At 35.3% G+C, this 144179-nt stretch overlaps 1 pseudogene across 1 annotated transcript; it reads left to right on the top strand.

Annotated features, from left to right (window-relative positions):
• The first annotated feature begins 130386 nt into the window (after positions 1–130386).
• On the top strand, positions 130387–131668 carry LOC308429516 (alpha-enolase-like; annotated as a pseudogene). Its single transcript has one exon. The product of its transcript is annotated as an alpha-enolase-like (transcript).
• Positions 131669–144179: the final 12511 nt, after the last annotated feature.

Genomic DNA, 144179 nt, shown 5'->3' with positions numbered 1-144179 from the left:
ATGAATTATATACATATTTATGATATTTCAGAAATAATAGTTAAATAAAACTACACTTGCTTTTATTTGAGACAGCTCAGGAAAGGGTACAGGTACTGATAGTCTCACACAACTTTGTATTTTATAAGGCATAAAAAGTGCAAAGAAAAATATGAGGTTGTTTATTCTTTAGGTAAAAAAATAAAAAATAAAAAAGATTATACATTATGATTTACATTTTCTTTATACTAGATCACCAGCACACTTACTGGAGTAAACTATACTATGCAATGCTTATCTCAAAGGACTTTAAGCATCACTTTATTTTGAATATGTTCATAGTTCTCTAGTTAAAGAGATATCATTTCTAAGATAATTAAATTTAATTGTCTATTTTAATTTTTATTAAAATGTGTTCCTGATTTTCATATTTGTTTGATTCATTTTATAAAATGGGATAATTGGGAATGTTAGAAATAATAATAAATCCTCTCCCCTATCTTAGTCGCCGACTTGTCTAAAGCCCTATCTAGTATTCTGTTTACAAGCTGAATGGTTTTGCAAATTCATAAGAAGAACAAAATTATCAGCCAGCAAGATGCTCAAGAACTTCCAGGAACTAAACCACCAACCAAAGACTACATGTGGAAGGACCATATGTAGCAGATGCTCCAGCTACATATATAGTAGATGATAGCTTTGTCTGTCATTAACAGAAAAGAAGGCTCTTCATCCTATAAAGGTTTTATGTCCCAGTGTAGGGGAATGCTAGGGTGGGGAGGCAGAAGAGTGTGGGTTAGTGGGTTAGGGAGCACCTTCATAGAAGCAAGGGGAGGGAGGATAAGATGAGGTTTATTGGAAAGGAAACCAGCAAGGGAGATAATATTTGAAATGTAAGTAAATAAGATAACCAATAAAATACTAAAAATAATTCCCTTCATATTCCAATTTTAGATACTGTATATTTTTTCTAATATTTCTCAATGATGAGACTCGCTTGACTTAAAGGTTTAAGAGAGAAATCGAAGAATATTTCAGAAAATGAAGAAATCTCCCATACTCATGAATTGGGAGAATTAACACACTAAAAATAGCCATACAACCAAGAACAGTATACAGATTCAGTGGAATCCCCTTCAAAATTCCAAACACAATTCTTCAAAAACATGGGAAGGGCAATTCTCAATTTCTTCTGGAAAAGTAAAATAGCCCAGAATAGCAAAAGCAATTCTTAGCAATAAAAGAACTGGAGGAAATCACCATCCCTGACCTCAAACTCTACTACAGAGCAATTTTGAGAAAAACTACAGAGCCTGACAAGTTAATCAAGTAAAAGAAGATACACGGAATCTAACAGAAGAGAAAGTGGGAAAGAATCTAGAACTCATTGCCACAGAAGTAAAATTTCCTGAACAGATCTCTAATAGCTTAAATTCTAAGACCGAGAATTGATAGATGGTAATTCATGATACCGGAAAGCTTATGTTAGGCCAAGGACATAACAAATAAGCCTAATTGGCTATTTACAGATTGGAAAAAAGTCTTCACTAACTCCACATCCAATAAAGGCGTAATATCTAAAATGTGTAAAGAACTCAAATAGCTAAGCACCATAAAACCAAAAAACTCAATAAAAAAAAAAGGAGATATAGAAATAAACAGAGTACATGTAAATCAAAGCATAGCATGGAAATAGTCAAAGTTTTCTTGGTGTGTAAAGATTAAACATAATGATTTTTAAAGACCAAGAATTGCCACAAGGCTACATTCTAAGCACTTGAAATATAATCACCCCGAGAGGGTGCTATACACTTACTTTTTTCTAAGTTTACTGAGGCTTCCATTTTTTAAGCTTTTTTTTTTATGTTCAATACATATTATCAAACCTTTAAAAAAATCAAGTACTGAGAAAAATATGTTCGTATACTTTAATGCAAAAATGCTTTTAAAATCTTTACATGTATCTCTGTTCTCCATAATAAAGTTGCATAAATTTAAAAAGTATAACAGAGAATTCAAAACAGAAGAATCTTGACTTGCAGAGAAGCACTTGAAGAAGTGTTCAAAGTCCTTAGTCATGAGGGAAAATAAAATCAAAGTGACCCTGAGATTGTACTTTACACCAATCAGAATGGCTTAGATCAAAAACCCAGGTAACAGCACATGTTGTCAAGGATGTAGAAAAAGAGGAACAGTCCTCCATTGCTGGTAGGATAGTCAACTGGTAAAAACACTCTGAAAAATTAATCTTGAGTATTCTCAGAAAATTGGAAATAGATCTTCCTGAAGACACAGCTATGCTAATCTTGGGCATATTCCCAAAAGATGCCGCAAAGGGGCATGTGTTTCACCATGTTCATAGCGACTGGTTTGTAATAGTCAGAAGCTGGAAACAACCCAGACATCCTACCACAGATGAATGGATATAGAAAATGTGGTTCATTTACACCACAGAATACTATTCGGCTATGAGGGCATCCTGAGTTTTTCAATCAAATGGATGAAACAGCTAAATATTCTGAATAAGGTAAAAGCACATGCATGAAATGTACTCACTAATAAGTAGATATGAGCCCCCAAAAGTACAGAATTGTCAGGATACAATCTACAAAACTTAAGGATAACAACTGAAGGGCCCAAGTGAGGGTGCCTCAATCCCACTCAGAAGGGAGAAGAAAGTAATCACGGGAGGGTTGATAAAATGAGGGTCATGGATAAGAAAAGTGACAGAGAGGGAAAAGGGGGAACATGGTCAGGTATTAGGTGGGGGAAAAAAACTGAAATGCTGAGGGCCAGAAGAAAGAATTGAAACAGGCAACCTAGAGAAGTAGGAGGTGGGGGAACTATGTAGAAAGTACCAGAGATATTGGAGATGAGACACTCTGAGGACTCAAAGGGAGGGAGGGTCCTTAAATAAAATGCCCTACAGTGCAGAGAGAGAACTTGTAAAGTCCACCTCCAGTAAAAGACAGCGCATCAATTGGAGGGTGCTGTTGCCATCCAATAGTCAAAAACTTACTCAGAATCGTGCCTGTCTAAAAGAACTGTAGGGAAAAAATGAATAGGAAGAGCCTGAGGAAAAGGAGATCCAGAGACAGGTCCAAACTGAGATCCAGATCAGGGAGAGGTCGCAAGGCCTGGCACCATTACTAATGCTATGTTGTGCTTACAAACAGGGACCTATCATGACTGCCCAACAGGGCGCTCAAAGTGTCAGACACAGATCTTTACACCCAACCAGTAAATGGACAGAAGCTGCTGACCCCTGTGGTTGAATTACAGAAAAGGTGGAAGTAGCTGAGAAAGGCTGTAATCCCCTAGGAAGACCAGCAGTTTCAACTAACCTGGAACCACCCAACCCCCACTCCTGTTTCTCTCAGACACTGAGACACCAACCAGGCAGCATAGAACAGCTCATATGAGACCCCAACTCATATACAATAAAGGACTTCTGGGTCTAGACTCAGTCAGAAAAGATGTACCTAACTCTTGAGAGACTTGGGGTCCCAGAAAGTGGGACATCTGTCAGTGTGTGGGTGGTGTGGTGAGGACATCTTCTTGAGACAGAGGTGAGGGGAGAAGGTGTGAGATGTGGAACAGTCAGAGGGTACATGAGGAGGGGGATAATGCCTGGCCTGTAAAAAATGTTAAAGAATCAAAGCAAAGTAAATTAAAATAAAGTAAAAAAGAATGTGCAAAGCACTTTACATACACAGAATTGACTAATATTTCTAATGACTCTTTTGGATTAATATATGTTTTATTTAAATTTAATGGACCAGAAAGTTGTAGCCCTGAGAAATTGGCTTTGTCAAACTATGTAGTGATCTTGCTGACCCCAAAGTCTCTTTCACCTCAGACTCTGACATTTAAGAAACCTGTGTAGTTGTTGTGTCTACAATACAAGTTTATTGAGGAGAGCTCCATCCTCAGCATAAAATATTGGGCTCAGTTCTTCCTTCTGCTTCTCCTTGCTGTTTTCTCAGAGTCCTTTCAGCACAATCAGCTGTTTCAAATCATGTGTTGTTTATATTTTCTTTCCTCCTGAAATCCCTTTCTGATTTGATCCTGAACACTCTTGACTTCCCTTATCCTGTTTCTTAAACTTCTCTGACCTTGTTGTCCATGTGTCTCGCCTGCCTACCACATCCAGGTGAACTCCGTTTAGACCCCACTTACATTGCTTCTCACCCCATAACCATCGCACAACTTTCCTGCTTTCTCCTAATACTCTATGCATAATTTTAGCCTTCTGGTGTTTTTAAATAGAAGTAAAGTGCATGCACTGGTTAAGTATATGGCCTTTTGATTCTGCTTTGTACCATTTACCAGAAAATGGTTTACTTGACCCCTCTTAACCTTCCTCCATCTCTATTCTCACAAGGACAGAACGGAAAATACCTAGTACATAGGCAGCAAACAAGCTGGGGCAAAAAGGAAATCAGTTGGAGTAAAGTTGGCTTAAAAGTGATATGCAATGTTGTAATGTTGTTGCTACATTAATGTTTACAAACATTCTTTACAAAGAGTAAAATATTCCTTCGAAGATGAATTGTGTTTTTAATATGATTTAAAACAAAACAAAGCAAGGGTTTGTATACATGTGGTAACCACTGTATATGACAGTGTTCTATATGGCAAATTTTGTGTGGACTCACTCCCTAAAAACATAAAGAGTAAGCAGGTATGTAAAATGATAATCACCATGGAGTCTATTTAGATACCAAAGCCTATTTGCAAAGAAAGAGTGAGTTGAAAGGTGAAAATAGGGTTCTACCCATGTGAGGAAAGAACTCTTTCACAAGTCTGTTCTCCCTTGGACTTGAGGTATAATTTTTAGGACTGACTATTATAAACCTCTTGAAGTCTTCAAAGCAGAAAATTAATGCATGTTAGCCTGAGAAGGAAGCTCTAAACAAGGTCCAAAATCCTTTGGGAGCCAGAACCTACCTGTCAACCTTTACTATGTCATTCCATGTGGAAATTTTTCAGAGACCTTCAGACCCCTCTACTGACACCGTTTTACCAGGGGAGCCAGGTACTATGTTGAACATCCTTTGCTCTAGGCCAGTAAACTTTTGTCACACAACTAGATTATCTGCCACCTTCCCTTACACAAGCCCTGGTTCGATATTTCAGTAGTCTCGCTAAGCATTTCCTTGGCATTGAGATGGTAACATTTATGATGATTAATTTTGGATCCAACCATTCTCAGTGCTTCATCAGAGAAAATAAAATTGGGATATCTGTCCTGCTGAGTCTTTGTCTTGTGCCATTCTCAGAGAATAATAAAATCATTCCTTTTTAAAAAATTTTGAGTAATGATTTTAATTAATCCCTCAGCATTTACCTGAACATTTTAGTTCAGATCAAATTCTGGAAATGAAAAGATGTATGGCATGTAGAAAAAGACTGCAAATTGAAAAAAATATACTGAAAAGGGTATTTTTCTGATGTCTGTTTCAATATAGTTTTATCTTTGAATTATTCTATGATTTAGACTTAGAATATAAAATGGTTTCCTAGAAAGAAATCAATTGAATGTACTTACATCAAAATGAATATGCTATGAATGTAGAAACTGTATATATGAGGGAACAGATTGTTACAGTACAAGCAGTATAACTTTTCTTTGAAAAATATCTAATAGAAGATGGTGGTCTAAGCATTAATCCCAATACTTGGGAAAGTAAGGCAAATAGATGTCTATTAAGGCTCAGCCTGCTTGGTCCTAGTGAGCTCCAGAATAGCAGAAAAGTCACAATAACCCACATGTGCTTGTAGAAATTTCAAATTCCTACCAATTTCAACACTTTTCTGAGTGAACTTATATTGGACTCAAGACCAAGGATTTAAGCATGCATATCTTCACTTGCCATACATTGAAGGAGTAGATGAATTGGAGAATATAACAGCATTTCGTCTTAGAGAAAGTAGAAGTACAGATTTCCAGAAATAAGAGACAACATAAAGAAAAATGAGACGTTTGATAAACAATATTAAGAAAAGATGTTAATATTTTTTTTTCAAATTTGAGCCAGTTAACCTATTTCATATGTTTTGTTTTAAGTTTTAAATTGTCTATAAAACAAATTCTTTATTCAGCTATTCTGTGAGTACAGATTTTTGTACTTGAGAGACAATTCATAATAGAAAGGTAAAGTTTAAAGGACTGATAAAAACAACACAATGTTACTTACCGACAAATAATAAAGTAGAATTAACACCCAGGTCCAGAATATATGTAACATATTACTATATGCATAATGGTTAAAAACTGAAACTCTGAACCAAAGTAACACTGTACATCATATAAAGTACCTCCAACTTTACAGCTGTAAATTAACAGAACTTCAAATGCTTTATTCTAAGCAAAGTTCAAAAGCAAATACTTCATTTCTACAAAGATAGGTTTATGTTAATTAATTTTAATTTTTTGTGTAATAATTTTTTTATAATATTGTATTCACATGCTTTTTCATGCTTCTCTTTCATTCCTCCAAAGGATGTTTATTTCCACTCTGTGAATTTTATAGGTATAATAGGAACAGAAACAAAATGCATATTATATTTATGTATATCTTGGTTTGACATTCAAATCCGCAGCCATCAGCTAAGCTGAAGCCATGTCAGTCATTTTTCAGATGATCATCAATTGGGTATCAGCCAAACTATATATATCTGTATATATATATATATATATACAGATAGATAGATAGATAGATAGATAGATAGATAGATATAGATAGATAGATATAGAGATATACACATAAAACTTGAATAATCCATTGTTATCTGGAATTACCATTATTAAATCCTGTCCCTCTGTGTTGCATCTTAAGGTCAGATTTTCATTTGAAATTCATAGGATCAAAAACATAATGACACAAGATATATCAGACCACAGTCCAACATTAAGAAGCTCTTGAACTCAATATTTTTTACCAAGCATAAGAGCCTTAACCCCAAATTATACTGTGGAATGTTAAGTAGAAAGTCCATTTATTTTTATTTATAGTTCACATCAAGCCCTTAGGCCAGTTTGCCAGCTTTTTATTTTTCTCTGTAGTCATAGAAAGGTTTTCTGTTCTTAATTCTCAGAGGTTTAGCGGGAAGAGTACTTGCTAAACTAATTAGGCAGAGTGACCCTTATGTTAATTGAACTTGGCTCTCCCATCAAGGCCTTTCTTTAGATAAAAAGTATCACCAATTTTAAACAACTGACCTTGTACAAGCCTTTCTTTCTAGCAACTGTGTAATAAACTGAGTATTGAAATTCTTAGATAAAGCCTGTCCTTTCAGATGATTTCATAAGGATTTTAATTTCTGAAGCAAAACAGTCTTATACCTAAATATTTTTTGCCAATGATCATTTGGAAAGAAAACATTTGACATTTTGTTCTTTATTTTGTTTACATTATTTTTTCTAAAATTTATTGATTTTATTGTCTAAATATTTTCCATACATATAATCATGTTTTCTTATCACCTTTCCTTTAAAAAGTTTACAGTATTCTGCAACTAAGAAATAAATTTTATTAATCATTTTAAAGAATTTTTAATGTAATATTTCCAATTAATATAAAATTGTCTTAGCTTTTTAGAACATACTTACAGTTATCCACATCTGAGAGATGTTTCAATGTTTTGTCCAGAATAAAAAGTCACAGTAGGGAAATATCCACAGGTTATTTTTATCTCTTTCCTTTAGTTCTTATGATAACTCTGCTCCCCTCTGAAAAGAAAAACAAAAAACAAAAAAACTGTTTTACTGTCAAATAAAGTGATTTCTGTATAAATTAAACTGTCATGAAATACTACATTATTTTTTTCTGAACACAATGGCTCTAAATACTGAGTGAATGTATAATGAACAATTTTTTAAACTGAATTTACATATGAAGTAAAAATCATCATATCTACTGAACTCATCCTACTATGTCTATTAATCAAACTAAAAATCACCTTTCACCTCCAAAATACGGTTTAAAATTATTCTGGAGATATTATTTTAGGCATAAATATCTTAATTAGCAAATCTGTGATATCAAGAAATAGGTGAAGTTTTCTTTTTTTTATCCAAATGTGTCTCATAAAACCAGCGCAATTATATTGGTAAAGTTATAAATTAATTTCTATTGGCTCAGTAATAACACAACTTGTTTTTATATTACTTTATATTATGCTATGTATACACATACCTGGTTTAATAAAATCCCTACATATTCAAATATTGTATGATTTATTAAAGCAAACCATGGAAGAAGAATACTACATATTTTCAATAAGAGGACTGTAGATAGACAAATATCTGAATATTTTTTCTAGGCTCTGTTATCTCACATGCAATGGGAAAAGAGAGGAACTTCCTTGTGCTTCAGTTAAATATCAATTAAAATCAAATAACCAGCATTAAAGGTAAAAGATACACACTTGAGAAGATTATTTGTTAATAGATTATTATCACATGCATTAAAATCCAGAGGAATCTTATTTTTGTGGCAAGTAAGAAAGTTAACTACTCAAGCCACACCCAGTTAAATTTTTCTTGATGATTCTCTCTTTTACACCATGCTAATTTTAAAAATATGTTGCAATTAAGAGTTATATTTTAGTTTCTTTTTGATTTATTTAAAATAGCTGTTGATGAGATAGCTCAGTGCCTAAGAACATTTGCTAATCTTGTAGGTGTAAGAGTTTAACATCATGTAGCCACAATGAATGGTTACAACTGCCTGGCTGCTCAGTTCCAGGGCATCTAATACTCTTTTAGGGCTGTATAGAGACTTGTCCTCACATGCACTTATTCTCACATATACACTTTTTAATTTAGTAGCAGTCATCTTTCTAATGCATGGTGTTTTTTTTTTTAATTTGTGATCACATAGTTTTCAACCTCTGTACAAGTTTCCATGTAAGAGCATGATCACAAATTCCAGGTTTTCTGAGTGTTTTCTCATATTAAAACTTCAATTGTTAATTTCATAAGTTCGATCATGTTTTTCCTAAATACTATTAATATGAGCCACCTATGTTTTAGCTGTGTTAAATATTACCATTTTTAATCTCATATATTTAGGCATTAAAATTAATTATTTGTTTCTCTTTACCTTTTTGTTAAATGTTTTATGATATTTTTTATCCTAGTCTTTCCTCAACCCCTAATCTGTCACAATCCTCTGAATCTGCCTATCCACCTAACTTCATATTCTCTCTTACTATCTCAAAAAAAGAGAAATATTCAAAGTATTATAAATATATATCTTGTCCTAAAAGTTACTTACTGGCATACCAAACGCTCAGGCTCTTTGACACCTAGAGCAGCATAGATCTAGGGACACAGGCCTGGTGAGACTGTGCTCTGAATAACCAAAGGGGCAGAAGGAGCATGCAGAAAATGCAGACCTCTGGTTCAGTGGAGCCCGAACTCTGGAATAGGGACTAGGGTTCTGCCTGGAAAGCCTGTGGGTGCGGACCAAATGCTCAGGCCCATTGGCACCTGGAACAGCAGAGAACCAGAAACACAGGCCTGGTGATACTGTGCTGTGAGTAACCAAAGCACCGAGAGGGCTTGGTGGAACACACAGGGAGCCCTGTGGTTCAGTGAAGACAAACCTCTGCCATAGGAAATTGGGGTCTGCCAAAAAGCCCTGGCTCAAAGTCTAGACACAGAGGCCCACAGTAAGGCAAAGGCCCTTGTCAGTGGGAACCGGAGTTTGCCCAGGAAAGGCGGTGCTTGAAGTGCAACTCTAGAGACTCTCTTATATCAGGACCAGAGGGGAATTTGACACAAAGGTCCAGGGAGAGCACATAGGTTGTCCTCAGAGATCAGAAAGCACTGTGTAATCTGAAAAAGGGTCTGAAACCTAGAGAAAGAGTTATGTCCCTGCCAGTAGTAATCAGGATCTGTGGGCACAGGGCTGAGCTACCAGAACAGCCTCACAAGTGCTCCCACATCTGAGCCCACAAAGTCAGAACTGATTGACTGCTACCAGAACTCACTGCTTGCCCACTAAAAGCTGAACACTCAGTAGCTGTTTTCTTCCTGAACACAGGGGCCCTCAGGTACAGGGGAGAGATGGGTACCAATCACTGACAAGGAGACCAGTATAATCACAGACAACAAGATGGCATGAGGAAAATGAAAGAACTAAGCAATGGAAACCAAGACAACAGGTGAACATCAGAACCCAGCACCCCCACCACAGCAAGCAGTGGATTGCCAAACACTCCAGAAAAAGAAGACTCAAACCTGAAATCAAACTTCAAGATGATGATGGAGATCTTTGAGAAGAACATGAATAACTCCAATAGACAAGTGCAGGAGTTCAACCATAAACAAATAGAAGCTTTTAAAGAGGAAACACACAAAACATTCAAAGAACTCAGAGATCTACAGGAAAACACAACCAAAGAGATGAGGGAATTGAAAATGGAAATAGAAACAATAAAGAAAACACAAAAAGAGACAACCCAAAAGATGGAAAACCTAAAAAAGAAATCAGGAGTCACAGATGCAAGCATCTCCAACAGACTACAAGCGATGGAATAGAGAATCTCAGTGTCCGAAGGAAACATTGAAAACATAGAGAAAACAGTCAGAGAAGATGCAAAAACCAAAACGCTCCTAACCCAAAATGTCAAGGAGATCCAGGACACAATGAGAAGACCAAACCTAAGGATAATAGGAATAGAAGAGGGTGAAGAATATCAACTAAGTAAATATCTTCAACAAAATCGTAGAAGAAAACTTCCCTACACTAAACAATGAGATGATCATGAGCATAAAAGAAGACTACAGAACTCCAAATATAGTGGACCAGAAAAGAAATTCTTCCCAAAACATAATAGTCAAAACATCAAGTGTTCGAAACAAAGAAAGAATACAAAAAGCAGTAAGGGAAAAGGGTCATGTAACATATAAAGGCAAACCAATCAGAATTACGCCGGAATTTTCAACAGAGGCTATGAAATCGAAAAGATCCTGGACAGGCATCATACAGACCCTAAGAGAACACAGATGTTAGCCCAGGCTGCTATACCCAATAAAACTCTCAATCACCATAGATGGAGAGAGCAACATAACCAGGAAAAAACTAAATTTACACAATATCTGAACACAAATGCAGCCCTACAAAGAATAATAGATGGAAAACCCAACACAAGGAGTGAAACTCCATCCTAGAAAAAACAAAAAAATAACTAAGCAAGAAAACCAAAAGAAGAAAGACACGCAGACATAATTCTACCTCTAAAAGCAAAAATAGCAGGAAACAGCAACCATTATTCCTTGATATCTGTTAACATAAATGGACTCAGTTCCCCTATAAAGAGACAATAGGCTATTAGACTAAATACATATACAGAATCCAGCATTTTCCTGCAAACATGAAACTCATCTAAGAGACAAAGACAGACATTATCTCAGAGTAAAAGTCTGTGAAAAAAACTTTCCAAACAAACAACCCCAAGAAACAAGCTGGAGTAGACATTCAAATGTTGAATAAAGTAGATTTTCAAACAAATTTTATCAAAAAAGATAAGGAAGGACACTTTTTACTCATTACAGGGAAAATTTATCAGGAGGAACTCTCAGTCCTTAACATATATCAACCAAATACAAGAGCACCCATATTCATAAAAGAATTCCTACTAAAGCTCAAAAAATATAGTGTACCACACACAATAATTGTGGGAGACTTCAGCATCCCACTCTCATCAATGAACAGACCATGGAAGCAGAAACTGAGCAAGGATGCAATGAACCTAGCCAAGGTTATGAACCAATTTAAATTAATAGACATCTACAAAACATTTCATCCGAAAACAAAAGAATACACCTTCTTTTCAGCACTTCAAGGCACCTTCTTTAAAACTGATCATATATTCAGTTACAAAACAAGTCTCAATAGATATAAGAAGACTGAAATACTCCCATACATCCTATCAGATGATCATGGACTAAGGCTGGTACTTAATAACAAAAAAGACAACAACAACAAAAAAAAAAAACCTATTAACACATGGAAGCTGAACAATGCTCTACTAAATGATAGCATAATCTAATAAGAAATAAAGAAAGAAATTAAGGATTTTCTAGAAGTTAATGAAAATGAAAGCACAACATACCCAAACCTATGGTATGTAATGAAAGCAGTACTAAGAGGAAAACTCATAACTCTGAGTGCCTCAAAAAGGAAACTCGACATCCTTAGCCATCAGGGAAATGCAAATCAAAACAACCCTGAGATTCCACCTCACACCAGTCAGATTGGCCAAGATCCAAAACTCAGATGACAGCAGATGCTGGCGAGGCTGCAGAGAAAGAGGAACACTTCTCCACTGTTGGTGGGGTTGCAAGCTAATACAACCACTCTGGAAATCTGTCTGGCGATACCTCAGAAAATTGGATATAGTACTACCTGAAGACCCAGCTATTCCACTTCTGGGCATATACCCCAGAGACACTTTAATACACAACAAAGATATTGCACCACAATGTTCATTGCGGCTCTATTTATAATAGCCAGAAGCTGGAAGGAACCCAGATGTCCTTCAGAAGATGAATGGATACAAAAATTGTGGTACATATACACAATGGAATACTACTCAGCCACCAAAAACAATGACTTAACCAAATTCTTAAGAAAATGGCTGCATCTAGAGAATATCATCCTGAGTGAGATAACCCAGTCACAAAAGAACAGACATAATATGCAGTCACTGATAGTGGGATGCTACCCCAGAGGCTTGCACTCCCCCAGAAACAACTCACAGACTGTATGAAGTCCAAGAAATAAAGAAAACAAAAAAAATATACATATATTTACAAAACAAGAAGACTTTGACTATTTCCATGTTGCGTTTTGTTTTGCATGTACTTTACGCTTATTGTAACTATTAGGTTTTCAATGCATACTGTCAAGCCCTTGAAAAAAATCAAGTACTGACTAAAAAATATATTCACATGGTTTTATGTAAAAATTATTTTAATGTCTGAAAAAACAGTACTGACAAAAATGTATAATTTTAAGCAAAAAATGTTTAAAATCTGTACATTTATCTTTGTTTTGTAAAATAAAGTCGTTTAAAAAAAAAGAAAGAAACTGGAGAGACCATACACTAGCAACTTGATAGCACAGTTGAAAGCTTTAGAACAAAAAGAAGCAGATATACCCAAGAGGAGTAGACAGCAAGAAGTAATCAATCTCACAGCAGAAATTGACCAAATAGAAATGAAAAAAACAATTCAATGAATCAACAAAACCAAGAGCTGGTTCTTTGAGAAAATTAACAAGATTGATAAACCCTTAGCCAGATTAACTAGAGGGCAAAGAGAGAGTATGCAAATTAACAAAATCAGAAGTGACAATAGAGACATAAAAACTGAAACTGAGGAAATTCAAGAAATCATCAGATCCTACTACAAAAACCTATACTAAACAAAACTGGAAAATCAGGAGGAAATGGATGAATTCCTAGACAGATCCCAGATACTAAAGTTAAACCTGGACCAGGTAAACCATTTAATAAGCCCATAATACCTAAAGAAATATAACCAGTTATCAAAAGCCTCCAAACCAAAAAAGCCCAGGACCAGATGGGTTCAATGCAGAATACTATCAGACAATTATTGAGGACATAATAGGAATACTAACCAAAGCATTCCACAAAATAGAGTCAGATGGAACAAAACCCTGGAAACCTAATCCAAGAACACATCAAAATGATTACTCAACATGATCAAGTAGGCTTCATCCCTGAGACACATTGATGATTTACTATACGGAAATCCATTAATGTAGTCCACCATATAAACAAACTCAAAGATAAAGAAAAAAAAAAAAAAAAAAAACATGATCATCTCAATAGATGCTGAGAAAATATTTCACAAAATTCAACACCCCTTCATGTTAAAGGTCCTGGAAAGAACAGGAATCGAAGGTCCATACTTAAACATAATAAAAGCAATATACAGCAAACCAATAGCCAACATCAAATTAATGGTGAGAAACTTGAAGCAATCTCACTAAAATCTGGGACTCGACAAGGCTGCCCACTCTCCCCCTACTTCTTCAATATAGTACTGGAAGTTCTGGCTGGAGAAATTAGACAGCAAAAGGAAATGAAAAAGATACAAATCAGAAAGGAAGATGTAAAAATATCACTATTTGTAGATCACATGATAGTATACATAAGTGTCCCCAAAAAATTACACCAGATAACTTCTACAGCTGATAAACAAGTTCAGCAAAGTGGCTGGATACAAAATTAACTCAAATAAATCAGCAGCCTTCCTATACTCAAAGGACAAACATGTGGAGAAAGAAATTAGGGAAAACGTACCCTTCACAATAGTTTCAAACAATATGAAATACCTTGGTGTGACTCTAACTAAGCAAGTGAAGGACCTGTATAACAAGAACTTCAAATCTCTGAAGAAGGAAATTGATGAACTTCTCAGAAAATGGAAAGATCTCCCATGCTCATGGATTGGAAGCATCAACACTGCAAAATGGCCAACTTTCTAAAAGCAATCTACAGATTCAATGCAATCCCCATCAAAATTCTACCTCAATTCTTCCTAGAGCTGGAAAGAGTAATTAGCAAATTGATCTGGAATAATAAAAAAACCTAGAAAATCGTAATCCATCCTCAACAACAAGAAAACATCTGAGGGAATCACCATTCCTGACCTCAAGATATATTACAAGGCAATTGTGGTTAAAAAAAAAACAAAAAAACAAAAAAACAAACAAAAAAAAAACAAAACAAACAAACAAAAAAAAAAAAACCTCATAGTACTGGTACATAAATAAGCAGGTTGAAATGTGGAACAGAATAAAAGATCTAGAAATGAACCCTCACACATATGATCACTTTGTTTTTGACAAAGGAACTGTAAGCATTCATTGGAATAAGGACAGCCTCTTAAACAAATGGTGTTGGCTCAACTGGCACTCTCATGCAGAAGAATGAAAATAGACCCTTTCTTATCTCTTCGTTCAAAGCTCAAGTGCAAATGAATCAAAGATCTTCACATTAAGCCATGTACACTGAAACTATTAGAAGAGGTAATAGAGAAAACCTTACATAGGCACAGGAGAAAATTTCCTGGACAGAATAACAATGGCTTGTGCTCTGAGGTCAAAGACTGAGAAATGAACTTAAAGAGATGGTAAAGTTCCTGTAAGACTAAGGACACTGTCAAGAACACAAAATGGCAGCCAACAAATTGGGAAAAAAAATCTTTACAATCCCCTCATCTGATAGAGGTCTAATATCCAATGTATACAAAGAACTTAAAAAATTACAGTCCAGAGAATCAAACAATCCTAATAAAAATGGGGTACAGAGTAAAACAAAGAGTACTAGATTGAGGAATATTGAATGACTTAGAAGCATCTAAGGAAGTGCATCAGGGAAATGCAAATCAAACCAACCCTGAGATTCCACCTCACACCAGTCATAATGGCTAAGATCAAAAACTCAGATGACAGCAGATGCTGGCGAGGTTGCAGAGAAAGAGGAATGCTATTCCACTGTTGGTGGGGTTGTAAACTGGTACAACCATTCTGGAAATCAGTCTGGCAATTCCTCAGAAAGTTCGACATAATACTACCTGAAGACCCAGTTAGTCCAATTCTGGGTTTATACCCCAGCGATGTTCCAACATGCAATAATGGCACATGAATCACAGTTTTCATAGGAGCCCTATTTATAATAGCCAGAGTTGTAAAGAACCCAGATGTTTATTAGTAGATGAATGAATACAAAAACTGTGGTATATTTACACAATGGAGTACTACTCAGCTATCAGAAACAATGACTTTATGTAATTCCTAAGAAAATGGATGCATCTAGAGAATATCACCCTGAGTGAGATAACCCAGTCACAAAAGAACAGACATAATAGGCAGTCACTGATAATTTGATAGATACTAACCCCAGAAAGCTCTGAATATTCTAGAAACAACTCACAGGCCATATGAAGCCCAGGAAAACAAAGGCCAAAAATAAAAGCTTCAGTCCTTCCTAGGAAAAAAAAAATAAATATATAGCACCCTTTCAGAGTGTGGTATGCCTGGACCCTAAATCATTAATAATCCAAGAGCTAAAAATATAGCCTTGTGGCAATTTTTGGTATTCAAAGATTATTATGCTTAATCTATCCTGTACAAGAAATCTGTTTCCATGTTATATTCTGTCCTACATGTACTTTAAGCTTATGGTAACTCTTGGGATTTCAATGCATGCTATCAAACTTCTAAAAGAATTAAGTAATTACTCAAAATATTCATATGTTATACCTAAATGTCTTTAAATATATATATATATATATATATATATATATATATATATATATATATATATATATGTATATATCTCCCTCTTTATTTTAAAATAAAGTTGTGAGAGACAAAAAAAGGTTACTTACTGCAGATTTTACAATCTATTTTTTAAAGACTACCCCAACATTCATAATATAATTCCAATGGGGCATATATTTCTCCAAGAGTGGGATTTTCGTGTTCTTTTTCTTCTGCTACTTTATAATCATTTTGAAATTGTCAGTGTACCATTCGGCTCTCATCTCACTGTTTTAACACTTATGAGATTCTGTTGTTTGGCTTGTTGCTTGTATTTCCTTTGCTCAGGTAAGACAGATGTTCTCAATCTCCTTACACAAGTCTTAAATACAATTATTTTTATGAAATGTTGTCACACATACATTCACTTGGGGCTACTTTTTCAAATGTTAGATTTAGACATTTGTTCTATGAAAAGTTTTGTTTGTATGTAAGTATAGGATTTCAATGTAATACACTTTCTCTAACATTAAATATCCTTTACGGATGAAGCCTATCTACTTCCTCAAAACTTCTGTTTTAAGCTTTTCATCTATTTAATAGACACACACCCATTTGAAATCATTCAAAAATATTTGTCGAATGCATTAGTAAATAAATAAAAATATAAATTTGTTTTTTAGTATCCAATCTATTAGCGGCAATGAATGGTGCCTACTTTAACCAATTCATTGAAATTCATGCAGTTTAACTACTATGATAATAGGTACTAAAACTATTCTACTTGAGAGCTGACAAAGTATACAAAGATTTTCGGAATCTTGTTTTAATTTCCAGTATGTGTTGCCTGCCATGTTAATAGACACACCTACAACTTCTACACATTTGAATTAACTGATCTTTTATAATTGCCCATTCAAGGATTAATTGCTATATTATCTGAAAACAAGTTATGGAGGCATTAGAGTGGCATTCTATGGAAATGATAAACATCACAAACAAAATAAAGTTCAGGAGGAAAAGGTTTGTGTGGTTTACACTATTTGACTCTATCTGCCATGGTTGTAATTCGTGAATTGGGGAGATCAAGCAGGGACTGAGTCAGGAGGAATGAATACTGGAATAATGTTATTTACTAACCTGTTCCCTATAACTTCCCCCTCCTGTGTTTTATATACTGAAGACCATTTTCCATAGTGAGCCAGGCTTTCTCAAATAACTTGTCACAAAGTGTCCTACAAATATGCCCCCCACAATTTCAAGAAAATGAAAGAAAGTCTTCCATTGAGATTCTTTCTTGCCAGTGACACTGGTTTCTTTCAAGTTGACAGAAATTAACCAATACAAGTTGTCAGAAATCCAATAAACCCTGGAAAAATTAGAAAAAATATCAATCATAATCAAACATTGTATGTCTAGCAAGTTTTGTTTTTATAAAATATCTGTACTGTACGATTAACTTGGAAGATGGAGCAAGATTATTTTACCTCCTTGGCCTACAAGAAGAACACCATATAAAGCTACTATACTAAATATGCTTTTTAGTATTGAGATTTTTTTATGATAAAAAACAATTACAGTCTACCTAGATATCTCCTATATAATTATAAAAAGTATAGAAGATGTATGAAAGAAAAAAGTCAGTACTGATGCACATCAATATGCCTTTTGTGTTTTTCTGGTCTTTTAACAAATGTGATTGTGTGCTGATCTCTCCCTATATTATTATGCACTAAAAATTTCATAACTTTATGCAAATATGGTTGTGTCCATCTCTCATTTCTCCACTGTAGCCTTCCCTGTATCTTCTCCTGCAAGGAACTCCTGACTATTATATATATATATCTGTTACACCCATTTACAGCTGTCTTTTTGTGTGTATTCTTTGAGCTTGTGTGTATGTATGTGTGAACCAAGGTCAGGTCAATTTTGTTCTTCGTAAGGAATCCTATGCTTTTAGTCGTTTATCTTCTTACTCCACAGAAATAAGTGGGTAGAACTTTATTAGCTTCTGAGTTCCTAAGTTGTCTAAAACCAAAACAACTGTGACATTTCTACATTCACAAAAAGACTCAGAATATTGGTAGAATGTCTATTTCAAATGTTTACATGGCCATTTAGAAGATTTGAATGCAGGATACTGTGGAAGAGTGGAGAATAGAAATGAGTGAATTGGAGGGGTTAAGAACTCCACAAAAAGATCTACAGAGTTATATCACTCAGGATGATAACTTCAAGTTTCATCCCTTTACCTAGGAATTTCATGAACTAGTTTTCAACAGCTGAGTAGTACTCCACTGTGTAAATATACCACCATTTCTGTATCCATTCCTCTGTCGAAGGACATTTGGGTTTTTTCAGCTTCTGGCTATTATAAATAAGGCTGCAATGAACATAGTTGATCATGTGTTTTTGTTAGAACTTGAAGCTACATTTGGGTATATGCCCGGGAGTGGTATAGCTGGGTCCTAAGGTAGCACTATTTCCAATTTTCTGAGGAACCATCAGAATGACTTCTAGAGTGGTGGTACTAGTTTAGCATCCCACCAACAGTGGAGGAGTGTACCTCTTTCTCCACATTCTTGCCAGATTCTGCAGTCACCTGAGATTTTGATCTTAGTCATTCTGACTGGTGTAAGGCAGAATCTTAGTTTTGATTTGATTTGCATTTTCCTGAAGAATAGGGATGTTGAGAATTTCTTTATGTGCTTCTCAGACATAAATAATTTTACTTGTTAATCTATTCAAATGGATCGATTAGAGCAAGAAGTGGGTGAAGTTTGCAGACCTTGGCTCAGTTTACAGTTGTTTTGTTTTTGTTTTGTTTTTAACTTGTAAACATTTACTTCTCTCTGCTTTCAACCAAATGTTGTCCTTAGATTTTTTCTTTTTTTCCTTTTACATTTGAAATGTTTTCGCCATCCACCACTCTGCTCTCATCCCCCCTCCCACTCCACTTGTCTTCACAAAGGTACACTAGCTCCCAATTATCCTCTCCACCCCATTGCCTTGACATTCCCCTACATTGGAAAAACGTGTCCTCCCTGGGCCAAAGGCCTTTTCTCACATTGATGCCAGACACTGCTGTTTTCTGCTACATATGAAACTGGAGCTATAGGCCTCTCAATGCTTGCTCAATGGTTTTTGTTTCAGTTCATGGGAGCTATGCAGTATTTGGTTGATTGATAATGTTGTTCTTCCCTTGAGGTTGCAACCCCTTTAGCTATTTCAGTCCTTTCTTTAGCACCTTCTTTGGGGTCCCCATGTTCAATCAGATGGTTAGCTGCAAGCATGCTCAGCTGCATCTGTATGACACTGGCAGAGCTCCTTAAGAGGCATTCTTATCAGTTTTCAATTTTAAGCAGTATATACCACTGGTGTGTTTTCTCTCTCTCTCTCTCTCTCTCTCTCTCTCTCTCTCTCTCTCTCTCTCTCTCTCTCTCTCTCCCTCCCTCTCTCTCTCTCTCTCTCTCTATCTATCTCTCTCTCTCTCTCTGTGTGTGTGTGTGTCTGTGTGTGTGTGTGTGTCTGTGTGTGTTTGTATAGCATGTTTGGGGGTAATATCTGAGATAAAAGATCAATGAATTCAAGTTGCTGACTAACAGAAACTGTTATAAAGAAAGTGTATATGTATTTGTTCTAGTTTGCTGATTTTAGTTCATAATCTGAAGAAAATATTATGCTATCCCAACTTTACCCACCATTTCAAGCATTTGTCAGAAAAAATTTATGCTCCATTTCCTTCAGTATATTTTAATTCTAAGTTTGTTGTATATTACAGATCCATCTCAAAATATCCTTTATACTATTTAAAAAGACAAAAATACATCATACTGGGAGCAAATAATGTTACTAAACAGTTAATATGCAGATTTTGTATTTAATAGTGGATTGCCCACTTTAATATAAAGTAAGAAAATGCAAATATTTATGTAAAATATTTATAATTGTACAATGTAGTTCTTCTGTGGCTCTTGTCTCTTCATTTCTGTCATTCCTCCAGCCTCTCTTTCGGTTGTGACTATCATTACATTCAGGCTACAACTTGGATGTACAGTAGCCCAGTCTTCTATTTATTTTCCCCGTTGAACGTCACTATTGAGAAAACACTGTCTGCAATTATGAGAGATGATATGTGTTAATATTTAAGTGTGTTATTGTAATAATAATATATGCTCTGAACACATACTCTTGTAAATTTGTCTTTTTTTCAGCCACTAGATATAAAGAACCTACAATCAATAGAAACTCTTTATTCTAAGAATTGTCAACTAAGATTGTCTAGTGCCTTGAAATGGAAAACATGCTTTGGAAGGAACTGAGGGAAAAATGTTACATGCAGGAACGAAAATTATGAGATAAATATTGTAATAGGTTAAATTAATTTTAAATTAAATATAGGTTAAATGTGATGATATGGCTACCTGAGTATATTCTTTCTCCCTCATATATTAAAAAGGATTTGTACATTGTATAAATAATTTTCCTATTACCTGGTCATAATTTACACTTTCATAAATTGATAGATATGTTTCCTTAAACATATCAAATTAAAATTTATAGAAATTTTATGTTAAAGTACATAATAGGAATACAATTAAATATAATAAAATGTTATGTGTATAATTACATAATCAAATAAAGATCCCTCTGATTATATTTGTATGAATTTTCTACTTTTATTAGATATTCTCTGCATTTATATCTCAAATGTTATGTTCTTTATCCCACTACCATACCCCATCCACATCCCCTTGCTTCCGTGAAGGTGCTCCCTCTCTCAACTACCCTCTCCCACCTCACTCCCATGGTATTCCCCTGCACTGGGAAAATACACCTACACTGGACCAAAGGCCTCTATTCCCATTGATGCCAGACACTGCTATCCTCTGCTACATGTGCAACTGGAGCCATGGGTTTCTTCAGGTGTGCTCATGGGTTGGTGTTTTAGTCCCTGGGAGCTCTAAGAGTTTGGTTGGTTGGTATTGTTCTTCCCAGGGGGCTGCAAAACCTTTCAGCTCCTTCAGCTTCTCTTGCTCCTTCAATGGAGTCCCCATGTTAGTTCAATGGTTAGCTGCAAGAATTCTCAGCTGTATCAGTTTGACTCTGACAGAGCCTCTGAGGAGGCATCAATATCTGGTTCTTGCCACTAAGCACTTCTTGGCATCAGCTTGGGTTTGGTGGCTGCATGGACTGGAATATTTGTGTGCATTTTCATTACAGAGATATATAAATCTTGTAGGTGATATGGAAGTATGAAAATAACGATATAATGAACATATTTCTAAAACCCTAGAATATTTATACAATATATTTGTCAAAGCAGTACAAGAAATGGTAACAAACACATCTCCAAGTTTAGTTCAATCATAGCTAATATATAGCAATGCTCTTCAAATTGAGTGCTTTAAAATTTTGGCACTCTCAGTCTTTTTAAATTTCTTAGCCATGACCATATTAGATTTCCAAGGAACTTCTGCAGTTTCTCCAAGAAAATTGAAAGAATCTTTTGATTCTGGCCCTAAAGGCCTGCAGGAACAGGATGTCAGCTGCTGTCCTTTAACAGCTGATGTGTGCCACTGTGCTTAAACCTTTCTGCCATCATTACATATTTTATTTTGTTGAACTGTCAAACTTTTGTAAGTGTAAACATTCAATAATGATGATTTTTTTTTTGGAAATTCTCCAATTGTAAACTGTCTTTACTGAGTTTGTCAGAACAATGACTCACCAAAGAGAAACTCATTCTCTTCCAATATACATCATTTAATTCTTTTTTTAACTATAAAGGCCATGTTGTGTATATATTATATTACAAGGACTTTATCTATTCATCTATAGATAATGATATACAATAATTTAATAATTTAATATAAATACTGTCAACATGTATGCTCAGATATATCTATAGTAAGCTGACTTTGAATACTTCAGTTGCATATTCAGAAGAGATGTAGCTGGTTAATATTGAAATTCTGTTGTCTGTGTATTTATTTTGTTCTGCCTTTTCACAAAGATTTTTCCTATCTTCCACAGAGATTGAAGTTGTTTACATTCTACAAATGAATAAGTTTTTTCACATCTTTGCCAAGCTTTATTTCTTAATCATAGGTGTTTTCATGGAATAAGGTGAAATCTTATATTAAAGTAGTCTAAATTCTCCATCAGATGGCTCATACATCTGGTGAACACTTTCATCTAAATATCAAGATAGATACCAGGAGTAGATAGAAGGAGGGGCCTAGATTTGAGAACATCTGATGATGGGAAGGGGATGGGGATCTGGTGTGTAGATAGGGATCCAAGAGAGCGTCTGGAAAGAGCAATAATTCATGGGTAGGCATCTCTGGAACTGCGGAAGTTCCTGGGGTCCATGGAACGACCCTAGCTTAGACTACCACCAATAGAGGATATGGAGACTGAAGAGGCCACCTCCTATATCCAGGTAGGACTCCCAGTGTAGGAATAAGGACACCATCCTACCCACAAAACCTTCAACTGGAAATATGTCTTGCTTACAGGAAGTACATAGTCAGAGATGAAGCAGAAAGCAAGGGAATAGCCAACCAACGACTGGCCCAACATGAGACCTTCCCATGAGCAAGAATGAACACATGGCACTATTAATGATACTCAGTTACACTTATAGACAGGAACCTAGCATAACTATACTCTGATAGGTTCCATAATGCAGCTGGCTAAAACAGATGCAGATACCCACAGTCAAACATTAAGTGGAGATCTGGGAATCTTTTGCAAGATTGGTGATTAGGACTGAGGGTGGTAGTGAGGTCAAGAAAACCGCAAGAAATCAGCCAAAAGAGTCAACTATCTTGGGCACATGAAGATTCACAGAGGCTTAATCAGTACTAAAGAGCATACAGGGCCTGAACTAAGGCTCAGTACAGATTTGCAGCAGATATTCAACTTGGTCTTCATATGAGTCTCCGAACAATTGGAGCAGGAGTTGTCTCTAACTCTGATGCTTGCCTTTGGATCCACCTATATCTGGACTACCTTGTCAGGCCTCACTAGGAGAAGCTGTGGCTAGCTCTGAAGTGACTTGATGTTTCCAAGTCTGTTGGTTCTCATGAGAGATTTCCATTTTTTTTTTGACCTAAAACAGAGGGTTAATGTGGAGAGAGATCTGTGAAGATAGAACTGTGAGGAGAGAAGGAGGAAGGTTGCAATTGGGATGTGAAGTAAAGAAAGAACAAAGAAAAAAAGAAGTATCAAAATATAGAATATATAAGCAAACATATTGGCTTTTCTACTCAGGGCAACAAATAAAAGAGAAAAAAAGAGGGAGAGGGGGTACAAAGAGAAAGACAAGATGGAAGAAAATGCAGAGAAGGCAGAATATGAAGAAGAGAAAGAGGAAGAAGAGGAGAAGAGGAGAATGAAGTGACCCATAGGAAGAACAACAACATTAACCACCCAGACCACCGCAGAGCTCCCAGGGACTAAACCACCATGTAATCAGTACACCTGAGCCAATCCATGGCTCCAGCCATATATGTAAGAGAGGATGGTATTGTCTGGCATCTACAAGAAAAGTCCTGTGAACACTTCTTTCCCCAGTCTTGGGGAATGCCAGGGTGATGAAGTGGGAGTATATGGGAGACGGAACACCCTCATAGAAGCAGGGGGAGGTAGCATGGGAGAGAGAGCTATGGGGAATAAAGATAACATTTAAAATCTAAAAACATAAACTATCCAATGAAAATGAATTTAAAAAAACACGTAGAATGTAAATCCCTTTGTGCTTCATTCTCAGCCACCTGCCAGAAATCTTTGGTTTAGTGAATGTAAGACGCTCGCGCGCACACACACACACACACACACACACACAAACACACACACACACACACACACACACACACACACACACCAGCTAGTTTTAATATGCCTTGATCAACTCAAAGGTTGGGCTTTTTTTTCCTTCTAGACACTAGCACACACTTCCCTCCTGTAATCCTGTTTTAAGACCCTTTAATTCTGTATTTTATCATTGTTTCACTGACTCCTTCTGTTGTCCTCCCTAGGTTTTGCTGCCCAAGATACTTCTGGGCAGCCCTTCATGGGGGCCTCCTTCCTTCTTATCTACATTTCAGATTATTCTCTTTCTGCAGCTCTAAATCTGATTAGATTCCCTGTGAATCATTGTGATTCTTTTGCTTTCTTCCTCACAGTCCCTATCCTATGCAAATCTAAAGCTCCCATCTCTACCTGCCTAGCTATTGGTCTTTCCCTGTTTATTGATCAATCAAAAACCAATTGGGGACAAGGATCTTCAGATCAGAGAGACTTATTCGCAAATTTGGGAGCCAGATAAATTCAAAGCATTAGAACTAAGCAGTCTCCAACATCTTTCAATAACTTATGACTTTTCAAAGTGTAACAACCTTCACTAAAGTCACGCTGATTTTATTTTATGCATACAAACAAGCCACTTTATTTGAGCTGTGCTCATTACATTTTAATGTTTAGAAACACACACACACACACACACACACACACACACACAGAAACACACTAGCCATAGAGAAATAGAGTCCAATAGTTTAAAGGAAGCAAAAAGCAGGATTGATGGGCAGAAATGGAATTAGAAAAAAATGAAGGAAAAGGAAAATGTTATACTTCAATTTTTATTAATCATCTTATTTAATTACATTTCAAATGTTATCCTCCTTCACAGTCTTTGCTTCAGAACCCCCACCCTTGTCCCCTATGCCTCTAAGAGGATGCTCCCCCATTTATCTACCCACTCCTGCCTCATCATTCTAGCATCCTTCATTTCATAAAGCCTCCAGAAGGCCAAGTGCCTTTCCTACCACAGATTTGAGATAAGGCAGTCCTAAACTCCATTTGTATGGGAGTCATGGACTGGCCCATGTATACTCTAGTTGCTGTTTATTCCCTATGAGTTTTGAGAGACCCAGTTAGTCAACAGAGGACAGCCATACCACACTCCTCTCTGCGAGCTGCTGTTGGCAGCAGCAATAGTGTTGAGGTTTGGTGTCTGTGAATAGAATGGATCACAGGTTGGGCAAAATCTGGAATGTCTTTCCATCATCCTCTGCTCCATTTTTGTCCCTGCATTTCCTTTAAACAGAAACAATTCTGGGTGAAAAGGTTTTACTCCCAAAGGCACTTTCATGGCACATACTCCATGATAAGTGGATATTAGTCCCAAAGCTCAGAATACCCACAATACAACCCATAGACCATATGAAACTTAGCAAGTCAGAAGGCCAAAGTGTGGCTTTTTCAAATCAACTAACAAAGGGGAAGAAATGGGTAGAAAATAAAGGGGGCAGGAGGAAGTATAGGAGGAGCCAGAAGTCCAGAGAGCTGGGAGAACAAATAGAAACATGTAGCAGTAGGAGGTGGGGTCCTGGAAAAACAATAGAAATTCCTGGAACCCATGGATGATAGAGGCTCCCAGGGCCCAGTGAGGATGACATTAGCAAACGATATTCAACAGCAGAGAGAAATAACCCAAAGAAGCCACCTCTAGTAAATAGACATGGCCCCAGATGGAGGAATGGGGCCACCCACTTATCTAAAAATATTAGCCCAAATGTAATTCAAATTTAATTTTAAAGAAATCACAATTTTCTCACTGAGTTAGTCATTTATTTAGATTGCCTTTGGGATTGGCAATATGAATGAGCCAGACTTTTGAAACTAGATATCAGATAAATGTCACTAACTACAACAACACCCTAAAATACTTACAGCATCTTTCGTTCATAGTTGGACTCTTTCTCCTTTTCAGTTTAATGTTTGGCCATTGCAATCCACTTCAGCACAGATTTATGACAGCAACAACAGCATTGTTTAATATCTATTCCTTTCTTAAACTCTCTAATTTACGACCTGAATCATGAATTTATTTGTTACTTCCCTATATCTGGCAAACTAAACTATAATGTGCTGACTCGTGATAGGTATGGTGAGTATACAATAAACTGACCTGCAAGTATTGCATACTGTGAAGTTATTACCTGCCTTTCATTGAAGTGGAAGCCACATTGGGCAGTATCTTACACATGAAGGATAGCTTCATCACTGACCTACAATAACATCCAATCTCTACCCATTAACGCTAGCTCAAATCCAATATAACTTGGACTTTGTTGGATGGGAAGCATAATGAAATGGAGATGAAATATGATCACCCCTGAGACATGGAGTAATGAAGCCCGTCACGTGACACAAGCTAATGATCTTGGAAAGTAATATAGCCACACACTGGGAACCTGTACCCATCTCTAAGCAATTTTGTACAGAAGTAGGTATTTGATGAGTTCTGTGTTTATAAGTAAGGTGACTCACCAAGGGACAGTCCCTTGACAGAACCCCTTTTAAAGCACCACTGTAACTACTGAACTTCACCAACATGGGGGATGAGTGTGTGCTAGCAATGGACCTTTACCTGGGTCACGGTGAATGGAAAAGGCTACTGAGAAAAACCAGTGCAGCCAAGGACTTGCGGAGTGAGTAGGGAAGGATATAAAAGCATCTGGACTATGCTGGCCCTCTTGATCAGTTCTTCCTTTTTCTGAATCAGTAGTCACTCTACAGATGTATACAAATCAGAGGACATCAGGGAGTCCTTGTTCAGGAAGCATGTTGAGAACTCCTGGGGTGACACGTTGTGGAGCAGTTCCTCCAGCTCACACTGCTTATTGTGATAGAGAGATTTATTTCCTGACAGCTGACCGAGTGCCCTGCAAGAGCTGACAATCCCTAGTGTAGCCTCATCCGTAGCTCCAGGAAGACATTCTCTGAACTCGAAAGCTCTGAGCCTTGCCTTTATGTTAAAATGACTATTTTAGTACTTTGAAAGATCTAAGTGGTTTATTCTCTCATCTTTTAAAAATTCAAACCACTCCTCTTCACCTCCTTTAAGCACAAATCTTCCTTCATCGCTGTATTTTTCATGCTTTTTTAGCCTGCTGTTTTCTTTTATGCAGGGATCTCTCCCTCTGGAATTGAGCTAAAGTCAAAGGAAGCAGGCCTATTCACTGCTGCAATTCTCAGGTGATCTCCAAGTACCATTACAAAGAACTTATCAAAATCTGGACTCCACTACTTGACCAATAAAGTCATATTCAGCAGCTAACTCAAAATTCTGAAGTGAAAGTGATTCACTAGAACTATGAAGTATCATCTCTTAACCATTAAGTATCACAAATTTGGTAAAAGATTAATAGATCTTAGTGTTTATAAATTAAAAGCATTCACTATATTGTACCTAGTTTTGGCTTTAAATATGCATATTTCTAAGTGTGCAGATTAACACATTTCAATATTTTTAACAACTTTATTTTACAAAACAAAGATAAATGTACAGATTTTAAGCATTTTTTGCATAAAATTATACAATACACTTTTGTCAGTACTTTTTTGTCAGATTTTAAAATAATTTTTACATAAAACTGTATGAATATATTTGTTAGCCAGTACTTGATTTTTTAAAGGTTTGATAGTATGCATTGAAAACTTAATAGTTACAATGAGCATAAAGTACATGTAAAACAAACTGTAACATGGAAATAGTCACATTTCAATATTATACATAGTGGCTCTAGTACATATTAAATTACTATTACCCATTATTCCTTATTAAGGAATAATTGCAGATTGTATTGTTATTTTTACTTACCAAGAAATAAAAGGATAAGATTATAGTAAATGTAGTACTTTTTTCAGATCAATTTTAAATGTAATAGATTTAGTATTATAAATATTGCATTAATACACATTTTATAACACTAAAATTACATTTTAAAAAGATTTATTCTTTTATAAAAATTAATATGGGAATTCTACACATATCTGTATTATACATTTGCGGATTGATTTTTTAAATTATATGTTACTGACTAAATACAGAAGACCTACAAATCAATATGTATAAAACAATAGGACTTACAGGACAATTAAAATATACTAATATTAAAGGGGATGTAGACAGCAATATATAAGGCTTATATAATAATATCTAATAGGATAATTTTATAGGTATGTGGTTTTATAAATCATACCTAAAAATAATAAGATACAAAAGTGTTTGTGACTAAAAAGTTCATAAAAATATTTTGTTAAAAATGATACTTTAGGTGATTATATCAGAACTAGGGAGTTTGAGGCTTTTCATCTTGATCAGATTTGAACTGTTCATAATAGATCCCCTCACTAAAGAATGGCCTAACTGGTCAAGGTACTGAGAAAATAACCGGGACTCAGTGCTCAGTCCTAAGTGAAACATTCTGCATAATGCTTTTGTCATCCCACAACTTGGTTATTATGACAGTCATGAACACATAACAATAGGAGGTAGCTGCACTACCTCAGCAAAGAATTCAAACCAGCCAAAGTTCGCTCAAGACCAATAAATCAGGTCTAAGCTGATTCACTAACAGAAGGCCTATTGATGGTTGGTGTTTTTCTTGGGCCTCATGTGTTTTGAGTATATGACCATTGGTAAGTTTCCTGTGATCTGGTGGATGGCAGCCCAAACTTGTCTTAGAAAGTTATAGAAAGTAAAATTGACAGCAAGTTGTAGGGGAAACTTAATGAAGGAATATGGAGGGCGTTGAATGGGAGATTTGGGGAATAACTAATTTTACATATGCATTGCATTATCATAAATAACATAAAATGCTACTTTAAAATGTTTTTTTTTCTTTTTCTTTTTTTTTTTTTTTTTTTTTTTTTTTTTTTTTTTTGTCCTTAAGGTCCAGAGTAAGAATTTTGAAGGCTAAAAAACAGTAATGACTTTTGGCATCCAAACAAAAACTTTAACCTGGACTTGCTGACCCATGCATTGTGTGTGTGTGTGTGTGTGTGTGTGTGTGTGTGTGTGTGTTCGTTATTTCATCTACCAAAAAGCTATATATTTACTAATATTAGGACTACACTGGAACATTTTAAAACATTTTATTACTGCCAGGTAAGTGGATTTTAGTATCGTGGATCACTTAGGAATCCCATTTAAAATGATTTTCCCTCAGGGGAGAGCAGATGGTGGTGAAAATGTGGAGAAAGGAAAACAATCCTCCATTGTTGGTGGGATTGCAAGCTGGTACCACTACTCTAAAATTCAGTCTGGAGGTCCCTCAGAAAATTAGACATAGTACTACTTAAGGACCCAGCTATACTACTCCTGGGCATATACCCAAAAAATTCTCAAGCATATAACAAGGACACATGCTCTACTATGTTTATACCAGCTTTATTTATAAGAGCCAGAATCTGGAAAGAACCCCAATATCCTTCAATAGAGGAATGAACACATAAATTGTGGTAAACTTACACAATGGAGTACTACTCAGTTATTAAAAATTACTCCATGAAATCCTTACACAAATGGATGGGTCTAGAAAGTATCATCCTCAGTGAGGTAACCCAAATCACAAAATATATACACATGCTATGCACTCACTGATAAGTGGATATTAGCCAAAAACCTCAGAATACTCAAGGTACAATTCACAGACCACATAAATCTCAGGAAGGATGACCAAAGTGGGAATGCTTCAGTCCTTAGAAAGAGGAGCAAAAATATTCTCTTGAGGTAATACAGAGATAAAATTTGGAGCAGAGACTGAAGGAAAGGTCATCCAGAGACTACCCTACTGGAGGATCCAGTCCATATACAGCTATGAAACCCAGACAATATTGCTGATGCCAAGCAGTATATGCTGACAGGAGCCTGATATAGTTGTCTTCTGAGAGACTCTGCCAGAACAAGACAAAAATAAAGGCAGATGCTCACAGTCAACCATAGAACTGAGAACTGGGTCCTTAATAAAGGAGTTAGAGAAAGAAGTGAAGAAGTTGAAGGGTTTGACACTCCATAAGAGCAACAATGCCAACCAACCAGAGCTTACAGGAACAAAATCACTATCCAAAAAGCATACATGGACAGATTCAGAGCTTCAGCTGTACATGTAGTAGAAGATGATTTTGTTGGGCATTAATGGGAGCAGAAGGACTTGGTCATGCCAAGGATTAATACCATAGTCGAGGGAAGGCCAGGGTAGGAGGCAGGAGGGGTGTGTGGGTAAACATCCTCATAGAACAAGGAGTATGGGGATAGTATAAGGGATACAGAGGGAACCCTGGAAAAAGGATAACATTTGAAATGTAAACAAAATATATTCAATAAAAATATTTCTCCTCCATATCTAATTCCTCAGTCTGACAGAAGTCAGAGAACCCAGAACTCAGGTCCTACTTGATGTTTCCTGTGCTAATTCACCAATCCAGATTATTGATGGCAGCTACTCTTGTAATTGTCTGTCACTTGGGTTTCGACCGGTACTTCATAGGCACCATTTCGAATTTTGCTCTTCTGAAAGAAAAGTGAATTTCAACTTCTGATATAATGTTTATTTTTATGAAACACTAGGTCTTATTGTTACAATAAATTACTTAATGACTTATGAAAGAGAGAACATTTTTGTTTGTTTCTGTTTGTTTCTTGTAAAGGAAATAATAAAAGGAGAGCATATTGAATTTACTCAGTATGTTCAGACTGTTCTTACTGCATATCTATGAAAACCTAAGTTTGAATTTCTAGCTAAATTCCCACAGACCCAAACGCTTCACAATTTATGTTTGTACTGATGGACAGATGCTAATGATAGACTTAAAAAACCAAGCTTCTTTCTGAAATAATGTTTCAAATGTAATGACTATTGGTATCTCTCTCTGTCTGTCTCTCTCTGTCTCTCTCTGTCTCTCTCTGTCTCTGTCTGTCTGTCTGTCTGTCTGTCTCTCTGTGTGTATGTGTTTGTATGTGTGTGTATATTGTGTGAAAATGAATCTAGACATAGGTATTTTATTTTAATAAAGCCAATATTTTATCCTGCCTTCTTTGTTGCACTGGGAATTGTACCTTGTGTGACACACATGGTTAGCAACAGTTCCTGGAAGGAACTCTCTTCAAAGACTTTGACTTTTTTTTTTTTTTTTGTGGGAAAAGGTCTTCTTAAGTAGTTTAAGAAGGCTTTAATTTACTGTTCTCAGGTCTGGTGTCATTACCTAGAATCATAGTCTAAGACCACCAAGCTGTGCTCATTATAGACTTTTGAAGTAATATATATGTGTTTTGTCCTGCAATTAGTTATTAGATTCTGCCCTTAAGGATCTAAAAATTTCAGGAAAACAAACAATGCATATGTTTTATTACCATATATAAACTTTGTAAATATGATATTTTTTGCATTTTTTTCTTAAAAGAAAATTTATATCTTCTTTAGGCTTAATAAGGAACATTCAATCACAAAAACTGGTAAGGATCTGCTTTTTGATGTAAAAGGAATAGACCTATTTACTGATATTTACAACACAGAAAATTTGAGGCCACTCTAACCTCTTAGCAATCTTGTCTCAAAACATATGCATAAATGCATAAATTAACATATAGATAATGCTATTACTAGCTACTTAATTTAATTATAGGAGAAAAATTGTATTGATTCTGTTTATCCTTGAAATTCACCAAACATTAGGAAAAGCACTGTTACGGCCGGTGATAACATACTAAGGAGAAGCATGGATCTGTTGAAGTTTTTCTCCTCTTTACATTAGGAGACTTGGTTAATTCTCAAGCATTTAAGACACTAAAGCATCCCAAACTTGTGTTTTTCTTAAAAAAAAAATAAAGAGGGCTTGCAGAAATGGCTCAGAAGTAAAGAAGATGTATCACAACTTCATAAGACTAAAACTTGATTCTCACTAACCTTATTGGGAAGATTAAAAACTAGATGTAAGTCTAGATGCAGGGCATCTACTTATTCTTATATTCTTACTTCCACATGAGTCTGTATACACATGTATATAATACACAGTGACAAAGATGCATATTTTAATCAATCTTTCTAAAACTAAGCTATTGTAATATGCATAATATTTATATTATATATGCATATATATACACATATATATATATGTGTGTATGTATATATAAATATATATAAGATATAATATTGATTATATGCCCTTGTTTTTGAAATTTTTTTGTATGTATATGATATGTTTCTAGATCTTAGAGTAAGTTATTTTCATTTATTTACCTTGATGTTTAGTTTAATTTGATCTGTATGGGCAATTTGTTAACATAGATGTCTGTGGACCATGTAGCCTAAGAATCCCAGAAGAGAGTATATGATTCTCTAGCTGTGAAGTGACACACAATTGTTAGAAAAAATGTGGGGGGAATGAATGAAATCTGGTCCTCTGGTACAAGTGTAAGTTCTCTTAAATAATGAGCCATCACATTAAAAAAGAATGAAATATAAATTTTTTAAATTGTGAATCTGATAAATGTGAAGATGAAGGTTGAACATAAAAATGCACTGTGGAGACAAAACAGAATCTCTACTCAGAAAACCTAAGTGTAAATCTTAAAGCAGCTTCATGTTCTATGTCTGGCTTCTATTTTACTCCAGTACTCTTTATCAGCAGCAGCAGGCCATGTGCCAGACTGTAAGAACTGAAATGTAAATACAGAGAATATCCAATAAAAGGTTTTATCTTTGTTGCAGAACTTCAAAGCAATTTATTAAACCACTGAGGATCAAAAAAAAAAAAAGAGTTTTGTTAAATAGACTATTTGAAGGAGAGGCTTTTGTTATTATTATTTTATACAACAGTTGTTGAAAATTACCTTTCATGTTATAAATTTATTTATTTTATGAAATAATATTATAGGTCAGACAATTTGTTACATAATGACATATGATGAATACACAATTTATTGTCTTTATTTTTCTAAAAGGGACTGAGGCTTTCATAATTTAGCCTTCCTTCTTTTCGAACTTCATAATTTCTGAGAGTTTTTTCTTAGGTATTCAGAGCTTTCTGTGGCTAGTATCCAAATATCACTAAATGCATATTATGTGTGTTCTTTTGTGATTTGGTTACCTCACTCATGATGTTATTCTCTAGTTCCATCCATTTACCTAGGAATTTTGCAAAGTCGTTGTTTTAAATCTCTGAAAAGGGAAATTGAAGAAGATATCAGAAAATAGAAAGATCGCCCATGCATATGGATTGGAAGAATCAACATTGTAAAACTGGCCATCTTTCCATAAAATCAATCTACAGATTTAATGCAATCACCATCAACATTCAAACTCAACTCTTTATAAAGCTGGAAAGAGCAATTAGCAAATTCATCTGGAATAACAAAAAACCTAGGAGAGTGAAATCTATTATTAACAACAAGAAAACTCCTGCAGGAATCACCATCTCTGTCCTCAAGCTATATTACAAGGAAATTGTGATTAAAAAATCACATGGTATTGGTACATAAATAGGCAGGTGGATAAATGGAACAGAATTGGAGACCCAGAAATGAACCCTCACACCTAGAGTCACTTGATCTTTGACAAAGAAATAAAAAGCATTCAATGGAAAAAGGACAGTCTCTTCAACAAATGGTGCTGGTTCAACTGGCACTCAGCATGCAGAAGAATACAAATTGATCCTTTCTTATCTGCTTGTAAAAAGCTCAAGTACAAGTGAATCAAAGATATCCACATAAAACCAGGTACACTGAAACTATTAGAAGAGAATATGTGGGAAAAGCTTAGAACACATAGGCACAGGAGAAATTTTCCTGAACAGAACACCAATGGCTTATACTCTAAGATAAAGAATCGATAAAAGGGATCTCATAAAATCACAAAGTTTCTGTTAGGCTAAGGACACTATAAAGGAAAGAAAACAGTTGTAGCAGGCAGCCCACAGACTGAGAAACATCTTTACCAATCTCACATCTGAGAGAGGGCTAATATCCAATATATACAAAGAACTCAAAAGTTAGACTCAAGAGATGCAAGCAATCCTATTAAAAATGGGATACAAGAGCTTAACAAAGAATTCTCAACTGAGGAATACAGAATGACTGAGAAGCACCTAAGAAAATGCTCAACATCCCAATAAAATAACTTTTTAAAAAAGAACATTTTGAAGGTTTGAAACACTCATTTATCTAACATCTTTCTGTTTCTCTTTCTTCTTATTTTCTCACTTCCTCACTTCCTGATTTCCCTTTCCTGAAAACTTCATGTACAGTCATAATTTCAAGAAATAAGCTCGCATTGTCTCAGTTTCCACACACTGGGTTTATTTCTGAGCTTCATGTATGCCATTGTTTGTTAATTTTTTTTGGTTCTGTTCAACATTTTTACTGCACTGCCGTGATCCTACACCTTTAATGATATTTTTGTTCATTATGCTTGTTTTACTTGACATGGTATTTATTTTTAAAATCCAGACTCTATGACTTCTTTTCTAACTGTATTCAAGTAGATATATGAATATATATATATATATATATATATATATATATATATATGTATATACATATATATATATACATACATGTATGTTTATTGTAGTATATTCATTAATAGAAACAGATTTCATAATCACATCATACAACACATTTGTCTTGGGCTCTCACTATACTTGTCTTTCACCCTGCCTTTCCCCTCCTCTCTTTGTCTCTTCCTTGTTGTTCTGAGCTTTACTTATTTAATTTAATATTGTGATCTTCACTTGTTCCTGCTTTGCCACTAGAGGAATAACTTGGTCTGATTTTATGGCTAAATAAATCTCCATTGTGAATATTTACCACAGTTTCTCTACACATTCTATTTGATGACAGACACCAAGGCTGATTCTAAAACAGTGAACAGTGCTAGAATAAACATAAGCAAGCAAATTAAGATCATTTCATTTTGCCACAGATCCATTTAAATCTTCTACAGTGGGATAACTGAATCAAAGACTTCTATGGATACTTACATTCTGACCAGTAAGTATAAATGATTCCTCTATGTTCTCCCAGGACTTTGTTGCTACTTCTTTTTACTCATTATTCTATTTTAATTTATTCATTAAGATTCCCTTGCACTTAAAGTTATCATATGCTGGAATGTCCTTCCTAGTTAGGTTGGGTTTTATACATACATTTCCTTCCTCTTGCTGGAATGATATCTGGCTTGAGCAGGTATAGAACCAGTGTGGTTTTTGTCAGTCTCTATGAGTTTAAGAGTCTCTTAGCCCTGTAGTATCTGGAAGGTGCTATTTCTCTGGTATCATTTCAATTGACTCTGTCCATGACTATATGTTAAAATGTTTCTCTGTTTTGGTGTTTGGGACTTGTAAGCATAAATTCCTTGTAACCTATTTTTAATAAGGGTTCAATGTCTTGTCTAACCCACCACACAGAAAAGGTATTGGAGGAGAAAATTTATTAGGATATGGGAGACATGGACATGTTTGGCAACAGTTCTTTGGGGGTGAGCTTTGTCTTCTTGGGTAGCAATTCAGTCCTGTATCACACATCAAATATGACTCAGCAGCTTCAGACCAGTCCTCAAAGAAGGCAGACACCAGGTATGAACCAACATCTACAGTTCACTCCTTTCAGCAAGTGGGCACAAGGGAGCTGTAGAAATTTCCAGGCTAGCCAACTGGCCTAAGGCAAGACCACAGAAACAGTAAACTGCTACAGAAACCTCACAAGCAGTTCTTAGGTGAGCTTCTCCAAATGGTGGCTTTATCACAAGTTGAGGTCAATAATGCTCTTCAAGGCGATCCAATACTTATATGTCACTAGTGAAAAATAATAAGCTACAGCTAACTAAACCAAGGCTCAGTGCTCCTCTTCCACTGTCTGTGGGGCCATATTTATAGTCCTCCATCCTGGGTTCTTTTGTGTTTGTTGTAGCAAAACATCCTTTCACCTGTGTCTGTTTCAGAGAAAATAGTCTTTCATGTGTTTGCTTTAGCATCACATCCTTTCACCTGTGTGCCCCAGAAAAACATCATTTGACATAACTAACTTTCCAAAGAACTAGAAGGTTCCACTTTGGGGCTTTTAAAATTTTTTTTTATATATTTCGCATTAATGATAGTAGTGAATGATGAATCACTAGTTTCATCCATGTTCATGCAGATATCTACCTTTCCCGAAAGCTTCTGCTGAGGAGTCTCTTTAGCATCAAGGCCCATACATATATGATCCCATGTCATAATTATGTATTTTTTCTCTTGGTGTTTCATCTTTCATCTCAGATGATCACCAAGGTATATGAAGTCAGATCTGTGTTCTCCAGGAACCCATTGACTAGGATGTGATATTCTGGTGAATTTACTAAAATCATCCGTATGTCAGCTTTGCTTTTATAAAAACATTTGTACTGATACTGCATAAACTTTTATTATTACATTAGGATTACTGGTAATATAAACATACTCTGACAAAACATGATTAGATATTATGATACTTTCTGACAGTCGAAGACTTTTTTTTTACATCTGCACTGTAGAGTATTTGTATTTTATGATAATTTTACATTACCCAGTTCATTTTATAGGACATCTTTCTGCGTTTTTGGTACAATAATAAAAATTCAAGAACATGCATGATTACATTATCCAAGTTTTCAGACATATTGATCAGAATGTAGAACTTAACTCTTTTTTTCTCACAGAAACTGCTATAAAATGACAAAATATGTGCTTTAAGTTTTTAAAGAAATATTTAATACACAGAAATCAACCACACCAACTTTTATTCCAACAGAAAAGATAAAAGAAGCAATTTCTCAGAAATGATGCTTTCTTACTTTCAAATAAATAATAGAAATAAAATAGGTAGGGAATGTGCTGATAAAGACAGATTTGTGTGTCTCTCTCTATGTTGTGTGTGTGTGCATGTGTGTGCATGTATTTGTGCATGTATGTGTGCATGTGTGTGTATGTTGGTGCATGTGTTTGTGCATGTGAGTGTATGTGTGTGTGCATGTGTATGTGTGTGTGTATAGGTAAACTCTCTGTAGATGCATCTAGCTGAGAATCATTCGTTTTAATTATGGAGCAGTGGATATTCTAGGGAAGCTGAGACATATCCTACACTTCTAGTCCTCTACAGAGCAAGGGCTATAGGATAAAAGAAAAAGAATGAGCTAATGTTGGTTGAGAAAGTATTTTTGCAGATGAACTGCCCCTGATAACAGCACAGCACTACGTTTTATAATCACCTTTGGTTACATGCGCTAAGTTGTTTTCATAGTCCTAAAGTGTCTCTTACCTCATTTGACAAACATCTGTCGCCAGTGTTTATTCTGTGCAAAAGATATTATGTTCCAAGCAATACAGACATGACAGTAAACCAAGAAGAAAAACACAGGCTCTATAGTGCCAGCATGTTAATATGGTCGTGGATGAGAGAGAAAAAACAAAAACACTAAAGAAACAAATTAAATTACATGCTAGAGTGGCAAAAAAATAAACAAAATAGTAAAGCAAAGCTATCACCTTAAAATATTAGAATTTTAGTGGTTAAAAAGAAGCAAGCACAGAAAAAAATGTCAGGGTAAGTGATGTTGAGTCATAATTTGCTTGGATGTAGAAGACAAGATCTGCAAACATCCACTAACAGCACAAGAGTTTCACTTGTGCCTTGGAGAAATGTGATTTGAAAGAGTATTTGTTTGAGTTCCTGTGATGTTCCTCTTACTGTCCCTCTTCCTGTGACTAGAAAACTGGACACAGCAGAAGAAGAGAATTAATACTCACTTCCAAACATACCCACTGTTTCCTATGTCTCTTCTACAAACCTTGGTCTGCTTTTCACTACTGAATCCTGACTTTCACCCTATGTCAATAAGTTCAAGACCATGACTTACGTTTAACCAATGGTGATATTTTGGCAGGATCTTCAACTTCCTTGGAGTTTCTATGCTATTAATAATCATCTTATGAGTTTAGGAATTCAGACATTAAAACAAAAACTAACAACACGTAGTGTGGCTTCCAAATCAGGATCCTTGGAGATTGTAGTGAAAGGAGAATGAGGACTCAACAGAAACAATCATTTGAAACCAAAAGAGTGAAAAATTAAATGCTGGATCCCATGACACAGGCAAAGCCCTGTCCTACTGTCAAATCACTCCCTGCATCCCACTACCTTCCTAGCTGTGTCTGTGACTGTGCAGCATCCTGGCTGTGTTTGACTGAAAACCATAGTTTGTACTTGAGGCTTGACCACCAGTGCTCTTTATTCCTGCTACTAAACATACTATGCAAATTTTGTCAGCTCCACAAAGGGATTCCCTCTGTCACTACGACACAGAAATGACACTGATTTGTGTCTTTACAGTAAAGCCACAGGACAGAGATTTGTCCAGGAGCATAACTCAGTCTCTGGCCACAGTGAGCTTCAGTGCATTTTTGCACTACCTGGATTGTGCTGTTCTTCTTGATCAGAATCACAAATGACTTCAGGAAAGTTATTTACACAGTGGCTGATTGACAAGTGCTGGGATTGACCTAATCTGTTCTTTTCCTCATATATCACTTTAGAGTTATCCCAAATTCAGTTACATGCATCCTAATATTTTATGTGGTTTATAAAAAGCATTGTTCTGGTTGTTGTTGACAGTTCTCTTGTCCTTCATGACCTGAGATATAGTGGCTTGTAGTAAGTACACTTTTCTCCATCATAGTACATTCTTCCTTCTGATGAAAGCTAAGACATTTTTTATCTGAGTCAAATTCTTTATGTGAGGAATCTTTATTTCTACCAAAAAAAAAAAAAAAAAAAAAAAAAAAAGTTAGCCAGTGATAAAAAGTCAGGGTTACTGTAAACAATTTTCTTGTTGGTTTATCCTATTTGCTAATTGGCTGAATTCAGATGTAGCCAAATGTTAAGTCAAACTTCAAGGGCAAATAAATAGAGGAGGTAAATTCATAAACACAGCGATGTGCATGTTTTCTGCAAAGAGCCTTAATAGGCAATAGCAATGACTAAGTGAACAGTCCTTATTCTTTCCAAAAGTTTACCTTGTAACTCTAGATAAACGCAAGAGGGCCAATTTTGCAACTAGTCTGATTTGATTTTAGTTCAGGTATTATTCTTATGTGCCTTCTTTGTCTACCTTTCATTTTGTCCATTATTGAATGCATTGTAATTTTTATTAATGAGCTTTAAATTTCATCTTTATTTCAAGCTCCTGGTTTTATAGTTCCTTTACAGAACAGCTGTTACTATTTCTCTAGATTGCTATCTGGGAAAGTAAGTATTCACTAAAGGGTCATTGATTGAATAATGTATTGCAACAAATAAAACACTGGATAATTCAATTTCAGCTCATTAATAAATCTTTGGTCTATTCTTCTGTACAGCCCTTAGTCTTTTGGAAATAGCTATACAGCAGTATGAGTTTTATTTGGCTGGGAGCTCATTTTTATCATGACCTGCAGATGTTATAAAATGCAGTGTGATTTTTACCCTGTGATGATATGAGACAAAGGAAACGAAGCATCACCAGTTTCTACTTCATTGCATTTGGAATTTGTGATCATTGAAATGTTCTAGCCATGGGCTACTGTTAATAACGTGTCAAACAAATGAGTCACTTAGAGCATAGAACAAAAAAAAAAGTTAAAACATACTAAAAAAAGCACATTAATTGCAATAGGCCAGTCAATGTTTCTGGTTCAAAACAAATTTGAATTGAGTATGTCTATTTTGAAATGCATGCTCTTTAACAATAAATATAATACCATATATTTAACATTAAATAAAAATTTTTATCTAATCACATAATTCAGTTAAAATGCTTTTTCTTTGTATACTCAAAAATTAGGAGCTGAATTAGACAGTACAAATAGTTTAACACAACATTTCATTTGTGTAGTTGGTGAAAGTTGAAGGCATTGATGTAGTTGATGTGACAGACTATATAAATACTTAAAACTGAACTCTGCCTCAGAATGCCATCTAGTTCATGATACCGCTCTCCTATCATTTAAAAAATAGTTAAGTCCTAATACAGTCATAGTATTTTGATAACTTTTGGCTTATGTTTCCTAAACTATAAAATATAGAAACTAGATTAGCTGACCAGCTCTAAAAACCTATCAGAGTTTAAAACTAATTTTTGCTAACTTCTTATATTTTAGATTATTTTGTAGTGTTGGTATGATGAACATGCTATGGGAAAAGCCACTGAGGGTGCTTTGGGGAACACAAAGAGTTTGGAGCAAGAAGGAGGGAGAGAGCAAGTGATTTAAATGCTCTGTATCCATGCATACATTTCTTAGAAGTTTTAAAAAAAAATGTGCTAGAGAGCTAAACAGAGAATTCACAATAGAAGAATCTTGAATGGACTAGAAGCACTTAATAAAATGTTCAAAGTCCTTAGACATCAGGGAAATGCAAGTCAAACAACCCTCAGATTTCACTTTACACCAACCACAATGGCTAAGATCAAAACTCAGGTGACAGCAAATGCTGGAAAGGATATATAGAGAAAAAAATCACAATCCTCCATTGCTGGTGGAATTGCAAACTGGTACAACCATTCCGCATTCAATTTAGAGATTCCTCAAAAATTAGAAATAGATGTACCAGAAGACCCAGCGATGCTGCTATTGGACATATACCCAAAAGATGCCTCACAAAACCACAGGATCACATGCTCCACTATTATCATAGCAGCCTTTGTTCCACTACATTTATAGCAGCTTTATTTATAATAGCCAGAAGCTGAAAAGAACTCAGATGTCCATCAACAGATGAATGGATACAGAAAGTGTGGTTCATTTACAAAATGTAGTTATTTACACAATTACTCAGAAACAATGTCTTCATGAAATTCTTAGGCAAATGGATGGAACTAGAAACTATCATCCTGAGTGAGGTATCCTAGTCACAAAAGAACACACATGGTATCCAAGAAACAATTCACAGACATTATGAAGCTCAAAAAGTAGGAAGGCCAAAATGGGGATGTCTCATTCCTTCTTATAAAAGAGAACAAAACACTCATGGGACAAAATGCGAGGTCAAATAGAGGAGCAGGGATTGAAGAAAAGATCACTCAGAAGCTGCCTCACTTGGGAATCTACCACATATATAGTCACCAAATCCAAGCACTCTAGCTGATCCCAAAAAGTACTTACTGGCAGGAACCAGACAGAGATGCTCTCTCAGGGACTATACTACAGTCATAATAGATACAGCTGAGCATGCTTGCAGCTAACCATTGGTCTGAACATGGGGACCCCAATGAGGTTGCTAAAGAAAGGATCTAATGAGCTAAAAGGAGTTGCAGTCTCATAAGAAGACAACATTATCAACCAACTAAAACTTTCCAAAACTCCTATGTAGTAAAACATCAACATTTGTGCTCACTTTGAGAGACCTATTGATCCAATTGTGTATGTAGCTGAAGATAGCAGTGTCTGGCATCAGTGTGAGAAGAGTCTTTTTTTCCAGAGAGGGCATGCTTTCCCAGTGTAAGGAAATGCCAAGGTGGAGGGGGGCTCTGAAGGGAATGCACTTTGTGAATGCAACTGGAGGGGAAGAGAGGATGGGAGCAGGGCAGGGTAGAGGGATAAGATCTCAAATGTAAATGCAGAATATCTAATAAAAAAAGAGAAAAAAAAATGAATGAGGACACTGCAGGCAAATGGATGGAACTAGAAAATATCACCCTGAGTAAGGTAACTCAGACCCAAAAGAACATGCATGTTTTATACTCATTAACTAATTAGTGGGTATTAGCCAGAACGTACAAAATGCCTAGTATAAAATCCAGAGACCACCTGCATCCATACAAAGACACCAAACTCAGGCACTATTGTTGATGCCAGGAAGTACATGCTGATAGAAGCCTCTACCGAGGCTCTACGAGAGTCATGATGCTTGATGAGGATACAAGATAAGGATGCTTATAGCTAACCATCAGACTGAGCACAGGGACCCCACTGGAGGAGCTAGAGAAAGAACTGAAGGAGCTGAAAGGATTTGCAACTCCATAGAAAGAAGAGTTCCCAGAGACTAAAACATCAAGCAAAGGGTACACATGAAGGGACCCATGGCTCCATACTCATACGTAGCAGAGGATGGCATTGTCAGACATAAATGGGAGGAGAAATTGGTCCTGGGAAGGCTTGAAGACTCCATTGTAAGGAAGTGCCAGGGCAGGAGAGGGTGGTGGACTTGTCCATCTTGAGATCTATCTCAAGGGGAGGCTCTAAGGCCTAACACTATTTCTGATAGTCCGGTGTGCTGAAAGTCAGGAGCCTAGCAAGGCTGCCCTCTGACCCTACAAGCAGCTGTCTGAGACAGACGCAGATACTTATACCCACCCAACCATTGGACTGAAGTCGGGAATCCCTGTGGTTGAATTAAGGAAAGGGTGGAAGAAGCTGAGAAAGAAGGCAACTTCTGAAAAAGACCAACAGTCCCAACTAACTCGAACCCCTGAGATCTCTCAGACACTGAACCATTAAGTGGGCAGCATGCACGATCTGGTATGGGGCCCCAGACACAATACAGGAAAGGACTTCCCAGCCTGGCCTCAGTAGAAGATGTGCTTGAGGTTCGAGGGAGTTAGGGAGGCTTGGTGGAGAGTGGCAGGCATCTTCTTGGAGAAAGTGGTGTGTGGGGGCGCATGTGATGAGGGTCAAAGAACTGTGGGAAGGCTAAAAGGAAGGAAGCAATGACTGGATTGTAAAAAACAAAAGTAATACTCTCCTCCTCGTCATCATTATTATCATTATCATGATAATCATCATCTAGGGGAAAACGTACTATGCATTTGGCTTCCAAGTTTAGGTTACCGTCCAGGAGTGGTAGAAGTAAATTTCAAAAGCTTGAAGTACTCGGTTATATAATTTCCACAGGCATGAGAAGAGAAATTTGAGTGCATATGTGAGGATTGCCTGCTTGCTTCTTCTCAGCTCAATTTCCCTTTTGTATAGTGGAGGAGTCTTGGTTAAGGAATCCTGTACAAACTGTGGGCTGGAGCTTCTCATATCAACTAACTGAATAAGGAAAGAACACTTCAAATATGTGCACGGGCCAACTCACAGAGAAAATCATCTTTGAGGCTCTTCCCAGTTGACTTCTTTTAGGTTGACAAACAAAGGTAACAATCACAATCCTACTTTTTAATGTTGTTTCTTTCTTTCTCTGTCTGTCTGGCTGTCTGTGTCTGTGTTCCTGTCCCTGTCTCTCTCTCTCTGTCTGTCTCTGTCTCTGTCTCTCTCTGTCTCTCTGTCTCTGTGTCTCTGTCTCTCTCTGTCTCTCTGTCTCTCTCTCTGTCTCTGTTTCTGTCTGTCTCTGTCTCTCTGTCTCTCCCTCCCCCTCCCTCCCTCTCTCTCTCTCTCTCTCTCTCTCTCTCTCTCTCTGGTTTTAAAGGCAGATTGAAGCCCGTGCTTACCTCAGCACATTACAACCTACCACATTGGATTTCATACCTAGGTTTATAATTTTTGTAAATAATTTCCTAGGTAAAATTTTTACCAGATTTAAAATATTATATCTTAATACTGGATAATAATATATCACAGAAAACATTTAATCACTCTGAAGATTAATGGTGTCTTTTCTAAGAATTTATTATTTGTAAAAAAAATAATTGAATATTTGTTTTTAATTAATATAGCTTAATAATCATTTCATTAATAGAGTGGACAAAGTATATACTTGATTATATTAATTACACTATATATTAATTTTATATAGTATAATTATATAAGTATTAATATTGCAATAAGTATATTGATAGTATTAATTAAATGATTATATCTAATTAACTCATCCCATAAACATTTCAATGGACAAAAATATAGTTTTTGTCAATTTTTCATTATTTATTTTACTTTAAATTGAGTATTTAGATTCAAAAGAATTAGAAAAAGTGAGCCCCATATTTATGTAGATTTTTCCTTCAGTATTTTTCTTTGACTTCTTTAGTACTCATGTTTTACTTTAGCTTTCATATACATTTGTATCTCAGTTATATCAATGTCTAAACAATTGATAAAATTTAATGACATTAAATACTTTGAATGACTAGGCTTAATAATACCAACATTAATAATATACACAATAATGAGATTTTAAAATTCCCATTCATATTCCTGAGTAGCTTCTAAAAAAGAGGAAAGCAAATCAAACTTTCAACTAAACAGCAATGAATACAACCATCCAAACAACCCTCCTAACAAACAGAAAGTTGAGAGCTGCTGCGTTGGCTGAGTAATTCAGAGACCTGACTATCGTCCAGAAGACATGGGTTTAAGTCTCAACACCCACATGGCAGCTCCCAAGTTTCTATCACGTCAGTTCCAAAATCATCCGGTGCCCTTTACTGACATTGTGGAGTAGTGCACTCACATGGTACACTGACACTTATGCAAGCTAAGTACACATTCACATTTTTTAAAAAAGGAAATAAAGAATCCTCAAATAAATTTCAAAACTAAAAGTTCAGGAAAATAGCTGTAATCAAGATGACAACACACGTACTTAAAGATTTAAAATTATAATTCGAAAATGTAGTTTAATGATCAGATGATTTGTGTGCTATACATTTGGAGAGCTGGCACTGTAGTAGGTTTGCTTGCACTAGCATTACAATGAATGGGATGCATAAGTGTTAACAGATTCTTGTCTATACATTATTAGGTAGTAGAAAGTTTATTTCAGTATTATGACTCTGTACAGCATTGTACAGGTGGCCTGTTCTTGTCTGAAATGTCTTTGTGTGCTGGTTGCTCTAATTTCTTCTTATTTGACAGAAAATCTTTCGAAACCCTACAAACTTTTTGTCTTTCTTTAGCATTAACTCATTCCCTGGATGTGAGCCGTAGGTTGGTACAAAAGATATTTATCTTTGTGAAAAATAAAATCAAACGAACCAGATACCTATAAAATTGGGGTGTAGAGAATGTAGCCCATGGGGCTAAATTTAAACTTCCTTTGAGGAATTTGTATTTTAAATCTCTTAAAGTCATATCCCGGATAGATAAAAGAACCTGTCAGAGCTACAATCTCCTACTCTGTGGCTAGAGAGATGATTGAAGTGGCAACAGGGTGAAGCCTGTGGTTAGCAGAGCAAGAGAGGGGGCGATCAAATCCCCCATTTAATCTCAGCACATAGGTATGTTTCTGGAAGGGGAAGATCTGCTTTATTGAACTGTCTCCAGACATGAGTCAAAGTGGTGCGCACGATGCCAGCTGCTTGCTGGAAATGCCATTCTATTAGCGCTCCAGAGAAGGACAATAAGAACACCTGCCTCCCTGCGTCTGGCTGCTTCCTTTCCTGTGCTTTACTCTTAAATTAATACAAACATGCGCAGGACCCTTTCTGGCCCTTGAAAGATTTTCACAGTTCACTACTTTCATATTTCTTCTCTGCTCTGTGATATGTTTGCTGTTTTCGTCAACTGCTCTGCCTCTGGCTCCTTCCCTCTTTTAAACAGTTAAACAAACAAACAAACAAATAAATAAAAAACCATGTTACATATGCGATTTTCTCCATCAAAACGTGTCATTCAGATGTCACAGAGCTTAAATAAGTGGATCAGAACAAAGCCCACACTTGTGTATAGTAGCGTATCTTCACTCAGTTGTCTAAGTTGTAAAATGCCTGTATATTTTACCTTTTTTTAAACTAGAAATCTCTGCTCTCTGGAAAATTACTATTGCTGCAATATATAAGGAAAAATCACGAGTGTACAGTGGGAGTATCCAGAATAGCAGACTCAGATTCTTCTTATTTTCTTGAGATTCCTAATTGAGAAATATACATAGTGAGTCTTCTGCAGAACACTGCCACTGAACTAAGTAATCCAAATGTAGAGGACACTGAATTCTAAAATGGGATCCCATGGCAAGTTGGGTTCTAGGGTGGAGACAAATGTTAATTTAAAAGATAAATCCATTTCATCCAAGTTACTTCTGGCTGACTGGCAACATTTAAGAAACATTGTGCTCATTCCTACAGAGCAGAAAGATTGTAACAATGAAATTCAGAGGGTTGAATTCCTTACACACAGAAGAACTATTTATTTGTAGCTGATATCCTTCAGCCACAAATGTTCTCCCAGAGCATAACCTGGAGAGACTCTTTGAGAGACAAGTAGATGCAGTGTGACAGTAATCAAGAGTACTTAATGGTGGTTGATTTATACCTGTTTCCTATACTGCTTCTCATATTAGATGTTTCCAATAAATAAATGTTAAAGCTAATAAAATATTGTCATGATAAAAAAAATAAAAGCAACTCAGGTCTACTAATATTCTATGCATAATGTGGTCAATACATTACTACAAAATCTGATAATATACATTTTAGGTTTGAACTTAAACTATCTGGCATAGTTTAATGTTTTAAATGCTTGTCACACAAAATAGGACAGATTGTGAAATGTTATGAAATCTAAAGGCAGTAGGGTCTGATTGGGAGAACTGAATGTCTTGGGATCGAACTTTGGATGATCTTCCCACTGTTTTCCTATCTTACTTATGCTACAACCCTTTAATACAGTTTTTTATTTTGTGAAAATTTTCATATTTTCAACTATAAAATTATTTTTGCTACTTTATAACTGTAATTTTGCTATTGTTATGAGTTATAATATAAATGAATTTGAAGATAAAAAATTGCCAAAGAATTTGCACCATGCATGCTGATGAATTCTGCTTAGCACCTATTCTGATTTCTGCTCCGGTGTCTTCTGTCATGAGAACTCTCTCTGTAATACATTCCTATCACTACGGGCTCTTCTTCCATGCCTTTGCCAGTATGGTAAAAGGAAAACTCAAACCATGAACCAAAATACCTCTTTCTTCCCTTGGATTGTTTCTGTCTGGTATTAGGGACACAGTGACATAAAAGTAATTAATGTAATTGTCAAATATATTTATGAAAACAGTCTTATATAAATGTTATATTGGGCATATTTGGTTTATTTATATTCAAAATTAAAAAAAGAAGTAGGCATGGATAATTTCTACCATGACTTTTTTGTTTGATGTAACTTATTTAAGTCTATTATTGTCAGTAATAACCAAATGATTTAGAATATAATTTTATAGCATTATACCATAGAAATATATTAAAGTTTAGTATGAAATAAATTTTGTTATCTTTAATAAGTAACTTTTAAGATGTTATAATATTATCTATCATTTCAAAAGATATATTTTAATATATAATTTTATATGCTTAAATTCATTCTATATTTTAAATAATCACATGCTTTAGAAGAGAGAAGAGATCTAGGAAATATTCCAGTCTAATACTCATATTAGACCAATGAGAATGATAAGAATCAAATGTTTTATGAGACCTTTGCCTAGATACTGTGTTAAACTATTAAAAATCTAGACACTGGTCTTGCCTAGATTCATGGTTAGACTATTATAGAACCTAGATGCTGGTCTTGCCTAGATTCAGGGTTAGACTATTATAGAACCTAGATGCTGGTCTTGCCTAGATTCAGGGTTAGACTATTAAAGAACCTAGACGCTGGTCTTGCCTAGATTCAGGGTTAGACTATTATAGAACCTAGATGCTGGTCTTGCCTAGATTCAGGGTTAGGTTATTAAAGAACCTAGATGCTGGTCTTGCCTAGATTCAGGGTTAGGTTATTAAAGAACCTAGATGCTGGTCTTGCCTAGATTCAGGGTTAGACTATTATAGAACCTAGATTCTGGTCTTGCCTAGATTCAGGGTTAGACTATTATAGAACCTAGATGCTGGTCTTGCCTAGATTCAAGGTTAGGTTATTAAAGAACCTAGATGCTGGTCAGGAATGTAAGCACTGCTCTCTCTGAAGCCTCTCACAGAAGTGTGAAAAATAAAAGTCACTGTTTATGTGAAGTATGAACATGGAAAATAATCTAGATAAATGTTATTTCCTGAGAAGCATGCTACATGGTATGTAGATGGACATTCATTATGTGTAGACTTATGGTGATGACTTTTCTCCCCTTCTATAAATGTTAGTATTGAAAATCATGATCAATTTATCTCTGAAGTTTACCTTTAGAGATGCCTTCAACTGCAAATAACTATATCTACTAATACATTATGGAAGTAGAAACTATTATCCTGAGTGTGGTAATCCAGTCACACAGTAACATACATGGTATACTCTCACTGATAGACAGATACTAGCCACCAAAAGCTCTGAATACCCAAGAAACAATTCACAGATCTTATGAAGTTCAAAAAGAAGAAAGGCCAGAATGGAGATGCCCCAGTTCTTTTTAAAAGAAAGAACAAAACACTCACAAGAGCAAATACAAGGTCAAATAGAAGAGCAGAGACTGAAGAAAAGATCAATCAGAGACTGCCTCACCTGGGAGTTCACCCCATATGCAGCCACCAAACACAAGCACTACAAGACAAGATGTACTTACTGGCAGGAACCAGATATGGGTGCCTCCTCAGAGGCTCTGCCAGAGTCATACAGATAAATCTGAGGATGCTTGCAGCTTACCATCGGTCTGAAAACATGACCCCAATGAAGGAGCAAGAGAAAGGATTGAAGGAGCTGAAATGGTTTGCAACCTCATGGGAAGAACAACATCATCAACCAACCAAACCCTCCACAACTCCCATGGACTAAAACAGCAACCACTGAGCACACACGGAGTGACCCATGGCTCCAGTTGCATATGTAGCAGAGGACAGCAGTGTCTGGAATCAATGAGAGAAGAGATTTTGGTCCAGTGAAGGCACATTTTCTCAATATAGGGGGATGCCAAGGCACTGAGGTGGACAGGGTGATTGAGAGAGGTGTACCTTCATGGAAACATATAGAGGGATAGGGAGAGTGGAAACAGGGGTGAAAGGAATAACATTTGAAATGTAAATACAGAAAATATACAATAAAATAATATTTTTAAAAATGGAGTGTAAAATGAAATAAAAAAGAAAAAGAACTTGAAAAAGAATACTCTGTTCATATATTATGGGTGCAAAAATATTTAGTCATTAATTTAGAGATGAGTGGGTATAATTTATGATTCCCACTCAACACATTTTCTGGAATATTTCCCAATATAATGCAATTAACAGAAAATATTTTAGGTTCATAAGAAGCTTAAGGTTATAAAGAAATACTTTTGAAAATTTTTATACATCTTCAAACACGGTTACTACATCTTGGGAACAAACAGCAAGTTGCACTTGATATATATTTATGTACAAACATCAAAAAATGTGAATTCATCTAAAAGTGTTTCTGTTCAGATCTCGTCAGGATCACCAGAGAACATTATAAGAGAGCACTGAAGGTTCTAATACTAATAAGTTAAGAGTTTAAAAGAGGAGTGATTTAATTTGTCTGTTATTTGCAGGAGTTGGAAAAGCTAACATTTATTGAAAAGAGTCTGGATCAAATAAAAGATCCACATGCCTAACCATTATCAACTTAGAGAAATCCAAAATAAATGTGAACATGTAAAGATAGAAAATAAATTGAGGCTTAGCATCCTGTGAATAAAAGATGTTGGTTTTGTTTCAAACAGGTCAGGCTGCATTATAGGCCCTTTTCCTGAAATCTTTGTCATAAGAATAAGATATTGTTGATAATTTTACCCAAACTAACCTACCAAGCAATCCAATGCTCTTTTCACAGGGGCTACCTTCTGAGCTGCAGGACTTCAAATTAAAGTTAAAGCCTGACTAGTATACACACAACATTCTCCAAGATAAGTAGAAATTGACTCCAAGACCTAACATTTGAGGACTTCAGATCTAGTAAGATATTGGAGGATTGACCCACTGCAAACATAAGCCTAGTTTGTGGTTGGGTAGGTAAATGGTGAATACATATTTTTTCTTACAACTCAGAAGGTTCAACTTTGATGAAAAATATACCTAATAGCCTCTTTCAGTCATCAGATGATGAGACTGAGGTCTCTCTCTCTCTCTCTCTCTCTCTCTCTCTCTCTCTCTCTCTCTCTCTCTCTCTCTCTCTCTGTGTGTGTGTGTGTGTCTTTAAAATCGTATTGGTTATTTTGTTTATGTGCATTTCAAATGTTACCCCCCTCACTTTCCTATCTGAAAACCCCCTATCCTGTCCCATTACTCCTGCTCCTGTGAGGTTGCTACCCTACCCATACACCCCACCCACTCCTGCCTAATCACCTTTGCATCCCCCTACACTGGGGCACCTAGCCTTCACAAGACAAAGGGTCTTTCTTCTTATTGATGCCAGATAAGGTCATTCTCTGCTACATAGCAACTGTAGCTGTATATCCCTCCATGTGTACCCTTTGGTTAGTGGTTTAGTCCTGATGAGCTCTGGGAGTTTTCTTACGCATTTTCTCTTATAGGCTTGCCATAAGAAGGCTTCACTCTATTAACCATCTCTAATCTTAACCTCTCCAAATGTGCCAATTCTAAATTCTACGGTCATTTTAAGCTTTTTCTGAATATCTTACAGTGGAAGAAACTATATCCGAAATTGAAGGAAAGGGGTTGGACATGTAAACTATACCTAAACCCGAGATTTTGGCAATAAACATCACTTAATGAAAATTTTTAATAAAAATGTGACAGTATTAAATATACAAAGTGGATTAAAGACCAACTCAAAGTATACCTTACTTTGAAGTAATAACTTTGATAGATTCTTAACCATGATATGTGGAAAACATGTCAGGAATTAAGATTAGAAAAAAAATAGTTTAAAAGAAATTTTAGCAAATATTTGAAAGGCTGAAAAGTGAAAAAAAATTGAAATTCTCCTAAGCATAGGCAAAATATCTGGGATTTATGAGGCCTGAATGCTGAGTAAAAGGACTGGGATAAAGAAGTCAGAGTTATAAAACATACAGTACAGGAGACATCAAATTTCTTTGCCACAGCTACATTCTATCCTCCAACACAGTCCTCCAAAGAGATGCTCAGATGCAGGGAGAGGAGAGCAGAAGATAGAGTGGTGTTACTGTTATAAAGTATGAGCTACTCTGTTAGAATGTGATTGGTTGGGATGTCAATGAGCCATGAAGACATTGTAATCATTTTGGAGTCAAATACATGAAACCCCATTTTTTCAGGAAGGGAAGAAAAAGGAATGAATACTAAATGCTAGGATCTATTAAATCAGAGTTTCCTTGGAAGATGATAGGATGGCTTACATATTAAGTCTTCTTGCAGATAACCTAATCATCTGGACATGAGTAGTAAAATTAGGAAACATGTTGATGGCAAATTTGATTTCTCATACAGTAATGAAGTTGCTACAGGATTTTGGCACTCCCCGATGATAGATACGCACACTACTTCAATACAATATTGGAACGGCTGCAGGAGAACTTCATTATTTTTGAATTGATTTTGCTGTAATTCCTCAAATCATTGCTTTGCCTTTATCTTGTCTATTTGATTTTTTTTCTATGCCTATTAGCATGTTTGGAATTGAAAAGAATAGGAATATGTGAAAGTAAGACCCTATAAATGCATTCCCTACTTTGGTTCCAACTAATTTTCTTATGAGAAATTAAAATTAGTTAATTCTGAAGGAAATACCTCAGCAACTAATGGACTTATGTATCAGGCAAGACGATGGAAGTTTAGAACCACGTAATTCTGGAAAATGACAGGTGAGCTTCACTCCTGTCTGTATTTTTAAGCTTTGAATGTACAGGATAGGGACTCTAGCTAGATTTGAAAGAACCTGGCGTAGAGGATAAAGTGTATGCTACATAGATAAACAAAAGCCCCTGACATCATTCTTGGGAATACACACAGACTTACCTACTTGTGAATTTTCACACATATTCACACATGGACTCGTGCACATGTGAAATTGCATACACCACACATCCACAGGTCCGCACCCACACAAAACACATAACATACATATATACTCAGATAAGACAGAAGAGAATACAATTTAATTATCTAAATGTGGGAAATTATTCAGGCAATGAATTTAAGCTATAAATTATTTCAAATAAGTATACAGATAAGGTACTAGTTCTGAGTGTTTCTCTAGGTCTGCCGCTGTTTGGGCTGTAATGCACTCTTTAGATCATGCCTGGCTTTTTGTGTCTCCTGACCACTGGAATAAATGGCTGAGGTTTGAGAACTTTATTTACATGTATAAACTTTGTTTACATGAATGTGTGTCACATTCATGCATTGTCCTTAGACGACAAAGAAGGTGTCAGATCCCTGGAAATGGAGTTATAGAGAATTATCAATAACTTGTGGGTTCTGGGAGTGGAACCTAGGTGCTTTGCATAAAATTCTTAAAAGTGGGGCTACCACTTACTCTAGAAAAATAAAATTATAATTTCATAAAATAACATTTATATGGAGAACTTTGATCCACTTGCATTTGAACTTTGTACAAGGAGATAAGAAAGGGTCTATTTTCTTTCTTCTGTATACTTTGATGCAAAAATTCTTAAAATTTGTACATTTATCTTTGTTTTTTAAAATAAAATTGTTAAAAAAATAACATTTATAATAATAAAATGACATCCTGCCAAGTAACTGGTTGAGTTTTCTAATGTATACATTTAAATTAATATAATATGGGTCTATGTATTGTAATTTACTGCCTCCAATATGGTGATTTTCTTTTCTTCAAATAGTTAAAAATATTTTCCTTAAATATGTATTTTATATTTTCTAATCCTTCATTTGAATACAAATCATTTCCTTACTCTATGTGCTTAAGGCCAACCAAGTTTACAAATGTTTTATAAAGACGGTGTGACCAAGGAAAATGAAAGAGAAGAAGTAAGGAAGACAGGAAGAAAAACCACATATTACTTTAAGCGAATTCTCTGCAAAATTAAAGACCTGAGAAAGTCAAGAAAGCAGAAGGAAAATATTTAATTAATACACATCAATACTAAGCTAATAATTATAATGAGCAAGGAGAACAAGGCCCAGCATCAAATAATTCAGAAAACTGAAATTCAAATTTTATAATCAATCATTTTAAGAATGAAAACAATATAAATACTATATCTTATATACAACACAAAACGGAAAGAAAGGTCTGATTTTGTCTGTACTTCTCTGTGCTTTTTATAACTCTCTTTTTCACCTTTTCTTTAAGGACACTTATAACTGAAATCTCTCTCTCTCTCTCTCTCTCTCTCTCTCTCTCTCTCTCTCTCTCTCTCTCTCTCTCTCTCTCTCTCTCTCTCTTCTCTCCCTACCTTTCCTTTCCTCCTCTCTCATTAACTTAATAATTCCTTCATGCATTCTTTTAAAGAGCTCTTCCAATATAGCACTTGTTTCCTAGTCACCTGCTCTAAGCTCTTCTGGGCCTTGCAAATCCATTCTCTTCTGTTTAAGCAATACAAGCATCTTAGGCACCTTGAACATGTTAAGTAGAGGACACTAGCTTTGAACTCATACTCCTCTTCATCTTGAGCGCTGAGATTATATGATACATACTACCTCTAGGATCCTCTCCATTTCTCTAGATGTCCCTTGAACAATTCTTTCATTCTCTCAATGGAAAGCTGGCATAATGACAACTGCCTGAGGGAGCATCCTGCAGTTACCGTAATGATCTTAAATGCACACAAAGAATAGGCTGGTAATTTATTCTTATGTGAGATCAGCATTTGCCTGGAGGTTGTGTGATGTTGCTTAATTTAGTGCAACTTTCCAAAGAAGCATTTCTCTACTCTTCAATTATAAGGTCTTTCTTTCTCTCTCTCTCTCTCTTTAGATTGGGTTTTAAAATTTTAAAGGTCTTTAATAATAAATTACCCACAGCATGCCTATTACCAACTACAGATGCCATCTCCCTCACTGCTGCTTTTGAAGTGCTTTATAATTAATTACAAAATTAACTAATTTTCAGAAACAATTTTGTTTCCATATCTGACTCATTATTTCAGATGCTGAATCTATGCATAGCTTAGAAAAACACTGTGAAGTAACAGTGAAAATTCATGGAACAGAATAAACATAGGGCTAGATACTAGCCAAATAATCGTGGTAGTCAAGGTTCTGTTTAGACATGAGTCTTCAACTTTATCTGAAATTCTGAGGCCATCTTAAAATAATTAATTTTCATAACTGCCCTCTGAAAGACCCAACAAGCAGCTGAAAGTGTCAGATGAAGATATTTGCACCCAACCAATCAACAGAAGCTGCTGACCCCTGTGCTTGAATTAGGGAAAAGCTGGAGGAAGCTGAGGAGGAGGGTGACCCTCTAAGAGGACCAGCAGTCTCAGTTAACCTGGACCCCTGAGATCTCTCTCAGACCACCTACCAAGCAGCATTGACCAGCTGATATGAGGCCTCCAATACGTATAAAGCAGAGGCTTCTTGGGTCTGGGTTCAGTCAGAAAAGATGCGCCTAACCCTCAAGAGACTGGAGGCCCCAGGGAGTTTAGAAGTCTGGCAGATTGGAGACATCCTCATGGAGACAGGGAGGACAGAGGAGGTATGGGATTTGAAAAAGTTGGAGGGTAGACTGGGAGAAAACAAAATCTTGAATGTAAAAATTAATTAATTAATTAAAAACTAATTTTATTTGTTATCACTTATTCACTTACAACAACTGCTCATTGTCCCCCTCCTGGTCACTTCCCAAAATCCTTTCCCCCCGCACCCCCTCCCCTTCTCCTCTGAAAGTGTGAGCGACCCCCTGTGCATTCCTCCACCCTGGCACTTCAAGTCTCTGTAAGGCTAGTATGCTCTTTGTCGCCCACTGAAGCCAGAAAAGGCAACCCAGCTAGAGAAACATACCCAATGCATAAACAACAGCTCTTGGGGCAGCCCTGGTTCCTGTTGTTCCAGAAAGACATGAAGACCAATCTGTCAGTCTGCTACATATGTGGGGAGGTCTAAGTATAGTCAGGGTATGTTTTTTTAGGTGCTCATTTTTTAGGTCATTTTTCAAATTCTGACTTGGTGTTTATTTCTCTCATTCAATTAACTCAAAAATACCATAAATTAAAAAAAATTTAATTGTACACTCAGTATTCGAAACACGAATTTCTACAGATGAGAAGGAAGAGGTTGTAAGATGAGGTAAGATGAGGAGGAAGAGGAGAGAAGAGAAAAAATAGTGTGCTAATAAAAATATTCCCACAGCAGAGTGTTGACCACTAGAACAAAATGAACAAAAGAATAAGAAGACTAGTCCTGGTTGATGGTGATATAGTACCCACTTCCCACACACACCTTTGCATTGCAGGTAGGTTTTTTTATGTATACACACTTAGTGGAGCCAAGTTTTCTTTCTTTTTTCCTTGTTTCTTTTTTCTTCCTTTCTTCATTCCTTTTTTTCTTTGTTCCATTGTTCTTTCTTTTCTTCCTTCTTTCCTTCCTTCTTTCTTTCTTTCTCCTCTTTCTTTGTTTCTTTGTCCTCTTTCTCTTTTGCTCTCTCTTTAATTTTTGTTTGTTTCTTATTTATGGTTTCTTCTTTAATTTCTTTCTCTCTCTCTCTTTCTTTCTTTCTTTCTTTCTCTCCCTCTCTTTCTTTTTTTCATTCTTTCTTTGTCTTTCTTCCTTTGTCTTTCTTCCTTTATGTTTTATTTACTTTGTTAGAGTCATATCACATGCACCAATCTCACTCATTTCCCCGTAGCTTCCCATCTTCCTTCTGCCATTGCAACCTCTCTCCCAAAACAAAGTAAAAAAGCATACCAACAAGAATGAATGAATGAATGAATAAATAAATAAATAAATAAATAAGGCAAAACATTCTGTAAAAAGTAATGCCTCTGGAAACTGCAGTGTGTCACAGTATGTTCCACATTATACCCCTCTGTCCACACATCTTTGCTTGTAAATGTTCAACAGAATGAACTATTCATTGGTCTGGTTTAAGGTTTCTGGCTTCTGTGACACCACCAATATTGGGTCCTCAGTGGGATTCCTCCTAGGTATTCTATTGTTGCACTATGTCATGAAGATCCTGTGTCTTTGTTCTTGTAGAGCTAGCCCTTATACATCCTTCAACAGTTCACAGATTATGTAGATTTGGAGGTGTGCCAACTCAAAGCCTGTGATCTAGGCTTGGGTAGTAGCTGAGTTACAGAGTCAACCCAATTTCCTGCATCTATACTACAAAGAAGAGCTCTCCAGCCCTGTTCCAGCTAGGCCACCTGTGATGGTTTGTATAAGCTTGGCCCAGGGAGTGGCACTACTTGGAGTTGTGGCCTTGTTGAAATAGATAAGTCACTAAGGGTATGGGCTCTATTATCCTCCTTGCTGCCTGGAAGTGAGTCGTCCACTAGCGGCCTTCAGGTGAAGAAGTAGAACTCTCAGCTTTGCCTGCATCATGCCTGCCTAGATGCTGGCCTGTTCTCACCTTGATGATGATAGACTGAACCTTTGAACTTGTAAGCCATCCCAATTAAATGTTGTCCTTTATAACACTTACCTTGTTCAGGGTGTTTATTCACAGAAAATCAAACCCTAACTAAGATCATCAACACCACCTTAAGCAGGAGGCTGGGTTGCCTTTCCTGATCTCATGAACTAAGGACCAGCTCACCTGCAACCAGCCTGTAGAGCCGGCTCCATTTTGATGGCCAGAGAGGCATGGATTTCACTCTATGAGGTGCTTCAGCCTTCTGAGAGTCTGAGCCATCCCTCCTGCTCTCACAGGCTTCAAGGTTTGCTCACCCATGGCTTCAGCATCAGCATCAGATTCACTGTGTTTTCCCAGCAAGCTCCAGGGATTCTCTCTTACTGCTACAGCCAGTATGGGTCAAGAATAGTTTTTAAGTTCTTATAACCTCAGGGCTATCTCTCCTGAGTACTGTAGGCATCAAGGTTCAAGATAGGCCCCTCATGGCAGACTACAGTGGGTTGTAAGGAGAAAATGGGGGAGTGGATCGAGTTCAAGCCACTTTACAGCAAAGGTGTGGTGGGACCAGCACTCTTTCACTCTCCAGTTCTCTTGATGAGCGAATGGAAATCAATCAGCCTTAGCAAATCATGTATTTATGATATATCAGTAATGCTTTTGTAGAGCGAAATAGAGACAGAGAAATATATAGATATATGACGGATAGGTAGCAATGTAGATGATGGATAGATAATAGAGAGATGATAGATAAATTGTGATAGATAATATATAGGTGACAAAGAGATGATAGATAGAATATTAGCTTCCAGATAAAACTTTTGTTCTATATTCAATTATACCTTATATTACATTGCATACCTGATTCTAAATAGGTACACATTGATACCGAGTTAAGGTCAAATGCTTAAGTTTTAAAAATTATCTACCTGGTCTGCAAACTAATGTTTGTTGAGCTCAAATCTTAGAGAATTCAAGGTAATAAACCTTATAGTTTCTTCACTTGGCCAAAAATGATTTTATCATATTTGGCATGGTTGGTTTTATGCATTATATACTGCCAATGTTCACATTAGAAACTATAACAATGAGAGTATAAATAATGTTTGTAAAACCAATTAATCATTTACTATAATGTACAACATGTAACAAATACTCATATTTCTCTTGGTGCCTTATGTAATTTTTCAACATATTTGCTAAAATATGGCATTCTTTACAAATTACACCTCATTCTAAACATCTCTGCACAAGTATAAACACTTGATTGTGATAAATTTTTGTTCTAAAAATATATTATTATATGAAATTTTTATTCATTTATTTTTATGCCTTTTTTTCTCACAGTATTAGTATGCCTTGTCAGTGTTTTAATGATCTCCTAGACAGAGCAGATGTTTTTAATTGTTTCACATTTTTTATTTGGATATATTTTATTTACATTTCAAATGTTATCCGAATTATGGGTTTTCCCTACGTAAAGCTGTTATCCCATTCCCCCTCTGTCTGATTCTGTAGGGTGCCCCCCAAATAACCCACCCCTTTCCACCTCCCCACCCCGACATTCCCCTACAATGAGGCATCAAGTGTTGTCAGGACCAAGGGCTTCTCTTCTTATTGAAACACAATAAGGCTATCCACTGCTTCATATGCATCTGGAGCCATTGGTCAGTCCATGTCTATGTGCACTATTTTTATAGTGGTTTAGTCCCTGGGAGCTCTGTTTGGTTGGTATTGTTGTTGTTATAGAGTTGCAAACCCCTTCAGCTACCTCAATCCATTCTCTAACTCCTCCATTGGGGATCATGTTCTCAGTTCAATGTTTGGCTGTGAGCATCTGGCTCTGTATTTGTTATGATCTGGCAGAGCCCCTCAGAAGGCAGCTATATCAGGCTCCTGTCAGCAAGTACATTTTGGAATATGTAATATTTATTGTCTGGGTTTGGTAGCTGTATATGGGCTGGATCCTCAGGTAAGGCAGGGTCTTGAAGGCCTTTGCTCCAGTCACTGCTTCAAACTTTGTCTCTGTATCTCCTGCTGGGAATATTTTTATTCCCGCTTCTGAGGATTGAAAGATCTGCACTTTGGTCTTCCTTCTTCTTGAGCTTCATGTGGTCTGTGTATTGTATCATGGGTAATCCAAACTTTTGAGCTGATATAAACTTATCAGTGAGTGCATACCATATGTGTGTGTTTTGTGATTGGATTTCCTCACTTGGATTATATTTTCATGTTCCACTCATTTGCCTAAGAATTTCATGAAGTGATTGTTTTTAATAGCCGAGTAGTACTCCATTGTGCAAAATGTACCACATTTTCTGTATTCATTCCTGTGTTCAGAGACATCTGGGTTATTACCAGGTTCTGGCTATTACAAATAAGGCTGCTATGTACATAGTAGAGCATGTGTCCTTGTGAAAGTTTGAATCATCTTTTATGTATATGCCCAGGAGTGGTAAAGGTGGATCCAATTTTCTGAGGAACCTCCAGACTGATTTTCAGAGTGGTTGTACCAGCTTTTCAATCCTTACAACAATGGAGAAGTGTTCCTCTTTCTCCACATCCCCACAAGCATCTGCTATCACCTGAGTTTTTGATCTTAGCCATTCTGACTGGTGTAAGGTAGAATCTCAGGGAAGTTTTGATTTGCATTTTTCTGATAAGTAAGGATAATGAACATTTCTTTAGGTACTTCTCAGCAATTTGATATTCCTTGGTTGAGAATTATTTGTTTAGTTCTGTCCCCCGTTTTTAATAGGGTTATTTGATTCTCTATACTCTAACTTCTTGAGTTCCATAATAATTTAAAATCTAAATTGGAGAAGTATATTTTCAGTAGGGTTAGGGTTAGTTACATATAACTTTTCATAACTCAAATTTATTTACAAAGTCAGGCATAGGTGTAGTTGAAGCTTCGGTTCACACAGTATTAATGTTTCATCTCCACAGTCGAGACTATATCAGCTTCTGCTTAGAAATTTTCCTTTGAGGTCAGAATATGATGATATTTATGATTAAGGGAAATTTTTATCTCAGATATTTCCAATAAATTATTTCTTGAATTAGTTAATTTCTTTCTCAGTGACACCAAATTTCCTATATCTGAAGTGATATGAACAGAAAGAATCAGGAACTTAATTCTGCAATAGTAGATGTAAGAAGAGAAAGAAGGTGAGTTATGGATGCCCATAGGTAGTGACTGATTAGGTAGAAAAAAATCATCTTTACTAGATAGTATAGTTTGGGCAAACAAGATGATACCTGAGAAAAGATATTTATATTTAGTATTATGGTAACTATCAGTGATTCTACAGAAAAGCTTGATGATATAGGTGTTTTCAAAGATGATTTCTGTTTGTTTTTGTTTTTTGTTTGTTCATTTTTGTCAAAATTAACGCTAAATTCAAAGTAGTTTTATGGCTAAGAAAAGTCCCTGGAGTTTAGATACTTACAGGAATAAAGAAAGAAGGTAACACAATAGCTCATAGGATTTTGAAAAAGTAAGAAGAAAATCATTCTGAGTGGAAGAAATAACAGTGGGAAGACTGACCTCGCAGGGAATAAGTTTCCTAATGAGACAAAGAGAAGATAGAATTGCTTATTGACTTTCTTGAGTGGGTGATGAGGGATGTACTTCAAAACTCATTGATTGAATGGAAACCGGAAGTGAATAATCAGTGAATCAATAGTTCCTGAAAAGCTTTCACTTTAAAACACTTATTATATAAGAGAAAAATATCTACCTAAGCAAATGGAAAATGACTACATTTGTACAGTCTTTAGAAACAGAAAGAGACTATGCTGTGCATTCTTAATTATAGATATGTATTGAGCATCAACAGTAAAATGAACGACACTTCTGGTATTATCAATATGAGTGATTATTTTGCAATGTTTTTAATCTTTGTGCTGTGAAAGCATGGAATAGAAGACCGTTTGATTTGTTGCCAACTGATGAATCGCCTATGTTGCCTGGCAATAATAATATTTTTATCATACTCATTTTGACACATATTATAATTGAACTATTGTGTCATGTTTAACACTGAAACCAATTATTACTTAGGGGGGCTGAAAGTGTATGTATATAAACAGGGGAAATTTTTATGATAATCTTTGAAAACAAGTTGTGTTTCCTTAAGCTACTTTATTTACATCCAGGTTTAAAACATCTCTTTTTTAAATTAAACAACTTTATTTTAAAAATCAGAGATAAATGTACAGATTTTAAAAGCATTTTTCATAAAACTATATGAATATGTTTTTGTCAGTACTTGATTTTTCTAAAGGTTTGATAGTATGCATTGAACTCAATGTTGTGATAATTTTATCATCATATTCAGGACAGCTTAATACTGAATGTTCTTTCATTGATGTATTCTTCAAATGCATTAGTTGTATAAGGTTTAAGTCTTCCTTAATTGTTTTTGTTGTTGTTGTTGTTGCTGTTTTGTTGTGTTTTGCTAGTTTTATTTTTAATTATCACTTCCCTAGAACATTTTATATGATTTTATAATCTTAGTGTCATTCATAACAGTCTTGAGGTCAGTCTGTTCAGAATCCCAACTGTAGAGGCCTTAACATAGGTCTGTATTGTGGGACTTTTCTCATATCCATCAGAGGATCAATAGTGGCACAGAGCTTAGGACTTTGGTGAGAACAGTCTCCCAGTCACTATCTAAACATAATCTGACCACTCTGGCGATCCAAACTGCCATGTTGCTAGCTCTTTTCTTCCCTCTGATCAGTCTATTCTTTCTGTTTTCTTCACGGTACCCTTTGATTCTCCCTCTGCTTGAGTTCCCTTCTCTCTGTTTTCTGGAACTTCTGTCCCTTTATTTACTGCTCCAGCTATTGCCTGTCAGATTTTTATTATATACAATCAGTAGTAAGACAATGTCAAAACATCTCGTAGGTTGTCTTTAGGCAGTACTGGAGGACAAGCATTTATCCATTGCAACCTGGTCATGGGCCACAGAATGACAGCACCAAAATTCTGACCACACATAGTTTGCTCCTGGAACAGTAACTAATAATAGAAAATACAGAGACACGCATTAATCCAATGTCAAGAATATTCATCGAAATGAGTGTAACTCTATTTTCTGAATATCTATTTGTCTCTGTAAGCTGAAGGAAATAACTGCACATAACATAGGCCTATACTGAGAAAACTAAATAAAAACAGAAAAATAATAAAAGGAAGATTGAAGTTTCTGACTGATAATTGACTTTATCAGGGATATAATATATTTAAATATGGATCATTCAGCCTTTCACCTGTGCTCCAGGATTGATTCTAAATATTTTCCTAATGTTTCCACCTTAACATCTTGCTATATACACTAACATATTCTATACTAACATATTTTAGTATATATATAGAAGGATAGATATGTAGAGATAGAAATATAGAGAGATATAAGGTGATATAGGGGTACATATACAAATATAATGCAAAGATATGATTATAAAGCATACTTCATACTTATTTTTCTTAAATTAGTATATGGATATTCTTTAATTTATTATTTCTGATATTTGACAATGATCCTCTCTGAAGAAAAGGTTGATTTTACATTTTGACTTTAGAGCAATGATTCAATTCAGCTATTAATAAAAAGAAAAAGTAGAAAAGTGTGTGTGCGCGTGTGCACACACACACACACAGACACACACATACCAAATCATATAAAATATATCATCATGGAAGCTATAGTATTCACATTGTGTTCCATAGTATATCCTTCTGGCCCTATATCTTCACTTGCATATGTTCATTGTAATAAGTCAGTACTCTGCTTCAAGATCTCTGGCTTCTGTGACACAGGAATATTGAATCCTCGTTAGAACTCCTTCCTCTCATCCTGTTGCTATCTTGTGCCATGGAAATTCTGAAGCTTCAAATCAACAGAACTAGGAGTTCAGTGTGTCATCACCATTTAGGTGTGATGGCCCTGCCCCTTCCAGGCCTCAACTCTTGGGAGAATAGGCCCTGAATCTTCCCTGAGCAGCACAGTTGAGATGGCTCTGGGAGAGGAGCTGCAACAGCATCAGCCCTTAGGACAACATCTTGAGAGATCTGAGACACCACTGTTCTGTCATAAGGTGGCATGGGTGCAGAGATGATGTCATCTCTTTCTTTCCCTTGGTCACCTGCACTGACCCCAAGGGCAATAAGAGTTAAAGAGCTGGGCCTGATCCCTCACCCTCACTAACTGCAGCACTGGAGAAAGTGGGTCCTGCACTTCCCCTTGGCAACAGGGTGGAGGTGACACTGAAGGTCCAGCTGTGGGTGATCCAGCCACTCTGTTGTGATAGAAGGAGGGCTTTCCCAGTTTCTCACAGCTTGAGACTCTGAAGCATTCGGGAGAGTAAGTCTTGTATCTTGACTGGGCAGTCAAGTAGAGCTTTGAGTTGACCCATTCGAAAATTTACATCATCTCCACATGATTAGAAGTAGATAGATGATTAATGATAGTATAAGATACACTGAAGAAAATGTCAGTAGATGAATTGATAGCAAAGGAAGATCAACAAGTAACTCAAGAATTCAGGATAGGGAGCTAGAATACACACTGTTAAGGATACAGAGATATCTCTATGCAGGAAGGTAGATACATGATAACACGAGGCATGCCATTGGACAAGAAGGAAGGGTAGGTGGGAACAAAGTTTTAGAAAGTTAGGGAAGGGGAAGAGCTTGAAGCAACATGGAGGCAGATGTAGACATTCCTCTCTGTGCATCTCTTCATAGATACAGGTCGTTACGAATATTTTATAAGGGATGTATGTGCAGGATGATTTGTGCTGTCTAGATGGGGAAATTATATCATATCAGTTTAATCAGAGTTTATTGTGTGGCCACTTCATGTAGCTACTTAATTGAGTTCAAGAGAAGGTACAGTGGCGTGACGCACTAAAGCAGAGAATAGAACTGAGATGCGTGGGCCTGGTGTGGTAAAACACCAAGGGTAACTATCCATTGAGACCATGGGGTGGCAGCAGAGAATGTGAGTGGAGTTCCCAGCTAGCAAAGAGGCAGCCAGGAGAGAGATACTAATCAAAAATAAATTAATGCTAGTTTCATACTGCCCGCCGCTGCTGGAACTAACGCCAGGGAGCAGCGTGGCAAGGTGCCACACTGGAGTGGCTCGCAGACCACCAGTGCCAGAGAGTGCCAGGAAGCTTGGAGCTTCTGAGCTAAATTAATGTTAGTTTCATGTAGGTCGATGGAGGCAGAACAAGTATGGGAGGCGCCACCCGGGTCAGAGAGAGCCAGCGAGCAGTGTGGAGCAGTGATGCGCTGGAATCAGTCGAGCCATTTTAATTATTTACTGCAACAGAGCTACAAAGAACAAAAATAACAGATACCTCAATGAGGAGAAAAAGACACAGCACATTCACTTCTTCACAGGTCACAGGCTCTGATACCCAGAAAAAAATGACCTAAACATTAATTATTCAAACATTCTGTGACTGTCTGGGGTCCACACTATTTCCTATGTGCAAATATAACTATAGCAATATAAAATTCTACAAAAATACATGAGACGTTTCTTCATTCTCCGGCTTGAACAAGTTCTGAGAATATTATTTTTTCTCTTGAACTATTGAAACTTTTGTCATTTAAATATTATTACTTAATGGGTTTGTGTTTCTACTGAAAAGAACATACTGGGTGTCAATCTCATCCTTGAAAGTTGATAAACTCTTCAACATTTAGGTAGTGTGGAATGGAAGAATCAAACTGAGAAAGAAAATACGTGGGTGATAATAGAGAGAACGTTTAGGTACAAGTAAGCTTAAGGGAGATAGATAGATAGATAGATAGATAGATAGATAGATAGATAGATAGACAGACAGACAGACAGACAGATAGATTGATGATAGATAGATAGAGAGACAGACAGATAGATAGATAAATAGATAGATGATAGATAGACAGACAGATAGATAGATAGATAGATAGATGATAGATAGATGATAGATAGATAGATAGATAGATAGATCGATAGATAGATAGATAGATATGAAAGAAATCTAAATGAAATTACCAAATAATTGGAGAGAAAACTACAACTATACATCTCCCACCACCAAATGCAAACTTGGTACTAGTTAAGCCATGTGTCAAGTGGGAAGACTAGTTAGGCTGAGTTTAGCAAAAATCACATATAATTCATCTGCTAAAGGTACGTAGCAATACCATGACTTCTAATGTCAGTCTGCTATATTGATGGATCAATGTCTTACTATTGCACTATCAAGGAAGCTCCTCTCCCAGAGCATATAGGATAGGTAGAAAGCCCCACAACTGGGCCAAATTCAGAGGGAATCCCCTCAGAATAATCAGTCCTAAGTGCAATGTCTCCCAGCAGATCCCTTCCTAACAGCTCAGAGAACTCTACAGAAGATGAATAGAAAGACTGTAAGAGGCAAAGGGGATGCAAAATATCACAGAAATAAAGCCATCTAGACACAACAGAACTGATACAATTTTGAATTCAGAAAGAGCAGCAACCTCACAGGACCTGCAGTGATCTCAGCCAGATGAAGTTTAAGTACTGAGAGGGAAAGAGGACACAATCCTCTATCTCTATCCCAGAAGATAGCTGCCACCTAAGCACTCGAAAATGAAATCTGGATATACAAACCACACCAGAGGAAGGTCCCATGCCAAGCAATGGAAGGCCAAATGAACTCACTGATTTTTTGGACTGTTTTTGTTTTGATTTGATTTGTTCTCTTTGTCTCATAATGCTTTTGCACGCCACTTCTTCTACAGATCTTTTGATTATGGATTATGGTTTCTACATTTATGTCTTTATGGAATGTCCATATATGTGAATGTGCATGCCTCTATCTATCTATCTATCTATCTATCTATCTATCTATCTATCTATTTATCTATCTATCTCTGTGTGTGTGCGCGTGTGTGTGTGTGTGTGTGTGTGTGTGTGTGTGTGTGTGTATCTTGTCTTTTTTTAAAAATAAATCTCCTTTATTTTTGCTCATTTGAATGTTTTGTTTTATTCAGTTTTTTATTTATTTTCTATTGTTTTTTTTCTCTTATGTTGCCTGTTTGTTTTCTAATAAGAGCAAACTCAGGAAAGGTATAGATATGAGAGCGTAAGAGGTTAGAGTTTGCTCGGAGAAATTGAAAGAGGAGACACTGTAATTAGAATATGTTACTCCACATCAGATAGAGGCCTAATATTCAAGGTATACAAAGAACTCAAAAAGCTAGACACCAGAGAATCAAACAACCCTATTAAAAAATGTGGTACAGAGCTAAACAAAATATTCCCAATTGAGGAATATTGAATGGCTGTGAAACATCTAAGGAAGTGCTCAACATCCTTAGCCATCAAGGAAATGCAAATCAAAACAACCCTGATATTCCACCTCACACCAGTCAGATTGGCCAAGATCCAAAACTCAGGTGACAGCAGATGTTGGCGAGGCTGCGGAGAAAGAGGAACACTTCTCCACTGTTGGTGGGGTTGCAAGCTAATACAACCACTCTGGAAATCTGTCTGGCGATATCTCAGAAAATTGGATATAGTACTACCTTAAGACCCAGCTATTCCACTTCTGGGCATATACCCCAGAGACACTTTAATACACAACAAAGACATATGCACCACAATGTTCATAGCGGTTCTATTTATAATAGCCAGAAGCTGAAAAGAACCCAGATGTCCCTCAGAAGATGAATGGATACAAAAATTGTGGGACATATACACAATGGAATACTACTCAGCCACCAGAAACAATGACTTAACCAAATTCTTAAGAAAATGGCTGCATCTAGAGAATATCATCCTGAGTGAGATAACCCAGTCACAAAAGAACAGACATAATATGCAGTCACTGATAGTGGGATGCTAACCCCAGAGGCTTGCACTCCCCCAGAAACAACTCACAGACTGTATGAAGTCCAAGAAATAAAGAAAACAAAACAAAACAAAAAATATTTACAAAACAAGAAAATTTTAACTATTTCCATGTTACATTTTGTTTTACATGTACTTTAGCTCATTGTAACTATTAAGTTTTCAAGGCATACAATTAAACTTTGAAAAAAATCAAGTACTGACTAAAAAAATATATTCATGTAGTTTTAAGTAAAAATTATGTTAAAATCTGAAAAAAAGTACTGACAAAAATGTATAATTTTAAGCAAAAAATGTTTAAAATCTGTACATTTTTCCTTGTTTTGTAAAATAAAGTTGTTAAATAAAAAAAAGAGAAAAAAAAGCGGATGCTGCGAATTTGGGGGTGTGGGAGAGGTTAGATGGAAGAGAAAAAGAAGGGAAATGAAGCAATTGTATTTTAAGTACATAAAAATCTTTAATTACAGTACAGTGTTAGTGATAATGTTTTTTGAATTTTCTTAAAGAAACCTAGGAAACAGAGATGTTTTATTGTGAATTGTGAATCTTTAACCATCTTGAATCAAATCAAAAAGGCTTAAGCAATGTTTGAATAAACCACTATATCTTTTGTTTTTGTCGAAAAAAAAAAAGAATATGTTAGATAAAATGATTTAACTTAAAATAATTACCTTACTTTTGTGTCACTGCATAAATCTTTAATAAGTGCTTTATATATAGAATTCTAAATATTCTTTTGTTAATATACTTAATTTGTATGCACAAGAATTATTCTCAAGCACCAAATAGGAATATTGACAGAGATAGAATTGGTTATTATTGTCTCCATAAATTATTTTAGATAATTCATATGTATGAAATTCAAGAATTTTTATGTTAAAGTATTTGAAATGAAATTTCTATGCAATGTGTCAAAGTGGTTTGATGTTTCTCTTAGTAATCATGTTTCTCCGGTTTATGTACATGTGTATTTAATTACTATTAACTTAGTGTTTCATTTTCAAAATGAACAAGGCAATGAATTAAATCTAAAAGGACTGGGAAAGATCCTCAGAGACAGATGACCATGACATCTGCAGCAGTATAATGTCTTCTCTATATAATATACAAGATGAACCTTAAGCTCTCAGGAACAAGACCAGCAAATTGGAAACTTTAAATGACTTGCCAGCATCTCCCATAGTTTTGATGTCTTATGTAAAGAGCTACAGAAAATTAATAGTGCTGTGTTCTGGTATTTTATTTTTTTATTTTGTTAACTTAATATGTTAAGGTCGTGTGTGAAAAAAGAAAGTCAAGCAGTAAAACTGAAACCAACCAAAACATCCTGTAAGGGTCATTTTGGTGATAAATGAGAGATTTCTCCTCACTGTGGATGTTTGCATCCCTAGCTGTGTGGTAGTGGATTATAAAACAAACAAACAAACAAGCAAACAAACCAACAAAAAATAAAAAAAAAAAAACAAACCCAAGCAGAGTGACCCATAGCCAGCAAACCAATTAGCAGAATTGCTTCATGGTCTCTGCTTCAGTTCCTGCCTTAATGTCCTCATGGCTTTGCAACTTTTAAACACAATCAACACTGCCATAAAATTCAGTTTTTGTGAAGGTGTTTTATCCCATCAATAGAAAGCAACTTAGATATCCTCTGAGAAATAAAGGATCAATTATATCCAATTCCAGCCACTCCGTGAACAGTCCAAATCATCTAAGAAAGTAGCTAGTATAAACGAGAATGAATTAGAAGACAGAGGAAAAGAGTGAAGAATGTGAATACAGTATTCACTACAAAATCCCCAATAAGTAAATGCACATATAGCTTCTTAAAACAAGCTATAGACTACTTCCCCAATAAGTAACACAGACTATGTGATAGTGTTTACTACCTCTACTTTAAAGATCCCAAAATTTTTAGGAGAATATTCCTCAAGGTAGCACTTTGGTCTTATATATCATGTGGCATATTTTTAGCCACATATTTTAAGAACCTATAAAATTTTATATTTGCAATAGTTTTCTTGCATAATCTTCTCTAATTATCTTTGTATTCCTTGGTTAACAGTACCTGAAACCCTTATGCTCACAGACATATTTATGGACTTATAGCAATCTATATTATTTAAATTATTCAAAATGCCACAGGACATATTCAGGGATGAAAATGGAAAACACTTTCATGTTACTATCAATAAAAACAAGGTAAAAATATTAAAAACTGGAAGAAGGAAAAACTACTATACAATAGAAAGAACCCCATTATGAATATGTTTTACTCCAGTTTAACAATTTTCTAGCTCCTTTTGAAAATGTTTGTCTCTTTAATACTACATTATCCATTGTAACTTTAAGAAGACATGTTCTGTATGATGGCTACTGTCAGGTTTTGAGGTAACTGCTTCAATTATCTATTCACCCCACATACTTCTTGAGGTGTTAATTTTTATTTGAACTGCGTACTTTCCCTAGAACACAAAGTAAGAAGCAACAGACACAGGGGAACATATAGAGTAAATTACCATATTAATCATTTCCACGTAATTACATTAGAATGTACTTTATAAAATTCTTCATACCTATGTGGCTATGCTCTGTCAAAAAGCACAAGGCCAGAATATCAGAGAATCATCAAAAGAACAAACTTTGTCACCCCACTAGAAAATTTATCCTAAGACTACTAAAGATCAAGAGTACAATGCAGAATATATGAAGAAAATAACATGCTAAAAATATGCTCTTTAGGGGCTGGAGAGATGGCGCAGTGGTTAAGAGAACAGACTGTTCTTCCAGAGGTACAGAGTTCAATTCCCAGCAACCACATGGTGGCTCACGACCATCTGTAATGGAATCTGATGCCTTCTTCTGGTGCATCTGAAGACAGCAACAGTGTATTCCCATACATAAAATAAATGAATAAATTAAAAATATGCTCTTTATAAAAAACAGAGTAATGCTTACTTGTTCTTTTTTTTCCAATTTTCAGACTTTTTTTTTATAAATTCAAGTCTTAGGTTGTCAAATACAATATAGACTATGATATATTATGAATATATATACATATATATATATATCAAGTGTGTTTGATATAAATATATACACATAAATATATACATACACATATACACACATACATACATACATTCTTTTCAACAGGGACTGATTTACAGGAATACAGAAGAAACAGAATTGCAGTTAATTATGTATGTAATTGCTTTTCCAGGCATTATGTTTTTAATATATACTTTATTACTTCTATGACAATTTATTTATGGTATTTTGATCATCTTTCCAACTTCTCCTAGATTTACCCCCTATCTTTACCCACCCATCTTTGTATCCTTGAGCTTTCATAAGCTCATCCAGTCTGCTTACTGTTGTCTCTATAGTTTTGGATGTGTGACAATCTGTTCTAGCTTATTCCACACCTAGGAACCATCCCTTTAAAGATTACTGCTGTTCTATTCACAGAGGCCAGGGAGTGATAGAAACCTAGACATTTCTCACTAGATAAATGCATAATAAAAATAGGGATCATTTACATATTAGAATTATATTCGGATGTTGGGAACATTGAGTTTTGAGGTAAGTGGGTGAAGCAGGGAACACCATAATGAAAAAAGTAACCCAGATCCAGAAGGACAAGACTTTAAAGATGCATGATTTATTAGGAATACCCATATAGATTAGTCAATAATTAAGAGCCATATGGGTAGGCTTTCAAGAAAAGGAAACGAAAGGAAAAGAGAAAGAATAAAATGTATGTGGAATTATTATTCTTTAATTTATTAAACATTTTTTCAATCAAGGCAATAATGCTCACATTAAAATCTGAGCTTCTTTCATTCTTAAAATATTTGATGTCCTCAGACAGATTATATAACAAATGGGTGTTATCTTTATCTGTACAGCATGATTTATCATTGACAATACAATGTATATCATGGAATAAATTCCTGAAAGCAGATTCGAAATGCTGAGTGAAATGAGATGCTGGTTGTATGTCAGTATTTACTGAGGAAACATTAATTTTATTACTAAAATATTTTATCAGGTTTATATCTACTAAAATAAAAATTAGTCCAAGAGTATTACTGTCAGGAAAAATAGTATAAATGAAAAAGATATATCTTTTTTATTTTAAAAAATATTTATATCTTAAAACATGTGAGCATATATGTTAACTTTAACCATTTATCAAACAAAGAATTAAATAATTTCCAGGAAGTTCCTCTTGTGACCGATCTAGCAAAATTTAAGCCTGTAGCCTGGTTTTTCTGCTTGATGCAAAGGCAGTTTAAAGTATTAATGATTAAAAGACTGATCAATATAATCTGCATAATCGATATGATCCTAGACAGCCAGCCTTGACACTTTTTAGTCCAAATGTAAAAGAAGACACAAAGGAGACAAAGGATACAAGAAACTTGACCCTACTTTTGCATATTTCAAAGCACATGTTACAGAAAATGACATCCAGGATTCCAAGTCAACACTACTTAGGCATCATCTGTTAGTCAGATATTATGAATTTTGTACAAAATCACATGGGCAATCTTTAAAGGTCAGATAACACAACCTTGAAGATGATATCTAGAATAACTAATCAATGGAAGCTAATATAACAAGACTATGCAGAGAAAGGTGGGATTCTATGAATACTAAGAAAAATGAGTTTATGGTCCATGTAAAAAGAATTGCACCGTTACTGAACAGTGGGCTGTTAAATTGTTTTGTAAATAACTTCAGAGGTGACAGTATTTTTCATTGTCTGTGCTAAGGCTGAAGTAAATAGCACAGTACATGCACATGGAAAGTAGGAAGGTGCTGGGGAAGAAAGAAGGCAAACAAAACATTGTTCAAGTGCTCATATAGAACCAGAATTAACTGTTGTACGAGAAAAGAGCATGTAGTGGCTCTATTAGTGGTGTGTGCTGCAGGGATCTAAAGGTTATTTTGTTCCCAACGTCAGTAAGCCAAGTTTCCATACCCCAAGCCAACTTACTTATTTGTTTCACTTAATTTTCAATTATGAAATACAGATAATTGAATGATGCCAGATTCTTCTGCAGTATCTCTACATGAGATATTTCCTGAGTATAATTTCACACTGCAGTAGCCATCTGAGAACATTCTTCAAAGGAAGACAGTAAGAAAGGAATCAAACTAGGAAGGAGTAAAACTGCGAAAAGTTACTTTTAGTCAAAGCACAGAATTAATAGCTTCTGTGAGCAGAAATGTAGGGAGTGGCTCTCCTCATAAACTTGCTACTTGGAGTCTTATATGCTGTTTTTAAAATTTACTGGTGAGTCCAAAGTTGTGGAAGCAAATCTATATGGCAGAACTATCACAGAGGCAGGAGCTGCTGTTCATGCCTTCTGCCTCCCTTTCAAGATAACCACAGGTCTGATTACTGTAGATGTTATGAACAAGAATGAGACCTGATCTATGAGAATTGTAAAAAATAGAGTTTCCTATTCTGCTTCATCCAGAGGCAAGCCATATGTGGTTGTTTTTATTACTTTGAATACATTAAAACGTGAAATCTTCAAATATTGTTTTGGTAATAGAATCTTCACAAATCGAACGCTATATCATAGACATTGCATGGTGGCTTTGGCTTATTTTCCACAAAATATTATTATCTTTTGTCACGCGCATGTATGGAAAAGTCAAGTATGAAAGTGTAGCTACTTTTCTATTAATCCATGATGAGTTGAGTATTCAAAATGCAATTCTTTTAATAGCTATGAATCAGAAAGCTATAGAAAAATATCTCGAATACTGAGGAGGGGTCATCGGTTATATCTTCAGCTTCTTAGAATGCACAGAAAAACAAAAATATAAACAAAATACAGAGAAGATGTCTGAGGAAAAGGAGGAAAAAATATGAGATCCAAAAGCATGTGTGTGTGCTTGTGTGTGTATATGTGTGCTTGTGTGTGTGTGTCGTTGTGTCTGTGTGTATGTGTACATTTGTTTGTGTGTGTGTGTTGTCATTCTCAAGTGTTCTAGACATTCTGTAAGACAGATAGCACCCTGAAACTAGAAAATGTGGGTTGTGATTGTCTTGCTGAGCAGTAAACTTTAGGTATCCACATGTCAGCATTCCTCCACCATCTCCAACAGCGCTGGGCTCTTAAGTAAGTACTGGCAATCTGCACTTTTTGTTTTTTTTCTGGAGCCATCTTATGACCCTATCAAATCTCAGATGGAGGCCTTCTAAAATATTTTGAAGTGATGTGTTTCTTTTTGAACTATAAATTCATGGAGGTGTGCACACATTAGCTCACAGTTTCCATCTCAGATAGCTGGAAAAAAAAGAGTTTCTCTGATTTCCTTTTTTAGAATTAAATAAGACTGTTGTTATTTGTTTAGAGTCTTCCACCTACAATAATCATGAATAAAAATCTAAATAGATGAAAGTGGGGAGGCCATTCATTTGTATGTAGTGTGTGCCTTGCCACAGAAAATGTTTTAACAATCCACACTATTGTTATGCTTATGGGTGAAAAATAATACAATACTTGATAATGTGTGATCCTAGAATAAATATGAAACAATACTGAAGCCAAAGAAAATTAATTGTCCTTATTTAATTTTGATTTTATTGCTCTTTTTAATTACCGTGTAAAAATCTTTTTAGTTCTGGTTGATGACCCCCTCCTTCTGTTCATTTACCTCTGTTTTTAGCTCTAATCCTGTGAATATCTATGAAAAACAATTTGTTTTAGTGTTATACTACTAAAAACCAGAGATACACATGCACTGGTAAACCTAATAAATGATTATGTATGATAACTTGATGGAATAATAGGAAAAATAGGAAGTATGAGAAGATTGAATGAATGCATCTAAATTCATTGAATTCATTAGCTACACTGGGCATTTACCAAGTGCCAGTTTTGATCAAAGAGTATAGTGAATTAGCCAAAGGATTCCCACTGTTATAGAGTTTATATTAAAATGCTCACAATTGATACTGAAGCACATTCTTCATCATGGAGAAGAATTAAGGTAACATTTCTCAAATGCCATCGACTGGTTTGTGATAGAGAGTACAGAAGGGTACTAAAAATTCTCTGTAATATTATGATGCTGAAATTGCCCAAAACTGAATGTTAAATGAACAGTCTGCTAAAATTAAAGATCACTTTCCACTTTACATCATCTCTAGAGCTGTATAGATCACAGAATATGCATTTAAATGTTTCTTTTACTATAGTAGCATTTTCTGGGTAAGATCTTGAAATGGGTTTTACAGAGATTAAATACATAGCATTTTTATTAAAAGTGAACATAAATAGTTTAGTAACACTCATTAAAGTTTTCTTAAATTACAAAAATGCAAGTTATTATAAATTAATGTGTATGAGAAAATTATACATTGTATATTCCGTTAGAGTTAAGTTTCTTTTTCACACTTAGCTTTTATTTTCATTAGGTATAAGCCTATGCGGTGCAGCTAGTGTTCAGAAAATGAATTCTTATTGAAATGGATTTTTCTGCTATACATATTTAGAGTAACAAAATAAATAAGCAAGAACTTTACCGTGAAAAAATGTAAATGCTATATCTCCATGATTATGTTTTTCTCAGGAAATATTTTTTGTCTAATATTTCTGAATTCCAGCATCAATCACATAGAAACCATCAGACAATTTTTCAGGGACATTACACACACACACACACACACACACACACACACACACACACACACACACAAACACACACACACACACACACACAATGAAAAAACAAAGGCACAAAAAGCAAACACACATTACAGTGATGAAAATTATTCATTTTAAATATTTCATGAAGTTAAGAAAAAGCCTTTTTTTGCAAACACTTAGAAATAATTCTGACCTTCTCTCATTATGGAGATGTCTCAATGATTTCATAAAAAAATCATTTAAAATTATGAGAAATATGGATAATTTAGGAGTTTCTACGTAGTAAGTTTGTGATTAGCGGAAAAGAATCAAAGTTGCCATGTCCAGGAATAGATGAGATAATTCAGCAAGGGGAAATGTGTGGCATCACAGAGGTGCAGGAAGAAGGACCTATGTTATTTCCTAGTATTTATTTTTATTTCATGTGTATGAATCAGTGTCTATGCCCCCGTTACGTATGTGGTGTTAGTAGAAGCCAGAAGAGGGCGCTGGATCACCTAGAACTAGAGTGAAGTCCTGCTGCTCTGTATTCATGCTGCCAAACAGTGACTTCTGCAAGAGTAACAAATAATCTTAACCACTGAGCCTTCTCTCTATCTCCAAAGGATTTTTTATAAAGTACTTTGTTGCAAACCCCTTCAGCTCCTTCAGTATTTCTCAAACTCCTCCATTTCGGACCGTGTTCTTCATCCAATGATTGGCTGCAAGCATCGGCCTCTGTATTGTCAGACTCTGGAAAGCCTCACAGGAGACAACCCCATAGATAGAGAACAACAATTTCAAACAACCAGAACACCCAGAGCTCCCAAGGACTAAACCAACAACCAAAGATCCAACGTGAAATGACCCATATACTTCCAGCTGCATACGTAGCAGTGGGTGGCCTTTTTGGGCATCAGCAGGAAGAGAGGCCCTTAGTCCTATGAAGGTTCGATGGCCTGTAGGGGAAATCCAGGGCAGGGATGAAGGAGGGAATGGTGGGAGGGTGGGTGAGCACAGTCATTAGAAGCAGGGGAACGGGAGGTCATAGGGAGTTTCTGGAGGAAGAAACAGGGAAAGGGGATAACACTTGAATTGTAAATTTAAAAAAAATAAACAATAAAAGAAAAAAAAAAGTTCTTTGCTTTCTAGAAGTGGCTATAGAAGCCCAAAGGAGTCTCCAGCTAGCTGAGAACTATTTTCACATCGTATATTAAGGCCTCCACCTCCAAAGTGTCAGTTACAGGTGAGCGGTGCCACTTAGGTCTTCTAAACGTCTTTGAAAAGGAAAACAAAACTGTTTTTCAAGCTCAACATTAAGTTTCTCAGATCACTATCAAACTCTATACATCATAGAAGAAATCTATTTATTTCATCTGGTTAAATACTAATACTCAAAAATGGCATGCAGTATGTCAGTGAACAAAGACCTTCCTCTCTCACCTGACAAAGACAGCCTCTTTGACTGTGACCAGAGCACTAGATCCCTGCAAAGCTTCTCGATGTCGGGACTCCCCAACTGAAGTCACACACCAGCTCAGCCCTTATCCTAAGAATGGCTCAGAAAGAGTAACAAGACACTTAGTAGCTTGTTAAAGGACACCAGTCTCACTGTCCACATAATCAAAGTGATTTTCCATTTTCATTTATGTACAGTGTACTTTTGTCTAAAAAAAAAAAAGATGTAAATAAAATTGGCTACAAGGCAAAGAACATAAATTGTGCTGAGGGTGTGTGAGGCTTCCTCAAAACTTTGTGTTTTGTGAACAAAGTCTCGATAAACTATAATTTAGGAGACATGCGATAAGTTTTCCATTCATACTTCCTTATCTACTTTCCCGGACAGACTCTTCCTTATCGTAGCATGTCAGTTTAAATGCTCATGCCAAGGAAAGCTAACTTCAAAACTAATAATATGACAAACTTGCACCCCTGGCTCACAGAATCTGTTGATGTCTAAATAAATTATCAATACTAATGAGCAAATAGAACGTGTTTAATGTCAATATATTGCACGATTAATTCAATCTTTAGTGATATATTAGCAAAATTAAACTAACAGAGTTCCTATCAATTTGATGTGTGTGTGTGTCTATGTGTTTTCACGTATGCATACATTTAAGCATAAAAGGCTTAAGGTATTTGATATCTGATTAAGGTCTTTCACAACTACTAATACATTTTAGAATAACACATATTGTAAAATCTGAAGAAAAAAATGATGTAAATACCATGAACAGCATCTTGATTTCCTACTTAAGTTATATAAGTGGATTTCACAAAAAAAAAAAAAAAAAAAAAAAAAAAAGAGAAAACATATTTTAAAATGTGTGTTCAGTTTCTCTGCATCTGGTAGGATCTTTGAACTGGGATAAAGAACAGGAAGTTAAAGTTGAAGTTTCGAGTCAGAGCATGCCTTGAGCCATTTCTGGCCAATAAGCAATCTCCAGCTACTGGACAGCACACAGTCATTATGGTACCACTGTCATTTCCCCCCTGGGGTCCCATGGGGCTGGAGAACAGTGTATTCCAAATATCATCTTCCAAGTTACAATGAACATTCTAAACTGTTATGCAACAATACATCTGTGAACTCGCATCGAGGCTTAGGAAAGTACAGTGGCATGGATCCCAACTACATTTCATGAATACCATGATCAAATTTAATGAAAATGGAAACCATCAAATATCTTAATGAATGAGCAAATGCATTACAGGTTTTGACTTGATGACGGTCTTGTCAAAGGAAGCAGGGTCAGGATGGACCCGAAACGTATTTTCTGACTTTTTGGCTAGAATCTATAAAGTATAGACATACAAGTTTTCATCCAAAACCAAGTTACTGCCATGCAGGAAAATAGTGATTGGAAAAATGTACATTAATATATGCAATTAAAAGGAAGACTGTATAAAATATTTTAAAATGTTCTTTGGACTCTCAATGGTGAAATAATGCATTGTACATCTGAAATCTTTTAAACAGTTCACTCATTTTCTTAACTAGTTTCAAAATAATAAAATTCTCCTCTCAACTGTCCTAATATCTTTAAAGTCCTAAAAATATAAATTAAAATATCTTGTAATGCATTTTATGTGAAAACACTTCAGAAAAATGCTGTTTTGAAACAACAAACTTCAAAAGAGTGTGTGATATTAGTAGAAAATTTACAACAATATCATACAACCCTCTTTTCTAATAATAAGTACAGAAATCAATCCAGACATTATATTAAGATTGGCAAAAATGAGTATATTTTATAAATCTATAGAAAAATAACAAAAATAATATATAGTATATTGACATATACTGAGCTGAGTAGATGAAAATACTTCCTTTTGATATATGAATAGTAGTGTGTACACACATCACTCCCACTTTTCCGGTGGCTTTTAGTTGAAATAGATTATAAATGATTGGAAAGAATTATATATAACCTCTAAGGAAGCTTCCAGCTCCTCCTTGAGCTGTGTCACAGACAATCAAAATAATAATGCTTGATTTCTTTAAGACATTGCTTTTGGAATAGATTAAAGATACAATCACCGCCCCAGGGAAGAAGGTAGAAATGTGGATTATGAGCAATGAGCACCCCCTTTGGAAAATACATTTGCTAGTGAAGCTCAGTGAAGATGCTTTGACTACTGTCTCTGATGTAGAAAATCATAGATAACAATTTGAAGTTAATAAAGGTACACTCTTTTCTCTGCAGGCAGTGACATCTTGGCAGTGCGTGTACACACAAGCATGTGCACGCACACACACACACACACACACACACACACATACACACACACACACAGAGAGAGAGAGAACTCTAATACATAATAAATAGAACACGGGGACCCCAATGAAGGAGCTAGCAAAAAGGACTGAAGGAACTGGAAGGTTGTGCAACACCATGGGAAGAACAAAATTATCAACCAACCAAACCCACCACAGCTCCCATGGACTAAAACTCCAACCAATAAGTTTACATAGAGAGACCCATGGCTCCAGTTGCATATGCAGCAGAGGACAGCATTCTCTGGTATCAATGGCAAGAGAAGCTTTTGGTTCAGTGAAGGCTCATTTTCCCAGTGTATGAAAATGCTAAAACACTGAGATGGGAGAGGATGGGTGGTACAGTGAGCACCTTCATGAAAGTAAGAGGAGGGGGAAGAAGAATGGGATTGAGGGGGACAAGAAATAACATCTGAAATGTAAATACAGAGAATAACCAACATAAATAAATAAATATATAAATGATCTCTGAATGTGGAAATAAGATAAATGAATTTATTAAATTAGCATATTAACATTCTTAAAGTCTCAAAATTAAAAGTAGCAATATTGCACAGTTACAACACTAGTAAAATTCAAAGGTTTTGTTGTTATTTATAAAAATAAAATCACTATTAAAATGCTTGTCCAAATAATTTATTTCCCTGGCATAATTGATGCACCGGGAAGGCATTTTAATTTTGAAATCTAAATGCAAGAAGAAAAGAAGCCATTCTCCAATTGTCCTGTCCTATAGGGGTCATCAGGAATACCCTGATCAAAGTAAGATCACTACTAAGGGGCTGATTTAGCTTCTTCTGAAGTTCTTCAGGTCTCTAATCCCAGAATGAAACTGACACTATTACATACACTATACATTTAAAAATTAAATACTGTCAACCTGATGATTGAACCCATCATTACTTAGCATTAAATAAGTTTATAGATTATCTGGTATACTCTATGAAATCAACACACTCTGTCAACCTAGTGTGTTTATTCAAATCAGTAACAGCTTTGTTCTCAGATTCTCAGATCATTATGAAGAAATTCTAACATTATCCAAGTAGTAATCAAACATGGAAATGTGCCTCTATTATCATTCTATTCTAGTAAAGGTCCCTAAAATAGAAGATAAAATCACAGTCCCAATCTAGACTCACTGCATGTTAAATGTGCTAATAATATTGGACAAGATTACAGTGAGTTTCCCTTCCCTGAATTTTAAAACACAAACATTGACTTAATCTGTTTGTTGGACATGTTAGAGATGACAATTCACTCAAAAAAATCCTTTAAATAATGGGTCAGTGTTGGGGGTCATTTTTATTCTAATTTTATTGCTGACAGAATAATTTAGATAATACAAATAGCCAGCCATTTTAATAAATAGTTGTTCTTAGTCTTTCAAAAATAATAAAAGAAGTAAACTTTACCTTTTAATCCTATCTTAATAGATCAGAAACATAGAACTGGTACCTGTGGACCTACTTAAATTTGTATCTTTCCAGTAGATATTGGTGCCATTGCAGGTTTCATCTGAATTATCATTCTAGCTATTAGAAATTTTAAATTCATTTGGAAGGTATAAAGTAATTAAATGAATAACACGACCAAACTGTGAGCATTATTTAAATGGCATCATTAGGAACTAACAGAAAATTCCAACTATTCAGTCAGCAAGTCTTCCCCATGCTCATACCTTCAGTGACCAACTCATGAGATAAAATAAACCCTTCCATATAACTGGGTATTCTGTCAAATCAACACAGAGCTGGTGTAATCAATTGTGTATCACTTATCAATAAATACATACAGTGATCTTGACCACTAAAAGCTTATATGACACTAAAATTATACTAAGTCTTAATGCTACCTGTGAAACAAAGAAATAAAACATTTGCTTTAGTCTCCTAAGTAGTGAAGTTTAGTTTTACTATTTTTTTAGAAGTGATGATGACTTTTATTAGAAGTGACAAATTATTATTTCATAGTAATTGGCAAGAAAAATAGTAACCAAATTTAAAAGTATTGTTCTCACCTTTAATGAAATCAGAAAAATATCTGGTAAGAGCATATGATGCTGAAAGGAAAAGTCTTACAAATTTACAACAATAGATCAAATACATAGGCACTGAGAAAAGACAGACATGTTCAGAGAATGTTACTTAGGTCAACTCAGACACACGGCTGGAGTATTTAGATTTTTACCATATATAACATGGCTGACACATTGAGCTAGACATTTCAACCTGTTATTTAAATTTTAGTACCTCCATTTCCCAACATGTTTTCATGAATGTGTTTTGTATGAATATAGGAGGGATAAAACAGAAAGAGATTTTAGGAATCAGCAAATTGAGATTTTTTTTTCCCATTTCAAAAGGGAGGAAAATAATCTGCTTCTCAAAGAAAGAGATCAGATTTGGACTTTTGAATCAAGAGATCTTTACATATAGACAGTTGACCAAAATCTTTAACAGGGGTCAGGGAGTTAAGAGCATTGGTAACAGCAGATGTCTCTGCAGGGTATTAGCAAATGTTTGCTGGGATGTGAGAAGTTGCAAGCAAGATTTAGTTTAGCCCTCAGAAATCCTTCTCCTCAAGTCTAGCTGCACAGGCTCTCTTTGTCCATGGCAAAAGCACAAAACTATCAAACACAAGCTCAGAACTCAGTTCTCATTTTGAATAAAAGAGAATTGGAGAATTTAAGACCAAAAAACTGGGTTTAGCAACAAGTTACATTTCCTATGAGTGCCTAAACACTAGCCATTTGTAAAGGAAGTAAACTGTAAAACTTAATGTGAGTTTTACGACTCACCGCCAAGTACTAGGTCACAATTATGAAAACACAAACTTGCTTTGGTCCATGCCTAGAGTCAAGTTTTCAGATCACTATCCAACGACGATAATCTGTCTTGTGTTCCAACCCACCAGAATGGAGATGGCACAAACTTGGATTTTCCCTTATATATCTCTTACTGGTAATTGAGGTTCAAGAAGTAAGCAAAGGAAAGTAAGGGGCTGTGTCATTTAGGGATCTTTACATAGAGAAGAGCAGCCAATATGAGGACAATCTTGAATAATATAACTTTACTATTTTAAAACATTACACTGTATTTGTATATATGCTATTTAAATAGTCTCTTAATATTATTTTCAAGTTTCTCAAATATTGAAACCTACGGAATACATTACTAAGTGACCTAAGCTTTAAAATAACCCAGTGTGTTTTACTATGTAGAAAAAAATTGCTAAATGAGAAATGCTCCTGTGAAGACATACTGTACATCTTCTTTGGCTCTAAAATGTAAAATATGTAGATTTATATGGAATATACAAAAGTTTACAAATATTCACTGTTTTCACAGGTTTCAAGAATTATCAAACTTAACACAGACTTTTGAAATGTTAACCCTGAAAAAATATGATGTGCAAACTTCAATATTTTATTGTAGTTCTAGCACAATGACTCATTTTACTAAAGTTTTAAATTCTGCATAATAAAAAAAATAAATTCTGCATAATGATTCACTATATAGTTAAACTCACAGAGCTAAACAGAAACACTTAAAATAGTGTTACATGCTTTGTTTCAAACCTTGATGCAAATGAAATGTTTTATGTGATAATCTGTTTAAATATTTATTCCTTTAACTATAAATAATAAATATATCATCTCATAAAAATACATATGCTTTTTGCTATTCATAGCAGCAGACAACACGTTCTATTTTCTAAATAATTTATTCTCCATTAATCAGAAAGAAATAAGAATAACCTCATAACCACTTTCTATCAAAAATAAATAGTACTTATGTATACTTTGAAATATTTTTAATCAGCCTCGAGCAATAAATAGCTCAGAAACCCAATGCTATAATTTTATTTATTGCGACTTCTATTATGCAGTCAGACAGTTTGGATCATAAAGGTCTTAATGTACTTTCATCTCCATGGAAAAATAAAACTAAAAGAAAGCGTCCTTTGAAATCAAAGAGACCTTGTAAAGGCACCAGTCAATCCATTGTGAAAATATTACTGGTCTGTCAGTCTCACCCTAGAGATTTTTGCCAATGCACTGTCACCATAGAATTACAGTCATGGTGAGGTATCAGCGCCTGCTCTGTCCTTTGGGAAAAATGCTTTGCTCGTTGAACTTTATGATTTAGTCCCAAAAGCAGAAGAAGAAAGCTTTGAAGAGAAGAAAACACAGATGCTTCCTGGAAAATTCTAAAGTGGCCTGATAGAATCTATTTGCAAGTTTTGCTTTACTATAGATTAAGTCGAATCTTAAGAAAAACTTTATGTGCCACATAATTAGCATTGCTGCCTGTTTTGTGTTTCTTCAACATATTACATTATTTCAAAAGCTTCAAAAACCTTGTGAACTACAATCTGCTTCATTTATTGAACAATTATCGGAATAATGGTGATACAGTTAACATGAATAAACCTTTCCTCTCCTACTATTTGAGATAAGTGTACTACCAAAGAGCATTTCTGTTTTTAACATGTTTGTTATATTATTAGTTGTTTATATGTGTATGTATAATCTTTGTTTGGGTACATGTATCTATGGAGGTTGTGCACTGCACAGTGCAAATTAAGATGTTGGATCAGCTGATGTGGGTGCTGGGAACCAAACTCTGATCCGATGAAGAACAGTACTCCCTTTTAACAGCTGTCAGTCTAGATGGGGCTACAGGTACTGTGAAGCACCATGACCAAAAGAAACAGAAAGAAGATTTCAGCTTATGTCTTATAGTCCATATCCAAGGATATAAGAACATGTATCAAAGCATGCAGAACTGGTTCATAGGCCATGAAGGAGTGCTGCTAGCTTGCTTGGTCTTCATAGACGACTCAGTCTGCTTTTGTTGTTGTTACTGCTGCTGCTACTGCTGCTTTGTTTTGTGAACAGTCAGGACTACATACCCCATTATGACCCAGCCCACAGGACATTGAACCCTGTCAATCAACAACCAAGAAAATGTACCACATGCTTGCTCTTAGGCCAGTCTGGGAAAGGTATTCTTTGCTTAGTTGAAGCTAATTTTGAAAATGACTCTCACTCATGTGTGGTTGATCTAAAACTAGGCACCACACCAACTCTCCAGCCATGAGATATTTTCTTAGGTCTCTGTGGAATGGAATATCTTCTCATAAAATATATATGAAGAAATTAGTTCCTTTGCTTTTATTTTTACTTTGGCTGTAATCGTAACTGTCAGAGTTTCTGGTGCCACATGTGTTCAGAAACAGTTTTTCCAGTAAGAGTAATTTTTGTCATAGCTTACCAAATGTATTCTTTTTCACGATGCATATAACACTATCTTTCTTCCTTGATATGACGACTTTAAATTCAGAATAAATACCAGTGGCTTTATTCTATAACACTCACTATTTAACACAGTTTTGTTCAGTTGCTTAGAATTCAGTTCATTGTTCTGACCTGTAGTCTGTGAAAGTGGAGACATTTCATTAACCACTGCATAGCCTTTGCCAGACTAAACAGTGAAAACTGTTTTGAACTCATCTAGTTATGAAATCCCCAAACATCTTTCAGTCTACTCAGGGTCATAAAGTTTATATGGAACTTATTTTACACTGAGGTGCTCCATGATCTTTTCTTGAAAGTCCTGGCTTTCAGAAAGAACCCAGAGTGATCTTCATATAAAATATAAAATCAACACAAATTAGAACACTCAGAAAAAAATCTCCTAATAATTTAAAATGAAAAATGCTAACTTTATACACAGTAACTCTTTTCTCTTAGTTTTATAATAAAATGATATTTTTTGAGCTATCTGAACACATCTGTCTTATAGGTCTTCATATAGCCCTGTTTCTTCTTCAGTAAGAGGAAAGGCTTGGTGCAAAGGAACTATTGTGCAAATACACTTGAAATATTGAAGATATTTGTTTGTTCCTGAATTTTAATAACCAGAAACATCAAGGAAGACAGGGTTTTACTAATTATTTTTTAATAAAAACATGACAGAGTATTACTGAATTTTTTATTTTATATTTCATGAAGACTTGTTTCTATAATATTTGGGTAAATTAATTTCGTAAATTAAACGTTCCTTTACACATCTGCTAACTCAGCGAAATACTCCTAGAGTCCATCATATGAATAATTAAAAATCCCATAAATACTACAATTTTAAAGACTATCCAGTATTTTATAAAGCATTTAAAATATCAGCACATAATTAATTTAAAGTCATTTGAATATTATATGCATAATTGATAGAAATCCCTGACAGTCTCTTAGCAATGTTTATATTCATATCAAATATAGTGTATGTGCTATGCCTGTGCATATGTGTGTGCATGTCTATGTGCTTTTGTGTGTGCAAGTGTGTGCATGTGTGTGTGCTTGTGCCTGTGTGTGAGATAGAGAGCGAGAGAATGGGAGTGGGAGAGCACTTCCATATTTCCATGTCTGCTACTTATATATAAAAATTGAACACATTAGAGATATAGGTGCTCTGAAGCATGACATTTATTTAACAATTTAATCCCTTGAACAAATTACAAGCTCAGCAAAATCACTACCAATACAGTAAGTTATTGTTGAGGAAGTTGATTAGAGAGTAGTCTCAAACTCTGTATATTTTAATGCTGTATCACAGAAGCAAGTCTGCAGGTCAAAACACAATGTTCATAGCCCATGATGTGTTCTGAAACAATACATTGACAAAGAATACATACCCACATCTTACACAAATTGAAGGAAAGGAAATGTTCTTACAAAGAGGTTAGTTTGGTGGTTTAAACCACCAACCCAAGAGTACACAGGGGACACCCATGGCTCCAGCTTGTAGCAAATGCTTGCCTTCTGATGACCCAGGATAGGAAACACTCGGCATCTGAGGCAGCAGTGGGTGGGCAGGTGGGGGAGAACCCTCATAGAGACAGGGGTGGGAGAAGGGCTTAGGGAGCTTCTGGACAGAAAACTGGGAAGTGGGATAACATTTGAAATATAAATAAATAAAATAACCATTAAAAATGTTAGCTTGGTGTTTAAAAATGTAGGTTTAATCTCTGTAGCATGGTCTCTTCCTTTGTTAACTTTTTAGTATAGGCCACGAGGTTTAAAAAAGAGGTTAGTTTGGTGTGTAAAAATGTAACTAATGATGTATAAAAGATCACTGTATTTATTCTCATCCCTGGCTATAGGTCAAAATTAACCACTAAAACTTGAATAAAAAAGTTCCTAACTAGAGTACCTTGCTTAGACTTATTAATTTAAGTGGGGTTGATGGAGATGATTTTAAAATGTCTCTGGTCTGATGTCATTATAAACCAGGAGTTGTTGGTCTTCAACTGAAGGCTGAAAGATCAACATATTCACATGTACTCAGACTGCAGCGCATTTTTTGCCCAGGCTGTAAGAAAAGAATGGCAGGCACATCCTTCATCCGATAACCCAGTTATGAAACCCTGAATGCTGCATTGTTAAGTACTGTGCATAAGGTTTACAAATCTTGCAGAATATAATTCTGTGATTGATTATCAAGGTCTATCATAAGGAACTGGGATAAAAGGCTGTTTCATGAATTTCCCTTCTACTCCATGTACTCCTCTTTCTGGCCCGTGTATCTCTATATGACCTAAAAGTGCATCTTCAGAAGAAATGGTGTTTGAAGATCTATTAAATCCCAGGTTAACAAACGAACAAATAAGATTTGTTCTTAGATTGTACTGACTTTAAAGTTGAATATTATATTTAGAAGGACATGATTAAAGAAGTATACCTTCTTGCACATAATGTAACATAGGTTATCAGAATCTTTTTCAAAAGTAAATATTCTTCTTGGCAAAGTAAAAAAGTTTAGAAGAGTTTGATTTATGTCAAGATCCTATGTGGAGACATTAACAGGTAAGTTGTAAGGCTGATTTTTGCTTTATTGGGTAGTATTAATTCAAATAATTTTTTTCCAAATTTCCTGCCTTTGTGTTGCTCAATTTATGTCTAGAGAATTTGAGAAGGATGGCGTGAAGGCCATTAAAAGATTAAATCCAAATTTGTCATCATTTCTTCTACTTAGATACATAAGTTACTGAAATGCAATAGAGGATAATGCTTAACTCTTTAATATCAGGAACTTTATAAGAGCTTAATTTAACTACTATGTTGGTCAGTAGCTCAATTAAACCATAAATGTCCTATTAATTCTTTCTAAAACTTGGGAAGCTTTTGAATGCAAATATAAGATAGTATTTTGGTAAATAGCAATGGTTTCATTAAGATTTTATTGTACATGTAATATGTATTTTGAGTTAATTTAGTATATTTAGTATATTTCAAATGTTTTGTTTAGTTTTAGCATATATTTTCGAAGAAATTTATATTTTTATAAGGTAGATTTTATTTGATACATACAAAAGAGTTCTTGCCACTACAATATAGTTACTATTTGAATCTACTACTTTTAAAAAACAGGGAGGTGAGAATTGGCAAACAACTTGTGAGATGTTTAAGATAAAGCTTGGGGATTTTGTTTTAAAAGAATGTTCCAGGAACGTAAGTAGTCAAATAAAGAAATAAAATATGTTTTAATGTTATTCAGTGTTATCATATTGTAGAAATCACGTGTAGCTATAGTTATTGACATTAAATGTTTATTTATAATTTTCTTTTTTTAACCATGATACATTAACCTTTAATGAATGAATAATGCAAAGAAGAAACAAATAAATAGAAATGAAATTATAACTAATGAATCAAAAATACACATTTCTACATATGACAAAAATTATTATAGGTTGACTAATTCAACTTTTTTTGTTTGTTTGTTTTCTTTTTTTTTTTGAACTTCACACAGTCTGTGAGTTGTTTCTGGGGCAGTGCAAGCCTCTGGAGTTAGCATCCCACTATCAGTGACTGCATATTATGTCTGTTCTTTTGTGACTGGGTTATCTCACTCAGGATGATATTCTCTAGATGCAGCCATTTTCTTAAGAATTTGGTTAAGTCATTGTTTCTGGTGGCTGAGTAGTATTCCATTGTGTAAATGTACCACAATTTTTGTATCCATTCATCTTCTGAAGGACATCTGGGTCCTTTCCAGCTTCTGGCTATCATAAATAGAGCTGCTATGAACATTGAGGTGCATGTATCTTTGTTGTATATTAAAGTGTCTCTGGGGTATATGCCCAGAAGCGGAATAGCTGGGTCTTCAGATAGTACTATGTCCAATTTTCTGAGGTATCACCAGACTGATTTCCAGAGTGGTTGTATCAGTTTATAACCCCACCAACAGTGGAGAAGTGTTCCTCTTTCTCTGCACCCTTGCCAGCATCTGCTGTCATCTGAATTTTGGTTCTTGGCCAACCTTAGAACACATAGGCACAGGAGAAAATTTTCTGAACAAAACACCAATGGCTCAAGCTCTAAGGTCAAAGATTAACAAATTGGACTTAATGAGATTGCAAATTTTTTGTAAGGCTAAGGACATTGTCAAGAAAACAAAATGGCAGCCAACAGAATGGGAAAAGATCTTTGCCAACTCCACATCTGATAGAGGCCTAATATCCAAGGTATACAAAGAACTCAAAAAGCTAGACACCAGAGAATCAAACAACCCTATTAAAAAATGGGGTACAGAGCTAAACAAAATATTCTCAATTGAGGAATATCGAATGGCTGAGAAACATCTGAGGAAGTGCTCGACATCCTTAGCCATCAGGGAAATGCAAATCAAAACAACCCTGAGATTCCACCTCACACCAGTCAGATATTTATAATTTTTCAAACCAATAGATACAATTTAATTGGGGACAATTTATGTCACTAACAGTTATGTGTATTTCTCCATTAAGTTTGGCACAGAAATAGGCATCTTTACTGTGGGACATAGGTTTAATCTCTGTGGCATGATCTTTTCCTTTGTTAACTTTTTAGTATAGGCCACAGGGTTTAAAATAATTCTAATGCTCTTTATTACATTGTCAGTCAGTTATGCCTAATGGTGTTGGGCTGCTTCATTTTCCTGAAAGTATTTTAAAGTCACAAAACATTTAAATACTGAGGAACATTTTCTCTAGCCATAAACAATAGTAAAGTTCCCAATTAAAAATTGTCTAAATGCATATTAAACATAGCCAAGAGTTAGAGTAGAAGGTCTTTAACAGGACCAAAGAAGTACAATGCGAAGAACAAAAAGCCCAAGGGCTGTTAGAATGTGGAAGTATCTGCTGACATATTATCGGTGTAATATACATTTTGCCACAGCACTGCTGGTGATTTTTGAAAATTTAATAGCTGTGCCCCAGCCATGGAAAGGACAAGATTCTACTTGTCTAAATAATTAAATGAGAAGACATCAGCAGGGAGAATGCACCGTACATGTTGCTCTTTAAAGTCTGTCATATTCTTTGAAAGGAGAGTACATCTAAGATCCACATTATATTTTTTAAATGAAACAGTATAACATCCCAACATCTTCTTATCAACAAGTGGCACCGAAGTATTGAGTTCTAGCCAACTTTCATGTTGAATGTTCATTATTGTAAGATTTCATAGTTCTATACGATTCAACTTTGGGCTGCACACATGGTAGACAAGTGCTATGTGGTAGATCTGCATTCTCAGACTGTCGTATTCTCTTAATCTGAAAAGAGAGCTTGCTACTTAGTTCAAACTGACTTGAATTTACTTGAAGTCCTAGGCCTTTAGTACACCATCCTTCTGGCTGAGACTCACCAGTACCAGGATTATAGTCTTGTCTCACCAGTCCAAACAGGATTTATTTAAAAATTCACAAGTAGGTAATTCACTGGCTTGATGGGTTCCCGATCAAATGGAGGGTTGTATCAAAAAAAAAAAAAAAAATCACAGAATAAAACACTTCAATGTGAAAATTGAACCCCTAGATACTATAGATGAGTGATTATTCATGCTGTTATGTATTAAATCTGTTTAATGTATTCTGAGTTTCAGGCTTCCAAAGTTTAAAACAAAACAAAACACCCCCAAAAAATTACAAAACAAAAAACAAGAAATTAGAAAGAGGGTGACCCTGCAAGAGAACAAGCACTCTCAATTAACCTGGACCCCTGAGAACTCTCAGACACTGGATCATCAACCAGGCGGCATACACCAGCTGATATGAGGCCCTCAACACATGTACAGCAGAGAACTCTCAGGTCTGAGCTCGGTCAGAGAGGATGCACCTAACCTTCAAGAAACTGGAGGCCTCAGGGAGTTCAGATGTGGTGTGGGTGGGGTGGGGACATCTTCGTGGACACAGGGTGGTGGGAGGAGATATTGGGTATGGAACAGTATATCAAAGGGAAATAAAATTTAGAGTGTAAAAATAAAATAAAGAGAAAGAAACAAAAGGAGAAAGAAGAAGAAGAGGAGGAGAAGGAGGAAGAAGATGGTTTAGGTTTGTTTTCTAAACAATAATGAGAATAAGGGACAGGTGAGCACAAAGCAGCCTGTGAATCCAAAATGAATGACCAGAACTGCTTCATTTTTCCACAAAATGAACTTGAAATATCAAAATTAAAATTAAAGTTGAAAAAAAACACTCTAGGCATAAATATCACATGCTGTTCTGTTAAAGATAATTATGAAAGGGCAATTACAAAAATTTATATACAGGACCTAGAACTACGAAAAAACAGTTTCCAATAATTTCTTTTCTCACACCATTTCAAAATGCATTCTGAATTACTTACTTCACCTTTGAAATTGGCTAGTTTATGTTTTCACATATAGAGCCTTGTTAATGTTTCTGCGATAGGCTTGAGCTGGGTCATGGACTTAAAACGAAGCGCACCGTGCGTTTCCATGAGCAAACAAAATGAGCTCAGGATTTGCTCTCGACAAGGAAAACTTGGGTTAACTGGAGTTTCACTAATTTGGGAGCATACAAGATTGCCATTTTTCCTGGTCTGTGTCCCTTACTAAGTGGACTCAGTCTACCAGAGAAAGTTTCTTCTTTCAGTGGATTTAGTCTGATCCTTGCCATCTGTGCATGTGCTTTGGGATTTGAATTTTCCTCCATCCGAGCCTTTCACATGCTGTGACCTGGAAACCAGTCGCCAGGGCCTTTGGAGAATAAGTTTTCATTTAGCCAGGGAGAGGGGTTGGATTAAGGGCCGGGTTTCTTTTCAGTTTAATTTTTTTTCCAAGACGCTCAAGAGAATTTGATTAATTATGGAGACATCTGCCTCATCAATGTCTACCTAGACCAGGTGGTCCAGGTCCTCCAACTTCTAAACATTCAACAGCAGGAAGAGCTAATGTGATCCTGAACTTATACCACTGTTTTTAATGCTACTATATTGCAGTATCTTATGTAACCTGGATTTAAAAATTGAGCACATGTTATCTTGGATTATGTCTTGTATGCTTACACACTATGATACTTTCATTACGATCTTATAATTTCTCCACGTCTGAAAAGATGAAAATGACATGGGTTAAAGGATGACCACATAGGTGTATGTATTATAGACACATATGAACAGAAGTTGTTATCCAAATAGAAGCACGGTAGGAATGGAAAATGAGGACATTTCACAGGAAATTTCCACATTAGTCAAGCATATTTCCTTCTTGCCAGAAACCACATAGTAAGTTTTCTAAGATGAATCATTTTAAGCAGAGCAGCATATGCTGATATATGTATTAGGTATTTTCCAGGAGGTGAGTGGCTTCAAATCTTTCCTGTCACTATCATTCACTCATTAAAAGGGTGCATGTGGCTGTCCCCCATTCTCTGCAATTATTAAGGACTTTTGTCCTCCAGAAGTTCTCAATATAACAAAGCAGTAACAGAGCAGCTGTTTGATTATATCGACTTCCCAAATAGCACACTCAAAAAGAACGTTAAAATTAATTGAGAATTATGTTGATCACAGCCAAACAGAATTAGATGAAAATGTGTCATGTTTCCCCAACTAAGGTCCTAACATGACTATTCCCTCAAGGAGAAATGGTGAAGGAAAACATGGTGACTGAAATGGAAAATGATGCAAACCAGAATATGTATGTTCATATGTCTGAAGCAGATCTTTCCAGTGCCGTTCCCTGCGGACAGAGTCATGTCTTTCTCCAGAAGCAGAGCCCAAATCAATGGAAGTCCATAGCAAGACATCCCAAGGGAAGACAGATCCTTGCAATTACATATTGGATGTTTATCTTTCTCTTTAAAGAAATTCTGTGCATGGGATCATGTCTGAGATGAAAAGCAGTAAATTGATTCAAAGTATGCTCATTGCATTTTGTTTAATATCTAATACATTTCTGTTTGATGTCTATGTTTCTTTTCAGGAAATAAAGAATTAGAGTCCTATAGTAAATTCTCTGTAATCTCAACCATCTTGTCTTATTACCGTCTCTTTGAAAGATAGCTGAAAATGACTTTATGAAAGCTGCTGACTGCACATTTTCCTCTGCTCTATAATATTTCCACTGTCCAGCTCCATAGATACAAGTGGATTATCTTTTATTTATGCCACATATTAATAAAAAGTACATGAGAGTTACGAGGGACACACATTTTTTGTTTCCTTCAAGAGTGAAATTCCAGTTTGAACTGAAAGAAAAATAAAATTCTGGAAAGTCCCTGTCTCATATACCTCAACACTTAAATGTCTGCATATGCGATCCTATAGACTGTGCATAGTATTAAATATTTAGTATTTGTGACACAACAAAATGTATATGATATGTTACATGTGTGTTTGAATTTTAGAGGGCACACAAATCAAGCACCTCCCAGAACAATCTCAGCTGCCCATCTTCTCTCTTCCTCGTTGAGGCAAGACTTCATTGTTTGCTGCAGGTTCTAACCTCCGGTCTGGCTTAAACCAAGCTCTCAACGTTCTCCCCTGCATTCATTTTACAGAACGTGTAGACGTTCTGAAGTTATGAACCTGCACAACCGTAGTGTCTTCTGTATTGGTTCCAGATACTAGGACTCAGATCATCGGGTTTAAACAAGTATTTTTTTTTAACCACTCACATCCCCCTAGCCTGAAAAACAAAATATTTTAGAGATCAGAGATCACAGGGTGTCTTTAAATCTAGAACAGAGGCAATTATGGGAATTACAAAATGTGGTTACTAAAGAGACTCATTTATTTGTATTTTACACTCACTTGAATCATGATCTCTGAACATTGAGATAGAAATGTACATTCAACTGTTTTAATAAGTCTAATACCTATTCATTTTAAAGAATTGTGGCACAGAGAAAAAGACTAAGGGAGAAAACACAGCACACACAATGGATTCATCATAAACGGTTTCACTATGAGCTTGTGGTACATGTTTCAATGTTAAATGTTTAAAAATGGTAAAATGCCATTTGTGACAAGGTCTCTTTTCATTCCTTCCCTCTCCCCAGCTTTCTGCCCATTAACATGAACCCAAATGACAGCCACTGCCACAGCGTTCATTTCTCTACATACACAGAACTCACCACACGCTTATCCCACAACCAGGCAACCTGCTTTCTCATATGAGTTTGTTTACATAAACTCAATTCACATATCACATAGTTTTCCCCCAACAGTGACTTGCAGTTTAACAGCGGCAGAAGTGCTCCAGAGAGCGACTTCATGTTAGCATCTCTGTGATGCTCCGAGCCACCCTGCACTCTGAAGCACTAACCCGCCACTAATGTACTTTGCCCTGTGCCATTAAGGGCCGGGTGTAAATGCTAGAGGTACAAGCTTTACCGAGGCACGAGAGACCCTATGTAATCTATTTATAAACTCGCATCTTAAGAAGACTTGCTGAAGTCTTTCCAGTTTCTGGCACTATGCCTGGTGCATGAAAGACAATCAATAAATATTGGACTAATTAACAAATATCCTTTTTGGCTCCTTTTCACAGTAAGAAGGGCCAAGTTGTATATGTTGTCATTGGTAAATGAAAAAAAAAAAAAAAAAAAAAAAAAAGAAAAAAAAAAAAAGACTTCGCTTTCCAAACTAGGAGCTATGAGTTAAGTGGGATGGATGGAGTTTGAAAAACCAGGAAGCCAGAATTAAATACCCTCCACAGGAACACCATGTTGTCAATAAGGCATCAGCACCAAGATAACAGCAAACCGTGAGATCTCACCTATTACATAAGACAACTGCTTTTTCTATCTCTGTACAGCCATGCTTCGTAGGCTTTTGTCTGTGCTCTTTACTGGCTCTCACTGTGACTAGGATGGCTACTTCCGGTTGTTAGCTTTACACACTACAGAAACACCCAGCCGAGGAGACGTATGAGTGCTTTACTAGATCAGATTGCCCTATGGGGATGTTTATGAAGAACTGTTAACATTTCTGATCGATAGAGGAAGATCTGGCCTAAAAATAAATAACACCACCCTCAGGTTTGGGGTTCTTGGCCGTGTAAGACGAAAGAATGCTAGCTGAGCACCGGGCACAGAGGACGGGATGCGATCCCCATCTCAAGTTCTTGTAAATGCTGTATCCCTACAGGCATGGCCGCTGAACTGGAATATTGAGCTAAATGAAGCACTTGTCCCTCCGCTGCTTATATTAGGGTGTTTTGTCCAGCCACAGACAGGACAGTAGAACACAAATGTACCAGGGTCCTGGTGGCAAATAGGTGGCACTCGACATTCCCCATCCCAGGAATCCTGACCTAAAAATATTCAGTTCTATTGTTCTGAACGTAATTTCCATTTCATAACTTGCAACACAGAAACGCGATCCTGGGCACATCGCTGAACAGAACTGTTTGAAATATTAGCAAAGTTTTAGCCCCTTTTTTAAATTAAAAAAAAAAAATGATGACGTAGGGTATGTTCATTAACAGTGTTTACAAAGAAGCACTGCTAAAGAACCTGTATCTTGGTTTGGTTTAAATTTTGCCTTGATGTTAAATCTTTTTTTAGGATAAACTAACAATGCCTGTACACAGTCCTTGTTTTCTTTTTGTATTTCAGAAAGTAAACTACAACAGCAAAGGTAATATTTCTCCTTAATGTTGTCATGTTGTCAAACAGTTTTTAGTTTATTTTGCATATATATTTTTTTTTACAAATACCTTAAATCCACGTGGCAAATTCAAAAACTGCCAGTAGGACAGAATCTGAGTTTTATTGAATTAACAGATTAATATTTATAGAAGCACTGTCTTTAGTGTTTCACATATCCTACGTAACATGGAAATGCTAGTATTAATAATTGAAGGAAGATCAAATCACATTAAACATTTAATGTACGTGAAATTATTTTTTTAAAATAATTAATCTCGTTTCAATTCTATACACCAAGTCAACTCTGCAATTAGATATCATTATCTGTTCTCAAATAGAGAAGCTCCGGCATAGGAAAATCGGACAACTGACTGGTGTTCCAGTAGCTAGGAAACCTCAGAGCCAGCGTTGCACACGAGCACCTCGATCAGACGTTTCTAAGTCAGACCCATCAGCACAGACACGTCCATCTAGTCGTGGATATGGCATCGCTATACTTTTTCAGTTCGCACAATATATTTTATGTTCCTCTCATACATCTTAAATTATGACATGTATGTGTTACATTTCTAAGCGTGAACACTTTATATTTTAAATACCATCCATTATTTTGATAATGGTTATTTAATATTCAGTTTTTTATTGAACCAGAGTTTTATCACTGTGTTATTAGTTCTTATATTCTTTACAGTGTTTTTCTCATTTTTAAATTTCCTTGCTATAACTTCAATAGTACTATTTCATTACTATATAGATATCAAATATTAAAATTCACCATATACAGAACACAGTTATGTATATGTAAATATATGTAAGTAACATTGTTGTATTATGGGTATTTTCCACTTATATGTATTTGGGGTTCCTCTTAATTGTGAACCATCACTTGAGTGTTAGGAATTGAACCCAGGCCCTCCAGAAGAGTCAGTTTTCTAAATTGTTCTCACACTTGGAAATGTAATTTTTAATTATCTTGCTAATTTAATCAAAGCTGTTTTCCTTGTCATAATGGTTAGTAATATTAATGAGGAGAAATATGATTTCCTTTATAAACTCCCACACTTAAAGTAGCATAGGCTTTTGCACTGCCACAGGATTTGCAAATTAAATATTTTCCCACCCATGGTGTTCTATGTTTACGGTAACTCAACGAGTAACCTCACCAGTTTTAAGTTTATTCTTTTTGCTTCATATTGTGTCAATTCTCTTGATTTTCACTCCCAATTGTTCCAGTCTGATGCAGATTTTAAGTTATCATTTCTAGCACTTTATGTTTTCATCTCTTCCTTGATAACTCAGCAATTCCTTATCTTATTTATAGAATTTCAAGACTGCAGATTTATATTTGCATTCATATATTTCTTATACTAAATTTACCATTACATAAATAAATGTTTTATAATTATACATGTAACCATTTTCTATATTATATACAATGATTTGTTTTATTGGATTTAACTTAATCCTGATTATATTTTTTAATTTTCATTTTTATTATTCATTTACAATTTAAAAATATAAATTTTATATACAGCACATATGTATGCTATGTTTTGTGTATATGTTTGTAAGGCTGTCCATATGTATGTATATGTTTGCACACACGTGTGTGTGTGTGTGTGTGTGTGTGTGTGTGTGTGTGTGTATGAGAACTGTGTGGAGACAGATGTTGACATTATTGTCTTCCTCAATCCCTCTCCACTTTATTTTTTGGAACAACTTTTGTCATTGAATGCTCAGCTTGCTGATACTGCTAGATTGCCTGGCAATCAATCCCCAAGGATTCTCCTGTCTATCCCGGACTGAGCTTACTTACACATGCTTGCTACTTGAAACCACTTTTACATAAAGGTCACTGTAGGCAAAACTCTGGTCCACATGCTGGTGGATTTAGCAAGTGCTCTGTATTTCTAACTCTGGTATTTTCTAAATATTTTGCAATTGCATTGTGTTCTTTACATGTGTTAGTTCTGTCTAAATACTTTTACACTATTTTAAACCACATATTAGGCTGTTACTAATGTTTCCCACTTCAATGAGTGTTATTTGTGCTTGTAGAGCTTGTGCATGCCTATGTAGCACATTATATATAGGATTATAGTGATGAAGGTTCTATTGGTTAGCCCATATGGCACATATTTGAAGTCTAGTATACTGGATAAAATTGATACTGTCAATAAAATTATTATTGTCACCACTTAATCATTATTAATTAAATTCTTTTAAAAAGCTATAATATGCTAAACAGAAATACTTATGCTTTATCTTTCTGTCTTCTTATTTATTAAATAATTCTACTCTTATCACAATTTAATATTATAATATAAGATAATAATAACTTTTAGGACATGATGGAAAATTTTGGATTGTGATAAAACATCCTCAATTTTCCCAATTATTTTAGTATAAATTGCACACATTTTAAAAATTTTGCATTTGTGATTAGTTTTAATTTACAAATTTGAGAGTAAAATTTTGATTCAGATATGCATTTCTTAATTCTAATTATAGATTATAAAATATTGGATTCTTATGTTATTCTTTCAAACAAGAAATATTTTTTAATAATTAGTTTAAGCTTAATTTTCATGTCTGTTTCTAATACTGTTTTGTAATATCAAATATGTCTTGAAAATTAGAGAATATAGACATTATTAAATGTAATATCTCATATTTGCAATATAAGACTTTGTTTTTCTGAATTTAATTAAATCTCCTATTTATGTCTCAATTTCCTGTATAGCAAAACGATGGGAAATCAAAGTAAGCATTACAAAGAGGGAACAAGAAATTCATGCACAAAAAAATTTTGCCCAGTCATACTGTTCTATAAAATTTATTGACAGGAAGTGCCTGCCAAGTGCCCGTCAAGTGGCTTATGACTGTCATCTGGATAGTAGTAGGAGACAACCATTCAATTCATAATAAAAGATTTGACAAACAGCACTACAAAGTAAGGTCATATTTTTAAGAATAATAGTACAAAACAGTTTTTAGAATGAAAAATGGAAGGTTTGGGAAAATAAACATCCTATTCAAGTTTACAGCATTAGTCACTAAGAAAGAAAGAGTCCATTTATTTGGATTTTTATACTTAATCTCTGCTTTCTCTATGGGCTGTATGTAAAAGGCTACAGAGAAGAGCCCATCACATAAATTAAAAAAAAAAAAAAAAAAAAGGAAATATGTGCTCTAACCCTCACACCCTCCACCCTCCAAAATACCAACATTATTGGCATTAGCTCAACTTGACCTTCACAAAAACACTGTTGTCCTAGTGAGATTACACAACACAGGCAACAGAATTGAATATTTGGTTCCTCCTATCCCATATTGTTTAATTGATTTCATTTTCTGACTCAGGTTTCTCTGTTAGGTCTTATGTCTAGAACAGTGTTATAACCCTCCCAGTTAGTGTGTTTCTACTTTGTGTCAGTTACTGAGACAATTTCTGGAGGTTATCCAGTCTCTGTGATGTACTCAAAACATTCTGTTGCAAGGTCAAACTTCTCCCCTGTTGGGGACTAAAGAGGGACTCTCTCATGTCCTCAAACCCTGTCCTCCTCTACCCAGGAAGGTGAATGAATTATTTTGCAGATGGAAATAAGTTAGGATGCGGAGATGAGATCATCTTGGATGCAGGATGAACACTAAATCCTCTGACCCAAGAGTCAATAAATGTAAAGGGAGAGAGGTTTGTCTCAAGTTTGCAAGGTAAAGGGACTACAGACCTGGAGGGCAGAGGAAAAAGAAGGCAGACACTGGAGTCATAGGTAAAGGCAATGGATCCCAAGGAGAAGAGTGCCATGGAAAAGACTCGCTTTGACATTATGGAAAGGACCAAGCTGTTGCTACCATCTATTGGACTTCTGTCATTCAGTGCTGCAAGCAAGTACATCTCTGGTCTTTTAGGACCCCAGTTAATGTAATTTTAGGGCTGTACAAGGCAACTAATAAACACACCATTCCTACAACTTTTTATTTTCTGTGCTTTGATCTCCTACAAAGCAGTACCAGTTCCCATTGTATCTCCCAAAGATGCAGTCTAGAATTTCTTGTGATTAACTTGCCAATGAGCTGATAAAAGGAAGAGAAGTCAGAGTTAACACCTGAAGACATTGTCAAAATTACAGAGATGTTAAGTGCCAGGAAAACCCCTTTGTCTTTTACAGTTATGTTGACTGGCTGGGGCTGACACTGAATTTAATTTTGCACCGTGAGTCCCAGTCCTTTAAGGGTATCTCATTCTGAAAAACCTATGACTATTCCTCTAATTGTTCATATCGGGACTTTATAAAGTCAATGATGTGGATGATTACAACACAAAGAGAATACTGTGATGGAAAGGCCAGGAGCATAGTTAAGTGTCAGTGGAGAACAGCGTGACTGGTGACCTTAGCACAGAAAGGTGACATAGTGGATGATCAAAAGCACAAATGGGAGACTCTGACCAATGGTCAGGCAAAGGTCAGCCAGGTGTGAATGTCCAGGAAAGCAAGCTAAGAACTTGAAGTTAACAAAGGAAGTGTAACCTTGCAAGATCAAGTTTGCTCAGCAATGGTGGCTAAGGACAAAGAATGAGAAAATATTGTGAAGGATTTATGACTTACACATTTAATTTACTAGCTAGTAACAAATGATAATTTGTGTTATTTTTCTTTGAGTATTAAATTAAAAGAGGTGAGGCAAAGAGGGATTATGCAATTAAGATGAAAACTAAGTTAAAAAGAAAAGCAGAGAGGAGAATAATTAAGGATGAAGATCTTAAGTGCCTAGGTAGGATCCAGAAGGGTCCTGGCCCACTCTTACCTGAGACTTCTACTGTGACACTGGGAACATTGCGCAGCTTGCTGACTCTATAAGAGAATAGCAGGCGATAAGAAACATTACACTGTGGTTACCAGGCAACGTGAGGTTGAATGTTCGTCTTAAATTTTCCTGTCTATATAGAAGTTCTTCCACAACTAATTTAGCATGCATGTCTAAAGGAAAGCAATGAAACAAGGCCTTCTGGAAAGACTAAGCACTCATATATGGACTAAAGAAAAGAGAAAAGAATTCTCTGCAGAAGAAAAGACCTAGGTTAAGAATCTAACTAAGTAGACACTGATGTAATGAGAACCAGGCAATATTTAAGACATATCTAAATAGTGAGTTCACAGCAGTTGTTGAGAAATATTCAGATATAAAGACATTATATTTTAATGAATATTTTAAAATTCAGTGATGAGGAGGAGTTCAGGTTTTAAAACCCACATAGAAACTGGGTATAGTGGCACATCTAGAACACGCTGCTGCTGGGGCATCAGTAGGGTGCAAAGCCAGGAGTGTCTGGCCAGTACTAGTAGCCAAAAGAGTGACTGTCAGTTCATAACGAGATGCTGCATTAATAATTTAAGACAGGGAATGAAAGAAAAGCCCTGCAAATTCCAATGGACGTAGACAGATAGGCTATATAGCACACACACACACACACACACACACACACACACACACATGCACACAGTGATAGATTGTTAATTCATATTCAAATATATTTAAATAACATACACTATAAATCTCTATATAAGAAAATTTGATAAAATCTTCAATTGTTTATAAGTGAACTTCATAATTTGTACATACACAGACACATGTAAATACCAATTCATCCCACATTGTAATAGTTACTGACATACATGACAAATTTGGGAATATGTCACTTCTGTATAATTCTGTGTACTGTTGTATATAGTAGTGTTTTTTTGTGTTTTTTTTTTACCCTGAAGCAGATGTGCCAAGAATAAAATGATGGGCGATGACAATATATTGTAAGTATCATTAAATATCACTTGTTTTCAAGAACAGAAAATTAAAAATAAGGAAATGTAAGCAACAAGTAAAAATTCACACAAGTTTTGAGTAAAACTCAGATCTCACATCATTGCATCATTTGCCATTAGAGTAAAATATAAAAGCTATTTTTCCGGTCAATGACTAATTTCAGAGTCATCCACATTAGTATGGATTTTTTATTTTTTATTAAAACATTTCTTAAAAGGATTTCATTATTAGCCATGTGAGAAATAATGCACAATTGCAAATACTGTTTTATGTCATGTTTTTGCTTTTTAGAATTAACTCTGAAGAAATAATATTAAAAATGTCATGAACAAAAATTAAAATGAGTTTAGCTTCTTTGCTAACGTGAGCAGGGTATTGTTTTGTTTCTTTTTATTATTGCTGTTAAGTCATTATTTTAATTATTTACATATCAAATGTTATTCTCCTTCCTGGTTCTCCCTTGCAGGGTTCTCCCATTCCCACTTCCCTTTGCCTCTGAGAGAGTAGACCCTGTATCCTCCAACTCTAGGACATCAGTTCTCTACAGAATTAGGTGCATCATCTCCCACGGAGGTTTCAGCTGCATTTGTGCACAGGAGCTCGGACCAACTAGTCTATGATGAGCAAGGCATTTTACAGATGCAAAATAAAGAGGTTTTTAAAATAAGGCCTGCTAAATCCTTAGAATATCCAAACACAGAGCTGTGAAAAAGATGATATGAGAAAGAAATTTAGTGGCATGACATTTTGATATTTATATGCTTTTGCAAAAGGTCATGTTAAATGTATAGATATAAAAAATAGATATGTCTCTTTTATTCATCCTATTGTACACCTCTGTACTTTATGCTATATTTTATAGTTCTGTATTTATATGTTATTTTTAAAAAATAAACTGCTTCAGGAGGCAGTAGGAAGATACTTTACATTATCTTAACAGTGGCAATTAATCCCTACATCCTACATAGAAGAAAAGAAACTGTCCTAATTTTTCTTCTTTAACCCCTACAAGTAGTGTCTGGAAAAATACATCAGTCCTCACATTTGACGACAAAATAAATAGTATTAGACACTTTGAAGAACTGTTTCAGACTTCAAAATGGAAATTTAGAAAGTGTAATTTTATAATATGTGTTGAAAGTATTAAACAGTGATTTCAGTGAAAGATTTTGTCCTAAATGCAGGAATAACAAAGACAGTCTTAGTGAATTATGAATAAAAAAAACTAAAAGTCTTCACATGAATCTGTAATGGTCCTTAAGGAAGGTCTTTTATGGTAACATTGATGACTTGGTTTAATAATTGTGTTTTAAATTACTTTATATTTATTTGCTCCCTTATTTTTGATGTGTATGTGGTTATGCGAATGACCTGTAAGCATGTGGAGGTCAGAGGACAAGTTTTAATAGGATGATTTTCAACCATGTGTGTTCAGGAGTAAACTCAGTTCATCAGGTGAGGCCACAAGTACCTTGACCTACTGATCCATCCTTTTGGCTCCTACAAATACATTCCTCCAGTATATTTGGTTTCTGTAAAGATAAATGCTTAAAATCCATAATAAATATAACAAATACTTTGAAGCATATTTATATTTATTTTCATTTATTCTTTGTGCTTTTATTATTATTTTTTATTTATTCAGTATTTTTCTTCCCTTTCTGTTGCTTACTTTTTTTTGTTCATTTGCTGTACTGTGTGTGTGTGTGTGTGTGTGTGTGTGTGTGTGTGTGTGTGTGTGTGTGTGTATGTATGTGTTGCTTGCACCAGAGAATTCTGGAATGTGGCCACCAAAGCGAGAAGAGGATATCTTCAGATGGCCATGACACAGGGTCTCATCCCCTGAAATTTGTCCTTCTCTGCGCACAGGCACCCATATCAGTTTGGTGTTGTTGTTTCTCTTCTTCTTCTTCTTCTTCTTCTTCTTCTTCTTCTTCTTCTTCTTCTTCTTCTTCTTCTTCTTCTTCTTCTTCTTCTTCTTCTTCTTCTTCTTCTTCTTCTTCTTCTTCTTCTTCTTCTTCTTCTTCTTCCTCTTCTTCTTCTCCTCCTCCTCCTCCTCCTCCTCCTCCTCCTCCTCCTCCTCCTCCTCCTTCTTCTTCCTCTTCCTCTTCTCTTCCTCTTCCTCTTCCTCTTCCTTTTCTTCCTCTTCTTCCTCTTCTTCTTCCTCCTCCTCCTCCTCCTCCTCCCCCACTTCTTCTTCTTCTTCTTCTTTTTCTTCTTTTTCTTCTTCTTCTTCTTCTTCTTCTTCTTCTTCTTGTTCTTCTTCTTCTTCTTCTTCTTCCTCTTCCTCTTCTCTTCCTCTTCCTCTTCCTCTTCCTTTTCTTCCTCTTCTTCCTCTTCTTCTTCCTCCTCCTCCTCCTCCTCCTCCTCCCCCACTTCTTCTTCTTCTTCTTCTTCTTCTTCTTCTTCTTCTTCTTCTTCTTCTTCTTCTTCTTCTTCTTCTTCTTCTTCTTCTTCTTCTTCTTCTTCTTTCTTCTTCCCCTTCTCCTTCTCCTTCTCCTTCTTCTTCTCTTCTTCTTTTAATTTCAGGTCTCACACATTTTGCTGGAATGTCAAATGTTCTCACACAATGATTCATTTCCCCAGTCATTGATGCTACTCTAACAATAAAGGATATTCACAGGCATAATGTCTCAAACCTTGCATCCTTTGGCTTCAAAAACTAGGAAAGAAAGACTACTTACAGTTTCAGACCAGTATTTCTTCAGGGAGTCTTAGCCTCAAAAACCTTAAGCAGATATTTAGGAGAAAGATAGACAGATAGATAGACAGACAGACAGACAGGTAGACAGACAAGAGATAGACAGAGCATACATAGAAAAATGTAACTTCACTGAAAGCTTTGTCATCTTAGGCTTTACAAGAGCAGATTTTATAGGTGGTGTGGGATCTTTATTTGTTTCTGATCGAGACACTTAATAATGCACTATTTTAGAAACTTTGCTCCTACGGGCTTGGTTTACAATATGTGTCCTTGCAATGATAATTAGATCTGGGATTGATAACTTTTTATAGCAGCAACATGCACACAGGAATAAAATGTATTACCCAATATATCAGTGTATGAATTTGAAATAAAATTTTAACAATCCAGAGCTTGGATTTTGCTGGAAACCTCAAAGAACAATTTTTCCTGAGGACTGTTTGTAAGATTAAACCTATTGCTTTCAGCTTGCCTTGTGACTGGTAAAATAGAATACACAATGCTACTTTTAGTAGACACTGCTAATGCTATTAGCTTCTTACGCCTATTGCATCAAGATTAGAACAGCAGAACCCTGCTTTCTTCACTGGAGCGTACCACTATTAGGAATATTATCGAAATTTCTTTTCAGATTCTGGTTTTGTTTGTGTGTATTTCTTGCACATTTGAAACATTCAACTCTCAGATATTGTTAATGCTGTCAGTGCGAACAATCTATTTTTTTGGGAGTGCATTTTGTTCTCTTTGGTGAAGGTTATTTTTGTCTAGCTATGTCTCCTCATACAAAGCCTCCTGATCCATTATCTCTTGACCTTTTCCTGCCTTTTACATCTTGAGAATTTTGAGATGACGTTCTATTACTTTTCACTAAAAGCACGTTATTTATTGAGAGATTTTATGCTTTATTCATATTGTAAACAATGTTCTCTAACATTCCTCAGTAAAATATTGTCATATATTACTACCAATATATGATAAATTAGGGGGTTTAAATAATTTGAAATTCATTAATCTGCTTCAGTACTTTAAATTATATAAGTATAAAACCTTAATAGATTTGGTTGTCACAAAAGTTCAAACTTTTATTTTATTGAATTTTCTTTTTAGTTATTACTGTCCATCCTAGGAAGCATTTCAAGTACTTTTTGTTTTTAGTTTAGTATGATATCAATCACAAAGTATTCAAAATAAAATTTATTAAATTAGATTAATACTCTCTATTTTAACAAGCATAGAACTCAGTCACATAACTTTAATATACATTATTCGTAAGAAACATTGCTGAAATTTCAGTTAGAACATTTAGTAGGAAATACAATTTACACTAAACTTGATTTGAAGGTGCTTTTTATTCTAGAGTTTCTTTGAACCAAATTATTTTTTATTTCAAAAGCATAACCATTATGCTTACTCCTTACACACCAAGAAAATTTTGACTATTTCCAGGTTACATCCTGGTTTACATGTACTTTATGCTCATTGTAACTAGTAAGATTTTAATGCATACTACCAAACCTTTAAAAAAATCAAGTACTGACAAAAATGTATTCATATACTTTTATGTAAAAATGCTTAAAATCTGTACATGTGTCTTTGTGTTTTAAAATAAAACTGTTCAATTTTAAAAAAGCATAGTCATTATTTTATCTCAACAACAATATTTATCTATTACTATTTTTTTAATCTAAAATTTTAAATTCAAAATTTAAAACAGGAACGATTGAAAATAATCAATATGTCAGCTGATTTATATGGTTACCAATTTACTAAATAATCATCTAATGTTAAGGGTGTGATAATTCAAAATGAACCCAGAAAAATAAAATAATAGAAAAGTAATTTTTGAAATTAATTTTTTTTCTATTCTCTGCTACTTTCCTTTACAGATTTACACTAATTCGTCCTGAGATGGAATCACTCACATCTGTCTCCTTGAAAGCTATTGTTTTAGATATGTAAGCCCATCATTCCATTTTTTTTTTTTTTTGGTAAATCAGTTATTGTTGACTATTTTAAAGGATAAAGTTAATGAAACACCAAGTTTGATTTAAATATCATTAACAGATGTCTGGCATATGCAAATGATGCACATTTTAGTGACCCATACTCAGATAAAAAATATTTCAAATTTAATGTTGAAATAAATTTTGAAGCAATGAGTAGCAAATTTAAATGGAAAGAGCAAGCCCTTTTTAAGAGAAAGAACATACAGGTGAGAAACACAACATTCATAAATAAAATATAGTATTCTTTGCATATATAAGTGTAAGATTTTTTACTTTAAACATAGAAAATATTCTTTTACATATTATTCTATAAGAAAATTGTATACATATAATATATAAATCGAATTTAAGAAAACCTTTAAAAAATCAATTACTGACAAAAATATATTCATATAGTTTTATGCCAAAATGCTTTTAAAATCTATACATTTATTTGTTTTTTTAAAAAAGTTGTTTAATTTTAAAAAAATGAAAAAGTATTGAGAGAGGCATGAAAAATAACGTTCTAAGCATAAACAGATTTAGGATCTATATGTGAAGGAAAACCTACAGTCTAGGTGATTGGTGTAGAATAGAAATGAAGTATTTGAAAATACATGTGCAAAATCGACGACTCTCACATATAGAGCTAAAGTAACTTAACTTCTTGGAAAATGAGAAAAATATTTACCTTTTCAAAACCAATATTCGGTGTGTGTTGCCAGTTTACATTTCTTTGCATAATTTATCCTAATTTTTTAATTGCATGTATTGGTTTTAATTATTGAATGAGAAGAATGAATCAAAACTCAGAGAGATGCCTTATATTTCGAGGGCACTGGATCTGACAATTACACTCTAAATACTTATTATCTGGCTTATGGATATTTTTAACTTATGTGAAATATTTCAGAAATAGGTTTATTGAGGACAGGTAAACCAGCTAGCATGATTGTTTCCCACATTATTTTTGTTTAACCTTTTGACCCTTATTCAGCAAATTATAGTTATACTTATACTATTCTGTCTCAGCAAAAGCACATGGTGGATAATTAAGAAAATTAAACACATGTACAGGAATCCTATTAATAATTTCTAGGATTCAAAATTTCTGAAAATATTTTATAAATCCTATGTATATTCACAGACCTAAGTTGGAACCAGTTTCTAACAATTACATCAACAAATTTTATCCAGACTTAGTAAAAACTGGTTATTTTCTCCTTTCTGATTTTTCTCATATAACTTAATATATGCCTTTTAAATAGGCGATAAGATCAAACTTCATATAGTGGGAACATATTCAACAGTGTGTTGAACTACTTAGGAAACATTAAATGTTGATACAGTTTCACAAATGTGTACAGATCGACAACATTAAGTGATTATTGTTTTCCTGTTTTTGAAAGTCCATATAAAAAACTTTTATTTAGACAATCAGGAGGGAATATATGCAGCGTGTGAGTGGCCCCACCTCTCTGTCCTTGTCCTCACAGAATCTAAATTTCCAGATGACACATTTCTGATATTACTGGTTAATGGTCATGGCTTTATTGGGTTTTATGAACTCAAAAGAGTGATTTTGAGTGTTCCTTTCTGTCACAATTTTGTTCTAAGTCTACTGTCTGAATATGACCATAGTGATCAATAAATATTGTGATAGCCCAGCTCAGGACCCGGCAGGAATCCTTACGGCACAGGAGAATTAACTGTGATTGCCGTAGATTAAGATCCGTGGCAAAATCACTTGACAATGGTTTATATTCTGGCCCAAACATCATCATTTAGTCTTTATGTAATAATAATAATAATAATAACAATAATAATAATAATAATCTATACATCAGATATAAAGTCTAGAGAACTAGCCACAACTCTTAAACTATGCATACTCAACCATAGAAAAAAACATTGATGTTTTCAGGCTTTCTTAGAACAATTAAAGACATCATTATAAGCCATAAAAATATCTAAATAGTAGCTAGGCTACTGTTTCTAGGTCACTCTTTTCTCTAATAGGATCAAACAGTGACCTTGTTCCTTTTATTTTATTTTATTTTATTACTTTAATTATAAGTCTCTGTTCTTTTGGAATGGAAATTCTGGAAAGAATATAAAACCACAGTGATTATAACAGCTCAGGCCTGGGATTCTGCTAAATATTTCTTTTTCACTAATCTGATATCAGTTTTGTTATAAAAAAATCCCCATCAATAACTTTTAAATGAAGGTTCTGTAAATAAGAAAGGTAGCTTTCTCATGCTATGAAAATAAAATGTACCCATCTTTTCCAATTGTTTTGACCCTAAATTACATTAAAGTGACTCTTGAAATAAATCCATGATTATAGTAAAAGAATTTGCATTTTTTGTAAATGAATAAATGGGCAGGGCATCAGATGTATCACATATATCTGTGGATAAATCTCCTCAAAGATAGACGTAGTACGTTACGATCCTTCACAGAAAATCCTTCCAGATTCTTGGACTGTAAAGATAATTTTTGAAGGATCAATAAAAAACTAACTATTGCAAAGTACTATATAGGCGGGAACTGTAGGGATATTAGAAATGTATAGATGTTTATATAGAAGTATGTGAGATTACAATTCTGATACATTAACACACAAAATATCTGCACGTATGTATAACTATAAATATCATTAAGCTACACCCAGATTAGAATTTCACACAATATAATATAGGTGGAAAGCATTTCAAAACATTAAAAGGATTCATGACACATATAAGGTGATATTAAAGATTTAATTATAATAGAGCTAAAATTTGAAACTATCATTTGAAGTAAACCTTGAGATCTCCATCGTTTCTGCTGTGGTATCTATTTCAAGATATATTTGTAATTATTTCTGTTCATGTCTAAGTTTTACAGGGGTATCACAGTATTTTACACACACACACACACACACACACACACACACACACACATTGCTGAAACTTTTACAAAGAAGTGATAGGATCCACAAACCCCTTAATATTCATACTTCTTAGGTGTGCATTTTCTAACAATTGTAGGAGAAAGCCATGTCTATCAGAATTTTTACCTAGACAAATCCAACAGGAAGTTGATGAGAAAGAAATAGTGCAAGGTTTCAAGTTTCTCTTCACCATCACTGACTGATAAAGCTCTATTATCTCTTACACGCCAGCATAATGATGAGAAAGCAGAAATTACAGTTTTTTTTTCACAACTTCTCAGTCTCCTTATGTGTTTATAAAAATTTAATTCACCTGAAATATTTTTAAGTCTAAGCTCAATTGCTTCTTATGTTGCTTGAAGAAAATTACACAATGTGGCTACGTTAGGCTAAAGCCAGTGTGAGGAGATAGAATGAAAAATGTAAGTTATGATTAAATTAAAAAAATAAATTCTAAAAATCAGACCTGATGATGCCTCAATTCCAAAAATTGTCATGAATTTTAATTCGGAAAGTAAAGGTTTGTTTTAATTTTAGAGACTGTTTAACAGAAATCCATGCATGATTTTTGTGAGGTCCAAGTAAAACTTTAAAAATAATAACTGAGCTATTATTTGTTAAAATGTAGCTCAAAGTGTTTCTTCCTGTGTCTCAGTACAAGCTAACTGATTCCAATTTAATGCATCATATTCTGAATATGTCCTTATAGGTGACACACTATTCATTAATTAATCCATTACCTCTCCCATAAACCTGCAACTGGTTTCTGTAGGGTTACCACTTTATTGTATGAAGATGGTACTAAGCCATGACTTTTCAACAAACTTTGGATTATTATCTATTTCCAAAGTGATTCAGATTCAATTTTATCATTAATAGTACAGATAAAGGTGAACATAAATGCATCTAGTTTTCTTAGAAGATAATCATGGTAATTATAGCAATCATATAAGAACATTTTATTCTATTTGATGAAATGAACAACTGTGTGAGTATCAGTCTTTTAAATTTCCAGTCAGAGTTATTATGTTTAAGGTGGTTAACAGATTTAGTAATGCTAAGAAATTAAAGTTTCAGGACTCTTCTTTGAAGCCCTTATGTTCTTTACTGTGTGAAGGTCCTAAATTTGACATAGTTTATATAAATATCTCTATTTATTTTAATTGTCTGGCATGAGCCAAAATAAGACTAGATTCCTGACAAAGCTAATCACATTATTTCAATCTTCAAAAGATTCAAGCCCTGTGGATAGTGTTTGAATCTCTCAGAAATACAGTTTCAGGGATACACAGTCAGGGGCTGTTCAATTATCTGATGGATTAGATGCAATCTCATGTATTTTAAGACACGCATGAAAAATGAAGAGTGTGCATTTAACTCAAATTATCACTTGTACTAGTTTTCTGACTATCTTTGTATTCCTTAAAATATTTAATGTAGAGCTGTAACATCTTAATTACTAAATTATGATTCTAAAATAAGACTTAATCGGTATATTTTGGACTACTTAGAAATGCACCACCTTGTAATATACAGAGAAGCACTGAGTATAAAGATACTTATTGTGGTAGAGATTATTAAATGCAAGACTCGGCATTGGGTGCAATGGCCCTTGACTTTGCTCAAGACTTTTCAGCTCTGTCTGTAAAATGGCAATGAATTTTTCTCAACTGTATAGTTATTTTGTCAGATGCATTACTTGGGAGAAAGTTTTGAAATATATCTAGGATATATTATCCTTGCTACTATAATTGTGGGCATAAAGTCAGTAAAGAAGTACTTTGAGAAATACTTGCCTTGCTATTTGAAGACTTTCTTGGTGTGGCCAGACCACACACATTTCAAATTTTCTATATTTATAAAGAAAGAATAACATTAATTCAGTTTGATCAATACAATGTTACAAAGTTGGTAACTTTTCACCTATTTTAGGGAATACATATCCCTTTCTACTTACTTAGTACCAAACTTAAGTTGTATTTAGCCTGATAATAGCTATTTACTTTTAAGTAAAAGTTTACACACACACACACACACACACACACACACACACACACACACACACCTTTTCTTTAAACGTTACTCATACCACGACAAAAGTACATAGTTTTTAATGGAGTTGTTATTTGCCACAATAATGGAAGTACCTGATACTTTCATATGAAAAAAAATCCATTTGTACTTTAATTTATAAAAGCTCTTTAGAAATGTTTCATGAAAGTTAAAAAAAAAAAAAGCTCACAGAACTGAATATCTGTTCCTTATATTTTAGTCATATTTCGGGAGCTTTGCCATTGTTTCAAAGATCACAGAAAATCCAGTGTTCCTGATAAAGCACCTCAATATACATTTTCCCCCCAGCAACGTGCTTTAATCTGGATAAATGAGCGTTAGATTTGTTCTAGGGCCGTTTTCCATTGCTCCATCTGCTGGATGTGACTACATCTCATGCAAGTGGGAACCTCTCTAACATGAATTAATTCAGCAGGTGGCTTCAAAAGGCTCAAGAATGTGGTTCCTGAAACTTATAATTACTTTTGCATTCTTTTGTTCGGTAAGAGTCCCTATTTTACAACAAGGAAAAGAAAAGGGGCTGGCAGAATAAAATCTTAGGGCACATACACTTCACAGTAGGTACAGTATTTCAGACAAGAGATAGGCTAGTCTGAAGATTTGAACACTATCTCCCTGGAACTGATTTCTGTGACAGGTCCTGAAGCCTCTCCTCACCCAGAAATAAAAATCATACGTAAAATAACTTTTAAAAGCATTTAAAAACATGATAGTGAGGAAACATAATGTCACAAAAGGGACTCAAGTCTCTCAACTGGATTAGCCAGTGATTGGGTGCCATTCTCTTACTGACCCCGCGGTGTCAATGCAGGCAGCTCTTGAGTTGCAGGCTTCCACAAGGCATCCCCAGCTTTCTGTCTTCTCCCAGTCACTGACAGGACAACATGCAGCTGCTGGCAGGCAGCTTTCCCTGTGGTCACCGCTACTACTGCTTCCAAAGCGTGGTTGCTGCTACTGCGGAGAAAGGGTTACTCCTCCCCTGGAGTCAAAGCGCCTGCAAACTTCCCCTGTTTTACACGTAAGATTTCCTGCAAACTTGGAAGCCTGTTCCCGAAGAAGGGCCCAGGAAACCTTTACCAAGCCTCACTGGCTATAGAATCACAACCGACATCCCCCAGAAGGTAAGAGCTGCGATTCTATCCAAAAGGCAATCTTCATTCAGATGGGAAGAACCGCTTGCAGCATCACAACTGCCCCCACTCGGTTCCTATCAGCAAATTTACTAGCGTGAGCAGTCGCCGCTGCCACTAGCTAGTGTGAAGGTGGAGGTAAAGTTTGAGGAACGGTGACCACCCCAGGCAGGAAAAGCATCTAGACCACTACCTACCCACGCGGGCTGGGTAAAAGGAGATGCCTGGAGGAAAAGTGTCACGTACCTTTCTCTGTTTGCCAGGGTGCAAGCTCAGGACCCGGAGAGTCTGCGATCTGTCGGGGCGAGCGTCCAGCCCTGGCCACGGGCTCCTTCCCAGGTTGACCGGAGCAGCAGCGGCCGTTGCGCCCGGGCGCCGGGCCGAGCAGCCTGCGAAGCGCCAAGGGCGCCGGGCACTGCCAGTCACTTGGCCCAGAGAAGTTGGGCAGAGCCTCCGTGACGAGCCTCGGCCACCCGGGAGAGCAACACGTTTAGTTTGAACTTTCCAGCTCCAGTCCCAGCGAATACACACTCACGCACACACACGCGCGCGCCGAGAGCCTGTCACAGGCGAGCGGACTGGCACCGGTGGCTCTCTGGCCGCGTCTTTCTCTCTCCCTCGCTCTTATTGGCGCGGAGGTTATTGTTTTATTTATTTATTTCCTCCTCTTAGCTCCATCCCCCCGCCCCGCATCTCCCGCCCTGCCTTCGCCTCCTCCCTCTCCTCTCCACTAAGTGTCTCTGAGCCCAGCGGTGGCTGTCACTCCAGCTGTGGCAATGAGGGCTTGCTGGCAGGTCCCCTCCACCCCCCCCCCCCTTGTGCAGGCGCGGGGACCCAAGCGCCCTGGGAGGGCGGGGCACCAGGAGGGAGAGGACACCCAGGAGGCTCTGCTTGCTGTGGAGGAGGCGAGGAGTGTCAGTGGAGGTGAGGGGGACTTCTCTTCGGATTCCACGGGACAGTGCTGCTTGCAGCCTCACTCACTGCTGGCAAAAAGGGAGAAGCCGGTGTTCACTGAGCAGTGACTCTCCGCCCTGGTGGTGGATGCTCCTGAACCGCAACCAAGGCTGCCTCCGGGAGTGCAGATGCACAGGCTCCGATAGGGAGCCGGAGACCGGGCTCAGTCAGCAGCAGCTGGGCTGCTATCCTCCTCCAGGGCGTCCCCAGACCGGAGAGAGTCGCTCCTGCTCCTATTTGGGCTTTTAGCCTAAGGTAATACGAGTGGCCTTTTTATTTTTTTAATGGTGGTTCAAGTGTCTGTAGATAGGCGTCCACACTTCCCTGCCCATCTCTTATTCTCGGGAAAGGTGCCTTTCCACACTCAGGTGCAGCACCCATCGCTGGGACGACCTAACCCTTCATCCTCCGGCCTCAGCTTGGGACTCCTACATTCTGTTTCAAAGGGATCCACAAGACCTGACCCAGAGTGTAATGTCTTTGGGGCTAGAGTTGGCCTCCAGACTGAGCTCTTAAATGGCAATTGACTGCAGGTGCCACGGTTTTTCAGTCCAAGCTGAACGTTTTCCCAAACCTGCAGAAGAGATGACCTTAAAGCCGGCTGCTGCCCTCCCCCATTCCTCCACAATCTGAAAGCTGTTCTCCACCAAGAAACCCATTTTGGGCTCAAGGAAATCCTTCCATTCGAGAGGAATGCTCCACTGCCCAGCGGCTTTTCCGGCGTAAATCTTTGCCAGGGATCCCCAAAAGGGAAGGGAGGAGGAATCAAAATGAAATAAGTCTAGACCGCATCATGATAAATAAGCAGACGATAAACTAGGCACCATCCCAAAGGATGCGATGCAAATTCTGCCTCCCGGCTTTGGAAGCAGGATTCCTTTCCTCAGCGTTTTACCCTCGGAAGCGCCAACAATGTTTTATGAATTCTCTTTTTGTAAAAATAAAAAAAAAAAAAAACACTCGTTTAATATTGGAGTGCTTACAATGATCCTTTATTATACAAATATATTGCCCTGATGTGTGCATTTGTTTTTTATTATGCCCAATTATTTCTCCAAACTTTCTAAATTTTTCTGGTTTGATTTTATAAACTCATTGGCGTTTTCAGTATTTACCAAGAAATTCCCCCCTTAATATACAAAAACCCCTTAAGGAATTAGTATATTTTTCCATGTTACCTTCTCATTGACATCCCAAGTAAGCCCCCCAGAGGTCAGTTGAGGAACAGGTGAGGACTGACTTGGGGGACAGAAAAGGATGCTTATTCTTTCTGCAGATTGCACTTGCTCTCTTACAAAATGTGTAGTTATCACTTGCAAAGAGTAGTGACAACGTCTAAACTCCCAGGCCACAGGAAGCAGCAGCGAAAGGGGCACAGGGGTCACAGATAGTTAAGTCCTTTCTATTAAATAGCAGTGCGGTACATCCCTGCTTCTGTTAGTCACTTCAGAGAGCATATCATCCAGTGACAGTTATATCGTTACTCAGAAGTAGCATGCATCGTATATTATTTTAAGCCCAAAAGATTGGAAGAGCAAACGTTTGCTGCACCTTCAACAGATAAACAGATGCTAATGTGTCAGAGGACTCTCTAACCCTGACACCTTGAAGTTTCCATGGAAGCACATACAAACACATATAGATCCTCTCCTATGTTCATCCTGGTCCCATATTCTTGTCCCCTGGCCTGCAGCTGAGCGGTATTGTTTTCCCTATGTGAATTTTGGTCTTTTGTAGCATTTGCTTCAGTGAGATTCTACTCCCTGTATCTGTACTGGGACCTGAGTTATACACAATGATGCTATAATAAGCTCAAACACACATTTGACAATGAAAATGATGTTAATTAGAAAATAAGTAGAAAAGTAATTGATTTGTTATCTTGAAAAGTGATTGAACACTGTGGATATTAGCACTAAGTTCAGTGGTACACACCTGTAACCTCAGCACTAAAGGGGATCGAGTCTCACATGTTCTGGACTAGTGTGGACTAACACGTAGGAAAGGCATTCAAAACAATCTGCCAATAGACACTTTATTGCCTCTATACCTGCATGCCCATTCAAGACAAAGGCATTTTTAAGATGGATAATGTGTGAACTACAATTCCAAATACATAAAGGATACAACATTTTATCTGTTGAGGGTTACTGAATTTATTAATCACTGCATAGATATTGAAGAATAGCTTAATATATTAAGAGGAAATTTTAGGGAAGTCCAAAATAATACTCTTTGAAAAGAGTATGCACTGGTATAACTTTATCAACTCACTTAATATTCAGCTCCTATTTTCTTGACAAAGAAAATTCAAAGAAATGGGAAAGATAAATGGCAGGTGTACAAGCTCACTAAGAGTAAAGTAACTTTGTATGAGACAGAGGTGGTTTGTTAAGAAGCAGGAAATATGGAGAGACAAAGGTAACTGGATGCATCCTGTCTGCTGAGAACATCCATGGGCACAGAATATGTTACACCATTACAACACTTTCAACATTCATAGAGGGCTACATGAAGTACTAAGCTCAGGGCATTTATCTAAAGATTTGTAAAAGTTGCATCTACACTATCAAAAGTAAAACAGGCAATAGTGAAAGTAGGCAGTCCTCAGAACAGAAACCAGAAATCCTCTTCTCCTACATTTTAAATATGAGATCTCATGAGTCATAATTTCAATTGTTTTAAAACTTTAGCTATTTTTTAACATTCTAAATGCATCATCTCCTTTCTTGAATTGCTAATTCTTAAACAATGACCTAGTTCTCTGTGTGTAGGTGTCCACACTTGGTCAACATTCAGCTTTACACATTGTGTGTGTAATTATCTAGTTTATACATGTGGAAACTAGAGGTCATGTGTAAAAAGAAGTGCGTTATCTATTGTGCTGGACACAGCAATTTTCTCTTCCTTGGGGCTAAGTCTGAACCTTTACCTGTTGTAGAATCACTTTCAAATTATTTACAAATATAACCTTAATATTTAACATGCTTTGTTTTCTCAATGTCTTCAACAGCTTTATTGTTTGATAAAGTTCTCTGATACACGCTATCTCTTTGACATCCTTGTAGCAAAGAGTATTTATCTACCATTCCTGTGAGAGTTGAGGATAGTCTCTCCTGCTGTTCTCACTAACACACCCGCCTTGTTTACATGGTTATTATTATCATTAACATTCCTTTATTGACTTGAAAAATGTTGGGGCAGAAATTTCAAAGAGTTTTTCAATATGTTTTTTTTATTATTATATCTCAAGGGAGTCCCAAAGAAGGACAATAGTCTTGCTCTTAAGCGTAAACTTAGAGATATTCAAGACAATTCAAATGTCAAATTTCCAGACAGAACTTTTTATATTTGAAAGGAGAAACCTGTGTGCCAAATTTGATAATTCCCAATATTGTGGGCATAAGCTCTTGGATGAAACCCTCCATAGATCTCCTGCTGTTAGTATGCTTTACAATCCTCCCTATCTTCCTGTCTTCTGTTTTGGCAAACTGGGCTTATTTGATTCTGCATTAAAGTTTATTTGTCTTGGACCATTGTAAATGCTAACCCATCCATTTATATTACATCCATTTCCTCCGTTTAGCAACCTAGACTACCTCTTCATCATCTTTGATTCTTCCAGTCACGAAGTTTGATGGCAAACAGCTCCGTGTTTGATACCGGATCATTTGTATGTTCATGATCATAATTTTTTCAACAGAGAACAGAACGTCTTGTAAGAATATGCCTCTGAACTACATAAGGGGCACTTTATCTATAAAATTAGAGATTAAATCCCATGGGGTTTATATTCTCAAGGCTATAGTGACTGCAGCTCTAATAGAGTGCTTGAACATATGGTAGTTGCTCAAAAATGAATACTTCTAGGCAAAATATGAGTGAAACCAATTTGTTAAGGGGCCTGTCTTGTAGTGAATATTAAAAATCAATATAAATGGTTTATCTCTATATGGGCCCTGAGGTCTAACTCCTCAGGCCTGACCCTGAAACAGAGTCACATGCACCTCTGGAACCCTGTCCAAGCCACCAGCTCAACTAATTTGCACAACTCCTTTCCCTGGCACTTTTCTATAGCCTGTTCTCTGCCTCTGTCCTGGGTGTTTACTTACCCCCAAATCCCACATAAATACAACTCTACAGCCTGATAGCTTTTCAAACAAGTTTATATATTCAACTCTCATTCCACAAACATTCTACACAACAAGATTATATCAAATAAACAAAGATACAAACTGCCCTTCTATATGAGATATGAGACCTATAAGAACCTTAATGTTCATAGCTATTTATTGCCAATTAATATCACCTGGGTCTAGCTGGTCCTTGGGAATCTCCATCATGCCATGATCTTCACCTTGGGTCCTCTGACCTCCAAGACTTTTCCTCTCTCCACCTCCCTCTCCCTGCCCAGACATTGGCTTTCCTTTATTTTACTAATTAAAATGGGAAGGTTCAGATGATATCACCTCTTGAGTACTTGAATGGGCAGCCCTTCTTGGGGAAGTGGAATTAACATTAAAGTACAAACAACTTTAGGACAATCTACAGGCATGGAAAATAAAATGGATTTTGATCAATTTTATTATGATATAATTTATAAAATGAATATTTTTAATAAAATTATAGTTCTCATCATTATTATAAACAACCCCATTGTTGTCTTTCACCGATTTATTCTTTACATTAAAAGAACACACACTTCTACTTAAAATGTTAAATTTATGTTTAGCATATAGTTTGGTCTTTAGAAATCATAAAATTTAAGAAAAAATCACAGCATGTTCATATTCTAAGAAAAAATGGTATTCATCATCAATTTAAAACTGTTTTGGTTTAGTATTTAAAATTTCCTAATGTATAAAAGTTCATCTACATCCTACATAAACTATTGAATACTTAATTTAAAGTTGATAATGTCAGGTAGATTTTTTAATATTATACAGAACATTTGCATTAGAAATTAACATTATTATAAGTTAAAATCAGTATGTAACATACACTGATATTTTATACATATTATTTCATTACTATAACATTTGTAAGAGGAGAGTAATTAACATAGAACTTTTAATTTCAGAAGCATCTATGAAGGTGATGTCACTATGTAGAAAGTGATAGAATAAAAAGAAACAAAATAAACAGTTTTAAATACAAAACTCTACCCCTTTTTTATTGAAAATTGATCCTTTAATCGTAAGATATGTACTGATCATATTGGCTCCCCCCCCCTTTCTAATTCTTTCAGTTCATTCCAACCTCTCCTCCTGTTGTGATAAACTTTATGTCTCTTATTGGAGAATAATGGGCTTCTGAGAGATAACAATCAAATTTGACAAATTAAAATATAATAAGACGAAGCAAAATCATCGTAGCAAATTTGGACAAGGCAAGGTAACAGAAGGAAAAGAGTCCAAGAGCAGGCAAACGAGTCAGAGACCCACCCCTCGCACATTCAGGGGCCCCATACCTGTATTAGGACACTGAGAGCTACAGTGTATTTGTACCCTCTCTGCTTGACACTCCCGCCTCTCTGAGTTCATATGGACCTTTCTTGTTGATTGAGAGGACCTTGTTAAAGGCCAGAAATTTTGATGAGGGTTAATAGAGAGGCACAGGGATAATGATCATTTTAGAAAACAAGTACATTTCAGACGTATTCAAATAGACAGTAGAAATGATATCTCATGAAGAGGAGTGATGTGTTTTCTACAGCCACTGTCTTTTGGTAATATCTGAAAAATCCCACTTAGTGTAGTGGGAAAAACTGACCTTAAAAGGGGATTAAAACTACAAAATACTTTGAGAAAGTATGATTTTAAAGCTTAGAGAGTCAGGACTACTTTATCACTGATACCTTAAAAGCTTGTGTTTTTCAATATAATTTATGAAGTAAAAAATTAGTATCAATACATAACATATCTATATTAATTTTCAAAACAACATAATTTTAGCTTTTTCATTTTGTTAGAGAAAATGTCAAATATTATTTAAATGATTTATATTTTGGAAATATTTTCTAAACATCATTTCTTCCTCATTTCTAGTGATAGTTTACTTAGCTATAAATGAAGCCAGTTTAAAATGTTCTCCCTTGTTGATCAAATAAGCTAAGGTTATCTATATCTAGAGATGTACAATATGTTTCCAAAAGCAAATTAATCCCACAATTTTGAGATAACCTTTGGAATACTGCTTTGATATTTATTCCTACTAAACTGACTCCACGACTAAAGTATTGATTTGTGAAAGACATATGAGAGAAACAAGACCAATTATTCTAAGTATATTAATCTGATTCTGATTTCACACATCCATATGCAGAGGTTCTTTTTTTTAATGCCAACCTTTTTTTAATTGTTCTACAAGGAAACAGATCATATGAAGTTTGTGAGTAAATAGAATCAAGTAGATGTGATGTTCACTGTTATTTTATTTGATGTAATCCATAGTATGTTCTTGTTGCTATAGTAAAACTACCATAATTTATATATCAAATGTTGATTTCTCAGCCTTGTAAGTTAAAGATGTCACATTAAGGCCATTCTATCACAGACAGCACAGTCTCATTAAGTTATACAGCAGGAACTCCAAACTTCTTTACCAAAAAACAGAATGCATTCTGATGGACCTAGGCCTGAACTTATACTATTATAGTATTTGAAAATAAATTTCCATGTAAGGTGAGGGTAGAAACATGAACCATAACATATAATATTTACAGAAACAACCAATAATGCAGTTATCTGCAACTGAGGTTTATATGAATTGGTATAAGTTTTTTTTTTTTTTTTTTTTTTGGTAAGATTATCTCTCAAAATCAGTGAGTAGAAAGACATCTCAAATGAATAACTTTCAAACTGAAATAAAATATATAAGAAAAAATTTATTATTTTATCCCTTTAACAGCTTACTAGCACAATCAAAATAAAATGTAGAATGTAAAGTAAAGGTATATTCTTGGGAAATTATTTTCTACTAATCTACACATTTCTTTCGAGTTAGTATGAAATGTCTTGTAGATGTCTATTAATTCCAGTTGGTTCACAACCTCTGCAAGTTTCACTGTGTCTCTGCTTAGTTTCTGCCTCCATGATCCATTGATGAGAGTGAGGTGTTGAAATCTCCCATTGTTATTGAGTGTGGTGTAATATATGCTTTGAAATTTAGTAGGATTTCTTTATAAATATGGGTGCTCTTGTATTTGGAGCATAGATGTTCAAGATTTATAGTTCATCTTGATAGATTTTTTTCTGTGATGAGTAAAGTGTCCTTCCTTATCTTTTTGATAGCTTTTTGAAAATATATTTTATTTGATACTAGAATAGCTACTCCAGCTTGTTTCCTTGGACCATTTGCTCAGAAGGATTTTTCTCAGCCTTTTACTCTGAGGTAGTGTCTGTCTTTGTCTATGAGATGAGTTTCCTGTATGCAGCAAAATGCTGGATCTTGTTTATGCATCCAGTCTGATAGCCTATATCTTTTTATTGGGGAATTATGTAATTTTTGTGTTTCCTTTTTAAGCTATTCTAATTGTTTATGTGTGCTCTTTTGTAATTATTTAAGGGAGTTCTCCACTTGCTTCCTGAAGATCTCCATCATCATCATAAAGTATGATTTCATGCCTAGTTCTTGTTTTTCTGGAGAGTTTGGCAATCCACTGCTTGCTGTGGTGGGAGAGCTAGTTTCTTTCCATTTATGAATGATAGTCTATGGCTCTCATCTGTATGTTCACAGCCAGGAGCACTTCATTGTCACTAGTAACCCACAGGAGTGAATTTGTGATGCATTTGCTATTGTATGTCTGGCTCATTTCTCTTAGCATGATATTGTCCATTATCTGCAATGTTACAGTATACGGTAAGAATATTTTGTAATGCTGAAACAAATTCCTTTGTTTGTAAATAATAAGGTTATCCTGACCATATTTCCACTCACGGCCATTGAGGCTGCTGCATTATATTATCACTTGTAGATTTTGTTTGTACAAATATACTACAGAATTATCAATTAAATTCTTTCTTTCTATATGTTAATAGGATTCTAAATAGGAACCCAAAATATACTACTCTGATAATTCTGTTCAATTTTTAAAGAATTAACATACAGCTCTCATAACAACTGTTAGCAATTTACATTTCTACCAGAGTGACTGAAAACTTTTAGCTTGGTGTTCATTTTTTTCCTTGAAATGTAAAAATTCTTTCTATATTCTAGATCATACCAAATAAATGATTTGACATCATTTTATCCTGTATTATGGCTGCTATTTACTTTGGATCAATTTATTTCGTGATGAACAATTAATAATTTTGTGACATTCATTTTGGTGTAGAATTTTGTGAAGTTTTTCTTTAAATAAAACAATTGAAAACAATTTGAATATTTGTAAAAATAATAATAAACAAGTCAGCATCACTACTTTTAATTGTGTGTATCTCTAAAGTTTAAAAGAGTTAAAATTTACCATTTTCTACATAATTCACATTCTATCACTTCTAAAGACAAGCAAACCTGTGAACTTAAACACATATGTCAGTATTAGTACACTAAGCACATAAAAAATCTTAAGATTCTGCACACTGTGCAATAAATAACATTTGAATGTCTGTTTCTCTTCATTTATATGTCCCTTTTCTTCAGAAGAAGATAAAGAACCAAGTCCAAGTGTCTCTGTACATTTTTTTCTGCATGTGTTTGTTTATTATTATTTTTCAGGCAGAGTTGTATTCTTAATAAATACAGAAACTTGAGTCGGTGCAACAAGAAAGCTGCCTCTCTGAGGATAGTGACAAAAATCAGAGATACTAATTTTATACACACTGATTTGCCTAAATATTATGATACCCGCCAAAGCTATATGTTCTTATATTAATATAGGGAAAAAAGACAAAAAGAAGTATGTAATTGTTCTGAAAGCCTACCCAAAGTCTGGACACCTATAAATTTAATACCTGTCATTTAGATGTCTCCATCTTAGTTTATGATACTCGGGTAGCTCCTTTGTTTTACCCACCACTGAATGCATGTAGATACTCTTGCTGAATAAAACTGCTCATTGTGTTACAGAGCACCTGGGCTTCTGTCAAATGAAAACAGTACAGTTTCTAATGAACATTTCTGTAATGTTTCCCATTGTCATGCACTGAGACATTCTATATTAAATGGTTGGATCAATGGTTGACTCTGTTTTGAAGCTAGTGCTTAAGAAAATATTTTAAAGGAATGGAGTTCATGCTCCTAACATCCTTAGAAATCAGTCCTCAAAGACCAATGCTCCACTTGTCAATCTCCAGGACGTTGCCAGGTGACAACAAAGACCATAAAAGTTGCTTGTAAACTGCTTTGAATTGGAGCACTTTACTTTCTCAATAGACAAGAACAGAGGATTAAAAAAATAAAATGAAATGAAATTCAACTTTATAAAGCTATCTGAATCTTTTTAACTACTTCTTTAAACCTGCATAGTAAAACCTTTTATGTGAATTTCATTAAGCTTCAAGGTCATTTGTGAGGAAATGGTAAGCATATCAATGACAGAAGTGCTCTGCTTGTAGTCCAGATGTTTGCCTACTAAGTAGATGTTTTGGAAACAGGAGACTAATTCATTCACTTCTTTTGCAACACCACTAAACTTCTTAGATCATAAATATCCTCTTTTTTTGATTTTTGTACCTAAAATAGTATCTATTATGCAATAAAAAATTCCTATTTCTGTGATTATTTTTCCTTACAGTGAATAAATGAAGAATAAAGAAATGGAGGGAGGAAGGAAGAAAAAAAAGGACTGAAAGAGAGGGAGGGAAGGGAGATAGTGAATACACAAGGTTTCCTAGTTATGTCTGAATTCTTAGGAATACTTCAATTTGGAACAATTTGGGCTTCATTTAGGCAAAATAATTTGAAGGCATATTAAAAACCATAGTATTTACAACAATCTGCATTTTCAATAGATTATAATTTATATTAAGATTTAATTGAAACTTGATTTTTTCATAAACAGAAAGGATCTACAATAGAGTTTGTATTGCTATTTATGCTTAAGAAGTACCATATGTAGTTAATTAAATTTTGGTAAAAATGAGTTTGCATAGTTCTTTTTCAATTATTAATTTTCCAAAAACATATTAGCATAGTGCTTACTATGCTCTATCAGAAAACAAATTACAGTAAACACTCTAAGCAACATAATTTCCAGAGAGTTTCATTCATTATTACAACAGTAATTGAGATTTTACTCTTTAAATAAAGGGTTTGAAAACTAAAATTACAAACCACAAAATTCTAGCTTATTGTTTTATTCATCCTTTGAAAGGAAACAGAAGTGATGGGAGTGAATCAAGCCTATATTCTAATTTATTTTTTTTTAAAATAAAACTAATTTTATTATCACTTACTGCCATCCTATTATAGTTTATGTTATTGTTAAACTGACTAGCAATTTTCATGCACAAAAAGATTTTTTTCTTTTCTTTCTTTCTTTCTTTCTTTCTTTCTTTCTTTCTTTTTTTTACTTTTTAGAGTACCCATTTAATTTGTGTGTTGGTTAGTATTTTGTCAGCTTGACAAAACCCAAAGACCAGGATCCAGGCAATGGAGTGGGATCCATGTTGTTTTTGTTTTAGATTGACCTGTAGATTTTATTAAAACACATTGTTAACATAACACATTGTTAGCATCGTTCTTGAAAGTAAGAGCTCAGATCTATTTCCTACAGAGGCCAGTAAAGAGAATATCTCCATCACCATATTCACAGAGTGCTGGTCTACTTAGAATACACCACAACATTTCCTAACACAGTCCTGTCTGATGATTCTCAGAGTAGACCAGAGCCCCAGGTTTTTCTAAAGGAATGTAGCCTTTCATCTTGAAGATCTATGTGAGATGTCCTGTAGCTGTCATAATGTACCACAACAAGCTAAGTTACTTAGAACACTACAGACCTTTTTTTTTTTTTTTTTTTTTTTTTTTTTTTTTTTTTTTTTTACTCTTAATAAGTACTGGTGTCAAAATGAAAGTAGACACTCTGTAGTCTAATCTGTGGAGAAGGCTATTAGTAGACTTTATATTCCTGGTTATTTCCAGTTTCTTGATAGTACAGTCTATTCATTGATTCACATTAATTTTTCTAAAAGTAACCATGCAACATTTAAAAATCTCCTTTTCAATCTCCATTATATTCCTGCTTTTTCATTCTTTCTTTCTTTCTTCCTTCCTTGCATTCTCTCTTTCCTTTTATTCTTTTGTTCTTTCATTCTTTCACTTTCTTTTATGTGTGTGTGTGTGTGTGTGTGTGTGTGTGTGTGTGTGTGTGTGTCTGTGTCTGGGTACAGACCTCACCCTTTCTCCCTATGCCTTTGCCTTATCTAATCATTAGACTAGTACCTATGTGTAATTTATATGGATTTCCTATCATTTGTTAATTAAAGACCTTTGCCAAATGACTTAGCTATTAAAGCTACATGGTCATAGAATCCTTGTGTTATGGTGTGAACCTTTTTTTTTCACTTAGGAATATGTGGACTATTATTATACCTGCCACCTGTTCAAATAGAGCAAAGAAGAAATTTACAAGATTCAAAATATATTTCCCTAGAAATTCAGCTCTTAAAGCAATGAGACAAAAAGTTAAAAATTAAAAAGCAGAATATTTAAGGCAATTCAGAAACAACAGATATTCACAGACAAACATATCCAAACACAGGGACATACATAAGTACACAACAAAGGCTTGCAAACCATTTCCTCTGTCAGTTTGAAGAGAGGTAATCACATTTTAATCTCAAGTTAGTCTTCCTAGATCAAGGACAAAATTACAAAATGACCGAAATACTGAAGGACAATAAAGAGACTGTAGATACTAGAAACTCATTGTAAAAATGATAGGCATTCCAGAAGATAAAGTGGAACAGATGGAAGAAAGGCAATAATTAAATAATAGAAGATAATTCATCTGTGATGACAAAGGAGTCACATCTGCAGACAGAGAGGGCTCACTGAGTTCCAGGCTGTATTGATGAAAAAAGACCCACACTTGGCACATTCTGTGCCTCCTGAAGGATAAGGACATAGAGAATATTAATGCAAGCATGAAGTAAACTTTCCGGATTTCTGACAAAGGGAGAAAAAACAAACTAGTTTGTGTCTATCCTTTGCAAACTTACATATTGGAAAATAGTTCACTCATATCTACAAGCATGTCTAAAGTGTGTAGTCACAAGGCCCTGTGCACAAGCAACACAGTAGTCATATTTGGGAGGAAGAAATATTGTGAGAACAGATAAAAATCATGGGATAGTTAGTGGTGTGCCCTTTCTGGTACACGTGTTCAAGGAAAGATACTTAATAATTGATAATAATAATCCACAACACAACTGCAATAATAGGAGTCGATAGAGAAGAGAAAACACAGGGTTCTGTCACTCTTTATATAATTCTGTAGACCACTGAGAATTAATCTGGTGCAGAGTGAATGGAAGATGGACCAATAAAGTTGTGGAGTGAGAGGTTCTCCATTGGTCAGAGACTCAATCTCTGATATACATACTGCCCAAATAGGAAAATCTGAGTTAAGATATCTACTACTCACTTCCATTCCAGTTTAATATAATGTTGAACATGTAGGTGGGGATGGAGAGACAGGAAATTCTCTGGAGTTCACTCTCTTACTAGCTTAGAATAATGATGAACTCTAGGTTCAGTGAGAGATATAATATCATGAGTTATCATGGAAGGTAATAGATAGAGACACTTGACATGGATTTCTGTAGCATTCATGAACATATATATAGACACAACAAGTCTCTCTCTCTCTCTCTCTCTCTCTCTCTCTCTCTCCCTCTCTCTCTCGCTCTCTCCTTCCTTCCCTCCCTCCATCTCTGTCTGTCTGTCTGAATGATTAAAAGTCTGAAGAAAAAAACAGATCTTCTCTTATTTCACCTGCTAGCAGCGAATATGTTACAAAACTCATAGAGATGAGAGCTGTCTGTAAGCAGTAAAAAAGTATAGAATATTAGAAAAATAGATGTAGATTAAAAGGAAAGAATTTATTGATAAAATGAAAAATTAACCTTTAAACTAAGCAAGGAAAAATGATAACTGATGGAAGGTTTATCAAACAATTAAAAATGAGGAATAATACATAAAATTAACCAACAGCCTTCAATGTACCTGAAAAATCCACATCTTGGCCTTTTGAATTTTTTTCACACTCTAAGCCATATCATTTTCTCAATTTCATAAATTAGTTTAACACCTTCAAATATTATACTGTGACAAGTATTTTCAAAATCTTGTCTGTTTCTTAGAGTTCAACTCCACTTTCAACTACCCACTGAATCACTGTAATTAAAAAATCCAGTATGAACAAAACACCTGGCTAACATCAGTGGACTCCAGAAATGAAGAGGAAATGACAAGAGAGATTTAGACTTTCTGAAATTTTCAGCCTTTTCAATCAAGTGACAGAAAAAGGAGGCTACCCTAATCCAAATATGTTCTAAAGCTAAAATTGTTAAACCAGAGAAGCAAATGCACTTAGAGTTTATAAGACATAGCACCCGAATAATGACCTTTTCAAAGCAATAGAGAGGTGAAATTTGAGACCAGAAGTTGAAATGTGCTCCAGATCTCTTGAACACTAAGTTTAAATTGACAAAAGCTAGTGAAGAAACTATCTATACCAGATACAGAGCAAATAAACACACACACACACACACACACACACACACAGACACACACTTTTTTCTTTCTTCTTCATTACTTTTCTTCTTTTTTCTTTCTCTTTCTTGCTTTCTTGCTTGCTTACTTTATTTATATTTCACATGTTATTCCCTTTTCTTGTTTCTCCTCTGGAAGCCCCCTGTCCCATATTCCCTCCCCCTGCACCTATGAGGTTACTCCCCAGCCCATGCACCCATTCCCTCTTGCTTTCCTGCTCAAGCATTCATCTACTATGGCATATCCAGCCTTCACAGTACCAAGGTTCTTCTCTCATTGATGCCCAACAAGGCATCCTCTGCTATATATGCTGCTGGAGCCATGGGTCCCTCCATGTGTACTCTTTGGTTGGTGTTTTTTCCCTGGGAACTCTGGGGGTTCTGGTTTGTTGATGTTGTTTCCCTGTGGGATTAAAAAAAAAAGAAAAAAAAAAACCTCTTGAGCACCTTCAGTCCTTCCTCTAACTCCTCCATTGGTAACCCTGTTCTCAGTCAATGTAGCATACCAGAGAGTCAAATTTTCAGGAACTGTACAAGGCCACATGAGCCAAGTTTGGAAATTTTATGCTGCACAGTGTACTGGGGAAGGTTCTCAGACTGCTGAATCTTTAGAATGTGAAAATCTACAGGAAAAATAGGTGATTAATCTCATACAGTAAACAAAAATTGAAGCAATTAAAAGTTTCAACTAATTTAATCACTTCTCCAAACAAAAGCTCAAGATTAATTGTAGAAACACAAAATATTTATGAACATCTATGAAAAGTTTCAATGATATGGCATCTGGTTAAATGTTATCAGATGAAAAGAACAAACTATTGTCAGTAATGAGTCAATACCATTTGAAAAAATATTGAAGTATCAGAATGCAAGCTATAGAAAATAGTAGTAAGATTAACTTTTAGTTTTAATTAGTATTATAATTAATTAGTTAAAGAAATTGAACAGCATGATCTGATACCCGTAGATTTCACTCCTGAGACATACGACTAAGCCAGTCTGGAGGTTTAGAGCTTAAATAATACTTAGTTGAAAAATGATCCTCACTAAATTAATAGGTAATTACTATATCAGATATGTACAATTATAAAAGTAGAACAAGAAAAACCATTCAAATAAAATATAAAAGGTTTAAAAGTGATAAAATAAAAATTTATAAAATGAGTGGAACATAACCCAAAATAGTATAAAATCACTCATAGTGTTCTGACTGGCAAAAGAAAAAAGTAAATTTCTAGAAACATTTCCTCTGGATTTGATAACATTACAGGAAAGAAGACAGCTATGTCTGTACTACACAAATTAATAAAGGACATAGAGGGGGAAAACTTAACATAAATGAAGTACATATATTTCAACTAAATGAAAATGAAAGAAAACAGATGCAAAAAGTCCTAAAACTGAAAAATAATATGTAGCTATAACATATTAGTAAAAGACAAAGCCACATTAAACATCAGGAAAGAATAGGGCTCCAGTATATTTCTTCATGAAGACAAGAATAACAGAATAAAACAGAGAGATATTTACTAGAGTAGAAATAGAAAACCATTGTCTATAGCAAGTGAAAGTTATTCTACTCTATTAATATTCCTTTCAAAACCAAGTCACACATGCAAACCTTAGCAGAAGATGTTTTTCATAAGTAGACTGTTGAGAACAGAGTATTATTAATTTACTATGTTTGTAAATTAAGATCTGCATAAAATTAAAAAAGAGTTATAGTTAATTGTTGAAAAGGAAAATGCATTTTAAAGATACTTAAAAGCAATTGACGTTTAATAAAACAAAGCAAAACAAAAACAGAAATATATTATGGTTCCAAGGATATTCACTATGTTCATAAATAATTTTCTTTGTAAAAGCATAAAATCTGAATAGAAGACATAATAATAATGTTTTATATCTGTGGGTTTACACACTTTAAGTAACTATAACAAGTTAAATTTTATGCTACAGCTCATACACCACCAATATCAAGTGAAAAAGAAAATAGGTAAAGTAAAAGAAATAAAATAATAAAAAGATCCCCAAATGCCAGAAATGACAAAGTGTACATGAAGGAAGGAACAATGGAGCATTTGCCACAGTCACAGAAAATAAGCTCAATTGTTTTGTAACTTAATTTGCCAAGGCAGGTTGACATTCATGGGAGGCCTCAATTCTCTGAGTAGACAGGAAGAGGAGAATGGGAAGATGGGTTTAATAGGAGAAAGACTGGGAGGAGAGGAGGAAAAGGAAGCTGCAATCAAGATTTAAAGTAAATAAATAAAAAAATAATTTAATGAAAATAAAAAATAAGAAATTTAGATAACTAGCCTCCCCCCTGCCAAATGAATTCTATTATACTGTATGGATGGTATCTATACAGTGTACTGAAAAACACTGATAACCAGGTAATAAAAACAGGCTGTAAATATGATTAATCAAGAATTATTTAAGAAGGATGAGTTATATACACCAACCAAAAGGCCTTGTAAACAAGATGCCATGGATACAGTGCACATCATTCCTATCTTCACCTGGGCTTACCAGAATATAACATTATAACATAGAACTTACATGCTATATAGATTTATTACAAAGTGACCGTATGATTAATCAGTCACAAAGCAGGTTTCAACAGATACAGGAGGATTAAAATAATACCATGCACCCCATCAGATCACCATAGACTAGGGCTGGTCTTGAATAGCAACAACAACATACAAAACAATAAAAACAGAAAGAAAAGAAAAGAAAAAGTCCACATAAACATGGAAACTGATCAAGGCTCTACTCAAGGGTAACCTGGTCAAGAAAGAAATAAAAAAAAAGAAATTAAACATTTTTTTAAGAAATTTCAAATTAATGAAAATGAGAGCACAACATACATAAACTTATGGGATACAAAAAAAAAAAAAAAAAAAAAAAAAAAAAAAAAAAAAAAAAAAAAAGCACTTAGAAGCTGAAAACACAGAGCTCTGAGTGCCTCCAAAAAGAAACTGGAAAGGGCATACACTAACAGCTTGACAGCACACAGAAAACCTCTAGGAAATAAAGAAGCAAATATACCCAAGAGGAGTAAACAGCAGGATATAATAAAATGTAGAGCTGGAATCAACCAAGTAGAAAGAAAAAGAACTATACAAAGAGTCAACACAACCAGGAGCTGGTTCTTTGAGAACATCAGCAAGATAGATAAATCTTTATCTAGGCTAACTAGAGGGCACAGAAACAGTATTCAAATCAACAAAAACTGAAAGGAAAAGGAAGCCATAACACCCGAAACTGAGAAAATTAAAAAAAAAAAAGTATCATCTTAATAGATGCTGAGAAAACATTTGACAAAATTCAACACTGCTTCATGTTAAAAGTCTTGGAAAGATCAGGAATTCAAGGCCCATACCTAAACATAGTAAAAGCAATATACAGAAAAGCAGTAGCCAAAATCAAACTACATAGAAAGGATTAGAGAAGAATGACAACTCTCCCCTCCTACTCAGTATAAAACTGGAAGTCCTACAAGAGCAATTAAAAAACAAAAGGATATCAAAGGGATACAAATTGGAAATGGAAGAGTCAAAACATCACCATTTGCAGATGATATGATAGAGTACTTAAGTGAAAATAGTCAATATAGTTTAATAATGTTTTTTACTTAGGCATTTACTGCTGTGAACAGACACCATGACCAAGGCAATGCTTATAAGGACAGAATTTAATTGGGGCTGAATTACAGGTTCTGAGGTTCAGTTCATTATTATCAAGGCAGGAGGAGCATGGGAGAATCCAGGCAGGTACACTATAGTAGGAGCTGAAAGTTCTATATCTTGCTCCAAAAGTAGCTAGAAGAAGACTGGCTTCCATACAGCTAGAACACACATAGGCTCCCTTTATGGTGCCAATCCTCGGGTCTTTGCATGACCCTTTTAGTCCTTGGCCATCAATTGCAACTGAGGCTGCACCTTCGCCAAGCATCTTCCCTAGTCTCTCACAGGGCCAAGACTCAGCTGCTATCCATGACCCCTCCATACCCTCAAAACCAGTAGCAACAGTACCATCAAGTCCATCTTCAAGTACTACTATGTCTGCACCTAAATTTAGCTGGGTTGGGTCTTGTCTAAATATTTTACTCCATTAATCGGTTAATTCCTAGAACATAGGATTCAGCCCTCTTATACTTTCTGGTGTCCTTTACATTATATAGTTTGTAGTTTTGCTTTCTTAGCTTACTCTTTTTCATTAAAATGTTCCTCATAAGAGTGAACTTTAGTAACCACACAATAGAATTTTACCAGACTGTTTTGAGACTTTTTGTCAGAGCAATTGATCTAAATTTCTTTACCTTAGCCTCAGGCACTCTCTTTGGACAATGAAAAAAAAAAAAAAAAAAAAAAAAGAAAGAGCCACATTTTTAACCAAAATATTCTAAGAATAGTCTCTTAGTCACATATTAAAACTCTTCTTTACTGAAAATTCTAGAGCCAGACTTCCACAATTCAAATCACTATCAGCAACAACGTCTTCTATATACCTATTAGTGTGGCCCATCAAGTTTCACATAAAAGATTCTAATGCTTTCCAAATCCTAAATCGGCAAAGCCTTATTTTTCCAAAAAGCATGTCATAGGTCAAGCCTATCACAGCAATATCCCAGTTCCTGGTAACAATTTTTGTCTTAGTTAGGGTTTTACTGCTGTGAAGAGATACCATGATTAAGACAAATTTTATAAGGACCACATTTAATTGGGGCTGCCTTACAGATTCAGAGGTTCAATCCATTATCATCAAATATATAGCACAGCAGTGTTTCATGCAGGAATGGTACAGGAGAAGAGATTAATATATCCTCATGTGAAGACTGCTAGAAGACTGGTTTCCAATCAGCTAGGGCAAGAGTATTAAAGCTCACAAACACAGTGGCACATCTAATTCAACAAAGCTACACCTATTCCAACAAGGGCACACTTCCCAATAGTGTAACGCCTACCAGAACTGGTATAGGAACATATTCATCACTAGACAACAATAGAGAATTTAGACATTAATCCCAATCTACAGGAGCAATGACTTTTCAACAAAACACAAAAGTACACAAGTTGAAAGAGAATAGTCATTTAGCACATTGATTGATGGCAACTGGATAAAATAAATTTTGATTTATAATTTAAACCAAACACTGAGATTAAAGTTTGGTTACTAAACCATAACATAAAACTGAAAATTTTAAGTTACTAGAAATTATTCTTTTGGAGATCTGCTCTTCTACAGGATCACTTTCACGTCTGTTCTTAAGGCTCTTTGGTGTCTACAGAAAGAACCTTCTTTCCTTCCTTCGCAGCAATCCCACTGCCAGAAATTCACTATGTCTATCCTCAAGATCCATGCCAGAGAAATCTTTGATTCCCAAGGGATTCCCACCATTGAGGTGTCTTTGGAGATGCGGTACCCAGTGTTATGTCCACTGGCATCTACAAAGCCCTAGAACTCTGAGACAATGATAAGACCCATTTCATAAGGACAGGTGTCTCAAAGGCTGTTGAGCAAATCAATAACACCATTGCACCTGCTCTGGTTAGCAAGAAAGTGAATGTTGTGGAGCAAGAGAAGATTGATCAGCTGAAGATTGAGATGGATGGCACTGAGCATAAATCTAAATTTTGTGCAAATACCATCCTCGGAGTATCTGTGGTTGTCTGCAAAGGTGGTGCCATGGAAAATGGGGTGCCCCTTTACGGTCACACTGCTTACTTGACTGACGTAAGTCATCCTGCCAGTTCCAGCTTTCAATGTGATAAAATAATGGTTCCCATGCTGGCAACAAGCTGGCCTTGCAAGAGTTCATGATCCTGCCTGTGGAGACATCCAGTTTTTGGGAAGCCATGTGCATTGGAGCAGAGATTTAACACAACCTGAAGAATGTCATTAAGGAGAAGTATGGAAAAGATGCCACCAATGCGGGTGATGAGGGTGGATTTGCACCTAACATCATGGAGAACAAAGAAGCATTAGAGCTGCTCAACTCTGCAATTGCAAAGGGTGGCTACACCACCCAGGTTGTCATTGGCATGGATGTGGCTGCCTCCGAGTTCTACTGGGCTGGCAAGTATGACCTGGACTTCCGGTCTCTGGATGACCCCAACCAGTACATCACAACTGACCAGCTGTCTGACCTGTAAAGCTCTTCATACAGAATTACCCAGTGGTGTCCATTGAAAATACATTTGACCAGGATGACTGGGATGCTTGGCAGAAATACACAGCTATTGCTGGCATCAGGTGGTGGAGTATGATCTCACAGTGACCAACCCTAAGCAGATTTTCAAGGCTGCGGGTGAGAAGTCCTGCAACTTCCTCCTGTTCAAAGTGAACCAGATCAGCTCTGTGACCAAGTCTCTGTAGGCATATAAGCTGGCACAGTCCAATGGCTCAGGTATCATTGTGTCCCATCAATCTGGGGAGACTGTGGACACTTTCATTGCTGACCTGGTGATGTGGTTATGTACTGGACAAATCAAGACTGGTCCCCCTTGCGCATCTGAATGCCTGACCAAGTACAATCAGATCCTTGGAATCGAGGAAAAGTTGGGCAGCAAAGCCAAGTATGACGGCAAGTCCTTCAGGACCCACTGGCCAAGTAAAGCGTGGATTAGAGATCCCTGGAGCCACCAGCTCTGTCCCTGAAGTCACCTAGGTGGCTCAAAGCCACCCCAGTATTTGCCTCTCCCATGTCATTGCTCCTTTAGAAGTGCAAACCTGACTACCTGGAACCCTGCTGGAGCCCAGCTTTGCAATCATATGATTGGTCTGAATCATTATTTCTGTCACTTGACTTCCCAGCTAAAATCTGGAGCCCTCAGAACCCCAGTATAATCTCTAGGGTGCCCACCATCAAGACATCCCCCAGTGGTTTACATGCAAAACTAAAAGCTGTAGAAGCCATCCCCCCACCCCCCCAAAAAAGAAAAAACGCTTTGCAATAGCATGAAACATGAGAAAAATGGTCTTTCCCTTTATGGGTATAAAGAATAATAAGAGCTATTACAAACACAAAAGGTAATATAATCTAGACAGTAAATAATGGAAGATAATACACAATTATAAAGGCAAATCACATACGACTATTGATCAATGGGGATAAAAACTGATCAAGAAGCATATAATCCAAAAAGGTTTTTAAAAGTCCTTCAGTAGATGAATGGATACAAAATTTGTGATATATTTACACAATGGAGTGCTTCTCAGCTATTAGAAACAATGACTTTATGAAATTCGTAAGAAAAAATGATGCATCGAGAGAATATCATCCTGAGTGAGGTAACCCAGTCACAAAAGAACAGACATAGTATGCAGTCACTGATAATTGGATATTAACCCTAGAAAACTCTGAACACCCCAGAAACAACTCACAGGCCATATGAAGCTCAAGATAAACAAAGGCCAAAAAATGAAAACCTCAGTCCTTCTTAGAAAAAAAATAAATGTATAGCACCCTCTCAAATTGTAGTACACCTGGACCTTAAACCATTAATAATCTAAGAACTAAGAATATAGCCTTGTGGCAATATTTGGTATTAAAAGATAATTATGCTTACTCTATACTCACCAAAAAAATCTGTTTCCATGTTACGTTCTGTTCTACATGTACTTTATGCTTATGGTAACTAGTGGCATTTCAATGCATGCTATCAAACCTCTAAAAGAATTAAGTACTGACAAAAATATTCATATAATTTCATGCTTATATGCCTTTAAAATCTGTGTATGCATCCCTCTTTTTTAAAAATAAAGTTGTAATAGAGAAAAAAAAGTTCAACCTACAGGAAGGTTGGGCAGGGTAGTAGTGAGCATGGAGGAATGGGAATCAGAAAACATTTAATATGAACAGAATAACCATCAGCTTCAGCAAAGATATGAATATATATATATATATATATATATATATATATATATATATATATATATATATATATATATCAAATTGTGTCAACTTGTAAAAATCTAGACTTTAAATTATATAATTGATTATTGTCAATTAAACCACAACAAAAGAGATAAAATAAAAAAAATGTAAACATTTCTTGGCATAGAATATCTAATACAAAGAAATGAATTAAAAATATTAATTAATAACCATGTTTCTTTACTGGCACTGACTTTTAAAGAAAAAGACATCTCATCAGATAGAAAACACTTTAAGATACTCAACATATCAGTACTGGCTGGTTTTGTGTCAACTTGACACAAACTGGAGTTATCAAAGAGAAAGGAGCCTCAGTTGAGAAAAATGCCTTTATGAGATCCAGGTGTAAGGCATTTTCTCAACTAGTGATCAAGTTTGGGAGGACCCAGCCCACTGTGGGTGGTGCCATTCCTGGGCTGGTAGACCTGGGTTCTACCAGCAGGCTGAGCAAGCCAGGGGAAGCAAGCCAGTAAGTGACATCCCTCCATAGCCTCTGCATCAGCTCCTGCTTCCTGACCTGCTTGAGTTCCTGTCCTGACTTCCTTTGGTGGTGAACAGCGATATGATATGGAAGTGTAAGTTCAATAAATCCTTTCCTCCCCAACTTGCTTCTTAGTCGTGGTATTTTGTGCAGGAATAGGAACCCTGAGTAAGACAATATCCATCTTGGCTTTCTCTACTGACTATATTAAAAGCAATCCTGGGACCTAGCCCTCCATTTACTTACTTTTATTCTATTGGCATCATAATATGCCACTTCAAAAACAAATGAATTATTTCCTGGAGGCTATTATAAATTCTTCAGAAGTAACTATTTTTGAACATTACAGATCTACATGAAATGTGTTTGAAATAAGTAAGAATTCTAGCCCCAAAGCCTTACTTCCTTTGTGATAAAAAGGAAGAACACTGGAGACAACTTTTCATAAAAATAAACACTGCTATATTCATGCCAGGTATTCTACTTAAAATAGTATATTATAATTGGATAGCTGCATGTGTTGAACAGAAAAATAAATACAACAAATACTGGTTTGTCTCATTGTACGTAATGGATCCTAAAATGAATACAGTTTGCAAATTGGAACAACATAAACACAATTACTTGCTCTAAGGTATTCAGCTGTATTTGAAAGGAGTTTTGCAACTTTCCTTGTAACTGCTATGGACAACCTACAAGCTTTCATTTCTTGTGTGTCAACATAAGTAGCATAGAATTTCCCTGCTAAGTGCTTTGTGCACCTTCAATTCATTCAGATTTTGCAATTAAAAGAAGAAATGAGAAACAAAAAGGATGGTGTCAAAGGCAAACTCTTACTTTTCCCATCTGCTTTTATTGTGTCACTGTTCTCTTCTTTCCCTCTCATCATTGTGATTCGAATAGTTCTTCAGTGTTCAGTGATTATTCCCTCCTTTAAAATATTTATTAAGCACATAAAAGTAAGAAGTGCTGTCCTAGATAATGAAGACACAGTGGTAACAGACCAGGTAGAGATTTATCCTGTGGTTTCATATCAACAAATAGAAAGAGAGTTCAGGAGTCAAGAAGTGTAAATACAGTGAGGTCAGGAAAGACTACTCTTGAGAATTATTCTTTCAGGCTATGGACTAAATAGGTTTTTTTTTTTTTCTCACAAAAGCAAGAGGAGATCTTACAAGATGAGGAGATTAAATGGACACCTAAGGAAGTGTTACTAGGAACAGATGTACCACATGGAGACATAGCATACAGTCCATGAGATACTTTTATCTTAACAAAGTAAACATATGTTTTGCATAGAATTTGTTATCAACGTAGCAATATAAATCACCATTCAGGTTATTATCAGTTTTACTGACTCAATTCTATAGATTCCATGACCTAAATGTTAAGTATGCTATTCTTATTAAAATACAGATTGTTAAAATGTTTAATGACAGTATTGAAACACATTGAAGAATAGAAACGAATGCCCGTAAATTGTCTACTATCCATTGTCTTCTGTTGGTGTGGATCTGTTTAGAAATACTTCTTTTTATTACTATTATTTTCTTTTATGTTTATACTCTAAAGTTTACTTTCCCCAGTCCACCCTTAAGCAGTTCCATATGCCATACCTCCTCCCCACCTCACTCTGCCCCTGTCACTAATATGTCACCCCCATGCACCGCATCAGGACTTTAAACTCCCTGGGGTTTCCACTCCCTTGAAGGTCAGGTACATCTTCTCTGACTGAACCCAGACCCAGCAGACCTTTTTTGTGTATGTGTTGGGGGCCTAATATCAATGGGTACATGCTGCCTGGTTAGTAATCCAGAGTCTGAGAGATCTCAGGGGTCCAGGTTAATTGAGACTGCTGGTCCTCCTAAAGGGTTGGACCCTCCTCCTCAGCATGTCATGATAGGACCCTCTTGGTGAGTAATCCATCGACTTAGTAATAGAGTCAGGCGTTTGAGCGTTCCCTTGAGTTGAATCCCACTTTTCACTTGTCCTAGGATCTCCTTTTTCACAGGCTCCTCTTCATTTTCATCTCTGAAACCCAAGTGTAGCTGAGGCATTCTTCATTCAACCCTTCAGCTTGTTGACCTTTTAGAGTTCTATGGACTGTAGACTGTATCTTGGGTATCCCCCCTCCTCCTCCTCCTCTTCTTCTTCTGGCTAATATCCACTTATTAGTGACTGCATATTATGCACGTCATTTTGGGTATGAGTTATCTCACTTAGCATGATAATTTTCTAGTTCCATTAATTTGCCTGCATACCTCAGGATGTCCCCATTTTTAATAGCTGAATAATATTCCATTGCATAAATGAACCCACTTTTCTGAATCCATTCTTCTGGAACTTTTGGGTTGTTTCCAACTTCTGACTAAATAAGGTCACTATGAACCTAGTGGAACACTAGGTTGTAGCATGGTAGGGCATCTTTTGAATATATACCCAAGAGTGGTATTGCTGTGTCTTCAGGTAGATCTATCTCTAGTTGTCTGAGGAACCTCCAGGTTGATTTTTTTTCAGAGTGGTTTTACTAGTTTGCAATTCTACCAGCAATGTACATTTGTTCCTCTTTCTCTACATCCTCACCAACATGTGTTATCATCTTAGCCATTCTGATTGGTGTGAGTTGGAATCACAGGGTCATTTTGATTTGTATTTCTATAATCAGTAAAGTCTTTCATCAGTTCTTTAGGTGCTTTTGGATCACTTGAGATCCTGCTGTTGTGAATTCTCCATTTAGTTCTGTACCCCATTTTTTAATTGGGTTGTTTGTATGTGTTTGTTTGCTTTGTGTGTTTGTGTGGTTAGCTTCTTGAGTACTTTATATATTTTAAATGTTAGCCCTCTATAGGATCTGGGGTTAGTGAAGGTGTTTTTTTTCCCCCCAATCTGTTGGTTGCTGATTTATGTTATTGTCTAAGTTCTCTGCCTTATAGAAGTTTTCCAGTTTCATGAGATCCCATTTTTCAATTCTTGATCTTAAAGTGAGGGGCATTAGAGTTCTGTTTAGGAAATTTTCTCCAGTGCCAATGAGTTTAAGGGTTTTTTTCTACTTCCTTTTATATGAGATTGAATATATCTGCTTTTATTTTGAGGATCTTGATCCACTTGGAATTGAGATTTTTGAAAGGTTACAAATATTGGTCTATAAAATTAACTCAAATAAATCAGTAGTCTTCTTTTTGACAAATGATAAACAGGCGGAGAAAGAAATTGGGGAAACAACTTACTTCACAATACCCACAAATAGTATAAAAAATCTTGGGTTAACTCTAACCAAACAAGTGAAATATCTGTATGACAACACCTTCAAGTCTCTTCAGAAAGAAACTGAAGATCTCAGAAAGTGGAGTGATCTCCCATGCTCATGGATTAGTAGGATTCACATAGTAAAAATGGCCATCTTACCAAAGTCAATCTATAGATTCAAAAAATCTCGATCAAAATCCCAATACAGTTCTTCAAAAACATGGAAAAAGCAATTCTCAAATTTATTTGGAAAAGAAAAATATGCAGACTAGTGAAAACAGTTCTTAACAATAAAAGTATGGCTGGGGGAATCACCATCGCTGAACTTAGGCTATACTACAGAGCAATAGTGATAGAAACTGCAAAGTATTGGTACAGAAACAGGGATATTGATCAATGGAGTAGAATAGAAGACCCAGAAATAAAATCACACACTTAAGCACACTTGGTCTTTGAAAAAAAAAAGTCAAAATGGATAGAAATTTAGTCCACATTACTAATTTAAAGAGTCCAGGCTGTATACTGTATGGTTTTCATTTATGAATAATTCTAGAAAAATAAAAATAAAAGAGATAAAAAAAGGGAAAAAGTCAATATATACAATGGAAAAATGAAAGCATCTTCAGTAAATAGTCTTGGTCTCACTGGCTGTCTGTTTGTGGACATATGTCTACCATTCACTCTTTTGTAATTTACTTTGATTCATTAAATCTTAGTGTAGGTGTTAAAATGGCTCAATTTATATCTGATTTGTATAATGCAGACTTATTGCCACTTTGGAGCTATCATCAATCTCAAACTACTGCTTCTTTTTGCAATATGCTGGATTTGTAAAATTGTATTTGTGACATAAATTCTAAGCTATAACAACGTTCCCAATAGAGAACAGCAAAGAAGCAGAAACCTGTAGTCAAGATGAAAATGTTCCTAGAGTATTTGTGAGCAAATTTTTAAAAATATTAATATCATTCTCATTAGTATTATTATTGTGCATGTGAAAAAAAGAGGAGAAACACACACTACCCCCCACACACAAAGATAGAGAAAGAGAGAGGGAGAGAGATAAGTATGTGTAGAGGGAACATTGTCTAACAACCTGCATGAGGCAGTCAGAGAACAACTTTCTGCTGCTATCTCAACTCTGCACTTTCTCATTTGTACATAGGTTCATGTAACTGACCTCATGGAACTATAAGTTTGACAGAGTTGTTCTTGAAACCCTGTACCTGCTTAGCAATCTCAATGATTCTAACAACTGCTTTCTTTAAAAACAAAATTATTGGTTAATATTGTTCCGTGATCATGTGAATTATTTTTAATGTGACATAAAACAATATGTCTGCATTATTTCTCAATGCTTTAAACCAAACCACATTAAAAACAAGAATATATATAATTGTTCACATTTTTCAGTAAAATTAATCATAATTCAAACAGTCTTTGTTCTCCAATTCTATGGTATAACTAAACATAAAATATAGGTTATTTATATTTATACTATTAAAGAGTTCATTCCTCACTTTCATAAATTTAACATGAGGGAAGGTCCATGTTACTCTTGATTATAGTACATTGACTTGTATGCCATATTCTCAATGTTTAGTGTGTTTATGATGTAGATTCTCTAAAAGAGTTTCTCTTTCCTAAATGTGTAACAGCACCTATGCTTTTAGGCTATAAGCTAGAATTTATCTTCATACATAGTAGATAATATATTTTATTTACATTTTAAATTATTTATGTATTCATTCATATCTTACATCCTGACCACAGCAGTTTCCCCTCCCTCCTCCCATTCCAAACTTCTCCTCTCATCCAATCCTTCTCTTTTCAGAAAGGAATGGCTTCTCATAGTTACCAAACAAACCTGATACCCAGAAAAATAAAATAAACAGAACAAAACAAAAAAGATAATAGGACTTGGAAGATTGTTCCAAAGTTATCAGCATATTACTGTGTTCATGGCCAGAATCCAAGTTTAACTTAGAACAAAAAGATGCCATTGACATTTCTCCCTGTGAAGGGTTCTGTGCTGGAGAATGCAGATACATGGTTGCCCCAAAAGAAGCAGCCATTTTCTGTGAGAATACTGGAGACATTAACAACAAAAGTCATGACATCAAAGGACCAACTTCTCCTGTTATAGACTGGAACTATATTCTTGAACTCAGAGAAAGTACATCAATTTTTGATATAATATGTTATAATCTTAATAAACAACAAATTCACATCCAGCAGAAGTGACAGTAAAAAAGATATTAGGACTTTGGTACCAAAATGTAGTGGCACACAAAGTTCCATAATATAGACAGATTTGTGTGAGGTGCATTAAAACCCATGTACTACTGGCAAAGATAGTTCATTTTCAACACTGTAAACTTCTTAGTTAGGAGAAATGTATTTAATACTTATATTTTGAGGCATACTATCAGTGCATAAGTTTGGGCAGAGAAATTTCAGAAAGATAAAAAAATTGCACATATAGAGACTGTTTATATTCATCACAACAGAGAGTTGTCCTTCTAATGACAGAAAGAGACCAATGGGATAAAGGTTGGTATTGCACAAAAACATCCAGTTTCAGTTATCTCCTTTGTCATTCATGCAACCAACATTTCTGCTAGGAATAGCTTTATGCTGTTTCCTCACTTCTTCCATGGCCATTTCACAGTTGGTATTAGAAGGTGTGGACACGTAAGTGATTCAATCCCTCAGTAGGGTCAGCTTTTTTTGTCATTTCAGAAATGTTCCTTTTTACAAAGAATGTTGTCAATTCTTTACACATGCTCCCTAACTTCATTCCTAACCTAATACATTCACATGATCCTTCTCAACATGTGCAAATCCCAGGAACCCAAATCTTACTCTTTTTATATTTGTATCTGAAAAGGTACCCAAGCTCCAGTAGTGATACTGCAAATATATATATGCAACACACACACACACACACACACACACACACACACACACTCACACACTCTCCACAGCTTGAATTTCAGAGGGAAAACTGTTAGGGGTGATAGGTAGAATTGGAGGTCAGCAAAAAACAATTTGATCAAAGCATATATTTAGTCCATATGTAGAATTTTTTTAAAACAATCATGTGTATTACTAAATGATGAAATAGTATCTTCTAAGTATTTGAGTAATTCCTCAAAAATTACTATAGATTTACTCAGTTGGCTATTTTCAACAACTCTAAAAGATAAAATGATTGCTATATACCTAAAACTGCCCACCAAGAATGTTCTCAAAACAGAATAAGAAATGACAGTGGGAGGTCAACTAATATGTATGTAACATGTCTATAACTATTTCAGAAATGTGCCACTTCTACTGGCAAAATTAAAAGGCCTACTGATATTTTAAGAATACTACACTTAAAACATATAGATAACTCATTCTTTAATTACACACTTAGAATATTCATTTAAAAAAAACACAGTTATAAAGCACTGTTTCACAAATTCCAACCAAGTAAAATCACGTATTAACTGTAAATCCATTGAAGTGTAAAAAAAGAAAAAAAAAACAAAACAAAAAAAAAAAAAAACACCACACACAAATTACAACAACTCATTAATTCTGAGCTATTCGTGAGAATTAATTAGAAAACTTCAACTCTCAGATGTTTCTAAATTTAACTTGCTCTTAAGCATGCCTAAAAAATACAAATTTACTCACTTAACATTGAAATGTATTGTATGAAAATTATGTAAAGCAGTTTAAGTGATACTAAAAATTCAAAGCTTTAGATAAACAAAGTAAAATAAGACAGCAATGGAAAATACAACCTGAAAAAGTTAAAGAAAACTAAAACTTGAATTATAATAGAGTAATAGCAATTTAAAAAAGAAGAAAGGAAGTTAATTGTATATGATGATATCCCTTGAAGGCCCTTTTTGAAAAGAAAAAAATATTATGTTATAGTTATAAATTTTGTAGCTCACATCTTCAATTCGAGCTCTTGAAGACAGAGGCAGGTAGATCTCTGAGTTCTACAATATCAGTTGCATGACAGCAAGTGTTACGCAAAAACAAACAAAATATTATGAATTTTAGTCAATAAAAACAGGCCAGTTTTAAACTTATTACTGTAATAAAAACAATACAATATTGGTGACAGAAACTTATCAATAAAGTTGGTGGTTGAGTTTATGAAGATGTTCTATATTAAATGGGTAAATATAATTTATTTTTTAAATCTAAGTAAGAATAAGATAAACTCAGCTGCAAGAAATACCAAATATAAAATAAAGAAAATTAGTGGCACAAAATATTTATTGCTGACAAGCCTATAACATTTTTATGAAGTTAAACAAATAACAAATAAAAGCATCAATTTTTTTTATAAGAAGTAAGTAAAGAAAAGAAAATATCAACACTCATTCTACTGTTAATGAAATACAAAACAAGGCCAGGCATGTCAGCACACAATTTTCATCTAACTATTTGGAAGAAGAGACAGGTCCATCCGTATGAAATCATGATCAGTCTTCTCTATATAGTAAGTTCAAAGAGAGCCAGAGTTATGTAGAGATCCTGCCTTACATTTTTATAAAGAAAGAAAATGTACCACATTTTCTGTATCCATTTCTCTGTTGAAGGACATCTGGGTTCTTTCTAGCTTCTGGCTATTATAAATGAGGCTGCTATGAACATAGTGGAGAATGTGTCCTTGCTATATTTTGGAGCATCTTTTGCATATATGCTCAGGCGAGCTATAGCTGGGTCCTTAGTTAGTATTATGTCTAATTTCCTGAAAAACTGCCATACAGATTTCTACAGTTGTTGTACCAGCTTGTAATCCCGCTGACACTAGAGGACGGAAATATACTGAGTTCTAAATTATGTGGCCAAATTCCTTGAAAATCAGTTACATTTCTTATACAAACCAGAACTATGACTTTATAGCTGACCTTGGACTCTTTCTCTCTCACCAATTATTAGTCAAGAATATACTCATAGATATTTATATAGCCCAAACTGATGACGACATTAACTGACATTATCTCAAATGAGGTTACTGCCATTCAGATGGCACTAAGTTGTGTCAAGCATATAAAAATGAATTAGCATGCTTCCTAAATTATGTGCCCATTCTTAATGGTGATTGTCAAGTCCCCACTGAAATACCAGTTGTTATTCTAATGTGACTCATTCTGCATGTGATCCTTTCCCCTTGCAACTTGTTTGTGATTTCCTTATTTTGCATTTCTTCTTTTGATTTTAATTAGCCAAGAGAAGTTTCTTCTCTATTTGGTGTTTTGTATGTTTCTTTCCCATTCATGACCATCTTGTCAAGCATATAAAAATGAATTAGCATGCTTCCTAAATTATGTGCCCATTCTTAATGGTGATTGTCAAGTCCCCACTGAAATACCAGCTGTTATTCTAATGTGACTCATTCTGCATGTGATCCTTTCCCCTTGCAACTTGTTTGTGATTTCCTTATTTTGCATTTCTTCTTTTGATTTTAATTAGCCAAGAGAAGTCTTCTCTATTTGGTGTTTTGTATGTTTCTTTCCCATTCATGACCATCTTGTTCTTTTGATTAGGGAATTTTTTGTATGATTTTGTTAAAATTAATGAGAACATTTTTGATACTTCTTCTAGATATTATTTATCATGTTTGTTTTTTTAATAGTTCAATTTACCTGGAAGTATCATACATCGATTTTTTTATGTATAAACTTTCTTTCACTAAATGATATAGTTTCTTATTTAATTACACTTTTATTCATAAAATACATTTTGATCACAAATTTACCATTCTCCTAACTCCATGCAGACACACACACACACACACACACACACACACACACACAAAAAAAAAAAAAAACAAAAAACAAAAAAAAACATAAAAAGCATACCATGAAAATGTAAAAAGCTAAAACAAAAACTAAGAATATTAATAGTAAAACCATTTATTTTCTATAGATATTAAAACATTAGAAAACCTGCCTAATGAAAATAGAGACAGTATTTTTCAGTCTACTCTACATTTCACAGTCTTGAAGGTGCCACAGTTGGCTGGCTATACAATAAACATTTTCTGTCTTGTATTCTATACTAAATAAAGGCTTACGAGTAGAGGAGAGAAGAGTTGTGTAGAAAGAGGTAAGTAGAAGGAACCATAGATAGATAGATAAATAGATTGATAGATCGATAGATAGATATACAGAAAAGAGATGAATTCCAACTTATTAATTTGATAGTTATAGTTGCTACCAGTAATATTTTTTCTCAAAAATGAAATACTTCATCACATCTTGTATGAAAATATTTATTTATGAATAAATAATAAATACAACATTTTTTTTTAAATCACAGACATCTTGAATGATTTTAGGGGACAAAAGGAATAGCCAAAGACATTTACCCCAGAGATGTTCCAACAGACAATAAAGAAACTTGCACCACAATGTTCATTGCAGCTCTATTTATAATAGCCAGAAGCTGGAAAGTACCCAGTTGTCCTTCAGTAGATGAATGGATACAAAAATTGTGACACATTTTCACAATGGAGTACTACTCAGCTATCAGAAACAATGGCCTAATGAAATTCTCAAGAAAATGGATGCATCTAAAGAATATCATCCTGAGTGAGATAAACCAGTCACAAAAGAACAGACATAATACGCAGTCACTGATAATGGGATACTAACCCAAAAAGCTCTGAACACCCCAGAAACAACCCACAGACTATGTGAAGATCAAGAAAAAAAGAAAAAAAAGAATATATTTTAATTAAAATAGAACTGTATCACATCCCCCTTTACTTCCACAGCCCCTCCCAGTTTCTCTCCTATCTCCTCAAATTAATAACCTCTTATCCTATATTATTGTCACATATATACATATGTGTATGTATATGTACCCACAAATACTTAATTACAACCTTAAAATGTATTTGTATACTTTTATGCAAAAATGATTAAAAATCTGTACATTTATCTTTGGTTTTAAAATAAAGTTAAAAAAAAAAAAAAGGAATAGCCAAAAATAGTATGTACCACAAGGCATAATAGAGAAATTTTTGATTACAATAAAAATGGAGTGTCTAATATATGAAATTTAAAATTGTAGGAAGAAATATACTATTAAAATAATAGAAAACCATATAGGTTGGAAACTATTTGCAGTACATACAATTTATTCACTTTGTGCAAAATACAAACAATATCTATAATATCCTTCAGGGTGCTCTCTGCTATTATTCAAATATATGTAAATTGCATTGTGATTATGTCAAAGGGAAATCAATAATGCAAGTCACTACAGAGCAGTCTTGGAATTATATGAATTGTTCTCTGAAGCAGTCCTTTTAGAAAGGGATAGATATGTACATAATCAAAATACCTAAAAGTATTTAACACTCTTTATAAAACAATTTTTGGGAAAAAAAAATACAAAATAAAGATGATAGTAAAAATATATTAAAACATATAATAGAAACTCA

This window comes from Micromys minutus (genome assembly GCF_963924665.1).
Source record: "Micromys minutus genome assembly, chromosome: 14".
Lineage (NCBI taxonomy): Eukaryota > Metazoa > Chordata > Mammalia > Rodentia > Muridae > Micromys > Micromys minutus.
Note: the sequence above shows the minus strand (reverse complement) of the source record. Positions and strands in the feature narration are given on the sequence as shown.